Below are 144,179 nucleotides of genomic sequence, written 5' to 3'. Positions count from 1 at the left end.
AACACCAAATCTAATATGGAAACCAATGCAAGAAAGCATCTCAATGTAGTCATCTTGACCACCGGAGAGAAGACTTCATCAAAGTCAATGCCTTGTTCTTGCTTAAAGCCCTTGGCAACAAGCCTTGCTTTGTACTTTGGCTGACTATCATGAGCGGTGATCTTATACCTGTAAACCCATTTACAAGGTAGAGCCTTTTTGCCCCGTGGTAATTTAACTAGCTTCCATGTCTGGTTTTTATGCAGAGCTGTCATCTCTGACTGCATGGCCAATTGCCAATTCCCGGAGTCCTTCATTTGCACTGCTTCCTTGTAACATGAAGGCTCATTGCAATCAGTCAACATGACATAGTTCATAGATGGAACAAACCTATCAGGAGGTCGCGTGACACGTCCAGATCTATGCACAATAGGTGGCTCAGGCTCAGCCACAACCTGTGGTTCCACTCTATCCTGTCCTTGCTCCTCTTGAGCCCTGACATTTTGTCTTGCACGTGCAGGTCCATCTTCTTGGAAGACAACTCTTCTAATGTCCTCAACCCTCTCTGGTTTAGAATGATATTTGGATTCATTAAAGTGAACATCATTGTTGCGGACAACCTTTCTGGATTCGGGATCCCAAAGTCTATACCCCATCTCACCAGAATTACCATAGTCTAGAAAGATGCACTTTCTACTCTTTGGCTCAAGTTTGTTCCTAAATTCCTTTGGAACGTGAGTATATGCCTCACAGCCAAAGACTCTGAGATGCTTGTATGAGGGCATTTTGCCTGACCATACCATCTCTGGCACTGAATCCTTCTGCAAAACCTTGCTAGGAGATCTATTTACAAGATAAACAGCTGTTGATACAGCTTCAGCCCAAAACCCATTTGGCAGCTGTGCATTAGACAACATATTTCTGACCTTCTCTTGTATGGTCCTATTCATCCTCTCAGCAACACCATTTTGAGGAGGATTGTAAGGAGAAGTAAGTTCACGTTTTATACCTTTTGACTCACAAAAGTCCTGAAAGGCCTTTGAAACATACTCTCCACCATTGTCAGTGCGTAAGCATTTAAGCTTCTTGCCACTCTGATTCTCCACAAGTGTCACAAACGTTTTGAAAACACTAAACGCTTCATCCTTGTGCTTGAGAAAGTAAACCCATACTTTCCTCGAGTAATCATCTATAAATGTCATAAAGTAAGAAGCTCCCCCTAGAGATAGGTTAGGCATAGATCCACACAAATCACTATGAACAAGTGCCAACTGTGTATCTCTTATACTGCTTCTATGCTTATGTGGCTGCTGTGTTTGCTTACCATATAGACAATGTTCACAGAATTCAAAATCATTAAATGAAAAGCCAGGCAAATAACCAGAACGAGACAAGATTTCCATTTCCTTCTTGGACATATGTCCTAACCGGCTATGCCACAAAGAAACGTTCGGCTGCTCGGTTACATTGATTACATTTTTAGAGACATTTGATACATAAATCATGTAAAGTCCTCCAGACTTTACTCCATGTGCTACTGTCATAGAACCCTTGGATATCTTCCACATGTTCTGTCCAAAAGTGGTGACGTAGCCAGCATCATCAAGTAAACCTGTGCTGATCAAGCTCTTTGTAATTGCGGGAACATGTCTCACATTCTTCAGCGTGAAAGAAGAGCCATTCTGAAACTTCAATTGAACATCTCCAACACCTAAGATCTCACATGTCTGCCCATTGCCTAGCCGAACATGATCTTTAGTGGTCACATAAGAGGTAAACCACTCCTTGTTTGGAGACACATGAAGTGATGCCCCTGAGTCTATAATCCAGTCACTCAGTGCATTTCCATCAGATGCTGTAAGAAGAGCTGATTCCATTGTATTCTTCAAGAAGTAGATGTCTCCTGACACTAGACTGTCATCCTCTGCAACAGTGTTTGTCACATTTATTTCTTGAATCTTCACTGAGGACTTGTTCTTCTCACCATGGTCTTCAGCTTTCTCTTTGCCTTTTTCTCCTTTCCATTCTCTGCAGTCTCTTTTCATGTGACCCTTCTTGCCACAATGGTAGCATTCTATGTCACTCTTGCCTTTAGCACTGCGGGACTTGCTGCGAGACTGATTCCTCTTTCCACCTTTGTACTTTTCTTTGGTCCTTCCCCTGACAACTAAGGCTGTTCCTTTGCCTTTGTCCATTGTCTTTCTATTGGTTTCTTCGGTAAGCAGACTTCCTTCTACACCTGCTATGTTCAAACCATCTGGAGGTGCAGAATTACTCAAAGCTGTGCGAAAAGTGTCCCAACTTTTCGTCAATGTGATCAACAGGAACATAGCTCTAACAGGCTCATCAAACTTGACACCTTGAGCTGACAATTGACTATAGATTGTGTTGAATTCATTCAGATGATTGGACATAGGTGTCCCTTCTTTCATCTTCAAGTCAACAAGCTTCTTAAGCCAGTATACCTGTGAAGCTGCACTCTGCTTCTCATAAAGATCACTCAGCTTTAACCATGCTTGATAAGCCGACATCTCGTCTGCTACATTGAAGTAAACGCTTTCTGCCAAAGTCAGCATAATGGTAGAAAGTGCCAATTCATCCATTTCGCTCCATTCATCTTCGTCCATATCTTCTGGTTTTATCCCTTTGAGCTTTATAGGTTTTATCTGCTTCTTTTGTACCAACACGTGCCAAATCTGCTTCTTCCACAATGGGAAATTGGTTCCATCCAGCTTCTTGATATTGTAAAGAGCAGTGTCCTGTGATCCAGCCATAGCTACGCTTCACAGTGGTTTACTTTCCTGGGAAAAATTCGACAGAGTTTCCCCTGTAAACTGACCTCTTAACCAATATCAACCTGTCAAATGAACCAAAAAAGCTTCAGATTCTGCATAAATTTCGGCAGAGTCTCCTTTGTAAAATGGCTCTGGTGTACTCAAAAACACTGTCTCTCTGACACTGTAAGCTGCGGGTAAACCTGTCCTGCACCTGTACTGTCTCTGACTGTCCTGTCATTGTCCTGTAAGCATAGATTGCGACAATGCCTCAACGGCAGTAAAGCAAAGATGCAATCCCAACTGTCTAACTCACAGTCAATACATCCTAGCTGCCTATCTAAGGGTGCTCGAGGGATCGCTCCAAGACCTGTATCACCGAAAGGATCTCAACATTCGAGAATCCCCCAGCTCAATAAAACCTCACTCAACCCTCAACAAAGGCTGCAGTAAATCTGACAGTACATAGACTTCCCACAAAGTCATACATCCACAAATTTCCCACTGTATGCTGTAACCGCTGCGGCGGTTGTTTGCTGCGTGACTCACAGCCAGCAAACCCTCAACAGACATACATCATCTTTGACACTACATCCCATGTGGAATTACCTACAATGTCAGGATGAAATCTGGAATATCAAGCAACAAACACAAGCTACCTGATGAACTAGTGGATGTCGCCTACAGACTGTGTAGATGCGCTCGTGTCATATGTGACACGCCTCCAAGAACTGTGAGCCGTCCTTCGATGTGTACACAGCCACAAATCAACACTCTGGGAGTGTGGATATCCTCAGCACCTGCAATCGTAGGCCGAAAACCCCAAATTTGCAGAGTTGGATCTGCACCCGCCGAGACCACGTAGTCGAAAATGGCCTGCGCAGACCTTTGTCGAAGCCGAACGGTGGCCGTGTCTTCGCCTGTCGAATTTCACTCCAATCTGAGCTGGTGACTCTAGCCTCCTGCAGTGCTGCCCCGAGCCTCGATCTGAGCTCTGATACCAGTTGAAGGAGTACGAGCGGAAGTGCAACGTGAGAGAGAGTGCGAGAAAAAGAGCACGACGATATGGTGAACTCGCTCTACTGTAATGTGTAGAGCATAGTGAGTTCTTATTAGGTTTTTACAAAAGAATATGTGTACATATTTGGCCGCCCGCCCACTTACCTAGGCGACCACATTGGGCTTTATATCCCAACAACTTTGATATTTCATCTTAAAGAGCTTCAAGAAATCCGAGCGCTCAACGCTTCTATGCATCACGCAATGGAGAGAGAGAGAGAGAGAGAGAGAGAGGTTTTAATGCCAAAGGAACATTATCAAGAGACCTCAAATCTCTATCTCGCAAGTCTTGAACTTAAGAATTAGTATTTAAGAGAGAATTGTGATAACCAATCTAGCACACTTAAAGATTATTAGAGTTTCCTCTTCTTATTTATTGAGAGAGATTCCAAACATCTAGCCAACAAGTCCACAACTCAAAACTTTGTGTGTATGTATGTGTGTGTGTGTGAACGTGCATGCATGTGTGCATGTATACGCGCATGTGTGTGTTAGAGAGAGAGAGAGAGAGGGAAGGAGGGGAAAAAGGAGAAATTTAATTGTCATAAGAATAATCCAAATAGATATAAAAAATCTACTCAAGGAGTCTTAATCTAAGGTAGAGAGAGAGAGAGAGAGAGAGAGAGAGAGAGAAAGAGAATTTTTCATCTTTGTGGAGAGATTATAGAGACTACAATCCACCCTCCTCACTTGTGCATTTATGCGCACGCGCACACACACGAACACACATGATTGCATCTCTCCCTACGAGCCTACATTTTTCCATAGGGAGATAAAGATTGATAGAGAGAGAGAGAGAGAGAGAGAGATGGAGATGAAAAAAAGAGAGAATTTTAATTGTCATAAGAATAATCCGAATGGATATAAAAGATCTACTCAACAAGTCTTGATCTCAAGGTAGAGAGAGAGAGAGAGAGAGTTTTCATCTTTGTGTAGTGATTATAAGGACTACAATCCACCCTTTTCGCTTGTGCGTTCGTGTACACACACACACACACAATAATTGCATCTCCCTACAAGCCTACATTTGTCCATAGGGAGATAAAGATTCATGGAGGGAGACAGAAAGGGTGATCGATAGCTTGAACACATATGTGTGTGTGTGTGTGTGTGTGTGTGTGAGAGAGAGAGAGAGAGAGAGAGAGAAGAGAATTCCAACCCACCAAAAGAAAGAATTCCAAAAAAATTCAAAGGCCCATTTGGCCAAGACGTGAAGCTAGAGAGAGAGAGAGAGAGAGAGAGAGAGAGAGAGAGAGAAGTTTTAATGTCATAGAAACATATCAAGAGACCTCAAAGCTCTATTTGACAAGTCTTGAACTAAAGACCTGGTATTTAAGAGGGAAATGTGATAACCAATCGCCCACACTCAAAGGTTACTATAGTTTCCTTTTCTTATACATCGAGAGAGATCCAAAGATCTACCGACGAGTATTGAACTCAAAACTTTGTGTGTGTGTGTGTGTGTGTGTGTGTGTGTAAAAAAGAGGGGGAGAGAGAGGGAGGGAGAGAGAAGAAAAGAATTTTTATTGTCATAAGAACAATCCAAACAGAATCAAAAAATTACTCGACGAGTTTTGATCTGAAGGTCTAATAAGAAAGAAAGAGAGAATTGCCATCTTCGTGAAGTGATTACAAAGATTAAAGTACACTCTTCTCGCTTGTGCACACATGCCCCTCCCACAAGAAATACTACCAATGGCCCATAATTGCTCCCAAAATGCAACGCTTTAATAAGGTCTAATGAAGGCCAAAAGATTAAACCATATATTGCTATAAAATGAAAGAACCATGTACAAACTAAAAGGAAGAGTTGTTTGCATAAAAAGGTTGAACCAATCGATGTAAGGGAACAACAACATTACAAATGTCCATGAAAAGATAGATCCAATCAATCTAAGGAAACACTAGTTGCAGAAACTTTCCAATTGTTTGCAGAAAAAGAAAGGTCCAATCAACATAAGGAAATAATAATGGCAGGTTCACAAAAGGCGGTGGAAGAGGAAGCCGTATTTTTCTCTTTTGTCGGTTCATGTTCACAAAGGGCGGCATGTGCAAGAAATGAGCTTTGGGAATGTGGTTAGCTTGAAAAGTTCGGCCTTTGATTGGCTAGACCTGTATTCAATTCTACCTGAATGCAAGGCTAAAGCAAATCTCTTTCGAGGAGGGGGGCTCGTTAGTTCAAGTGTGGGTCCGAAAAATCTTGCAAAAGATCCAAGATCCGTGCCAATTGAGCCACGCCATGTTGGCAAGACACCCCTTTTGAAACTTCGTGTACACACACACACACACACACACACGCACAATAATTGCATCTCCCTACAAGCCTACATTTGTCCATAGGGAGATAAAGATTCATGGAGGGAGACAGAAAGGGTGATCGACGGCTTGAACACATGTGTGTGTGTGTGTGTGTGTGTGTGTGTGTGTGTGTGTGTGTGTGTGTGTGTGTGTGTGTGTGAGAGAGAGAGAGAGAGAGAGAGGACACGATTTCTGGGCGAGCAATTTCTGACGAGCGCTTTTTAAGAATCGGGCGAGCGGATTCCCAAAAGAAGGGACAATCTACCCATGTCTCTCTCTGTCTCTCTCTCTCTCTCTCTCTCTCTCTCTTGTTTCCTCTCTCTCTCTCTCTCTCTCTCTCTCCAACTAAAATTTGATTGTCATTTCACAACCAACTTACATTCAAACAAAAAACACCATGGAATCATTCAATACACTATTAATAAGAGAAAGTTCCTTACACACAATTACGGTCTATTTCAAATAGCAAACCCCAAATCTATGAGTTCCATTGCATCCAAAGTAAAATACATATGGGGGTTGATACATCATGGGTGACGTGGAGGAAAGAAAGGCGGTGGGGGGCCATATCCTCTGGGAGGAAACAAAGGTCGTGCCAACGGAGGCAGTGCACCAAATGGAGGGGGAACTACTCCAAATGGCAAAGGGTGTGAACTATATGTGGGGGGGGGGGTTGCAGGTAGTGAAAGAGGCAATGGATCAACCCCGGGTGGGGCCTCACATGTGGAGGCAATGAATGCAGTGGGAGACGGTCCAGTTGCACGCCATGCCAAAAATGGGGCTGTGAAAGTGGGATATGGTGCTGCTACTGCCCCGCCCTGATTGCTGAGTGGTGTCGGGAACGGTGGGTCAAGCGGATGAAGCTGCTCGGACACCTGCTGCGGTTGCTCAGTTACCTGAGCTCTGACACTCCTATGAAACATCAATGTGGAGCCTAAATCGAAAGGTAGGCGCTGAGCTAGCTCCAAACAAGCATTGAAAACTGCCCAATCCTTCTCACAACTGATGCAATGTCTACGTAGTAGTAAACATTGTGCTGCCAATGTCCCAACTCCTGCAAAACAATCCAACACAGCATCTCCCATGTCTGTGAAGGTACCTAGTAGCCATCTACACAAAAAAAGTTACCTTAATATTTATTATACCTATAATTTTATAGGAACAATAAAAACAGCTAACAAAAAAGTTCTACCACCTGGCAAACGCTGGACTCCTCTCAACACCTCTACGAAAAGGCCGGCCCATACGATCAAGCGTCCACTGTGTGGAATCTGATCCTGGTAGCTTCTCCCACAACATGTCGTCATCTGCAGAGAAGCCAGGTACATTTGCTGCAATCTCTCCATCCGCTCGATCGTACCTCGGAAGCCGACACCCACCAGTTCTAGGGGGTGAAAAAATGGCTAGCAACAAAGTACCAACCTTCGGGGAGCAAGTAAAACATTATTTTTTGACCCACGAACATCGAAGTTACTATTCATTATCAAAATAAAAAAACAACATACCCCCTCTAAATAGTCCTGAACAGTCGTACAACTAGCCTCTGATAGCCGTAAGTACAATATCCTCAACAGCTGGAAACCAGCTCCCTCTGCCTTCGAAGTGACGATGGAAAGATGTTCTGCACGACATGTTGCCACAATCATGCCATCCACCAAAAGAAACTCGGATGCCAGAAGGAATGCAGCATCCACAAGGTCACTATCCCATTGGTTCCACATAGGAACCCCACCCGTGCTAGCTGCATGTGGCCTAGTGTGTAAGGGAAAGGCCATGTACACCAAACGTACGCCACCCAATCTCAAGATGGGGTTCATCTGCCCTGTTCCTGATAGAGAGCCCAAGAATCTACGTAGTGACTGCATAGAACTGCATGCAGTTTTTGTTAGCACTATAAGTGTGCACATAACTATGATTGTAAATAAGTGTGGCTTACCTGTCATTGCACAACACATCTGGAATAGCTTTTGCCAACTCTTTGGCACTAGCATGCACTGCAAGGTGGCGTGGCTCTACACGCATATCTGTATATAGCAACATAAGATCAAATATATCTTTGAAGCAATGCTAAAGAGAACAACACAACATTAAGCATTTTCACGTACCTGGATGGTTATCTCCCACAACTCTGGCCATGTCTGATAAGTCCTCTGCAGCCCTACCATGTGATGGTGAACATGGAGGGGACTCCTGGATGCCCCCCACTGGTCTGGGAGTGAAGGATAGTGTCGGTACATTGTGACTCATAGCACCAAGGCTATGAGCACTATCGCTGACTTCTACAGAATACTCCACAACCACATGCTCGCTCTCACTGTCGCTCGAAACTACAGCCCTCTTCTTTCTCTTCCCACGTTGCTTGTCATCTTGTTGTGCTTGCGAGTCTTTCCTTGAGGTCTGTTTCTTCCTCTCTGGTTTCTTTGATGTGTTTGGAGATAGAGCATCTTCTATCACAACCGCTTTCTTCCGTGACGCACTATGCTCCGCTATTAATTAAAAGAAGAAGAGTTATTGAGCCCATATTCTATTGCTTCATGGCAAAGGTAAAAACTACATAGAGGCATACCTATGTATAGCTCTTCCTCTTCGGGTGGGTACTCCTTGTCCGGGTAGTCCAGCCACCAAGGACACTTGAGCCACGCTCCCTTTGGCCGCAAGTCATCTATCCACTCGTCAGGATATAATCCCGTCTCCTCTCTCTCCGACCTGCACCATGCATCACTGGGGTGCTCGGGAATGGGAAAGACAAGAGCATCTCTCCACCATCTACAAGACAGACCACAAAGTTTTCATTTGCATAGAACAAGATTAGTGTATCCTACTACAGTCTTAATTAGTCAATTAAAGATTTCCAACCTGTACAACAAGCGTCGTGCCGTACAAGCAAAATGGGGTTGCTCTTCGGGTTCATGTGTGGATTTGATCCGAGCACTCCACTTCTTGAAGGCGTTCTGAAAGTGCTTGCGTCTGTATGTCAATAATGTGTGGGCAAGCGTGCAACCATGCCTACCTTCAACCTTCTCATGTTGGATAGCAACATCATGATTCTCAGCCTCCATTTTCTCGGCCATCTCAAGCACTCTCCTGCAGCAGCAAATAATAAATCACAAGTTACATAACAAACTGCTAGCTGGTGCAAATGTTTGAGAAATCTAACCTTTCCAACTGCCACAGTAAACGTGATATCGAAGCCACTGGATCCAGGCCTTCTCCATCAAACCGATGCCCTTCTCCTTCAAGGATGCATCACCGGCTTGGAGTAAATCAAGCAATCGGCACTTCCTATCAAAGGAAACGCGAGACTTATTTTTTATTGTTACATAATAAAAAAAGAAATATATCCAATGATTTAAACGACTATTACTTACTCTGTTGGTCTAATGCGTGCGAGCGCTACCTCTGCCACTCTCGAGGGTGTCATTTTCGTGGTCTTCTCGCCCCAACCAGTAAAGGAAATACATTTTTGGAAGAAATCGCTGTCATTTTCTGGATTTGCAATGGTGGCTATCTCTAGCCCTTTGCGCGTAAAGTATTGCTCCGTTTGAGAAAGCGCTAGATTGATGCTTTCCTCGTAAGCATCAGGTGCCAACTCGTAGTCAAAACTCCCTTTTGATGGTAGCCCTTCCGTTTTACTACTAAACATATGATCGAACTCTTCCTATTATTTTCAAAAGACTCAATCAAAATACAATTAATAAAATTTCGTAATCAAAACATATTCTCATATACAATTGGTTTGAAGTATACCTTCCAAAGTAGTTGCGCAAGGACAGCCATTGGCAATTTTAGCCACTTAGACTTATTTGGACCCCTAAAATTTAAAGCCCTTTCGGCTGCCAAACGCGCTCTTTCGGGGAATTTTTACAGAAGTGATGTAGGGTCCACCAACCCTAGCTTTCTCATCATGAAAATATCATGAGCAGTCGTATGAGGCACTGAAACCCTCGTGGCCCTGTTTAACTATCGATTGTAATTTATATAGTTTACAAGTAAGATGCATTTACATTAGAAAAAAAAAAGGGCTCACCTATTGATCATACCCAAAACCAATAGAAACTCCGCTGCCTCATGTGGCTGAAAGTCGACTAGAACGCACTCCACCTTTGGCGCTTTCTCAATTGGAATGTCGTTCTCGTTTATCCACCGCATCCATGCCTCCAATCGGTGATTACCATCCCAAACCACAAAGTACCTTTCGACCATGTGACTAAGCTCCGGGATTTGGCGAAGCTCTTCATCCAAATCATATAATATTGCAAGATCCCTCGCAGCGTGACCACGGGGAGTAAATTGTTTGTGATCCTCCCCAGGAATTCGTTCACTAACAATAAATCTTGCCATCATTGGTTGGTAGCTTTTGTTTGCAATAGAGATTTGCAAATCGGTCACATGGTCATCATGCGTGAGGATGGCGGGGTTTGAGAGAAGTCGACAAAGAGGCAATCGTGGAAGTTTCCCATCGTATGGTACTCTATGAGAATCCACCCAACCCAAAGAAATGTGTTTGTCGACAACATTTCCAAACACTTCGTCTATGACATTCTCAATAGCGGTACCTATTTCCACAAGATGACTGGGTCCGGCGCTTGATTGTGATGTTCCAGCCACTCCAGTTACAATGGATACAATACGATCCAAAGAACTGATTGCCTGAGATTGTTGGGTATCCTGTGTGCCTAACGGAGGTACTTCTTGTGAGGTAGTAACATCCGCCTCATCAATTGCACCAGTATTTTTTGTTTGGTTTCTTGTTCTCATGGTTGCAAGAAAGAAGAATAATGTATAAGAAATAGATATAGGATGATTTTTGAGAATTTGTAGGTTGGAAGTTTGAGATGTGAACTTGAGAGAGAGAGAGAGACAGAGAGAGATCTGTGTAGCACAAGAGAATAGAGAAGAAGAAAAATGAAGAAGAGAAGGTCACTTTATAAAGCTTTTAATTTATTTATTTTTATTTATTTTTATTTTTATTTTAATGACTGTGTGTGAGAGAAAAGAATGTGTCTCTGTGTGTGTGTTTTGCTATGTCCGCGCGTGTGTGCGTCTGCTTTTGTGTGTACATGCAGCGTGTGTGTGTGTATGTATGTGCAGCGTGTGTGCGTGTGTGTGTGTGCAGCGTGTGCGCGTGCACGTGCACGTGCGTGTGTGTGCAACGTGTGTGTGTGCGTGCGTGCGTGCGTGTGTGCAACGTGCGTGTGTGTGTGTGTGTGCAGCGTGTGTGTGTGTGCAGGCGCACGTGTGTGTGCGACACACACACACACGCTGCACTGAGGCGCGTGTGTGTGGTGTACACACACACGCCAGTGTGTGTGTGGTGCTAATAAGCGCACTTTGGAAAATTTGGCACGTCTATTCTAATTTTTTTTCTTCTCTGGCCAAGTTTCTAAACCCATTAATTTCAACACGAGATTCCCTTGGAATCTAGGATTTGCAAAGGGAAAGTCCCTCGGTGATGTCGCCATCACCTTTTATGCAAAGCCTCATCGCCTCGACTCCTCCCCGGTTTCGATATAGGGGACTCAATTATGCTCATACGAGAAGCTTTCCATTCCTAGGGTCTCAAGGCACGAGAGAGAGAGAGAGAGAGAGAGAGAGAGAGAGAGAGAGAGAGAGAGAGAGAGAGAGGTTGCTTTTCGGGCAGTGCTCTCTGAAGCTCTGTGGCAGAACAATAGAGAGAGAGAGAGAGAGAGCATTCCTGCCATGACGTCTCTGCAGGCTTCTCGACTGCTACCTACTCTGCAAATAGATGCACGCCATGTCTCCTGCTTCCACTCTGATCTACAGCACCAACCAAGTCCTGCTCTTCGTCTCGGTGGTACACTACGCTCAGCCAAGGGAGCCAAGGAACTGAGCCAAGGGAGAGAAGGCACTACCTACCAAGAGGCAGGTGATGCATCTACCCCCATTGCACCATGCAGCTGTCTCCTTTCCCTTTAGCTGTCTCCTTTCCCTTTCACTCTATCATGCACCGCCTGTGAAAGCCCCCATCACCCTCGCAATGCATGATGCTACCCCCTTCGTTAAATGTACCCTTGGTTGTGGAAATCCCCAAAATGCCCTTCAAAATTTTCAAAATTCCTAAAGTACCCTTGGTTGTGAAATTAAATAAAGAAGGCCGATTGTCTATCGATACAAGATGCTAAAAGTAGGATCTGATTTGGTTATGTAGGCTTTGGAGATGAATTGTTTCATTATTTTAGGCATATTTGCCTTCTCTGGGTGGAATTTCTCCTTTGTCCCTTGCCCTCAACTGGCATTTTTGAGATTGAAAATAGCACGATATTAAGCAGACACATTTTTCCCAAACACTGTTGTGGATTCTGTCTCCATTTGAGAGAGAGAGAGAGAGAGAGAGAGAGAGAGAGAGAGAGAGAGAGAGAGAGAGAGAGAGAGGGAGAGAGGGAGAGAGAGAGAGAGAGAGAGGGAGAGAGAGAGAGAGAGAGAGAGAGAGAATCACAGTGTGGATTTGGAGTCTGTGGACCAGTATTCGAGAAACATCATTTTACCAAACATACAAAAGTCCTTCCCTTGAATTTGCCAAGAGGAAATTTTAGAAAAAATAGGTTTGTGTTTTAGGTTTTTACACTATTTTGTCTATTTTGGGGTGGAATTTCTCCTTTGTCCCTTATCCTCAACCAGCATTTTTGAAATTGAAAACGACACTATATTAAGTTGAGACGCATTTTTTCCAAACACTATTGCGGACTCTGCCTGCATTTGTGTATATGAGTGAGAGAGGGAGAGAGAGAATCTTGCCACACTCCATAATTTAACTCTATTTTCTTGAATTTAACTCTATTTTTGGAGAGAGAGAGAGAGAGAGAAAGACAGAGAAAGAGAGCAAAATAACTAGCTCCTTTGTCTGGTGCCTTCAGGCCAGTGCCCTCTGACCAGCGGACAGTGTCACAAAGAGAGAGAGAGAGAGAGGTGTGACATGTCGTTAGTGCCATAATGCTCCCATGCTTTAGAAGAAGCTACTGTAGCCAGCAGCTACCACCCGCAACATGTCAAGTCATCCCCTCCCTTCAGGCTCCTATAGCCTCGACTTTTGATATTCGTCATAGCTACCCAATCCCCACTTTCGCATGATTGGGTGATGCCCTCTTAGTGAGGTGTGGATCTTGGGGTTCTAACAGACTTATAGACCACGAGAGAGAGAGAGAGAGAGATGCAACCACTTGCGATTGTGTGTGTGTGTGTGTGTGTGTGTGTGTGTGTGTGTGTGTGTGTGTGTGTGAGAGAGAGAGAGAGAGAGAGAGACAGAGAGAGAGACAGAGGCTCCCTTTTCGGCACGATTGGAAGTTGCCTTCTTCGTGAGGTGTAGGCCTTGGTCTCTCTCTCTCTCTCTCTCTCTCTCTCTCTCTCTCTCTCTCTCTCTCTCTCTCTCTCTCTCTCTCTCTCTCATTTTCCCTAACCAAAGAAAATAAAGGCAAACTTGAAATTTCCAGTCAAGCTCAGAGAGTCAGATCCCATTGATCACCAATAGTAGGAGGCCGTAGAGAAGCTTTTAGGATAGTTGCCTAGGTTGTCTCTTCAATGTCTCGCAGAAGGCTGCCAACGTATGGTAGCATACGACGCTACGCTCCTACTCTCTTCCGCCTCTCATTACTAATGTGCTTTATTAGGTTACTCTAGCCGATTGCACATGCGGATCTATAACCTCCTCTAAAGTCTGTTGTGATGCCTGCTCATCTGGATGCCACGTATGTAATCTAAAGAAATCAATGATCTCCCTTTGTGAGTGTCTCCAACGGTCTGATCTCCTCGAGAGGCTCTCCCTACGTCTGCACAGCTCCAATAAAGATAGCCCAAGGCATCTCTGATCCTGTTATCTCATAACTTTGGCGAGTGGTCCAAATCCCTCGCTAAATAGGCAGTGGAAGCAAGGGGTTTGAGGGTAAGAGGGGCCATGTCGCCGCCGAAGGAGGCGCCATTTTACTAGTACTCATAATGCTTTTGAGTTGCACTTCAATGGTAGGTGATGGTGCCTAGAACGGGAATACCTTCTCTCTTTCCACCTCAGCAACATCAGAAGCAGATGGTGATGAGGAACCAACTGCAGACAAAAAGCTACATTAATTCAAGTTTCATCGAGAAGTACTTACATCCCAATGCTTGGAAGAGCTCGATATTCTGCATTAAGAGCTGTGTAGCAATGGTGATGTTTCCCTTGAGCTGGGCACATCGGAGCCTAGGCTCTTGCATGGTCTCTGCGTGCTCTTAATGCACACCATCATCACTCATTGGAGCACACAAAATCTCTCTCTCTCTCTCTCTCTCTCTCTCTCTCTCTCTCTCTCTCTCTCTCTCTCTCTCTCTCTCTCTCTCTCACACACACACACACACACACACACACACACACACGACCATGCAAGGACTGGTAGCGTCGGCCCCTCTCTCTCCATGTCCCATCTCCCTGCCCTCCTATCCACCTATGCGCGCATTGGCAGCATTAATGCCCTTTGTCTCTCCGCTTGCCATCTCCCAAACTCTGAAGGCAAATCTCATCATTTTTAATATTCACGCATTGCACGAGACTCCTCATGAAAAGGCGAATAAAATGATACCAAAATCAATATTTTTTAGATTTTGTTTGAATGTTCCATTTGAAAAAATTCAGCTTTTGAGGCTTTTTGAAGCATTAGAGACACTCAAGGCCTAGTAATGGTACACTTTTCAGCAAATCAAAACATGACACATAAGCAAGATTCTAGGAATATTCCAACTTTCTTGCCTCTAAATTGGGGGTGGATATGTGTCTAACCTGGGGTGAAATTTTTTTGTCTCTAAATTGGCTTTCTTGCCCTAATACAACCACTTTTCAAAATTGGAACCGCCTACCCTACTGGCTTTTTTCCTTCTCCTCAAAACTATGCCAAAATGAAGGCGTGCGAAAGGACTGGTTGGTATTTAGGGTGGGTTCACATTGTCGACGAGAAGTTGCATCCTTTCACCTTTCCTGCTCTCATTTAGTTCACAGTGCCCACGAACGAGCTCAAGATTTATAATCGAGACAAAGCTGACATCAAATGTGATTGGGCATGGTGGCTAGCCTTGTTGTCCTCTTTTGGCTTGTTAATCCCTCTCTGCATTTGAAACCGAAAAGGTGATGGGTTGTGGAAGTGTCTAGGGGTATGGTACTACCAAGACTAGAAAAATACATTTTTCCTAACCGTACAAAATAAGGGGAAACTTGAAATTCTCCCGGTTTTCAAGTCAAAATTTGAAGCTTTTGTCGGTAATTACAGTAAAACTTGTGCCAATTTTTCTATTTTCTTAACACTAGTTTGGTACCAAAATAGGACACTTAAATGTCCTTTTTTTGCAAATTTAAATTAAATGCTACTTGCATTAGCCGGTTTATTTAAGAAAACCCTCTTGATATGCTTAAATATGTTAGCTAGAGGGTCTTTTAAAAATATAACCTTGCATTTTAGAATCTACCATGCTCAAGAACTATACTCATCAAGTTTGCCCTCGTAAGACTGCGATTGATGCTTTGAAGAAATCGCATTTATAAGCTCAAGAAAAAATGAAGCAACTTTGTAGAAAATTTTAGGTGACTTTTCCACAATTTTGTTATAGATAATTGAAAGTTTCATGTGCAACAAAATTGACTTTGGAGTTTATAAAATAATGGAAAGTTCTAGGTGTTTGATATGGTCATTTAAAGCATATCATTGTATACAAAGAAAAATATGTTTCTGATGTATTTGTGAGTTTTAGAAAGTGATACATTGCTTGCCATTTCCATTGAGGACCCAAGGTGGCAAGTAGAAGGGCTTTGGTATGCAACAATTATTGGATCATTTTAAATATTCAAAACTGCATAAGGGAAAACTTTGATATTTTCATTCTTGAGACATAAGCATTCAAAACCTCAAACAATACCAAACTTTCCAAGTAGAACAACTAAATGGATCAAAGTATGTAGTACATACACAATTGGGGTGCCTAAAACCTTGGTTTCAATGTTATTATGGAAAACTCAAGATTTTCAAGAGTTTTTGTTTGATAAAAATTCAAGATAGAGTTCAAACAACAAGATTTAATTGAGTTAGGGAGCCCAAAAAATACGTAGTTTCTTGGTTTAAACATATAAAGTCATTTTTAGTTGTCAAATTGCACTAGAATCGTACCAATTTCATGAGGGGACCTTTGGAAGACCAAAATTATGCTCTTATTCAGCACGTGCTCAAGTATGAAATTATGTCTATAACTTGCGTGTGACTTGAAAACTTATCTTTAAAGTGCATTCCAGTGTTTTGTAACACTAAGTGCTAACACTTGACTTTTATAAACATTAAAAGGCCATCTCTACAAAAATATATACGAATTTTATGATTTTTTTGGCAAAACAGCTTGAAATTTTACTAAAATATACGACTTAGAACTTACCAGAATTCTCTCCATACGGATTGTATTTTGATATTGAGAAAAATCCAATCTTTTCTTTCCCTCATAAACAACCTATGGTAGAAGAAAGGTGTAAAAAACTTCTTTTTAGATTGACAAATAAATTGCCAAAACTTGGTAGAAAAATAGGACACTTTAGTGTCCCAGGATTTATAATTTCAACCGGTTAAAAATACACTAGACCCCAATTTTTTACATGGTGAGCTGAAGGTCCCTTTTCACTTCTTTGAGCGCATAAGCAACCACTAGGATGCGCCACACGCTGAAAAGCAAGCTACACATAAAGTAAAAAACAGCTTCAAATAACACCAGCAGATTGCAAGGGATCAGACGATTTGTAGTCAAAAAATAATCAATCAAGAGCTTCGACAAATAGCCAGAAATAGAGGAGCGCACGATCGACAAGAACTGAGGGAAAGGTTGACTTGCTCTTAGAAGCCGATGAGCAGCTTCAATGGAGATTATAGAGCGAGGAGTGATGAGTAGTTCGAAGAGGAGCAGAGCACCACGTTGACTTTTTGGCATACAGTGGCATTGGAGCAATACAAATTTGCAGGAGTTGACGGTGGCATTGCAAGGAGGAAGCATTGGCCAATAGGAGGAGGAGACTAAGGATAATCAGAGTGCTGCGAGAATAAGGAGAGTAGAAAACATGTGTGCCACAAGCAAAGAATTTTGGAGAAGGGGAGAAGGCGATGTGCAGCAACAATGAAGAGGGGACGTTCCGAGCAAAAGGGAGGGCAACTTCTGCAGAGGATAGGCCAAGCACATGAGCTATTGAGGTGCTGGAGGATACTCCCAAGGGTGTGGCTCCAAAGGAATTGAGCTATAGCATTAAAAAATAGTGGGGGGGAGAAGTGTCTAAAGAAGACAATGAGAGTGGTGCCCCGCAATGAGGTTATGCTAGGAAAAAGAAAAAGAACAACGTTGCTTTTTGTTTTGTAGGTCTGCACAACGATGAGGTTGGAAGAAAAACAAGAACTCTGCTTTTCTTGCATCATTCTGAAGGTTTGCACAGAGCCGACCACCGTGATTCATGGAATAGAAGATCATTCTCTGCTCCTGTACACAATGGGCAACTGCCTCATCATCAGTCCTGAGAAAGATCGCTTCACCTTCTTCTCTAAACAAAGAAGAGCTACTTGATGCAACACGTAGATGGAGGAGAGGAGGAGAGCTGACATGTGCTGAATTGTAGCAGCTTTTCTAAAAATGTTAACCCTCACGCACATTCTTATCACCTACGACGGATGTTGTATTATGTATTTGGTAGAGTCAGGTACCGGGTTTGTCGGTCCAATAGGAAAAGGGTAAGAGTGATTGCCGATGAGAGGCACACTCTAACTGGAACATTCAAAGGATTAGTTGGCTAAGCATGGGCGCCCAAGTGTGAATGGGACGAGCTCATATAAAAGTCAACTAAACCTAAAATTCACTCATTCTCTCATTTGTGCAATTGAAGAGTGCTCTTGCTCCATCTCCATCTTCTTCTTCTTCATCTCCTTGTGTGTGTGTGTGTGTGTGTGTGTGTGTGTGTGTGTGTGTGAGAGAGAGAGAGAGAGAGAGAGAGAGAAAGTGTGCGATCGAGCATTGCGGCGGCACGACGGCGGTGAGGCAATTGAGCGCGACGTAGCGGCGTCTCCCTCTTCTTCGCGGCGAGGAATCCTCCACGACAGCAAGCATAGAGCGGTGAGTGACACACCATCGCCATCTTTGAGCTTACTTAGGCTTGTTGTGTGCTTGGAACCATTTGTGGCTCACACATAGTGTATCGGCAAGTTCCTTGCATTGACACGTGCGACATACGCGCACATTTTTGGCGCCATTGCCGGGGAATTCCATACACTAAGCTTGAATGGCACTCTGTGCTTCTTTTGTGGTGCAATCTCAATATCTCAATTGTAGGAAGAGTAAAGAAGGAAGGTGTGTGTGTTGAGAAGAAGGATTTTGTGTTACTACTGTGTATTTTTTTTTGTTAATGAAGTTTTGAAAGGTTACTGTGTTTTCTCTGTGTAAGGTGTTAGTATTAAGGTTGTTAGTTCTGTGTAATGTAATGTACAGTAAGTAGGAAGTAGATCTGTGAGAGCTAATGAAGTGTGTTAGTGTGTAACAGTAGGTGTATTAGTTGTAAGTAGGTAGGTAGAGTGTGTGTGTGCTCGCGCGCAGGCCGCAGCGACCTTATCCAAATATATATATATATATATATAAAAATAGGACCGGGATCGGGAATATCTCCCAGACCCAAGCCCAAGCTCACGCTCAGGCTTAGGCCTCAGTCGCCTTTTAAAATTATGAATTTTAGCTTCACATGTAGCTAAAAATCGATTTTTTGAGGACCAACGGAGCTTCAGGTGACCGAACGTTGTGTTGTAAAGCACACCGTGACCCTCTGAGTGATATGCTCGTTTTGAGCTATCACATACTTTAATCAAAAAACAACCTTAGCATGGATAGACACACCTCGAGTGCCTGCATTGATGCCGGCCCCACCTCTTGAACAAGCAGCACAACACATGGTCCCTAGGGCCCAAAATGTTGTTCAAACAACACCCTTACCACCTTCAGTGCTAGGACCGCAACCACCACATCCGATATAAGAACCTTGTTATAGAAATACCTGTTAACAAGTTGGGACAATACTTTGAGGGTGATGAATCCAATGCGACCATACCAATCACTACTAAGGGATTAACTGTGAAGGGAATCCTTGATGGTGGCGCTGGGGTTAGCATTGTGACTAAAAATTGCTAGGAAACTATGGGAAGACCTCATCTTTCGACCACAACCATAGTAGTGAAGATGGCCAATGGGTCTATTGTTAAACCTATTGGGATGTTAGAAGATCTTAAGATCAAAAGACATAAAATAAGAGTTACCTTCATTGTTATGGATTTCTCCAAGCACACTATGGCATCGGAGATGATCTTAGGACGTCCTTTCATGAGGGAAGCAAAAATGGTGCATGACTGGTCTAAAAACCATGTCTACTTGCGGTTTCAAGATTCTGTCATTTGAGTGGATCTTGTGACTGGTCGAGCACATCCTCTAGGAAACAGATTTATAATTGATCATAGATCTGACACCACAGTTCACTCGGCCCCATTGCAATATTGTTACACGTGTAAAGTGGACATTGATGTTGGAGAAGATTCTCCTTATATTGATGTTCTACCTAGGATGATTGAGTCGAACAATGTGGATTGGGTCCACCTAGCAGCAACCATAGACACTTGGGGAAACAGGGGGACGACCTGGGTAACACCTGAGGGGGATGAAATGCCTGTACCCTAAATATGCTACAAGCAATGCTTATAGCTTCTGACAAGACTCATCCTAATATAACGAAGAAAACATACAAGTGGGTCCCTAAAGCTTCTTTAGCGACCATAGCTAGTGCTAAAAAACAAAAGCCTTGTAAGAAACGTCCCACTCGCTCTAAAAAAATGTAAGGAAATGTGGCGGTGGATTCCTAAGCAACTATTGGAAGCCCAAGGCTACTATCAAGGAAATGATCAAATCTGGGTGCCAAAACATAGATTGTGTTCTTACCTGTCACTTGACCTATGTGCACCCAATCCTGTAGCTCCAAAACAAATTGACGATTGTGGAAAGAAAAAAATCACAGAATGCTACACACCCGCTCTAGAGCTAGTTTGGGTACCGAAGAAAGAACAATTTGTTCCACCTAGCTCAGGAAGGGGGGAGTCCCATGAAGCTTCTAGTTCCTCATGTAATGCATCTATAGAGGTAAAAGCTTCTCCACAGTCTCCATCTACAATAGTGGACCTCCATAAAGCTACAAAGGAATCCACACCTCCCAATGTTCAAGAATCACCTGATGAACCACTTCAAGTTCGATCCTGAGAGAGTACCTTACCACCCTTGCAACTTGACGAGCCACCTAAGGTAATAGAAAACTAATGGCAAAAATCCTCACCTAGTACCAACTGGAACAATTGGTTTCAAAGGGTGACGAGCATATTCCAAAAGGTATGATCTACCCAAGGAAGGGGGGAGTGTTTGCTGACATCCATCATTCACTTACTTCACTCTCAACCTTCTTTCCCTGACATCTCAATCTCCCAATTTTAGGGAATGTATATATAAAGCCTTATACTCACAAAAAAGAAAAAAAGTAAAGAGCAAGAGCAATTAGCAAACGAGTATGCACACACACATTCACATCCGGTACACTGAAATAGAAACCTATGTCATAAAACACCTTTGATCCTCATCACTTGACTGGTGGAGGGTAGGTAGGATTAGTACGATAGGAGTGTTTCTGTTTTAGAGTTTAGTGATTAGCAAAGTTCTTTCTTCCCACTGATGTGCCTCCTAGAGGTATTCTTTGTGTTTCCTCGTGTGTACAGGAACGTGTTGATGTGGTTAGGATTTGGACCTTCATGGAATCTTTCTCTCGTCCACTTTTCAAATCAAGCGCGATCATCAACACAAACAAGTGTTTCTTGTCCATTAGCATTGCCCCTTATCTTTTTGCATCCATGTTTGTCTGCTTTAATTGTGATTGGTAGCAAATATTCATTGCCTTTGCTTAGTATCAAACATTAAATTCAATGTAATTTTTTGTCATAAGCACTCTTCTAGGTTTAAAAATCAAGCAGTCTGACTAAGCTAGTTTGACCAAGCTAGGTGTTACAGATCTTCTCTTAATACCATGGGGAATGCCTTCCTAATAATCAATGGTTACTTAGGTTCTTAATCCGATTTAGGCAGCATTGTGTGAAATGTACTAGGGCTTTCTAGTGAGCTTAGTCCCTATTGACCTTTAGCTTAAGTATTATAAAGGGAGTTTACGAGTGTGATGAGCATGGGGACGTGTAACGCAAGAGAAATCTCAGCTTGATTTTGGTACTTCACTCACATGTATCACCTATGGTACTAGAGCCCTAGAGGTTCCCAGTGTGGGCGCTTTTCCTTGGAAAGCAAAAAACCCAAGGCATACAAAATAAGCACACACATCAAAATTGAATCACTGTGAAAAGACTTTGGGGGGTCAAACAAAAGGAAATAAGTCAAGCGATGATTTCATGAGAAATTCCTTTTATCGTAGCTTAACTACAAGGTCTTCTAGGTATAGCCTCTAGTCAGCCCTCGGACATGAAATACTTGGCTCTTGCGATTAAACAACTTAATTGACCAAAGAAAATTGAGAAGCTTGCTTATGGTATTAATAGTCAATATTTAGTGCCTTTCGACCGTTGAATTAGCGACCCCAAACTTGTTTAGTTTTTTACCTTTCCAAGTGTTTATGCGTTTAATTATATTGCAATTTAATGTTTATTGATGACAAATGGTTTAGAATTATGCTACCAATCAAATTTCCTGCCTACAACTGTATATGCTTTTAATTGTATATGAGAATGCAATTACTGTGCCAATGTTGTTTGATTTTGCAGTTGACTGAAGAAGGCTAAGGACATTCATCTCAAATGCTCTTCCACCTCAAAGAACGAGCTTCAACTCAATAGCTTCCGAGGACAGAATCTACATCAGGAAGGGGGACATGTTAACCCTCACGCATATTCCTATCACCTATGACGAACGCTGTATTATTTATTTGGTAGAGTCAGGTACCGGGCTTGTCGGTCCAATAGGAAAAGGGTAACTGATCGCCGATGAGAGGCCCCGGGGAGGTCACCTAGTAAAAATGTAACCTATCATGTGAGTTCAACATAAGGGTATTTAAAGTTCTTGAAACTTATAGAAACATATATACAGGAGGGCATTATTTTTTCAAATTTGAAAAAAACTTACAGATTTTAAAAGAAAAGGGTACATTATATTCCTAACAAAATTCACAGATAAGGGGTTTTACAAACATGTCTTGAACGCACATGATATGATAGTTTTACACATAGTGAACCCCCCGAGTGAGAGGCACACTCTAAGTGGAACATTCAAAGGATTAGTTGGCTAAGCATGGGTGCCCAAGTGTGAATGGGGCGAGCTCATATAAAAGTCAACTAAACCTAAAATTCACTCATTCTCTCATTTGTGCAATTGAAGAGTGCTCTTTCTCCATCTCCATCTTCTTCTTCTTCATCTTGTGTGTGTGTGTGTGTGTGTATGCGTGAGAGAGAGAGAGCGCGATTGAGCATTGCGGCGGCACGACGACGGTGAGGCGGTTGAGCGCGACGTAGCGGCATCTCCCTCTTCTTCGCGGCAAGGAATCCTCCACGACAACAAGCGTAGAGCGGTGAGTGACACACCATCGCCATCTTTGAGCTTACTAGTTTAGGCTTGTTGTGTGCTTGGAGCCATTTGTGGCTCGCACATAGTGTATCGGCAAGTTCCTTGCATTGACACGTGCGACATACATTCACGAAAAATCAACCGCAACAGAAGCATGTCGAGCATGGACACAACTCTCTCTCTCTCTCTCTCTCTCTCTCTCTCTCTCTCTCTCTCTCTCTCTCTCTCTCTCTCTCTCTCTCTCTCTCTCTCTCTCTCTCTCTCTCTCTCTCTCTCTCTCTCTCTCTCTCTCTCTCTCTCTCTCTCTCGCTCGCTCGCTCTCGTCCCAAATCTCCTTAAAGGGTGCATACTGCGTGGTGACGTTAGCAAGTGCCCTTCTCAATCTAAGCTCCAAAAGGTTGTTAGGTTGAGAATCTTAATAGATGCCATCACGAAGCCTCCACTCCCATCACCAATAGTAGAACAAAAATACACTACGGGCTTGTCTCAAAGCCATCTTGCATGGCCCCCCATCATGTCCCTCTTGTCGTGTCCCTCTTGTCTCGTGCAAGCTCTCCCCCAATCAACAAGGTCAAGTCGTTTCCACCACATGCCCTCCTATGTTGTTGTCCTGCTCGGCCACGAGCCAACACCTTCCCCAAACTGGGGTATCTTTAAAAAAACGTACGCACAGTACTACCTCTATTCATTTTCTTAAGATGGAGAGAAGCCGCCTCGTTTGTGCTCATCCTCAGTAGCAAGCCTCTAATCAAGCGCATTTCTTTAGGGCTTTAAAAATCAAGAAGAGCCGAGGCCATGTCCGCTTGCTCCTTGATGAGAAAGGGATAGCAGTTCATAACCAGGATGAGATGGCTGGTCTGATGCTGAGCTATCTTAGTCAAATCATTGGACGGCCAGAGATCCAGTCCCAAGAAGTGGAAGAAGCCAGAGGGTCCTTACTTCAGAGTGTCAAGAAGAAGATTCCCCACTCAGAATCTAATTTCTTAGAAAGGGCGTTTTCCGAGGACGAATGTTCACAGGATTACAAGCCCTTGGCAAGGAAAAGTCCCCTGGTTGGGATGGGATGATGGTGGAACTCTATAGAGAATTTTGGGACGATCTCAAGGTCCCAATTACAAGGTTGGCCAATAAAGCCATTGTCGAAGGGTCGTTGGAGATAAGTGGAAAGAGAGGGCTTATCAAACCCATCCCCAAACAGATCTGTTGTTCTCAACTGAAACACTTGCGCCCTATAGCGATGACGTCAGTGGCCTACAAAATTATTGCTAAAGCTGTAGCCGTCAGACTAGCCCCCTTACTAACCAAGATCATCTCTCCCCATCAGCATGGGTTCATCAAAGGAAGGTCCATTTACAATAACATCTTGGCAGCATTGGTGGGCATCGAGTACGCAACTGGCACAAAGCAAGAGTGTGTACTGTTACTATTGGACTTGGATAAGTAACAGTTGGACCTGGATAAGGCTTATGACAGAATAACATGGACATATATAGAAGCCGTCATGGAAGCTTTGGGCTTTGGGCCGCGCCTACATCATCTGGTAAGTGTACTAGGTGCTGGAAGCCTGTCAGAGCTCCTATTCAATGATAGAATTGTGGGCTCTTTTGAGGTCAAAAGGTCTATTAAGCAGGGATGCCCTCTAGCCCCCTGCTGTTCGCCATAGGATCACATCCTTAAATCACGAAGCTCGAAGCTAGTGCGGAACGAGGGGAGTTGCACGGCCTGGATTTGCCAGGAAATAACCAACTCCTAGCAAAACTTTTTGCAGACGATTCTCTCCTCTTCTTGAAGGTGTGCCCCTAGGTCATCAGGAAAGCTCTAGAGATTGTACAAATGTTCTCAGTAGCTTCGGGGTCCCAGTGTAATATAGAGAAGTCAAGGCTAATCTCCCTATTGAAAAATGACTCATTTGACCCTTCGGACTGGTCGGGGGAGTTTGTCACAACTGGGAATATCTTTAGACATCTGGGAGCCCCCTTGGGGGTGGACGCAACTCACAAGCAAAGATTTGAGTAAGTGCTTGGAAAAATCAAAACAAAAATGAGTAGGTGGGAGTATGCTCTTCTCCCATTCCCAAGTCAGATAAAAGTGATAAATGCCTTTATGCTTCCTTATATTGCCTTCACTAGCCCGCTTCTCAAGATGGCTAAGTGTCACTGGAAAGAGTCCTTAAAACCAGTGAAAAAGTTTTTATGGAAAAACAACACGAAATCCTCCAGGCCATGGCAATGGGCCCGTTGGGAGTCAGTTGCTCGACCAAGGAATCAAGGAGGCCTTGGAATTCTGAACCTTGTGGCCCATGCAGAAGCTTGCTACACCAAATTTGTTGTTTCCTTGGCTAAACAGGATCAAGTTTGGGCTATCATGATCAAAGATATGATAGAAGCAACTCAACTTGGCTCGAAAGGTGGAAAGTGGAGAGGGGTGGAGGTTCATGACAAGCTATTAGCCCCAACATGGACTACCCTAAGACTGGGGGGCAGCTCAGGTGAATTGGTAAGAAAATGCAACAGAGCAGCGGGAGTCTTAAGGTGGGGGGAAAAACGAGGTACTTCAAGAACTCCATTTTGCATTGGTCCCCCTGGCTTTCCAAAGTTGTAGACCCGCCACAAATTCCCTATTGGATAGAGACAGCCAGGAAGCTGAATAATAAGGGTTTGAATCGATTGGGGCACTTCTGGGATAGTGACAACAAGAGTTGGAAAACCATTGATCTTCTGGTTACCTAGTTCCAACTGAATAGCTTGGAGGTCTTGCTGGTCCACAAAGTGAGGAAAGAGCTTCACAATATAGTGATGCCTATCTGTGATTCGGAGTTTGACTGGAACGCCTGGAAATGGGTCGGAAGCAGTCTCTTAGGGAAACCCCATCCGAAAGACATTTACCATACAATGATGCAAAAGAAGAATTGGTCTAGCCCCCTTAACAAGATATGGAGAAAACAATGGCCGGAGGAAAGGTGGTAGCAAGTAATGGAGAACATCTGGCAGCCAAAGGTTCCGCAGCACGTGAAGGTAGTTTTATGGAAGGTAATTTGGGGTTCTCTATTGACAGGGGTGAAGATTTAGGAAAGAGGATCGTGTCAGATCGATGCTTGGGGTGTAGGTTGACTATTGAAGATCTGGCCCACCTCTTCATGGATTGCCCAACTATCAAAGGCCTCACAGGGAAAATATGCAAGTGGGTCCAAAGAACATGAAAAATTAGTTTTTACAAGACTGATCTATTCCTTGGAGGGAAGAATTCAGATGGTCCTGCCATCCTCATCAGCACTCAAATCGTCAGGTACTTCTTCTTGCATAATGTATGGCAAACAAGGAACCGCCGTGTGTTTGAAGGAGGTCTTGAGGCGGCAAGCTTCACAGAAATTATACAAGAAAGCAAGGTGCTAATTTGGACGCTCGGGCGCAAGCAACACTCGGGCAATTGTTCTAGGACTACTTGTGCCTTGGTGTCAGCAGAGGGTATGCCTAGGATGGGGGGAAATCTTGGCTATCGGTAATTAAAAGATCTTAGAAGATAGTGGATTCTATGTATCAAGGATAAGGGGGCGAGGTGGTTGGGATGGCTACCCTAATAGCCGATATAATTATGGTCCCTGGATGGTGTCATGGCTCAACACGAGCATGACAAGACATTGTAATTTTTTGGGTTGATTAATATAATTCACTCACAATTGTGAGTTTTGCACAAAAAAAAAAAGATGGAGAGAAGCCTACGATTTGAAATTATTTGAGTTTTGGATTGTTCTAAAATTTATTATCACCACAATGCATGCACACAGAGTTGATGCAGAATCAATGTGCAGTGGTGATGCCTATTTTGTTGGGATGCATCATTAGCCTTGGAGATCCGAGTTGGATATTGCAGTCTCTTTAAGTTTAATCTATATACTACATCTTGTCTATTTGTCTTAACGTGTCTTTTGTGTCTGACAGGGAGGACATATATTCACAACAATGGATGTTTCAATTGCACAAGCGCGACTTCAACTTGACAACACTATAAGGTTCGTTATCTGTATCCAACACCCCATGACTATGCGTTTGCTTGGCGCAACACATAAACGCTACGGGACAGGGCACGACTTCCGTTCTTTATAATTTTTGGAGAGACCACAATGCCAGCTCTCCACCATAATTTTGTATGGCACCTCTGCATGATGTGCACCGTATATTTTACAGTTTTAGTATGTCACGTTTCATTGCAAGACGATATGTTTAACTATTCACATTGCTTTTTTGTAGCTTGATTCAAACATTGTCCGTTGGCTTGCACAATTGCATGACATTCGTACACAATTATCAGGTCGGTAGTGTAGTTCATTTTTTATAGTCTGCTAATTGACTATGCTTGATTAAGAATAACATGGGTGTCTCAAAGATGGTTCCACGATTTAGAGACTAAATGGTCGATATTACTCGGTTGAATGGTGCAATCTGCAAATAGATACCAAACTAGGTTATGTTGCAACCCTTTTTCTTGATTTAATTACCCTCTTTGGTAGCTCTTTGTCATATATGGAGAACTCTAGGACACAACTTGCTTCTTCCTAATGCTCATCAAGTCCCAAGCTGAGCTATTATTGGTGCCCATCAATAGGTTCTACTCATTTTCTCGTGTCACCGCAACAAAACCCAAGGCGACAACAATCACAACCAAGTAACCAGCTGCGCTCCAAAATCTGCCAGATTATGTACAGCAAAGGCCCACCAAGCAAGACTGGGTCACCATCACCGTACTACTATAGTGCCGCTTGTCTCGTGGGGCGGGCAAGCCGCACATCGCAAGTGCTGCTGGGTTTAGACGAGCCCAAAGGAAGAAAAGCGCATCGCCTCGACTGAACAACCTTGGAGGAGGCACAACGAAAAAGAGGGGGAGGTTGAGAGAGTCGTGTAGTCTTCCACCCGGGGGGGGGGCACCTGCAGTGAAGGCGATTTGACGACCCACGTCTGAACCTCGAAAACTAGAGGAGGGTCCCAATAATTTGCAATGTTGATTGCAATGAGAAAAGAAGAAAAGAGTATCTTCTTCTTGCTCATGCAAAGGCTACGGTGGCCAAGATCGCAGATCTCTATCTCCCTTGCGTTGATCCCTACTGGCCCTCTCTTTCCTGCTTTTGCTTGGGCCTGTGCAATGATGACAGCAACCTTGCTTTCGCTTTTTCTTACGAGCTACTTATGGCAAGCTGTGCCACTGTTGCTTTGATAGCCTCCCTGCTCGCAGGCTCCACCCAGCAGTGCCCCTTTTATTCATGGCGGGGTCCTTCACTGCGCTTCTATTGCTACTGACGGTGCAAGAGCTTTATCTCTCTTTGCCCAATCTTAGGGTACTTTTGCACGCCAAAGTAAGATCGCATAGACAAACTTCAAAAATCTGACACCATGTTTGTCTTGTGCGCTAGGCAGAGAGCCAAGATCGGCAGAGTTGAGGGAGTTGGACTTAGTTGCTGACGCACACTATGCGGGGTAACACTCCCTCGTCACTAAATGACACCTCCCCAGGGAGGTGGGATCAATGGCCCATAGTAGGCGTCGCGAGGCGGGTGCAATCCGGCCCGTCCAATCGACATTTAAACTAGGTGTGAACTATGCGTGAACTTGGAGATATGTGCACCACACCAAATTTGGTGTGAACTCGACGTGAACACGGTGTGAACTAGGTGTGAACTAGGTGTGAACTGGGGAGGGCCTGCACACCACACCAAATTTGGTGTGAACTCAGTGCGAACTCGGTGTGAACTACGTGTAAACTTGTCCGCGACGCCGTGATCTATAAACTTATCCCACACACACCTTTCAACGAGCGCGCATTAGCCTAGTGGTTAGAGTCAATCCCGTGGGGGAGAGGGTAGTGGGTTCAAGTCCCGGATCCGAGAAAGTGGGAATCTTTTGCATTCCGTAGGCAATCCAACGGTCAGGATGAACCGGTGATCGGGAGCCATTGATCCCACCTCCAAATGGAGGTGTCACTTAGTGACGAGGATAACACTCCCTCATTACTAAATCGACACCTCCTTTTGGGAGGTGGGATCAATGGCTCACGATCACTTGTTGATTGTGATCGTTGGATTGCTTATGGAATGCAAAAGATTCCCACTTTCTCCAATCCGGGACTTGAACCCACTATCCTCTCCCCCACGGAATTGACTCTAACCATTAGGCTAATGCGCGCTCATTGAAAGGTGTGTGTGTGATAAGTTTATAGATCACGACGTTGCGGACAAGTTTGCACCTAGTTCACACCGAGTTCGCATTGAGTTCACACCAAATTTGGTGTGGTGTGCAGACCCTCCCCAGTTCACACCTAGTTCACACCGTGTTCATGTTGAGTTCACACTGAGTTCAAACCAAATTTGGTGTGGTGCACGTACCTCCGAGTTCACTCTTAGTTCACACCTAGTTCAAATGACGATCGGACGGCCCGAATTGCACCCGCCTCGCGACGCCTATTGTGGGCCATTGATCCCACCTCCGTAGGGAGGGGTCATTTAGTGACGAGGGCAACACTCCCATATTGTGCATTGTGGCATTCACATTACTAATATATGGCCCTTAGGTCGGACTTGCCAAATTGGGCATAGCCTCCATTGCTGTCATCATTAGTGGTGCATTGTAGCATCACTTTGGGGACACATAGTGGAGGCTCCCCTTTTGGTTTAGCATGGATAGTGAAGAGCCATTTATGCTGGTTCCTCCATTTATGTTGGTTTCTCTATTATGATACTTATTTCATGTTAATGTCCTTGTTTGCAAGATCTAAATGCAATATTTTTTTAGAGATTCACAACTTTGACTAGAATACATACCATTCCTATTCAAACAACCAAATGTGTGTTTGATCGAGTCCAATTTAAAAATAACAACAGGGACAAAAGCATACAACCAATACTAGCCCTCTAACATACTAGTGTTAGCACTCCGGCTAACTATGACACTAAGGAACGAGAGGGATGAGGCTTGGATCCTCCATGCCCAATTGTAGACGAAATGATGAGAATGCCTCTCATTGCCAACGGACTTATATAGCGGCCTGCCTACTCACACTAGCCCAATTGCTTGCACACTCCATCGCGGGCATTCTTGTCACCAAATTTAATTTTGGTTTACTAAAATGATTTTCTCTCTCTAAAATTGGCCCGTCTAAGGAGAGAATATAAAAAGGGTTGAAGGATCGGGATTATGAAGATTGTTGTAAAGTGTGTCTCAAAGCCTTAGGGTGCCAAAAGGGTGAAGCAACCTTCAAAAGTGCCAATGCACTTAGTCTAAGGTGCATCTCAGGACCTTAGGTGTCAAAAGGATGATGCAACTTTTAGAAGTGCCAATGGAATTTCTTTCCGAACTGAATATGCTTTTATGGAACTAAAATCAATTAAAAAATGGATCCTAAATGCCTCCAAAAGTGTGTAAGAAAAAGAGATGTGGGCTAGAATAAACATGGCTTGAGGACCCCTAATTATTTATGCACGCATGCTTCTTAAGGAGGAGTGGTGGATATCGAGATGTGGGCTAGAATAAACATAGCTTGAGGATCCTTAATTATTTATGCACGCATGCTTCTTAGGGAGGAGTGGTGGATACTCGTCGAGAGGAAAGTAGTGGGTGAAGAATAAAGTGACTAAATTGCCAAAAGGAAACCTAGTGAGACCATTTATGAAATATCTCGCGATAGAGAGCCAATCTTTAAAGACATTCTACAAGTAGACAAAAAACGACAAGATCTACAACTTTTGTGTTGAACGCTTTTTGAGTAGAGGAGCGAAAGAGGGTGAAAAACACAAGAGGCTAATTGCAACCTGTAGAGAAAGGCTTCTCTGTCTCAAAAGACTCACTCTTTCCTCTCTCTCTCTCTCTCTCTCTCTCTCTCACACACACACACACACACACACACACACACACACACACACACACACACACACACTACCCATTGTCTATTCTTAATGGAAAGTCCTTTCGAGGGGGCTCATCCTCATGAAATTTGACTCTTTACACTGTGTTGATGTTAATATTCGTTTGTTTTCAATATCTTTATCATTAATAAAATTGATTAACCAAGCAACAATTATCACATTAATGAATTGCAAGTTTCAATTTATTTACAACCTTCACCCTTGAACCTCAAGCATAGTTGCTACACTCTGGTAGTGGGCTTGATGCCCAATAAGCCTCACATAGGACTATCGGCTATGTAACACTGATGATGAAAAACCCTTTTTCTCCCTTCTTGTAAGAGAAGCATTAAATAAGCCTATGCTGTATGTATAAGTAGGCCACTTAGAGATAGTTGATGTTTGTTTTCCTAATTCTATAAAGAGAGTTAGTGAGTAGTGGTTTACACAAACTCTTTCTGTGATCTCACCTTGGTTTAGAATGCCAACATGGGCCTTCGAGTGGTCTTAGTCGGAGTTGACTATCCATTCAACAAAAACCATGGGGAAAGATGTGTTGATCCTTCTAACCATGGCACTCTTCCACTTTTTGGTCTGAATAATGTCGTAGAGTACTCATACAAGCTTTGAGAGCGACTGTGGACTGTTGGATTAAAGCTCTTTGTTATTGCCTCCACATGGAAAGTTAATGATAACAAAAATAGTTTCTTTTCCATATATCCAATGTAGTGTTTTGAAGAAGGGCATTAACTATGGGGCCACATGCTCTTAGTCATGGTTGTTGATCTGACTTTCACATTGTTTTACATGGTAGTTATTTATGGGAAGTGGCTTTTAGATGTACCAAACGTGTTTTGGTTCTCGATAGATCGCACATAAATCACACATACATGTGCACACTCACAAGTTAGTGCTCAAAGTAGCATTGCCATTTACAATAGTGATACAACCTTCTAATGTCACTTACCAACCTTGAAATCGTCATGGGTTGCATAATACATCTTTTGCTTTTGGTCTACGACACTACAGCACAAGGTTTTTGGAAGTCGGCACGTTTTGCGTGACCTTGGTCAATTGTTGGCGAGGCCGCCATCCCGCCTATTTCTACTCCTTGAGCGCTAGTTGCAGCAAGGAACGAAAACACACACACACACACACACACACACAGCTTGTATGGGTCCTGCCTTTATCAGCAGTGTGGCCTGTTCGCAGGTGAAAACTACGCCGGCATGCAGCGCCTGGTAAGCAGATCTCCTACTCTTGTAGGTTTTTGAAGTTTTTGAATCGTCGAACCAGAAGATGCCTACAATATATCACACCACAAAGTCTCACCGGATCATCATTCATGATTTTTCTTCGTAGCTCATGTTAAATAAATACACAGGATGTGTAGAATCATGTCTTCTTGGGAGCCTGCATTCAATGACCTCGTTCTTGCATTTCAGGAACATAAGGTAAGACTGTAATGCACATGATGGCAGTATCAGATGCCCAATCTTTGGTGTGAGTCATGGCATTGACTTTGCCATGAGACTTTGTATGGCGAGCATTCTAATGACTCAACTCATACCGTGGGGTTCAGTATTTAGGAGGGTCAATGACTGAGCTCTGGACTTAAGAGGGGGCGGGGGCTTCGAGGCCTTGACTGGATAGACATTTAGGACACCATAGCAGAATTAAAAACAAAAAAAGTATATCTTGATTGTTCTAGTTTAGCCTCCAAGAAAGAGAGCAACTATGGTCAATGTGACTGGATTTGGAGGAATTGCTCGAAGAAGTCTGAGTCGATTAATGTTGCATCAGATTCAGATTTGAGTAAGGCAGCTGCTTTCACTCATGCTACAGTATTCACATACGTATTTTATCAACATCCATCTTCATTGGCTACACTGAAGGACTTGCCGAAGGATAGCAGTCTTGTATGATTTCATTATGGGCACCAAGTTCAGGCGGTTGCTCCAACTTTCATGTGAAAGCCTAGAGAACGTCCAGTCTTTGGAGAGCGGTGTAGAAGATGAGACAAAGGTTGTTCATCATTTTGATCCTTGGTCATGGGACACTTCTATGTGGGCTTTTGGCATTGAGAGCTAGTTTATGGAGTAGGTTGGGTCGACTCGTTTGCGCTAGTTCGTGGTATCTCCTTGGGGACGATTTTAGGGAGTGAGGGTTGTTTTGTGGCTGCGCTCAGCCTGTGTGAGGTGGATTCTTTCATGTCTGTTTGTGTGTGCCGTGGATGCCTGTTATGTATATTGTTAAAGTACCTGGTTTGTCTCTTATTGTGACCAGCTTTGGTCCAACTGAGGGTGGGCGCCCAGATTCGTGCATGGTGTCTCACTGTATTTCATTATTCCCCCCTTTATGGGGTTGTGGATGATTTGAGGGGAGTCAGGCAGGCACTGTGCATCCCTATATATAGGGAACAAGGAGCACCATTTGCCTCATACACCAGCTACCAATCGAGGGGGAGCACCCAAATTTGAGTGTGGTTTCTTCATTTATTCTAGTATCCCCCGTTTTATGGAGGGCCTGTCAAGCAGCCACCCTACACCCCTGTCTCTCATTCTCTCTTCCTTCTCCTGCTCATTCCTAGCCTAGTGTTTTACTATTGCCAAACATTTCCCTCTCTCTTTGTGCCTTGGTTGCAACTCACTCTAGCTTCCTTCTCAGCTTGTCCATTATTCACCGCAATCCTCAGAAAACCCCCTTTGCACCTTTGTTGCAAGTCACTCTAGCATATTCAATTGCTGATCTAGAGAGAGATCGCAGTTGATAACAACACTAGAGAGAGGGGTTGCACGTTGCAAAAACGATAGCAGATGAAAACACGAGAGAGAGAGAGAGAGAGAGAGAGAGAGAGAGAGAGAGAGAGAGAGAGAGAGAGAGAGAGAGAGAGAGAGAGAGAGAGAGAGAGAGAGAGAGAGAGAGAGAGAGAGAGAGAGCCCAAACGCTGGAACTCTGCAATGATGACAACAACCAAAGGGGGGCTGCCTATATAGGGCAATTGGGAAATCGCCCTACCTGCTTGGCAAAAATCCCCACGATCCCAAAAACCCTGAAAAATGCTAATAAATATGTTAACTGAGAACTCATTGAAAGTGACCTAGTATACATATTTAGTAGAAGAAGTGTAGAGAGCTAGAGATTGTGACCCCGGGAAACCCTAGGAATGGGGGTCCCGCCTCATGCCAGCCTACTGGGTGGGCAACATCGTGGAGTGCATTAGTCGAGAAAGATATGCCTACCTCAAATACGGCTGGGCATGGCCACAAAACAACCCACACTCCCTAATCTGCTTTTGGGAGATACTGGAGCCACCACCGAACTGGAATCTGAACTCTTAACACCTTTGACCATTAACATGTCCATAGTATTTTATGAGTTCATGATCATTGAAAGTTTCCTCATGCTTAGCGTCTTGCCCTACTACACTCATAGCATTCACTTGAGGGGTAGAGTCGGAAGTTGATGCAATAGCGGGTTCATTTTAAGATCCTTTCTTAGGACAATCCTTTTTCATGTGACCTACTATGTGAGAATGAAAACACCTACGTTCCTTTGCATACAATGTGTGTTCTTCTTTACTTAATTGACCACCAACGATTCCTTGAGCAACTTTATCATCAGTGTGAGTTTAGGTTTATTAAATTTTCCTATACACTTATCCTTATCTTTGTTACTCTTAGATTGAGATGTAGATGGAGAATTAGATTGAGACGAAGAATTTGGAGAGTTCTTTTTATTGTTACCATTTCCATCAGAATTTTTATCCTTGTCTATAGAGGAGCCATGAGAGGAAGAGTCACTATTACCTTAGGGCGTCTTCAACTTACCTTTGTGCTTTATCTCTTGGAGTTGAGCCAATTGTATCGCCTCTTGTAATGTCTTTGGATCATCGGCCTCCACGTCAGACTTGATCGAGTGGTTTAAATCGAAAGAGAAAGGACTCCAACCTTTCCTCATCCAATTTCCTTAATTGTCCACCTAATTGGGACACATGGTTAGCATACGACATCACAGGTTTATCTTGTCAAGACAAATCCCGAAAATCTTCCTTGAATCGCTTCATGTACTATGAAGGCAAGAAGCGAGTCTTTAAATCCTCCTCTAAACTCCTGCCAACCAAGCTTGAGAGGGGGATCGAGGAGAGATTCGGCATGGGCCGCCTTGTGGGCGTCCTTCTTCGTCCACTCATCCTTCCAGGTGATAGCATCACCAGTGAGATGCATGGAAGCCAAGAGAACCTTCTTAGTATCATATTTTTAAATCCTCCTCTAAACTCCTCCCAACCAAGCTCGAGAGGGGAATCGAGGAGAGACTTGGCATGGGCCGCCTTGTGGGCGTCCTCCTCCATCCACTCATCCTTCCAGGTGATAGCATCACCCGTGAAAATAGATGACAATAGCATCCGCCATACCGTCATACTTATTGAACGTAATCTTCTCAGGAATTTGTTTGTTGTTGGTTCGTGCAGCATTGATCGCCTCCGCGATGGTCTTGGCAAGCTTTTCATAATCTGGCTCCGAGAATGGGGAATTGGATTGGATCGTGTCACAAACGGGAGCGCATACGAACTATTAACAAGTTGAAAATAAATAATCTTTCAACTAAAACAGTTGAGGGAGAAGATCGACACAGTATTTGGGACCAGAAGATGCCCCCCCCCCCCTCAAAGAGAATCTTTATTAGGGAGAATCTTTTTTCACAAGCACGAGAACCGAAGTGACCCCTCCGTGCTATTCTGAGACTTGATGGTCATTCCTTCCCGTGAGGGAAATCCGAGAGATGAGCTCTCAATCCTTTTTCCGTTTGTACTCGGAGTCGAGGCTCCGCAAACAATTTTTGAATTCCGTTCTCGGAATCCCCAAGCGTAGGGCGAGGCCTTCCCGCTTCTCCTTCGCGATGAAGTACTTGTGGAAAAAGTTAGAAACACGCACACAAAGCAGCAACTCGTAGAACATGTACTCAAGCTTCACGTGTCGCTCCTTGCACGGGAAAACGACCTCCGTGCTCTGTAGTCTCGCGATCACTCGCGTCTCCTTCCCGACAGAATCTCTTCCAAGCTAGCTTTGGCAATATCTGTGTCCCAGAGAGTGGGCGAGTGTCGCTCTTATAGCATCTGAGGACCGGTAGGAATAGCCGGTCCGAACCTGGCCAAGAATAGCAGAGAGAGTGAGGATTGGCGGCCAACAATTAGAGAGGAGAGAGTGGGGGTTGGGGTTGGCAGCTAGAGAGAGGAGAAATTTTTGTCCTGGCTGTTTTAGTTGAAGTGGGTCACCCACTTATTAAGTGGGTGGCCCGTCACTTCTTATAAAAAAAAGTGAACCCCGACAAAACTCCATAAAACTCAGTGAGCTGAAAATTTATGCTATGCAATCACATTCCAGGCGTCCTCGGATGCAGTTCTCAAGCACAGATGCAATGCAAACACAGATTCCTCGCAAGAGAGCATCTGCTCTTCCCAAAAAACGTTTATAAGCTTTTTAGAAAAAGCTTCTCATAACCCATCTTTATTCTCGTGCTCTCCGTGTATTCCTTCTTACAGTTCGGGTTTCTGTTAGACCAACGAAATATTCCCTTTCCGATGCTCTCGTCACCCATCACGGGACGCATCAAGAATATCCGTTTCCCGGTCTCTCCTATCGAACTAACGGTACAACCCCTTCGTGATGCTTAATGTCACCCATCATATGACACATCAGAGATGTCCGTTCCTGACGGCTTTTAATAATTTTCGTAGATCCCTTACGGTTCAAGTGCACACATTTAAATATCCTAATTTCAAAAAAAAGAAGTTACTTGAGAAAAATAAGAAAATAGTCCATTTAGCAACAGACCGCTAGAGATGTGATGAGAGGACGCATGGTTGCCCTCCCCTGCCTATGAGCCTCGGCATCAGCTGCCAATTGATGTTCCTCTCGCTCCACCGCTTCCACATGCTATTGTCAGCATGCCTCTTCTTGCTGCATCATCATCGCCATCATCATTTGCATCATGGGATGGGTGGCAAGGATGGAGGGGTGGGGGGAGGACTACTTGGAGGATCCAAAGGAGTAACTTGCTGGCCTTCTGAATTGAGGGAGGTCTATATCAATACGAGTCTTGACCATGCAAGGATTTCTGCTCTTGGTTCAAGGAAGGTCGGAGACTTTATCTTCGGGACAACTATCTACCCCCTCGTTGACGCACCCCACATGCAACACGCGGTAGACCATCCGTTGCTATTTTTGGACGTTCAAGGCGCACAGTCTCACGCGCTATGGCAAGCCTGCTGCTCCAAGAGCGGGGCGAGTGTCATCGAAACATTGCAAAACACAACCTTGAACACGAGAGAAATTTTTTTCTTTGGGGATTAGCGGTTTAGAGCAAAATCTTCAAAGCTCTAATACCAATGTTAGGTGTTACGGAATTGAAATGGTGACAAGATCTATACTTTACACTTCCACAAATCTTTACTACTTTCCTTGCTTGAATGTGTTCTACTTAGCACGAATAATGGTTTCTTTTAGAGAGAGAGAGAGAGAGAGAGAGAGAGAGAGAGAGAGAGATTTTTAGAAGCTCACGATTCATGAGTCTTTGGGGCAGCCTTAGTATTATACACATGAGATACTTTTGACTTTTTAATTTAAGTCCCAGTTCACACTGTCGGACATTGGAAATAGGCCAAAGTGCCTTTATTCCCTACAACCTCCCACCTAAAGGCAATGTGCCTCTAAGATAGAAGAAAGAATCGGCTATCTATGTACAAAAGCTGATTCCATACATCTAGTCATCCAATGCCCATCATCTAGCGGCAATATGCAAATCTCTTTGTTGGCAAACTCTTCGTCAAAAGATCTACAAGATTGTTATCCGTATCTACTTTGACCAATGCAATGGCTTTGTCGTCAAGCACATTCCGGATAAAATGATACTTCACTTCTATGTGCTTTGTCTTGGCATGAAAGACCGGATTCCGTGCAAGCATAATAGCACTCTGGCTATCACAATGTAGCACAGGAACCTCTTCAACAATACCAAGTTCTCCCTCCAAGCGTTTCAGCCATAAAGCTTCCTTACATGCTTCTGTGGCAACCACATATTCAGCCTCAGTGGTGGACAAAGCAACACACTTTTGCAGTTTAGAAATCCAAGAAACCGCACCTCCTGTGAAAGTAAACATATATACAGAAGTAGATTTCTTGCAATCTGAATTGCCAGTAAAATCTGCATTTGTAAAACCAACCACAGATGCCATGCGCCCCAAAACATATGCACAAATCCTTTGTGCCCTTCAGGTATCTCAAAATACATTTCACTACTTCCCAATGTTTCTTGCCGGGATTACTCATGTATCTACTTACCACTCCCACCGCAAAAGCAATGTTTGGACGTGTGGCAACCATAGCATACATCAAACTGCGGACGGCTGATGCGTAAGGAATCTTGGCCATTTCAGCCCGCTTATCATCAAATGTAGGGTTGTCATTTGCGCTAAGTTTCACATGTGGAGGCAATGGTGTGCTAATTGCTTTCCCACCCTCCATATTGAAACGTTTCAAGATCTTGGATACATATTTGTGTTGAGATAGATAAACAAGTCCTTTACTTTTATCTCTCATGATACGCATACCAAGAATGTGACTTGCATCACCAAGATCCTTCATTTCAAAGTGGTTATGTAAGCTTTGCTTCAATATATTCAGCTCATTGACGTTTTGGCCAAGAAGAAGCATATCATCGACATATACTGCCAACAATAAAAGACTCCCATCTTTAGCCTTAGTGTATAAGCAGTGATCTGCATGACATCTCTTGAAACCTTGAGACCTCATAAATGCATCAAACTTATGATACCACTCACGTGATGCCTGTTTCAATCCTTACAAGCTTTTGTTAAGCTCACATACCATCTCCTCTTTTTCGGCAACTACAAAACCCTCGGGCTGCTGCATATAAATGCATTCTTACATGCAAATCACCATGAGAGAACGCTGTTTTTACATCCATTACCATGAGTTCCATGTCTTCACAAGCAACCAAAGCAAAGAGGAGTCGCAACGTAGTCACTTTTCCAACCGGGGAGAAGATTTCATCAAAGTCAATTCCTTTCTTCTACTTGTACCCTTTAGCAACCAAACGTGCTTTGTACTTAGGAGAGGCATTAGAAGTGACTTTCATCTTGTATACCCATTTACACCTTTTGCCCGGTTGGCAATGATACCAACTTCCACGTGCAATTTTTGTCGAAGGAATCCATCTCAGGTACCATGGCTCCATGCCATTTCTTGCTATCTTCGCGTTGCATAGCTTCTTTATAGCAAGAAGGCTCACCAGAATCAATCAACATTACATAATCCGCGCCTGGAACAAACTTGTCAGGTGGTCGAGTGACCCGGGTAGACCTTCTCACCCAATGATCAACATCTAGAGGCTGTTCAGCCTGCAAACCATCATGGACAGCTGGCTGTCCAGCCATTCTTTCCACCTGTAAAGGTTGCTCTACTTGCCCATTATGTTCCTCAACATGTGGTGTATCAATGGCAACTTCATTTCCCCCATTTGGGTCATCATTTTCAGCTCTAACAGGCTGCTGTTCAGCGGGCATTCTCGGTTGTCCAATTGGTATATCTTCCCTGAAAACAACCCTTTTTAATTCCTTAACAGGAGTAGGTCGTTTGTGCATGCGATCCTCACGGAAGATTACATCATTGCTGCGAATAACTTGTCTTTTTTCGGGATCCCACAACCTATACCCCATTTCACCATCCTCACCATATCCTAGGAAAATACATTTACATGACTTTGGTTCAAGTTTGTTGCGATCTTCTCGCCGCATGCGCACATAAGCTTCACAACCGAACACTCAAGTGCAAATATGAAGGTGGCTTGTCGGACCACACTTTCTCGAGCACTTTTCCATCCAAAATCGTATATGGTGAGCGATTAATAAGGTGAACAGTTGTTTGCACAACTTTTGCCCAAAAACCATGGGGTAATGCAGCATGTGACATCATACTTCGCACTTTCTCCTGAATAGTGCGATTCAAGCGCTCTGCAACACCGTTTTGGGAAGGATTATGAGGAGCAGTCAACTCTCTCTTAATTCCCTTCGAGTCACAAAATGCATTAAAAGCGTTTGATGTGTACTCGCCACCATTGTCAGAGCGTAAGCATTTAAGTGTCTTGCCAGTCTGATTTTCAACATATGCAAGGAACTTTTTGAACAATGCCAAAACATCACTTTTCAAATGGATTGTATACACCCACACTTTACGTGATGCATAATCAATAAAAGTGACAAAATACTTTCTACCACCTAAAGATAGCTCTGGCATTTCACATACATTAGAATGTACCAAATCTAAACGTGTTGACTTCAAAGACATAGACTTGTTGTGCGGTGTTTGAGCATGTTTTCCATAAACACAATGTTCACAATGAGAAAAATCTGAAAACCTCAAACACAGCACATAACCAAAATGAGACAGAGTTTGCATTCCTTTCATATTCATGTGTCCTAGCCATGCCACAAGGAAACACTTGGCTGCTCGGTTATGGTCACCACATGATTATATGAACTATATACATACAAAGGATATAAGGTGTCAGATTTAGACCCTCTTGCTACAATCCTTGACCCCTTCCATATCTTCCATTTGCGATCACCAAAACTTGTGTGATAGCCCGCTTTATCTAGTTGACGTATGCTAATCAAACTCTTCCTCATTTGCGGTACATGTCGTACATTTTGTAACATTAACATTGAACCATCAGTAAAGGACAATTGCACATTGCCAATTCCATCAATGTTACATGCATAGTTGTCACCAAGGTAGACAGTGCCAAGTTTTCCACCTCTATACTCAAAGAACCACTCTTTGTGAGGTGCTACATGAAATGAAGCACCAGAATCAAGTATCCAAGTATGCATGTCAACATCGGAATCAGCAACCAAGAAGTGCGCATCAAAAGAAGAAGCATATAGAATCTCACTTGTGTCACTGTCATAGCTGACTACATTGAGTTCCTCTATCTTCATGCTACTTTTGCCTTCATCTTTATCCTTGTTGCTGTCATCAATGTTCTTGTTCTTCTCTTTCTTCCATTCATAGCATTCCCGCTTATAGTGTCCCTTCTTGCCACAATGATGGCACTCTACATCCTTTTTAGAACGAGATTTACTGTGTGCCTTTCAAGTTTTTTCCTTTGTTGGGACCTACCTCTTGCATTCAAAGCACTGGAAGAACGATTCGCAACAGTATTCTTCCTGCTCATCTCTTCCGTAAGAAGGGAACTTTCCACATCGGCATATGCAAGTGTGGCATTCGAGTTCCTTAAAAGCTGTCCTAAAAGTGTCCCAACTTTCAGGCAATGTGCATAGCAAAAACGTAGCTTTGAATTCATCATCGATGTTGAAATTCAAATTGAACTCATTCAAATGCACCGACATTAAAGTGCCTTCCTTCATACGAAGGTCCATGAGCCTTTTCAACCAATATACTTTGCTAGCAACACTTTGTTGAGCATACAACTCATCGAGCCTCTTCCACATAATCCATGCATTCTCTTCTTTCTCGATATTGAACAAAAGAGAATCCGACACAGAAAGCATAATTGTGGAGCGGGCAAGCTTATCCATCTCTTCCCATTCTTCGTCATCAATGACTGCTGGTTTAACTCCCTTTTCCTTAATCGGTCTTGCCTGCCTCTTCTGTAAGAGAACATTGTAACACTGCTTCTTCCATATAGCAAAGTTATGGGTGCCTTCCAACTTTTTGATGTGCAATAGATTGCTACTATCACTGCTGGAGGCCATGTGTTACCACGAGAGACCAATAAAGCACAAAATTAAAAAATAAATCATTTGAAATGTTTTATTAATAAATTTGTCCAGGTAAAGTTTCTGGGTGAACCGTTGCACATCTACCCACCCGGGATTCCGATTGACGCGGGGAATGGCTTGTTGAACTTGTACATTCTCTCAGGTCTCATGTGTTGAATGCTGCATACTCTGCTGCCAGGCTTTTCTGGAAGTTGCTGTAAACGATAACCCAACTACACATATGAGGATGCTATATTCAATCTGTACCACTCACAGTGCTGAGGATGTGTGGAAATCTCGACCTTTATCTTGGGATGACAGATAGGAATTCAGCTCTCTACCAGAACACCTCCAATTCATTTGTTAGGACTCAGTAGAGTTTGCTGGCGAAAATGGACACGTGCTAACACAGGGAGTTGGGTGGCTATGTATAGCCAAAAATGTGGCTGGTTGGGCAGACCAGAAAATAGCTGTGGCACTTGCCCACAGTGGAGTAAAAATGGAAATGAGATATGGGGCATAGATGCAGGACGAGCCCATAGGAAGCGGATGCCCGGCGTGGGTGTGATGGGAGAGGGCCTTACACATAAGAGTGAGCAAAACTTTGAATCAGGTTGGAAGGCATTCGGAAAGTGAACCTGTGGCAGATGTCAAGTCCATACCAATGGAAAGGGGGCTTTTTTGCCATCCCATCAGCTACAACATCAATAGTGTACTTGCAGTAGCTGTCTCTGTGTAGTGTAATTTGCTCCCACCCGTCATGAATGCCTGTTAGAGAAGGCGATGAGTCTCCAACTTATTTCAGCATAGTGACACTCAATTATCTTTGGTATTGTATTGCATTTCAAATTTTGGGTCGCAAAGAATGTGTCAATCCTGTCTATGCAGATGTGTCTGTAACTTCCTTGTTGCTTTATATGTGAAACTGGCCTTTTCTGGATTCTTCTAGGTATGTGAATCCTGTCTAAGATTGGACACTGGCTATCTACTCGATGCATAAACTTGCCCATTGAGATACCCTGCTTTCTGGTCTATTCCAACCAAGTGAATGCCATTTTCAAGAATCTTTGAAAGTCTGCCAGCCTCTGGAACATTCTTGAATCTGCACACATCTATGGCTATGTTAACCTGATGCTGAAGTCGACAATCAGTGCCGCAGTTGAACATATAACATGAGCAGAAATTGTGCGAATTGTTTTAATGTACTTGAATTGAATTAATTGATGAGTGTGACAGAGAGTTATGAAGCAAGAAAAAGATTAGCCCAAACCAGCTAATATGTAAACCACTCCAAGGATTAGAGAAGGTGATTGGATGCTCTTTTGGGTATCCGTCCAAGCATGACGGTTGTACACAAAGGTGCACACCTTGCATGAGTGGCTCATTGGCCAGGCATGTGTGTTATAATCGTTCTAGACCTTAGGATCATTGTTTTTCTCTCTTTATAAACTACCCGAAGTTTGTTGATTTTTCGCCCATTGCTTGGTTTTGGTTGTTTTTTATTTTTGATGTATTTTGACTAATGACGGTTCAATTTACTGCAGGGTAAGCAATGCTAATATCTTGAGTTTGAAGGAGTGTTGGAGTTCTAGTTGTCAAGGAAAATTTCACACGTCTATGGTGGCCACAAGGAGAAGCATTGCTCTTATCTGCAATGCTCACAAAGCAAGTGACAATCACAAGTTTAGTCGGCCAAGAAGTTTTGCAGCTGCGGTAAGCATCACCGAACCAGCTGAAAGGGCTTGGATGGAAAATGTAATTAACGAGACAGTTGAGCCGTTTCCAAAAGAATTTTATAGAGATCCAGACTGCCCCACTGAAGGTTTTATGTCGATCCCTGAAGCAGTCAAAGCAATTCAAGAAGGCAAGGCAAGGATCTTTTCTGAACATTTACCAAATGAAGCAGTTGAAATTTTTGATTTAGCATGATGCAAATGCTAAGATCTGTTTTGCAAATGTTGCAGTTCGTAATTGTTGTAGATGATGAAGATAGAGAAAACGAGGGCGATTTAATCATGGCTGCTTCTAAGGTGACACCAAGTGATATGTCGTTTCTTGTCAGACACAGCACAGGGATTGTGTGTGTGGCAATGAAAGGTGAAGATTTGGACAGGCTGAAGCTTCCTCTTATGGTAAATGACAAGGAAAATGAAGAGGCCCTTCGCACTGCCTTCACTGTTTCTGTGGTAAGTGCAGTTTGAATTCTTTAAATAGATCAGCACTAGTTTTCTGCTTAACTTCATCACCATTTGTGTTTCTACCTGAAGGATGCCAAAGAGGGCGTTACAACTGGAGTGTCTGCTAGTGATAGAGCTACCACAATTCTTGCTCTTGCCTCCAGGGAGTCCCGGCCAGAAGACTTAAGAAGACCAGGTCACATTTTCCCTCTGCGATACAGAGAAGGAGGAGTTTTGAAGAGAGCTGGGCATACAGAAGCCTCTGTAGATCTTGCAATTATGGCAGGCCTACCTCCGGTCGGAGTTTTATGTGAGATTGTTGATGAGCGTGATGGGTCAATGGCAAGGCTGCCTCAGTTGCAAGAGTTTGCTGCAAAATATGACCTCCCTGTTATATCTATAGTTGATATAGTCAGGTGTGTTCTTGCTTTCATTGTTTTTCTTTACTGCTGGTTAATGTTTGGCTTGGGATCAATGGTTATCTGCGCTGGAATAGGTACAAAAGGAGACGTGAAACATTGGTTGAGCGAACAGCTGTTGCACGGTTGCCAACAAAATGGGGAAATTTTGACGCTTTTAGCTACAGGTCAAAACTGGATGGCATTGAACACATTGCATTGGTGAAGGTATTTTGCTGAAGATCCATGCTTTTTGCTTAGCTTTGTAGCTTCTGTCATGGTGAGGGGGGGGGGGGGGGGGGGGGGGGGGGGGGGGGGGGGGGGGGGGGGGGGGGGGCAGTCAGTTGTTTTATGATTTTTGACAGGTATTTAAATATTCAGGGTCCTTGTCCTTTATTATTGTTTCCTTTGAGACTTACTTATGTATCTGGATATTCGGTACTTGGACAGTAGTTTATTACTCAAGACATTTGTTTCGTGTGTGTGATGCCTATTGCGTGAATGGGCTCTGTGAGCATGTGTTTTCAGTTGCAAACCCATGCATTGAACTGTCCATGTATGCAGGGGTCTATAGGAGATGGACACGAAGTTCTCGTGCGGGTTCATTCAGAATGTCTTACTGGAGACATATTTGGTTCTGCTAGGTGTGATTGTGGACCCCAACTTTCAGAGGCGCTGCAAAAGATAGAGAAAGCTGGAAGAGGAGTGGTGGTTTATTTGCGTGGCCATGAAGGCCGAGGAATTGGTTTAGGTCATAAGCTGCGGGCCTACAATCTACAAGACAAAGGCAGAGATACAGTTGAGGCCAATGTGGAACTCGGTTTGCCGGTGGACTCAAGGGAGTACGGTATCGGTGCTCAGGTGAGTTACTTTTAATGCATTCACTCTGTAGACGCGATAGCAATTTATGGAACTTACTGGCTTTTTTAATAGATTCTGAGAGATCTTGGTGTGAAGACCATAAAGCTCATGACGAATAATCCAGCCAAGTACCGTGGTTTGAAGGGCTATGGTCTAGCGGTTTCAGAGCGCATTCCATTAATCACCCCAATCACAAAAGAAAATCAGAGATATATAGAGACCAAAAGGGTAAAATTGGGTCATATATATGGATCAGAGCTAAGTGAAAAGTCGAGTTGAATCAGGGTGTTGTAGATACAGGGCCTTAAATTATGGCCCAAGTTGGCTCAATGTGCCCTTTGTTCCTGTGTGGCATTGGCAATTTTTGGATTCTTTTATGCAGGTTATTGGTTTATATGACCAGCTCATGGCTGGAGATGTTTTTAGTCCCATGCCACATACAAATACTGTACAGCCCCAATTCTAACTCCATTATGGGATGACTGAAATAAGCCGCAAATTTGTTGGACTTGGTGGTGCTTTACCCTGCAACTGGGCCACTTTAAAAAGAATAGGGGCATCACCCAACCGTCTTTAGGTGAAAATTTTCCTTTTCCCCTTCTGACAATGACTGTATTTATTCCATTTCCATTCGTTGAAATGTAACATTGAGCTCCTACAATTGGAGAGCAATTGCTCGCTTGTATTTTCAGAAAAGGTTCAAGAAATGCAGGATTCCCAAGATTCTATGTTTGGCATTGCGATGATTGCATTAGAAGTGGTAAATTTAGTGTTTGCTATAGGCATTCACTCTATGTAGAATAAGTAGTCATGACAATCGTCTCTTAGCAATCAATATTCTTTGTACATGTTATCACAGCTGACCAGCATGTGCTTAAGAAAGGTTTGTGCATTTAGTTTCAATCTTAGGGGCATCTCCTAGTGATCAGATATAAAATCCAGCAGAAAAGAAATGAAATTTCAGTTCAAGGGACGAGAGAGATTGGTATGGCTCACAGAGCTCCCTCATGTTCCCTTGCTTTGGAACGAGGTAGGCACACCAAATACAAAATGGAGTGATGTCAAATAGACAGGTAGAATCCTTGCAAGCTGTCCATAACAAAAGTCGTCTTGCAGTTTTGGAAGAAGTCTCCTGACCCCTTACTTTGGCTAGTCTCCTTGCCCAATATGGATTGCTCATTCCCAAGTCTTTGTACATGTATGCCATTGATGACCAATGGGCATTTCGTCTGATTACCTGAATACACTACATTTAACACAGAACCCTCATTTTATAATGAATACTCTTGGGGCTTGAACTTTGGTCTTTACGCACAGTTGCAAACATTCACTCACTAATAGAAACGTTGGAGTGTAACAAAAAATAGAGGTCTTCAGACTTTAGGTTTTGCCTCTCTCAAGCTACCTGGTTTGGATAAGCAGAAATTGAAATGGTAGATAGTGTTCTTACAAAAAAAAAAAAAATTTCCTCGTCTATGTTTTGTGGTTCAATTGTTTCACAAAAAATATCACCCTGCAAAAGAAAAGGATGAATGAATAGCAAGTAGGCAAGAGTGGATGTGGTGTAGCCCGGTACAACATGACAAGATGCAATTATTTTAAAAATTATTTTTTCTTCCCTTTGAAGAAGTCTAAAAGTGTGGCCCAGTTGCATCCTTTCAAAACCAAAATATTTTTTAAAAATTCGAGAGAATTACACCTGTCTTTTTGGCATAATGTGAACTCATCTTGCTTGTTTTACATTGCCAATGGCTCAATTCCAAGCTGGAATTGCTTCTTTCTTGCACATGATAGTCGATTCAGCAAGTTAGTATATGCCATGATCATTGGCGACAAAGCTCTGTGCACACATACATATTAGCACTTGAAAACATGAAATTTGTTATGATTTGAGCTTGGATGATGGTTTAATTGAGTGATTAAATTGCCCCAACATGGTGCACACAAAGTTCAAAAAGTAAGTATCATATGCCAAATGGATGCACATACAGTAGATATTTGACAAATTTACCTAATCCAATTTTGGGAAAAATTAGGAAAAGTGGTGTACATAAGAGTGAATTACAGTAAATATTGTGCTCATGCACCATTCAAATCAATGCAAGTTACCAATTTCAAAGAAACTAAGATCCAAATTCTGAGTACAGATTGCTGCGTTTGCACAATGAGTAAACAAATCTATGCACATTTTTGGGCTCGCTCGTATTTGATATGTTGATTCAGCGGCTGCATGGGTGTGACAAGCCAACACATGCTATAGATATTTAGTCAAATTAGAATACAAACACACAAAAATTATAGCACATAATGACAAATCAACATCAATTTATTTGGTTATTGATACACTCAAACCCATGATAACCATACAATCAAAATTTGCAAAGTATTTTTATGCAATTTAAACATTGTGAGAATTTTCAATGCAAACACCTACCGAATGTGCACAAATTCTTTGAGGATGATTCGAGTGCATTTTCAACATGAAAATGGCCAACCTACTTAAAAAATGGATTCGTATCAATACCTCAAGCAGCTAGCATTGAGACTAAAGTCTTGCTCGACCATGTATGAGGGTAGCAAGCACATACTCAGCCATTGTAACATTTGTAGGACCACTCGGAGAGCCAACATACAAAGGTAACAACCTTGTACAACACACTTTGATGTGATCCTAATTGACATAGCCCCAAATCCATAAACAAGATCACTTCTGTGTGGCATTGAATGCCCACGAGACCCAAAATGGAAAGAATGCATGCATTGGTGTGTGCACATGTGTATGTGCGCATATGTGTTTAAGAACCTACACTCGGAACTAACCACCACTAGGATCTAAATGTAGGCACACAATGCCCAATGATGCTTTTGATTATGCAAATAAGACATTCAAAATACGCAAATGCCAGTACAAATAGTAAAATATTGAAGTGAAAAGCCAAATTAGTGAGCTACACATATAGAATTGTCATTTGATTAGTACATAATTAAATGACAATTCTATATGTAACATGGCTAATATTTGGAAGGGATAAGTACCCCCCCCTGTGGGCCTTGTGGTGTGTTGGAAAAAAAGCAAGAAGTCATTTAATTAGTATATAATTAGTGTGTGAGTGAGGAAATTAGAGCTATTTACTCCGAAATTGATGAAAAAATTTGAGCCATGCTCAATCGCAATGGAAAAAATATCATTCAATTTCCAATTTAAAAATGAATCCACACTAACAAACTATACATAGCTAAAAGTTAGAAAGACGAAGCGGTTGATTCTTTCCAAATCTAAGCTGAGCTCCTCTAGCTTAGCTGATTTCTCCTTGGCAATGGTACCAAAAGGGATTGTGCGGTCGTTGTAACTGTGTATTATCAAGGATATCTTGAGAAATATTGTTCGAAACGAAATAGAATCCATAAAGATACTTTCCCTTGTCCATGAGAGATCCCATGTGGATATAAGAGCCTATTGTCTTTGAGGTTTTCCATCTTAGCAAAAATTAAGGCCTCACATCCTAAGCAATTCCTTTCTGCCGAGAACTGTTTCACTTTTGGTAACATCTCGGCTTCGATTGAAGCTTGAATCGAGGGCTTGTGGCTTTGCGCAGGGAACATGCAATGTCTATAGAGTTTGGGGGCTACCGCATTTAGACTATGCTTTCCTTGCTTATGTCGTTGGTGAAACAAGAGTTGTGAAGGTGACAATTATCCCATGCCTTCCAATTCCTCCATCTTCATTTCTAGGTAGAAACTCCTTTAGGATAGCCTTAAAATTTGTATCAATCATTGGCTTTTGATGTGGCTTGACCGACATCCAACAATAGTTATTGACCGGAAATCATAAAAACGGAACTGGAAGCTTTGAGCACACTCTATCACCCTATCAAAAACCACCACCATACCTTGTATAGTATGGTTCAGTTGTAGAAAAAACTCCGAGAAACCTACAAAGTTTGTAGGAGGCAATGGCAATAGACTGTGCAATAGTTTGTAGGAGGCAATGACAATAAACTAAATAGACAACTAATAACAATGGACCATCCACAATCAACGACGAGCTGGGACTTTTGGTCCCCATTCTGTTGTCAAGACTAGGTATAGAAAGGCTCTAATAGCCAACTAGCTATTAGCTCTAAGGGGACTCTACTTGTCTCAAGTCACATAGTGACATTCAAACACCCCTCCAACCAACTCCTTATACAGGTTAGCCTTGCCCTATACCCAAAATTAGCCAAGATTATGGTCCCCTTTCTCTTGTGAAGATCATGTAAAAGGAAGGCTCTAATAGCCCACTAGCAAGACCCTTACTCATCTCAACTCTCCAAAGAAGCTCCCCCCAACCAAGTATTTATATAAGCTAACCTTGCCCTTGTATATAGGATCCCTTTTGGACTTCCAAGATACATCCACAATTAGTCAAGCTACAATGCATGATGCCACACCCGCTTTTACATCTATGCCGTCAATGTTAATGCTTAATAAGTTGGAGCAACCAATGTATTTTATTGGTTTTCTTTGAATAAAAAAACCAAGTTTTCTCCGATAATGTACCTCTTTGCCTATGTGTGTGTGTGTGTGTGTGTGTGTGTGTGTGTGTGTGTGTGTGTGTGTGTGTGTGTGTGTGTGTGTGTGTGTGTGTGTGTGTGTGTGTGTGTGTGTGTGTGTGTGTGTGTGTGTGTGTGTGTGTGTAACTTAAGATATGATGCCTAGTACAAAAACAGTGTGCTACATTAAGCAAGACAACGGTAAGACCATAGCATTGAAAGATGGAGAATCCTTCTTATTAAATCACCAACAACAAAAAATCAATTTACAGTGGGTAGGGAAAGTGTTCTTTTAAGCTTGCTCCTATTACCTTCAACCATCACAAAGCACAAAACCTAAGTTTAGTACAATTGTGGAATGCAGGTGTCAAAGGAGTATATCACTTGTTATGATGTCAAACAAAGCCTAAAACCTGCCATTTGATTGTTCATTCTTTTCCCTTGATCTTGGTTGATGAAGATGAAAGATTCAAGTAGATCCTCTCCTACCATTGTTGGATCCTCTTGTAGGCTAACCATTTTCAAATAGTAGACGGTGTATGGTTCCATGGTGGCCCACCATACAATGCAAGTAGTGCATGGATGATTATGGAATAGTGGTGAGACAACTACCAACTTCCTGAATATATGTCGGGCAAAGTGGTGAAGCATAGTGAGGGAGGTGACATGGGGCCATAGTCCACATGCAAAAGATGTCATAGCTTCAATACATTGTATGCCATGCAATAATATGAATACCCACATCAAATCTTTGCAGGGGTTATCCCATAAAATATCATTATGCATAGCCAAAAGTTGTGGTTTACACCATGCCCTTACTATACTCAATTTTACAAGTTGGTTCCCACAGGTGAAAATGTGTCCCTCTAGGCTTCTCACAACTAGCCCACCATTCAAGAGTTTTTTTATCTCAAGAGGGTCATAAAAAGCTGGAATACGTTGAGACGTGTCAAGATGGTTGTTAATGGTTCTCCAAAGTCAATCTATCAAAACCATTGTAACAAAACTTGTCCACTAGTAGTCTTATATCCTTGGCTGCTAGGAGGGGATTAGAGTTACAAAAGAGTATGGGTTTTAGTTGTGACAAGATTACTTTATGAGACCATACAGAGGGCGTGTTACGTGTGGATGTATTGGATTACATTGGTGGGAAGAGTATGGGTTTTAGTTGTGACAAGATTACTTTATGAGACCATACAGAGGGCGTGTTACGTGTGGATGTATTGGATTACATTGGTGGGAAGAAGCTTCTCCTTTTGATAAAGAATCCTCTCAAGTGTGCCTTGATTGGTAAGTAAATCCATATTGAGGAACGTGTGTAGACGAGAGTCATGATGTGGAGTTGTCCCACTGTCATCTATGGTGAGGCTTGGGATCCTCCACCTCCCCTAACAGACTTTCTCTTTATATATACTCTACAGATAGAAACAAATGTTAAGAAAATATTCCCCATGAAGGGGACTATGGGCTTACAAACCTTGCAAACAATCTCATATCATATGCCTCCACTCAATCCAAGGAACCTTTCAGTTCATTCAAATCCATACCCACGACATGTAATATTGGTGCATGGTCTATGGAACCATACAAGGATGGACTATCCTTTGATAAAGTTAGAGCAACAAAATTTAACTCATGGCTCATCTCCCACATGTACATTCAGCTACAAGATAAGTTCTATAAACAAGTTAATGGTATATCTATGGTTTTGTTATGTTCACCCACATGGTGCAACTTGTATGTGCATGCTTTAGAGTACATGTCTAAACCCAATCTAAGGCCATGGCTTAAGGACTTCAAGCATTCAAATGGATATTTTCATGACATCTTATGGTTTGATATTTTCATGACATCTTATGGTTTGATATTCTACCCGAGACGTCTCATTAAGCACAATCATATTTACCCAACCTCATAAACAAAGTCTACCACCCACCATGATTGGAGTTTCAAGCAATGGCATAACCGGGCTTTTTGGTTCAGTATATGAGCTCTTTTTCTCAGCAAAGATATGCATGTCTTTCAGAGTACATGCCATGATAAGTTATGCTTGAGAAAAGCAACAGTTTTGAGCCCTAAGTACTCCATCTGCCAAGGATTTTTTAATGAGCTTTGTATGTAGCCATGAGATACGGTAGAGATAGACTATTGCTATAACCAAATTTTGCTAGAACTAAGCCTAGAGTACCTCTCATGTGAGGGTTGAAAGTGAATTGGAATTCATTTGCATCAACCCTTTTAGGTGCTTCTTGTAGGACTAAGGCCTTACAAATGAAGACAAGATTATTGGTTGTTTTGTCATGTCCTTGAGAGCTTGTAGGTCCCTTTCTAATTGTGGTATAGCCTTTTATGTGTTTCTTTAGTGTTTGATAGTGTCTAGAGACAGTCCTTTTAGCAAGGAGACAAGTTTATCAGACAACAATACTTGTACCGCCTACCACAGTTCTGCTGTGGCACTATGTGGGCAAAAAGGTTGAGGCATGATGTGATAATGGTAAAAAAAGAGCTCATGCTTATTTTCCACATTAAAACCATAGGACATAATGCATTTAGACCAAAAACAGGAACTGTGCATCCCAAAGCCAAAAAATACTAGAACCACATCCCATGATGTGGTTCTAGTACTTTATAGGATAAAAGAGGGTCCCATATTGGTGGGACTTGGGCTTTAGCACATATCAACCAACGTCATCCTTCAGAAAGCTTCCTACACATTCAATTATACATGATGTTTTTAGCAATGCTTTGACAAGTGGGGCTAAACATAGACCTAGCACATGGACGAGGGGGGTAGTTAGCCATAGATGGAGGGGTTCTAGTCATATGAGAGGCCCCATGGGACTTGCTGACATGAGTAGCTAGGTAATGATTTTGCTTGAGAATCCATTGGGGTCTATGATTGTTTGGGGGATGAGGAAGGTTGGGTGAGGAATCTAGGGTTGGAAGATCTTTGCTTCCCTCTCCCTTTGTTAGGTTCTCCCCTTGCCATTTTCCCAACTGTATTGTCTTCAAGATCCCCTGAAGGGAATACTCCCTTGTGGAGGAAGAGCTCCAAGTAATTGTTAGGGCAGTTATAGAGTATTTGTTGGTAGAGAGCTGCATGCTTGAAATATGCTTTAAGTCTCTCTTTGTGAATCAACAGTGCCCTAATAGCTTCACGGACTTCAGTGGCTACCCATTTGAAGAACTCGAGAGTAGATAGCCTTAGGGATCATACAAGGAAGAAACCAAATATTTTGGGCAACATGAGCCCCAAGGCACGGTCAAATTAGAAGACATTGCCATCCTTATAGGGTCACCCTCTCCAATGAAGTCATAGCCACACTATGAAAGGTCACCTTCCAAATCTGAATCATATATGATGAGTCCCTCCTAGTTTACGAGATTACCTCTTTCCCTGCTAGCATAGAACCATAGTTAGTGGAGCACCTTTGAGTTTCAAAATTACTCGTAATGAAGAGTTAGGCCATTAAGTAAGACTCCAAGAATTTTGATGCATTGGTGCTTAGGATATGCATTAGGCCAAGTTTAGCTGTTGCTACCTTGTCTTGATCATAGTAGGGTGAGTAGCAAGCAGGCATAGTTTCCAAAGGCCCAAGTCTTTTGGTTGGCATCTAGAAGATGTAGCTCCAACAATCTTTCAAGGATGAAAGGATCAGTGTAGAGCTCATGAGGCTTTGCCTCCTTTTGCTTCATGGGGACAGGTGAGATAAAGTCTTGGTCGACCATTGTTGCCTCCTCATCAAGCGCCATAGGAATGAACCCGCTGCTATTATTGTGTGAGGGGCTAAGAGATATGGATGATGGCCCTTGAAGCATTTGTCTTTGTCACACCATAAGGTCATTAAGCAGCTTTTCACCATGCATGTCCATAAACTTACGCATGATGGAGTAAGAGTTTTCAATCCACTCCTGTTGATCCTTCTCATCATCGGCCAATCTCTTGCAGTCTGTTGATAGCCAGAGATGCATTCTCCCTAGCCAAGGCATAAATCCTCAGCTAAGCAGGGACATCCAAACGAGAGAGCAAAAGAAGCCATGTGTCAATATTAGCATCCAATTTAGTAGCATCATGCACTATGATAGCCTTCTGGAGTACAATATCTTTGATGCACAGAAGTAAACCCTGCACAAATTCAAGGACAACAGTTAGTTAGCTTGTCATGATAACCCAATCTTTGCAACTCTGCATGCCAAAGGGATTAAATTTCTTGCTAAGCAATAGGTTGATTAGCATTAAAGCAATCGAATAAAAGAAATTGGACAAAAGCTGTGCTTAATACAAAAAACAGTGTGCTACATTAAGCACGACAACAATAAGGCCATAGCATTGAAACATGGAGAATTCTTCTTATCAAACCACCAACAAAAAACGATGTACAATGAAGGGTAGGGAAAGTGGTTCTGTAAGCTAGCTCTTATTACCTACAACCATCACAAAGCACAAAACCTAACTCGACTACAATTGTGGAATGCAAGTGCCAACAAAGCACAGCACTTGTTATTGATAACAAAAGCCCAAAACCTACCACTTCGTTGTCCACAAGAGACAACGTCCTCAAGAGAGGGATGGCCTTGTAGAGAGAGTGAGAGCTGGAGAGAAGCTTCTTCAAACTAGAGAAGAACCTGGCAAAACATGTCTTCTGCTTGTAATGAGCAGAGTAAGACTCATGGCATCAACTTCAAAATATGCTATTTCATGCACACACTACTTTCATTTCAGCCCTCAGCAGAAAACAACTAACCTCTTTAATTAACAACAAAAATTTGCTCCAGGCATTAGAATGAGACATGGCCGATGTCACTTCAGGGTGCATTAGTAATAGTAGAGAAATACAGAACACACATTTAAATAGTTTTGAAAGAGCTTGCTTTTCCTTAGAAAATTGCAACTTCTTTTCTCTTCCCACAACTTGCAAAAGCCATTACAAAAAGCCTCTTACTGCAATGCTTCCGAGCACTAACTTCATTTCAGCAACGACCAAGCTATAGGTAGCAAATTCCCATGCAAGTTCTTGATGCACCTTGTCATCATTCACTCTCCATACCTCTCTGAAAGATAGTAGGAGGGAATGGCAGGATTATGTGCTTCAAGGTATCAAATGCCAGAGTACATAAAGAGTACAACATTGTACAGAAAAAAATACATGTACACGACGACCTCCGCTAGCCAAAACAACTCAATGTCAATTGAACAAATTGCATTGGTTTGGCTCTCCCTGTTAGTATTTAGAATCCCACTTTAACCTCAATTCAAGTTTCCATCACCATTAGCATGTTCTGAGTTGATGCTTCAGGGTGACTTGATGTTCTCAGTTAATCTCCGACATCGAAAGCCACAACTAGTCATTATCTCTAGGGGAATCATCAGCTTTTCTGATGAAAGAACCAAAAGCACCATGTTCTATGCTCCTTTTCTGTCTGTTTAAAACATCAACCACTTCCTTTTCCGAACGACCTGCGGACACGATGGTTTCTCGAAGACTTGCCTCAGCAACAGTTAGGGCTGCAGAGATCAACAATACAAACAATTCTCTCTCTCTCTCTCTCTCTCTCTCTCTCTCTCTCTCTCTCTCACTCTCTCATCCTCACATCAGCTAGAGATGGAGACAGGCAGATTTAGAGTACCCACTGAATCCAGGATTTGTCAGGTGTGCCAAATAGAGCCAGAGACAGAGCTACATTACCTATGTCACTGCCCAGTATACTATGAGATACGAGGCCGATTTCACTGTCTGTTCAGAGAGGGTTTTGGGCCACTTTCTAGAGTCATGAGATACCAGGATCAGAGATGCCTTGGATTATACTTACTGGAGATTCGCAAACACAGAGAGAGGACCTCTTGAAGAGGGGCACAATGAGAGAGATCCAGAGACAACGAAAGAGTACAGATTTCTTTTAGTCATAGACATAGGAGTTCGAGCAGCCCCACAGCATAACAACATCAGAGGCACCAGAGGCATACTGCTTGATCGGGCAATAGAGTTGGGGCGGTCCCGTCGCCCATGGATGAGGGGGCCCTCTCGACATCAACGCAGATTGCGACAGAGGATCCATACCATACTGGCACGACATAGGAGCTCTCTCTCTCTCTCTCTCTCTCTCTCTCTCTCTCTCTCTCTCTCTCTCTCTCTTCTCAAGTGCAGTTTCAAGAACCACGAACAAAACTTTGGCTCTTTGATATTGTGGTGGCTTCGGCTATGCTTTATGGGGTCCAGATTTGGGGACCATCTGTGGATCAGGATAATTGGAAGTCAATGGAGAGACCTTTGGTATCTACGATTTCCCGAATGATTAGAGCCAAGGCCTCCGTACCACACACGATTACCCAAGCAGAACTAGCTGCCCCTCCGATAGAAATTGAAGCTCTTACCAGATCAGTGTCCTTTATACATGGTTTGTGGGATACAAATAATTGCCGATATACTAGATTGGCCCTCGAATCCTCTCGACAATTAGCAATGAAAGGAGATACATCATGCTGGAATGCGCAACTGTCCTCGTGGTTTCAGAGACACGGGTTCAGTATGGAAAGATTACCCCCCTTCCAATACTCTCTTGAGGCTCCATCACTGGCAATCACACGAATGGAGATTAATAGAATCATCCGCCAGGATCTTATACAGTTGGACACTAAGAGGACATGGGTAGACCCTACACAAGAATTGGGCACGAAGATGGCCGACTACAAAGAAAACTTCCTACAACTATCTGAAGATGGTTTTGTGATTCGCCTGAGCTACATGGATACCCACCTGTCTCATGGTTTGAGATGTGCTATTGGTCTGATTCATACATCCTCACACCAGCTGGAAATTGAATTTGGCAGATTTAGGGGAATCCCACTTGAGAGCAGAATTTGCAAGTTATGCGGAATGGAGCCGGAGACAGAATTACACTACATATGCCATTGCACCGTATACTATGAGATACATGGGCGTTTCCATTGCCTATTTAAAGAAGGCTTTGGACCTCTAGATAGAGTCATGCAATACCAGGATCAAAGATGCTTAGGCCTGTACCTACTGGAACTACATCGGCACAGGGATAATCTAATGAGAAGACAAAGAGCGACAAAGAGCACTACAGCCTCAGAGGCAGATCACAGATTTCTTCGGATCAAAAGAAGCGGGAATGGAAGGAGAAGCAAGAGGCCAGCAGCGAGCACAAAGGAGTACCCACATTCATACCAAAGGCACCCTCATTGACAAGGCGATTGAGCTTAGGAAATCGAGACGACCACGACCGAGATGCAGAAGCACACTTCACCGGAGAAGACTACAACAAAGGATTAGAAGCATTCTAGCCAGACACCCAGAATGCTCCTAAGAAGTTTATCTAATACTTTGTATTTAGTTTTATCGCATTTATTTTCACACTCACACACTTTTCACACTTAGTACTTTAGTACTAAGGCACCCAGACATTGTAACAGATTCACCACTTTTGTATCAGTTTGGTCTCATAGGTCACTCTGGCCTTTTGAAGACGTTAATATAACATTTCATTTCTCTCTCTCTCTCTCTCTCTCTCTCTCTCTCTCTCTCTCTCTCTCTCTCTCTCTCATTGAGAGATATAGAGCCACTCCTACGAGGTTCTTCACAGAGCAGGAGATTGATATCATGCTACAGAGACCCATGAGAGAGTTCATGGGATGACACAGGACAAAACCAGGCCCAAGAGGACACCCCTACACCAGCTGCTTGGAGCTCAGTAGGCTGCTCCTATGCCAGCCACTCACCCCCCCCTCCTTTTCAGATGTTCAGCCTTTACTTTAGTACTTTATTTTTGTATTAGACACTTGGACACACTTGATGAGGATTTGATGTATTGGTCTCATAGGTCTTTTAGGCCTTTTGTAGACGTTAATAAACATTTCATCTCTCTCTCTCTCTCTCTCTCTCTCTCTCTCTCTCTCTCTCTCTCTCTCTCTCTCTCTCTCTCTCTCTCTCTCTCTCTCTCTCTCTCTCTCTCTCTCTCTAAGAAAAGAATGACAAAAAAGCAAAGTAGCAATCAACCCATCCATCTAAAATTTAGGAAAAATTGCTCATGAGCCACCTAGTTATCATAAGATTTCACAAAATCTTCAGCAAACACCAAAAGGCAAAAATAAATTCACAATCTCAACAAAACCAAAGGGAAATGATGACCATAGTATATGAATAATGAAGTAGTTCCAAATAAACAAATAGTATCATCTCTTAGAATTACAATTTTAAGAAAGAATTTCAATGTGTACCATACAATGTGCGTGTGATAAAGCATACCATCACTGGTCCCGGAAACATACCTTAGGGTAAAGGTATGTACAAATACTATACATAAACAGAACAGATCAAGGACTCTTCAGCAGGCTAATAATCATTTCCCGCCAAGTAGAAGCCAGATCTAGAACCCTCATCCTAACCCACACCAGCCCCAAGAGGGATCTCTACGGAGAAGTGTCTTGGATAGGAAGAGATGTGAGAATGGGGAAGAGGGGGCGATCAGCCCCCCATTGACTACCAAAGCATGAGAACCTCAATACAACAGATGTGACTGTGGGTACCCCCTTGGCCCCATATATAGGTGCCCAAGGGGGAGGTAGGGCAATGCCTGAGAAAACCCCACGACCCACCATAAAATGGTATATAGGAAATATATGTGGGCGGCCGGCATGGAGTGGACGGCTGGATAGTGTAGTGGGTGGCCAGCCCGGAGACATACTAGCATAGTTACAAGGGACGGAGAGGACGGGGCTTAGGGGCGGGGGACGGTGTTGAACAACTGGGACGGTGCTGAACGGCTGGGAACGGGCGGCTGAGCACTTGCCAGGCCGGAACGCACGCTACCGTACTGGGGATGGACAGGGACAGACCGGGGACGAACGGGATGACAAGGGAAAACGACTGCAAGGGAAAGGACAGTTTTTAAAATTTAAATTTTTGGCCGTTTGAAACGGTCTCAGCAGAGCAGCCCAACGTCTGTTTTTGGGGGGAGGATATAAAAGCACCTTTGGGTCTAGAGATATAAGATGCAGAAATGAATGTTGAACTTTGCTCAAGATGAGTGCTCCAAACTGTGCTCAAGGGTTCCTTTTACTTACGGAAGGGAGAGCCTTCCGTTCCTTTAGTGAGAGAGTGCAGTGAACAAACACAAAGTGGTGAACACTGTGAATGAAGGTGCTGAGACACACACACAGAGAGAGAGAGAGAGAGAGAGAAGAATACGACACCAGAATGTTGTCAAAACCCTCCTCCGAAGGCCCCACTCTCTATGGCGAGAGCGGTCTACTTATGATTGCACAAATCTCTACAATGCTTGGACGTGCCGACGATGAGGACGACGACGAGACGGGCTGAAATCTGAGAATGCTAAGGGCTGAAATCTACAAATCTTTATCTGCTGAATTCTGACTCTGTGTCGATGACGATGACGATGTCGATGGCGACGATGCCGCGCTGAAAACGCAGATGCTGAAATCTGCGTTTTCCGGGCTGAATCTGCAAACTTCGCGGGATCTGACCGTGCAGCGAGGATCTGTTGCGGGAAGGTGAGATTTGTGAGGTTCGGGGGTTCTATTGCGGTTAATGAATGCTGAAAACTGAAAACGCTGATGTTCTTGATGTCCTTGTCACAAAGGTCTGCAAAAACGCGGCGGTGGATCTGCAAACCAAAAACGCTAGGGGCTGAAATCTGTCCTTGCTGATGGAACTGCTAACGCTGGGGCTGATCTGCTATTTCGGGGAAATTTGCTAACGCTAGGGCTGATCTGCTATCTACTGTCGCTGGGAATTTGCAAGTGCAAAAACGCTGGCTGATCTGGTGCAAAAACGGTAGGTCTTCTGGTGAGAGGAAACGCCAAAGTTGTCGCGGAGGTTGGTCTTGCTGAGAAGTTGTCTATTGAGCAAGGTGCTCCTGTTGCCTCTTCTACCAGAAAGTGCTAGCACTAGGTTTTCTTTTATACTTCCTTGCAAAATTGCCCTACCTAGTTCCCAACAAAAGTCACTTCAAAATAATAAGAGAAAAGTGTCAAAAATAGGGGAAATAGGTTTAATGCACTGGAGAATTCCCCCAATGGATTTTGATGGATTCCGATGGTAATGCTGATGATCATGCTATGTGCAACCGGAGGATATGCATCTACTCTACGTGTCTGGTCATGCACGGTTTGCGAACAGACTCACAAAAGTGCCAGAACACTTCCTATTCTAGACTGACTTGACTGAACTGAACCCTGGTCATGTTGTAGCTTGTCCACGGACGCCTGGATTGAATGTGTCACGTGACATCCTCCTTTTCAAAGTGAGGTACTGGTACCGGACTATATGGCGTCGAGGGAGATCGCCAACAGGATCTGGTATCCTGGGAAGGACTCTTCACCGGCCCACTCTGATGAGTGGGTCGTGCAATACTTGAACTTCATAAAGGTCTGCAATGCTTGCTTCTTTGGGCCGCGCCGAAAGCGACACAAAGGCTTCTGTAGCTCCTTCAATGCTTCAACTTTGTCTATGGACGTAGGTCCACCTTCTTCAAGAATCTCCCAAGCTGAAAATGCCTGAAACCACTTCCAACACAAAAACATGAACATACCTATTCCATGTAAAGTGACTAGAAAAAATCTCGTCTTCCGCAAGGACTGTGCATGCAATGTAGATGAACAAATAGACGGAGTAACAAACCGTTCACCACACACGCAAACAATGAGATCGAATCTTGTCTTGCTGATCTAAATAAATAAACTGTACTAATTCACAACGGAAATGCCCATGCTTGGTGCTTCAACTACGACTGTGTCATGCCAAGGAAGAGACATGGAATGTGACTTCCTTGAATGCATACTTTTCAGCTTTTCATGAATAATCCGCATACATCCGTCCTTATTGACGAGTGAAACGTGCTCAACGTACAATATGTCATGCGTAGGAAAAGGGATCACATAAAGACGCTGACTAAAATACAGGAAACGATCACGAATGAAACACTCGTACAATGCGTGCTGACGCATCATTCGAACACATAGTACTTCCTGTGAGGGTTCTTTGGACCTATGCTCAAAAGCCAAGATCGGTTCTTCATGTTTGATCGAATTTGCCTGTGGGGGGGTTGCTGTGGACCTCGACTCGAAAGCCAAGATCGATTCTTCGTGATTGATCGAATCTACAACAAGGTTAGCTTCGCTAGAAACAGCATCAATTAAACCATCATCCTTGTGAACAATCACGTCTTGATTATACAAATCATCATGCTTGTGAGAAATCACATCTTGATCATGCAAATCATCGTGCTTGTCATTGTCATCCAAATCATCATGCTCATCATTATCATTCAAATCATCATGCTTATCATCATGCAAATCTTGTGTGTCATGCTTTGGAGAAGAAGAGACCGAGAGAGTCTCCTCCTGAATCCGTTCAATCTTCGCCTGCACATTAGAAATGAGAGATGGAAAATGAACAACTTGCTCTCCACGAATGACAATGGGAGAGTCACTTTTGACATTGAAAGTGAACGTATTTTCCGCCCAATCAAGGAAAGGGTTATGCTCACAAAACCATTGAATACCCAAAATCATATCAGATCCTGAGAGAGGAGAGAAAAAAATTTATACAGAAAGGGGCTTGTTGAACTGTAAACAACACATCAAGGCACTCCTTCGTGATGAGAGAGTCCATACCGGGAGCGAAGCCAGAGACCTCAAGAGGAGGTTTTTGACTAACCTCTAGGCGGGCTCTCTCAATAAGAGAGGGACTAATCACATCATGCATACTGCCTGGGTCAAACAATATGACTAAACGTTGCCCCGTCCTATGACCATAACATTTAATGAGAGACTCATCAATGGGAAGGTCATGAGAAACTTAGGGCACACTCGTGTTGTCATTTATTGCATTGACAAAGGAAGTGGGTTCTGTGGATTCTTTAGATTCATTAGAGTCAAGCTTAGGACATGTTCTTTTTATGTGACCCTTAATGTGACAATGAAAACAACGACCTTCCTTAGAATAAGTGCTTTGCTCTTCCCACGTGATGTATCCTCCTAAAATTCCTTGTGCTACCTTTTCATCCAAAGTAAGCTTAGGTTTAGCAATTGTGTTAGCTTTACCCTTAGGTTTATTTTGAGAGTTCTTTTCTGAGAGACTATTGGAAGATTGGTTAGAAGAGTTACCGTTCTTACCATTCTTACCGCTCTTACCATTCTGAGGGTTCTGAGAGGTCTGAGAGATACTTGTGGAAGTCTTGTGTTCCTTAGGCTTTCCCTTGTTGTGCTTCATCTCCTGTGCGAGAGCAATCGCTACCGCCTTGTTGAGATCGATTCGATCGAGTACCTCGACATCATACTTAATATACTCGTCCAATCCATAAAGAAATGCCTCCTTGCGCTCCACATCCAATTTGTGTAATTAAGTGCCGAGCTGCAAAACACGATTAGAGAAGACATAACTGACATACCATTTTGCTTGAGACCACGCCAATCGTCCTTCAATCATGCGAGATACTAGGTGGCATAAACCGCGCCTTGAGCTTATCTTGGAAATCGGCCAAATTGAAGGAAAGGGGTGTGAATTCGTCGGCTTCCTCTAGGTGCACGGCCAACTGTGCCTCTTGCCATGCGTGGTATCAATTTATGGCATCACCGGCAAGGTACATGGCTACCATCAAAACCTAGCTATTTCCAATCTTCTTAGTTGTCGCAAAATAAGCATTAAATTGATACAACCAAGAATGAATAACCGTGGCATCCACCTTACCATCATACTTACTAAACTGGATCTTCTCTGCGACTGGGTTGTTGGAGTCCGAATCTCGACTTGCGCCACTTGATGAACTACCAACATCTTTGACTAGCTCGGACTTCGAGGTGAGAGCCTCTCAGACCAACTCTTTCATGCGGAGGTCCCTTTGCACTTCGCATCTGTCTTTGGCTTCCAAGCACACTTGCTCAATAGCCGCCTTTCTTTCTGCTTTTCTCTCTTTTCGTTCATCGCGCTCGCGTTCCAAGGCAACACGAGTCACTTCTTGTCGTGCCATCATATCCATCATTGATTTCACCAAAGCCTCCATAGGATTTGGTGCAATCCCTGGCGTAGATGGCGAAGGGGGAGGGTCAGGAAAACCTCCATGGTGAGGAAATTCTTCTTCACTACTTTCATGCCCATCACCTCCATGCAAAGTATCTATTCCGCTTCGGGTAATGACCATACACTGTGATCTTTGGTTCTTAAGTTCACGAGGAACTTAGGTTCTTGTGGGTCTTGGGTTCTTGGGGGTCTTGAGTTCTTGAGGTTCTTGAGGGTCTTGAGGTTCTTTCGCTTGCAATCTGTGTTAGAGAAGGATCTTCTCTTTACCTGAGTTATGCTCTTTTCCGCGGGCGCACCCCTTGGCAGCCTTGCGCTCCTACCAAGGTTGCTTTTTCCCACCTCACGTCGATTGGCCGGCCGCTAAGTGCACGGTCTGCTCTCAATGAGTGAAAAGAGGCACAAGGGGAGACTGGACAAGCCCTTCTTTCTTGGGTTTCTTGTCACTCTTCAAAAACATGATTAGGAATCGACACGCCCAAGAGGACTTGGGTTACGTGCAACCGCAACAAGCAAAAAAAAAATCTTGTGATTCTTGTGGTTCTTTCCTTGAGTGATATAGAACACTGCCAAAGCTCTGATACCAATGTAAGGGTCAGCGGAATGAATGTTGAACTTTGCTCGAGATGAGTGCTCCAAACTATGCTCGGGTTCCTTTTACTTACCGAAGGGAGAGCCTTCCGTTCCTTTAGTGAAAGAGTGCAATGAACAAACACAAAGTGGTGAACACTGTGAATGGAGGTGCTGAGACTGAGAGATAGAAGGAGAAGAATACGACACCAGAATGTTGTCAAAACCCTCCTCCGAAGGCCCCACTCTCTATGGCTACTTATGATTGCACAAATCTCTACAATGCTTGGACTCGCCGACGATGTCGACGACGATGAGATGGGCTGAAAACTAAGAATGCTAAGGGCTGAAATCTGCAAATCTTTATCTGCTGAATTCTGACTCCGTGTCGATGGCGACAATGCGACGACGACGCGCTGAAAACGCAGATGCTGAAATCTATGTTTTCCGGGCTGAATCTGCAAACTTCGCGGGATCTGACCATGCGATGAGGTTTTGCTGCGGGAAGGTGAGATCTACGCGGTTCAGAGGTTCTATTGCGGTTACTGAATGCTGAAAACTGAAAACGCTGATGTTCTTGATGTCCTTGTCGCGAAGGTCTGCAAAAACGCGGCGGTGGATCTGCAAACCGAAAACGCTAGGGGATGAAATCTGTCCTTGTTGATAAAACTACTAACGATGGGGCTGATCTGTTGTTTCGGGGAAATCTGCTAACGCTAGGGCTGATCTACTGTCTACTGTCGCCGGGAATCTGCAAGTGCAAAAACGCTAGCCGATCTGATGCAAAAACGCTAGGCCTTCTGGTGAGAGAAAGCGCCAAAGTTGTTGCGGGGGTTGGTCTTGCTGAGAAGTTGCCTGTTGAGCAAGGTGCTCCTGCTGCCTCTTCTGCTAGAAAGTGCTAGCGCTAGGTTTTCTTTTATACTTCCTTGCAAAATTGCCCTACCTAGTTCCCAACAAAAGTCACTTAAAAATAATAAGAGAAAAGTGTCAAAAATAGGGGAAATAGGTTTAATGCACTGGAAAATTCCCCTGATGGATTTTGATTGTAATGTTGATGATCATGCTGTGTACAACCGGAGGATATGCATCTACTCTACATGTCTGGTCATGCACGGTCTGCGAACAGACTCACAAAAGTGCCAGAACACTTCCTATTCTAGATTGACTTGACTGAACTGAACCATGGTCATGATATAGCTTGTCCATGGACACATAGGGTTGGATGTGTCACGTGACAAGAGAGGCTCAAGCTCTCATTGGCAATTGCTCAAGGCTCAAGCCTCTCCTCTCTATGGTCTACCTTCGGCAAGCTCTACCCTTGAGTCTCTCTACCCACTCTCTCCCTCTTCTACACTCTCAACTTTGAAGCATGCACCTTTCATTTTGTATCCATTGATGTTTTATCAACACATTTGTGCCTATATGACTTATGCTCTTTGGTCTATTTAGTGTAAATTTGTGGTCAAAGTGATGCTTTATGTGTGTGGCATGTGTGTAGGTTAAAAAATGCCAAAAAAACTCTTTTTTTTTTGCCGTTCCGACCTCCCTCCCCGTTTCCTGACTTTTGCCGTTCCGTTCCCGTTCCCCACCCTGACCCGCCGTACATGTATGCCCTAGACCTAAGTGAAGCAGCAGAATGGTGTAAGACTAGCACTCTCTCTCAACACCGGATGCTGAACAAACCGCATGAAGCCAAAGATGAAGATGTTTGCAACAGTCTGGGGTGTCCCAACCGTCGAGAGATCTCCATAGTAAAGTGCCGTCACGAGCAGTGTAGCATACTGTTGTACTTCGTCGATACAAGGTGAAGATACTGCGTGAAGGTCCCGAACTGAGTGTGAAAACAACTCCTTGTCGTGAAAGAAGTGCCAATAGACCTACAAGTGTCTTGTCCAATAGGATCTATGGTGTCTATAGTCAAACCTGTTTGGAGAAAATGGGGAAGCCCAATAACCGTCATGAGAATGATCGGAAGCCTGTCAATGCATGAACCTGCAACCCAAGGTGGCCAGGTGGCTAAGCTGTGCAAAACTCCAAGAAGGCCAGATGCAGCAATCTACGTCATAAACGTCCTCCGAAACAAGGAAAGCTAGACTAAGCAATATGTACTGTAGAAGCTACATTAAGCTGCAGCAGTCACCGATAAACGGCATCGACCACCACTGAATGGTGTCCCGTCAGTAGGTAGGGTAATCCAGGATGAGGGGAAAGCCAAACTCAACAGTTTGCGCTATGAAGGGCCTCTGAGAGGAGATGTGGTTAGACCAAGCTGTTTGCACCGTAATCATCCTGTATGAAGAAGGGAAGCCAGACTGAGCAATCTGCGCTGTGAAGAATCCTCTGAGAAGAGGAAAGGCCAAACCAACCTGTCTGCGCCGTCTTGCCTGTATCTCCCGCCTCCAATCCTCCGGAGTCAACCAAAACAAAAACGTCACCAAACCGCATCTCGGTGTGGCTCTCAATGTAAATGGGTTGGGAGTGGTCTACTGCCCAGGTCGAGGGAGTAGACTAGGTCGAGGGATAAGTCTACTGTAAGGTTATCAAGGGTGAGTGTAAGCAACTTTGGAGGTAGCAATCCAAATGATAAGGAGTATAGAAGAGCAATTGCACTACCATCCAAGCCAAGCTCCACGTGACTCCGGATGTAGTCACGGGATGCCTGATCTCCCGCATAGTGCGGGCAAACTCTCCAAGAGAGTCCAAAGCACTGAAGTCCCACTCCAATCTGTAGATCCAAGCAATGAACCTGTCCAAGAAGAGATCCAAGATCCTCTCCCTAAGTCCATGTAGATGCTCCTATGTAAGCAAGTGATCTGATGTTCGAGGTCAAGTGGTAAGTGTCTGTCCACCAAAGATGGTGGTGTCTTCTCTAGGAATGTCAAAATCCCATATGCCATGAGCATGGCCATATCCTCGTGTGAACTCCTTTGATGAGTGCATAGGTGTGTCCATAGCAAAACCACAAGTCACCACCCCTCTGGAGTGCACAACCGCCGAATGATGGCTGGAATGAATGGACCTCCCAAGGATCGTACGCCCGTGTACGATCAAGCCGATGTAATAACAAGTTGCAAGCCTCCTCTGGAGATAGCAACCGCTACAAGAAGCTGGAAAGATCGGTAGTCCGAAGATAAATGCTGGAGATCTAAAGTTGTAGAAGAGGATGCCGGTGTAGAGACAAAACACACAAGTGATAGGTGGCTGTCCGTCAAGAAAACGCAGATGCAAAGGGCTGAAAATCGCTGCAAAACACAAAATTCAGCGTGCTCGTAGTTGCCGGATCGGTACCGGCACTTGCAAAAAGAGTCCTTTCAAGGTTCTCCCGTTGTTAAGCCTCGCAATGGGCTGAAAACAGAGAAAAAAACAGCACCAAAATAGTGTCCGAAATGCCAATATCCTGTAGTTACCACGGCTCCGACGCAAAAGATGTGACCAAGCAATGTATGCCCACGCCAAAACAGTGCCCAAAACATAAAAACGCAGCAAGCAACACTTCTGCTCCAGATGAGGTAAATGCCCGCCGGATGGGAGGCAAGGAGGGAATGTGGGATGAAGAGGGAACTCTCCTGACGAGACGGTGATCCTCTCCACTCTGTAGCAGTAACACAAGCATTGATTGCGATGAGGCAAAGGTAAAAACGCTGGTTGTTGAACCCTTGTGTGTTTAATGGCTGAAAATGCTAGAGTTATGCATCCAAAAAACGCTAGCATGAGAAAAAGCGCTAGAGGTATTGATGCAAAATCTTCGCGATAGAAACTTGCGAAATACTCTACGCTTGTATGTTGTGCCTCAAAAGCTGATAGATAGTGCTCCCAGCAATTATGATAGCACAAAATGGGGGAGGGCGGGCTGAGAGCTGGCAGCCTCAAGCAAAAACGCTGGCTGATCCAGCCCTTGGGAGGAGAAGAACCTGATGCTGATGTAGCGCCTTGGATCATGGAGAGCCTGAAGCTGCTGATACCATGTGTACTGGCAACTGATACCATGTGAGAGTGCGTGTGTGCGGAAGAGAGAGAGAGAGAGAGAGAGAGAGAGAGAGAGAGAGAGAGAGAGAGAAACATAAACACTAGAGTGGGGAAGAGGGGCGATCAGCCCCCCATTGACTACCAGACCATGAGAATCTCAATACAACAGATGTGACTGTGGGTACCCCCTAGCCCCATATATAGGTGCCCAAGGGGGAGGTAGGGCAATGCTTGAGAAAACCCCACGACCCAACATAAAATGGTATATAGGAGTTGGAGGACCATCAACGACCTGAGTGCTCGCTACTGCTGCTCGCCCCCCCCTTGCTGCGCCATCGCTACCCTCTCCCCCCCCCCCCCCCCCCACACGCTAACCTCCCCCCCCCCCCCCCCCCCCCCCCCCCCCACCCGCTGCCCCCCCCTGCTTTCGCGCTGCCCCAAAGGCTGCCCGCTGCCCTCCTCTCGCGTTGCCATCCCCACCCCATCCCCCCGCTCGCTGCCGCTTGTGCACCCGCACATTACCTGGCTGCCCACTTCGCCCTCGCCGTCCCCCCATCCCCCCCCCCCCCCCCCCCCCCCCCCCCCCGTCCTCTTTGCTCCCGAAGGTCTTCTGCACCTGGCTCGGCAACGCTTTCTCTTCGGACAAGTGCTTGGCATACTCGTTCGCAGATTTTCTTCACCGCCCGCTTCTTCGACTCAGCAGTAGACACAGATGGAGGCTCCAGCTCTACCTCAGAGGGACTCGCCTGAAGCCCCCTCGCCCGACCCCGCTGAGCCCACCATTCGACTTGCTCTTACGCAGGCAGAGCAAGCGAGCCTTGCCACAGAGGTAGAACGCTTGCAGGCGACTTCTGTCATCTGCAAGGTTCTCGGCACTCGTCCCAGCAGAGGAGAGCTGCGAGACCTTCTCCAGGCCCGCCTCCTCGCAGAGGTGGGCAAGATCTTGGATGTCCATATTCTCGGACGGGGGTACTACCAGATTGAGTTCGAGACTTCCGAGATGGCCTCCAAGGTCATAGCTATGAGTCCATTGGCCATCCGAGCAGCACGCGCCCACTTTCGACAGTGGCGACATGGTTTTGACCCGTCTTCGGATGTGCTAGTAGAGGAGGCGGACATCCCCATCTCAGTCTGCTTTCCGGGTTTACAGAGGGAGTACCTTCCACTTCTCTCCAGGATTGGCTCCGCCATCGGAATTGTCCTGGAGACACCTCGTACGGCAGCATCAGTAACTGCCAAGGCGGCTGGCATCCCTTCAGTTCGAGTTTTGGTCAGAGATACCCACACGCTCCCGAAGGTCATCCTTCTGCCTCGGGTGAGTGGGGGTTGGTTTAGACAGAGTGTGGAGTACTTGGGTCTCCCGAACCAGTGTTTCATTTGCAGACAGATGGGCCACCTAGCGAAGGCCTGTCCACGGAGGAGACCACGACCCGCACCCCAGCCTGCCAAGGCTAGGCCGCAGCCACAACCAGCGACAGAGCACAGATTCAGCGCCACCCTCCGAGCTTGGGGCTCCAGCGGAGGAGGGGTGGCAGTAGGCCCGTGGCCGTCGACGCCATGGGCCACAGCGACAGCCTGGCACTCAGAGTGGCCCCCAGGTGCCTACTCAGCAGCAGTGGGTTCCCACGGGGAACCGCTTTGGTCCTCTTGAGCAGGAGGAGCCCCCTACGCCAGCCTCCACCTCCGCTTCACCCTCGCTAGCCGCTCCGCCTTCCGATCTCCCCTCCTCCTCCTCATGCCCTCCCCCGCCCTCTGCTACCGCTCACTCCCCACCTCGCCCCCCCCATGTCTCTACCGCCCCACCCTGCTTCTCCTCTCCCCCGCCCCCCCCAGCCCCTTCTCCCCCTCCTCCTGCTTCAGTACCACAGTCGGCTCAGGAGACTGGACCCTTGCCGGTGGCCAGGAGATCTCTTGGCAGCGCCTTCGCCACGAGTCGCCTAGCGAGAGAGGGTCAGCCCTTCATGCGGCCCCCATTGCAGATTCAGACATCTCCTCTTGCAGCTATCCCTCGTCGTTTGACGAGCTTTGACCTTCGACGCCGCTGGGATTTCTTCGATTACGGGTTTACTCGTTTTCTTGGCGATTCCGCAGCAGACCACGAGGCAGCCTGCTTCAGAGTCCACGCTTTGTTCCTCGCCGCTAGGGGGACAGAGGCCTTGGACTCAGCAGTTGGTTTCTCCTTCCCCCTCTGTGGCAGGACTGAGACAGAGTGGTCCCTCGACTCAGTGGTGGGATGGTTGCATACACAGGTTCTCGAGTTCTCTCACCACATGGGAGAACTTGGCGTTACAGATTTGCTGCAGACTTTGTGGCCACTGGCCAAGTTTGCGGTGACACCCCCAGATTCAGCAAGATGTAGACACATTGTGGTGTACTTTTTTGCTGATACGCAGTGTTTGCCTTGCTATGTATTCATTCATGAGGACTCCTGGACAGAGGAGGTTGCTTTACGCACGGCTCGCTCTACTTGGGCTTGGACCAGGCACTCACTGCAGTCTCGCCTATCTAGAGGACGCTCGGATGCGGATTACTCCCCATCCAAGCCTGCTTCGAAGATAGCTCGTCTTGCTGCTGCGGCAGCATCTGTTCTCTCTCGCTCCCCATGAGGATCGTCTCGTGGAACGTGCAGGGACTCGATGGGCCCCAGTTTCAACGACAACGGGGCCGATTGCGCCAGGAGCTTCAGCGATGCCTTGTGGGAGGAGAGATTGATCTCCTTATGCTTCAGGAGCACCATTTGTCTGAGAGCCGCATTCGGCGATGTGGTCAGATTTTGCGTGGACGCTATGATACCTTTTGGTCAACTGCTTTTGGACTTGGAGGCATCCAGGCTGGGGTATGTATGACTATTGCGAACTCATTACAGCAGGCCATTGTGGGCAGAGGGATTATTGTACCAGGCAGGGCTCAGTGGATTACTATGCAGGTTCAGGGTAGCCTTGTGGGTTTCCTGAACATCTATGCGTCCAATGTGGCGAGTGCTCGTGCAGAGTTTTGGTCACAGATTGTTGAGTCTTTGCCACAGGTTGACCAGTGGTGTGTAGGAGGGGACTTCAACATGTTGGAGGACCCTTCTGACAGAATCGGAGGCAGCCATGCTACTTTGCATGGAGTCGAGTTAGCAGCTTGGGAGAGGTTTTGTACGACGTTGAGGGTCTCGGATACATGGCAGCATTCTGGCTTTGTGAGGCCTCCAGAGAGTCTTGCCTTCTCTAGATCGGACCGCAGAGTGGGAGGAGTGAATCTATCGCGCATAGATCGCTTCTACACTAGTGACCACTTCAGTGACTTGGGGGGATCAGTGGGCATCCTGGCAGGGACATCCTTCTCGGACCATGCACCAGTGATCCTCACAGTGGCAGACAGGCAGAGGAGTGGGAGCACGATGCTTCGCATCCCAGAGCGGGTCTTGTTGGACTCAGCACTCAGAGAGAGGATCGAGGCTCTATGGACAGAGGGCATGGACAGCCAGGCTCCACCTGCAGATAGAGTGGCCTCAGGCCTAGCTCAGCTCAGCCACTTCTTTCTCCAGGAGTCTTTGGCTCGACGGGCTACAGCGAGAGAGGAGGAGCAACGTCTCAGACGAGGCATTGCTTCACTACAGAGGATGCAGGAGCAGCATCCAGACAGTCCATGGTTGGAGGAGCAGCTACAGCAGGCTCGACAGGAGCTTGCTTGCACAGAGGAGAGGCGCCATGAGTTTGCCTTCCACCGACAGGCATCTCAGTGGACTCAGGTGGGTGACAGAGTGACAGGTGTTTTTTTTGAGACAGTGGGACCTCGGCACTCGCATGCCAAGGTCAATCAGTTGAGGAGACCCGATGGGTCAGCTATTTGCGAGCCAGAGGATATGCGTGCAATTGCTACTGACTTTTACCGTGAGCTACTGTCGGCTGAGCCCGAGTCAGAGAGACAGGATGCATGCAGGGAGCAGGTTTGGGCACAGATGCCTTGTCTTGTGACTGAGGAGATGCAGCAGAGGCTTGAGTTACCTCTTCAGCTTGAGGAGCTGCACACGGCTCTTAGGGCCCTCCCTCGTGGTAGCTGTCCAGGTGAGGATGGGCTGACTTTCAGCTTCTTCTTGGAGTACTGGGACCTGCTTGGCCCAGATCTTTGTAGTGCCTTTCAGTACCTTCTGCACACAGGAGTGATGCCAGATAGCATGAGTGAGGGCCTGATTTACCTCATTCCAAAGGAGGGTGGCTCCTTGGATGAGATTCGACAGTGGCGTCCCATCACCATTCTCAACTCAGCCTACAAAATTCTTGCCAAGGCTCTGAGTTTGAGGATTCAACCACTTTTGGAGAGCCTTATACATGGGACTCAGACAGGTTTTGTCAAGGAACGCAGTATCCTTGACAACATCTTCACTTTTTGGGAGGCTTCTGCCCTTGCACGGCTCCGTGGGGAGGACCTTGTGATTCTTCTTCTCGATTTTGAGAAGGCATACGACAGAGTTGACTGGGACTTTCTAGAGGGCACGCTACGCAGGATGGGCTTCTCAGAGGCTTGGATCAGAGGGGTGTCAGCTTTGTACATACAGGCCCACAGTCAGGTGCTTTTGGCAGGAGGTAGAGGTGAGCGCTTCATGCTCACACGATCGGTCAGACAGGGTTGTCCTCTTGCCCCCTTTCTCTTTCTGTTCTATGCGGAGGCGATGAGCAGATTTTTGGTGTCACAGCAGGTTGGTTTGAGGGGCTTAGCACTCCCTATACGGGGAGATGAGCTTCTGGACGTTGAGTTTGCCGACGACTTAGCCTTGTACTTAGAGGGCCAGGAGGCCAATTTACACAGATGTGGGCAGGCTTTGGAGACCTTCTGCTGTGCATCGAGCACTGATCAACTGGAGAAAGACAGTGGCTTTCTCAGTTGGTAGTGCTCCTGTGCCAGATTGGATGCCAGGAGAGGGTTTCAGGTGGATTCCTCCAGGGACTGCAGTTCGGTACTTGGGTTGTCAGGTTGGTTTGGATTTGTCCCCCGAGCAGCAGATTGCTCCTCTTCTCCTATCCATCAGGAGAAAGCTGTTACATTGGAGCTCAGCACGACTTTCGCTGGCTGGTAGAGTAGTAGTTGCCAACCAGGTGTTGTTGGCGACTATGTGGTACATCACTTCTTGCTGGATCTTCTCGAGTTCTTGCATCAGCCAGGTAGAGAGGCTGATCAGGAACTTCCTTTGGTCTGGTCGCGACACTCAGATTGCCCGAGCCAAGGTGGCTTGGTCGGTCATCACACTTCCTTGTTCTCAGGGAGGGCTTGGGATCATTGATCCAGCACAGCAGAGCAGAGCCCTTCTTGGGAAGTTCGTCGTCAGAGGACTTCTTCCAGGCGAGGAGCCCTCGAAGGAGTTCTTGTTGCAGAGGCTTCGTGCCAGGGTGCCTCAGGCAGGAGGCCCTTGGCAACCTTCGACCAGATGGATCTTTACAGAGTTGCGCCGAGTTGGTTTGAGCAGGAGACTGGAGGACCGATTCGCTGTGAGTTTGCTTTGGTCTTGGGAGCTATTGCGGCGTGGCCTAGAGCAGCGGCAACCGACGTGCACGGAGGAGCGCCTACGGCAGCCCCTCGTCTGGAACCCCATGGTTAGCACTCAGAGAGGCCACTTGGTTGGAAGTAGGCCTCATGTGTCTTGGGGTCCCATGGCAGCAGGTCCAGCGCGCTCTCTAGGTGACTGGCTAGAGTTCACAGGTTTGTCAGAGGAGGTGCAGGTTGTCCAACTACAGGGCATGAGAGGGGTTCAGAGCATGTGTCAGGACATCTCAGAGTCAGTTCCAGCTGATTGGCTCACGCCTCTCGAGCCAGTAGCACCCCGGTGGATGGGAGCCTTCACACGACTGGAGGTTCTCATTTCAGTCAGGGCTTGCTCAGAGACTGTCCCAGCCCTGTTCTTCGAGCTTCAGGGTGGGGGACGATTACAGAGAGTTGCAGTAGAGGCCCCGCAGGTAGCAGAGTGTTGTTTCCAGAGGATCCGAGTTGTGGGCATCTGTGGGAGGACTTGCGTCATAGACCCTGACCCAGCAGCTCTTGAGACAGGACACTGGAGGCTATGGGCTTGGGAGTGTTGTCCACTGGCACGAGTACAGTGGGATCCTGGTGAGTGGCTATGGAGGGACCCATTCTCTTCTGCAGACCGCCCAGGAGTCCCTTTCTTTCAATACACTGTTCGGCTTGGACGTCATATACTTGCAGCACAGAGAGAGGCCCGCCCCGTTGCAGCACGTCATTGGCAGGAGGAGGGTCTCACAGTTGAGTTCTTGGCAGCTTTTTGGCAGAGGCTGTGGGACTCCAAACAGCCGAGGCGCGTCACCTTGTTCCAGTGGTTGGTTGCACACAGAGCCACAGCAGTAGGGAGCTGGCTTGTACATAGTGGTCTCTCGGCCGCATGCACAGCCTGTGACCAGTTGGTGGAGAGTCAGCGACACTGTCTTTGGGACTGTCTCTCGGCCCAGCAGGTGTGGCTACGAGTTCTTCGGCTGATGCCTGCCCTCTCCACGGCTCGACAGTACACTTGGGGGGCGGTGGCTTGGTCCACCCTCACGGGCCCGGCACTTCAGTTTGAGCTATCTTCCACCAGCAGGATGATAGTGATACAGGGGGGTCGACCTACACTCCAGCCTGCTGCAAACCTTACTCCACAGGAGTGGAGCAGTGAGAGAGCGGAGTGTTGGGAGCTCATCGGCGGCCTAGCTCTCTGGTTCATCTGGCGGGCCCGTTGTTTCCGCATCTTTGAGGCTTGCCTTGTAATACCAGCAGAGACTGTTCGTGACTTTTGGCTAGAGCTGATCCATACTCTCAGAGGACAGCTTGAGGGACTACAGGGCAGCTCCGACCGCATGCGAGAGCGCCGCGAGGCTTTCCTTCGTCTCTGGCGCCCTGGGCCGTTTTACTCCATGGTCCAGGGGATGCTCAGATGGCACTACTGTCCACCTGTGTGGCTTTTCCCTCCTCCCATCTCTTGATTTAGCCCCATTGTATATATGCTGTTTTTTCATTGGGAGAGTCTCCCCATCATGTTTGTTGTAGCCCTCTCTTGCTGAGGTGGATGTAGCCCTATGGGCAGCTTTCATTAACTAATAGAAGGATCTTTTTCTCGGAAAAAAAAAAATGGTATAAAGGAAATATATGTGGGCACCCGGACAGTGCAATGGGTGGCCAGCCCGGAGACATACTAGTCATGCATGTATGTCCTAGACCTAAGAGAAGCAGCAGAGTGGTGTAAGTCTAGCAAGAGATTCGTGCATTCATTTCGAGAATTGCATGAGAAGCAAGTCCAAAGCCTGCAAAAAAGCAAAATACTGAGTTTGGAATGGATGCAAGACGTCAAAAAGTGGTTTGGAAGATGGGTTGCATTACACTTGCTTCATGATGCCTAAATAGACTTCAAAGTGAGGGAGGCTTTTTACAACGCCAATGTATCACAACCTGGGAGAAATCTATAGGTTCACGCTTCATACATTACACCACATATGTTGCCTCCAACTACAAAACCACCTTCTTCTCCGAACGAGGGAATTCTCCGAACGAGGGAATCGCACCCACCCGTATATGCCCCAACCCATCTCCTAGAGTGCGAGACAAGGCATTGGGGCACCAGCAAGGAGTCTCATTGACTATGTCCCCAAAATGTTCGCGAGTCTGAGTATTACACCCTACTTAGGTGCTCAGATTTTGATCACATTAGAGAGTTTGCTTACCCCACATTTTCAACCATGAGCTCTCTCTACACACATTCCTCTCCCAACCACGATGTGGACTCTCAATTGCACGCTCATTTCCACAATCATTCGGCATCAAGATTCACTTATCAGCTCCACACCCCACATGATATGTGTCTTTGGCATAGTTACATGGGACGGCGGGTCGGGGTCGGGAACGGGGTCGGGGACGAGATGGCAAAAGTCAAGAAACGGGGACGGGGGTCGGAACGGCAAAAAAAAACAAAGTTTTTTTGCCATTTTTTGACCTACACACATAGAGCATCACTTTGACCACAAATTTACACTAAATAGACTAAAGAACATGAGTCATATAGACGCAAATGTGCTCATAAAACATCGAGAAATGAGGACCCAAAGGGTGGCTTTTATAACCATTGGGGTGCTTCAAAGTTCAAACATATGGCTGTTGGAGAGAAACTAGCCACTAGAATCGATCAAATTTTCAAATTAAAAAAAAAGTTGACTATCGTCCCCTCCCGTCCCTTGCCGTCCCCGGGACGTTTTGACTGCGTTCCCACTTGGCAGGCCATTTGCTGTCCGTCCCCACCCGTCCCCGACCCGGAACCGGGCGTCCCCCGTCTCTAGGCTCCGTCCCCTCCGTCCCCTGTAGCTACGGTCTTTGGTTCCATAGGTCATAATTTGACCTTCAAGGATCTCTCTCTCTCTCTCTCTCTCTCTCTCTCTCTCTCTCTCTCTCGTACCCCCCCCCCCTCCCCCATGTATAGCAGATCTCAGCTACCAGCCCTCACGTTTGCACCCCACCCCCCTGCTTGCAAATTATAGATTTGGGAAATTTAGAATTACAAGAAGGATTACTGTGAGTGTGTTTTAGATTTTTTTTTTGAGGGAAATTCAGAATTGCACGAGGGACTACAGTGGAAAATCTGTGGAAAATCCAGAAAAGCAAGAACATTTAGAGTGCAGAAGCATTTCAGAATTGCGGGAAGCGTTTCAAAAACACTAAAAATTGCAAGGACTCTGTCTAGGTGTGGAATAGACATGTATGCTTGATGTGGGAACACCTATGAGCAAGAAACATGTATGGAAACACCCATACCCATATCCATAGTGTTCTCTCTCTCTCAAGAACTTTCTTCCTCTCCCTCTCCTTTTGTGGTTCTCCAACATGAAGAAGCAAAATGGCAAGGACAGATACTTTGGAGAATGCCATTCCAAAATGCAAAGAAGAAATGTGTGAGACCATTAACAAGATCAACTGCAACCTCTTGGGCAATAAAGATACTCGAAGAACACAAGTCGGCCCACGAAAGCAAGATAAACACACTTGAGGATCGTGTGACGGCCCAAGATGAGGAGAATGTATTACTCAAGGAGCTTGCAGAGTTGCAATCACGTAACACACTCGAAGAGGGAGAGCTTCAACCCTCAATAGTTGAAGAACTCAACACGATTAAAGAACAAATGCGGGCCATCAAAGAAGGCGAGGAGCAACACAAAGAAATGACGATTTCATGGGTGGATGTTATTACAAAGACCCAACAAAAAGCGGAGAAATGGATCGAGATCGCTAAGAAAGGAAAAGGCAAGGAACAACCCACACCCACCAACATTAACCTGACACCAGAAGAGGAGCAAAGGAGGCGTGTGCGTGCCTTACATGTGAGGATTTGTGGCCTCAAAGACCAAGATAATGTTGAAGAAGAGGTAAAAGAACTCGTGACTATGATGGGGGTAAATGAGCCGATGCATACGAGGGCTTGGAGAGTGGGCTATAAGCAAAGTGGAAGTGAAACCGGCCTGTTCAATCCAAAAAGGCGGTAGACCTTTGACTTAAACCTTATTTGCTTTCACCCATTTAATTTGTCGCCCACTTTACCTGTACTTTCAAGACACAACAAAGGGGAAAGAGATACAAGTTGCTACACTGCACCTGTATGAGAAGACCGACACCAGATTGGCCCCTAACTAGGCGCCCCTTTCGGTATTTCTTTATTCTTTAAAAGAGGGAATAAAAGCTGTGGTTCCCTACAAGCTGCCCCGCACAATATTGGCTAAATTTCAACTATTCTGGCCTGATTTCGGCAACATGACTGTACTAGGACCCTTCACAGTCAGTCTCCCCACACATTGGATGACTTTCCCGACGCATACGGACACTTTGAAAAACCTGGCGAGAATCTGCAGCACGCTGAATTCTCTGTTTTCTGCCCCTAAAATACGCCAGATCACCTGTACAGCAGTCCCCTTGCGTCCCCGAACCTCTTGGGGGTATTAGGGTCCGTTTAGGACCAAAACCCTAAACCTGCAAAAACACACAGCAGGTTGTAATTCACTGTTTTGGGCTCCATTTCGCGTGTCGGTTGCATCCGTAGCAAGTCCTCGAGCTCCCGCACTTGTAGGGCTAGCCGCTACTTGCCCTTTGAATCGGACGAGATTTCGCACGTGAAACCTCTCCGAATCACCTGTACCTGCAGGGGATTAGCCGCTAGATAATCCAGTACCTGTACAAGAGGCTCTTGCCTCGACAATCGCGCATGAACCCACACAATTGTACATTGGTCAATTGAAAAGCCCACTAGAGGGGCATAACATACTACCATAGGGGAGAGAGAGGGCAGTGCGTAGCGTGCAGGGCATCACTCCTGGCACCGCACTGTACATAAGAGGGAAAGGAAGCACTCCATAGCTCTCAACCTGTGACCGGTTCTCAATGAAGCATCCCCCAGCATAAATCGAGTGTCTCCTCTTCTGTGCTTGACCTGTAATGCATCTGTGAACAAATAGATGCAAAAAGGGAAAGTTTTTCATGGCTGCCAGAACCTGCGTATTGCTGAAAACGCAGTAAAACAGCCCTGTAAACACGCATCTGACGCCTTCCAATGCTGAAAATGAGCTCCTCGGTGACTGGTCCTAGATAAAGTCATGGGAAGCTAAAAAATGGAGAGAAATGACTGAAAATCATAGTTAACAGCCTCCAAAACTGCTCCACAAAGTCAGTTGCGAGTTCTCTTCTCCCAGACTTAGTAAATTGGCCAAAAAGTGCCACTTGGCACTCATACATGCAATTTTCCCGCATTGGGCTTCCCGCTTAAAAATCTCTCAACTGGTGCATCAGTTGACTTCACGGTAGAGTAATAAAATGTTCCCCTTGTCATTCCGGAGGTAATGACGTGAATACATTTTCATGTCCCAAAATAGCAGTTCCCTAAATTTTAGGAGATGCTGCCATTGTATCTTTCTAGGTCATCTGACCCTCTTTGTACACTGCAGCCACACCAAGAACTGAAATGTAGCCTCTGTAGCAAAGGATTCCACTTTGGCTAGTCAATGACCCCACTTTGGCTAACCATAGTCCTTGTCCAACCTTAGTGCTCTCTTGCCCTCACGCCTGGACTCCCTCTGAACAGTTCCACACTAGCTATGCAATGCAAGGCAATTAGATTTCCCGAGGAGTGTTTCCAAAAAGTGAAAATGAATAAATAATAAGAAACAAATCAACAAAAAGGATAGATAGTAGTCACACGCTGGTGATAGGAAGCATGGGGAAACCCCAAAGGAAAGGACATTTATCCTTCGTTTCCCCTCCATGGAAGCGAAGAAAGGCTTTTTGAAGAAGAGACCAACTCTTAGAAAGATGGGCATCTTTCTTGGAGATGACCTCATGCTCTCGCAGATTGCTCATATGCAAGAGGTAATGCCGGATATTAAAACAGCAAGGGAAAAAGGTAAGATTGCTTTTACCGAGATGGAAGGGTGGTAATATTGGAGCTCCGCATGACGGTGCAAGACCTATGGGACCACACTAAAGATGGTAGCATGGAATTGTATAGTGGCATTTGTGGACAGCTTTATGGGGAGAGACAGTCTTTTACTCAGAGACACACCAGGTTCCAAGACAGCCTATGCGACATGTAACTGGATATAGGTGGGAGACAGCTCGTCAAGCAAAGACGAGATCGGAGCACAGGGACAGTAGGAGTCCTATTCAAAGAGGAGCTACAACCACTTGTGCACATTGTTCGGAGAGATGATCAGCCCAAATACATGTGGGTGAGACTAAGGGTTGAGACAAGCAGATTCTTGTACATTGCTATATATTACTTTGCCCCTAGCACATCAGTGTATGCCGCACCTAGAGGACAACACCTAGAGGACAGTCTGGGGTCCCCTTTCTCGGTATTAGACGAGGATATATGGGAGTTCTCCAAAGATGGTGACATCATTCTCTTGGGGGACGTTAATGCTCGCACAAGAAATCATCAAACAGCTTTTTATGATACCTTAGATGAGATACTGACGATATGGGGCTTGACAGACGCTCAAAGGAAAAAGAGCACACCAAGTATGCGAGATATCTGATGGAAATGGGGACCTCACATGGTTTGGCCATACTCAATGGCCTACAACAATTTCCCGTTGTAGCTGGGTTTACTTGTTTCCCACACAGGCATGGGGCCAGCACCTACGTCATGGCACAGTCGAGCTTCATTTTTTGCATTCAGGATTTCACAGTAGGACCCAAACCATTGAGTGTAGCAGTGGACCATGCTCTCTTGACACTTTCAGTATCCTTCCAGTACAGTGTGTCAAGAGGGAGGACACTTACCCGCTATACATTTACACCAAAGACTGTCTCTGTTTAGAGGAGATCTATGGTCGCCTACGTGTAGCAGCCAAGCCAGGACTCTCAATAGAGGAGATCACCATTTTACTGACTAAGACGTCGCATGATGCAACAACAGAGGCATACCCACACACAACCTGATCAGAGACGTCGTCCTGGAAGCATACCTCAGAATAGTTGGTATAGCGAGGAATACAAAGAGACGAGACCACAACTTCAAAGTGTCACAAGACGGGCACCACGTGCCAAAAGAACAGACTGAACAAACTTTTAGCACTTCAATAACAATTGAAGTGAAATAGAGAGACGACACGCGACAGAGAGTGGGTGAATTCCACCCCAAAGAGTATTGGCCCCAAACCTTGGCGCCCCTTTCGGTATTTCTTTATATTGCATCAACACAATACAAGCCGATACTCCAGACTCTCACCTTCTCTAGGAAGCATGCCAGAGAATAAGCCCTAACCTCATATTTAAAGGCCCTTGGCCTAAAAAGCAGTTACAGTGAAAAGCCTTCAAAACTCAAAAGCTTCTGGTCCCAAAAATGCCAAAAGCTGCCAGCGTAATTTACAGAAATCCGTATAGCTTGCCACGTCATCAGCCAACGCAAAAGGCGGAAATCCGTACAACCTCCCACGTCATCATCCATCGTAATTTCCGGAACTTCCATACAACTACCACGTCATCAGCTTTGTGTGAGTGTGTGTGTGTGAGTCCTGCTTTATTTTAATCCCTTTATGTCACTGGGGCCCCATCGAACGGGGTCCCCATAAGTTGGTAGAACTTCTTGTCTTTTGCTACTTGTTCTTCTTAGGGTTTAGGCCCCTCGGCCGGCATCTGTAAGTTGTCTCCATTCTTTAGGCTTTGACACGTCAGCAATTTGTGACACAAAGGGATTTTCTTCTAGGGGTCGTCAAACACAAACAATCTTGGATAGCCTTCAAGCACCTGGTGCGACGTAAGAAGCGAGCATTCCTAGCTCAAATGGAGCGAGACTTATACCAATTGTTCTTGAGTAGAGACTCAAGAGAGGCATGGCGTCTCTTTTATGAGCACTCTCCTCCCCCAATGATTACTTCCCTTGATGTGTGGCGTCAGTATGCAACTTCCTTATATACGGTCCCTCGACAGACACCCCTTCCAGATCCTCCTGAGCCATGCCCATGTACTAGTACCTTCTTTACCACTGAGATGGTAAAGACGGCCATTGACAAGATGAGGACCAAGAGGGCATGATCACGTGGACTTGTAGCAGAGCACTTTACACATACTAGAGATATGTTGGCAGAGGTTCTTGTAGTTCTATTCAATCGTGTCATGTATAAGGGTCTACCTGAGACTTAGAGACTGTCTACTATTGTGCCTATCTTCAAGGCAGGTGATCCTACGGAGCCTGGAAACTACCGTACTATTATGATTGGACACACACTAGCACGATTGTATGCATCAGTCCTTGAGCAGCAGTTGAGCGGATGGGCAAAGAATGAGGGCAGGCTGGTTTTAGGGGAGGCTCTCCACTCGACCATATTTTGACACTCAAAGCCATCATTGAGGAGGGTAGAGCACATGGGAGACAAATTTACTGTAACTTTGTGGATCTCCGCAAAGCATTTGACATGGTGCCTAGAGCCATATTGATGCGCACACTATAGGAGATGGGAGTGTCCGAGGAGTTGATTTGGGGGATCATGGCTCTCTACAAATCAATGATGGGACATGTACGCACTCCAAAGGGGATATCTAATTTAGTTCACTCCACTATTAGAGTGAAACAAGGTTGTACATTGTCCGCTACACTATTTGGTATGTATATAGATGAGGTTTTTTATTACATTGACAAAGAGGGTGACACATGTGCCCAGCTAGTAGAGACATGGATTCCATCTAACTCACCAAAGGGTATGCAGTGACCTTGGATGCATTACATAGCTTTGGGGAGGATAGTTGGTAAACTAAGGCTATGGTGTTTAACACCACACCGCAGTGGGTCGCACTACATTCACTTATGGTCAGGAGGCTGTGGAGTACACAGATGCACACACTTATCTTGGGGTGGTCTTTACTGGGCCAAGGTTTTCTTTCACGAAAGCAGCAAAGACTAGACTAACCAAAGCATATGTGGCCTTGGGAGGATTGGAGAGGGTGTGTTCGCAAGTTCAGTTCCAAGAACCCCAAACAAAGCTCTGGCTCTTTGATACATTGGTAGCTTCAGCTATTCTATGGGGTTCAGGTTTGGGAACCCTCTCTAGGTCAGGATGGGTGGAGAGGGATGGAGAGGCCCTTTGGTATCTATGATCTCTCAGTTGATTAGAGCCAAGGCCTCCGTGCCACACGAGATCATTAGAGCAGAGTTGGCAATCCCCCCTACGGAGATAGAGGCGCTTACCAGATCAGTCTCCTTTATGCACAGCTTATGGGATACTACTAGAGACAGATATGCCACATTGGCCCTTGAGTCCTCCAAACAGTTAGCTATACAAGGGGACACATCATGCTGGTATGCACAAATGTCATCATGGTTCCAGATACATGGCTTCAGCATGGACAAATTACAACCCTTCCAGTACTCCCTTCATGCACCATCACTGTCTCTTACATGGGTGGAGATTACTAGACTCATTCGCCAAGACCTGACCAAGTTGGACACCAAGAGGACATGGATAGAGCCGATGAGGAGTTGGCCACAAAGCTGGCTTTCTATAGAGAGCATCTTCTCCAACTCACACAGAATGGGTTTGTGATTCGACCCAGCTATATGGATACACATCTCTCTCATAGGTTACGGTGTGCCATTGGTCAAATACCGACATCCTCACCAACTTGATATTGAGATTGGTAGGTTCAAAGGGATACCAGCACCCAACAGGATATGCCGCCTATGCCACACAGAGCCAGAAACGAAGATGCATTATATACGCCAGTGCATAGTGTATCACGAGATAGGGGTCGCTTCCACTGTCTATTCAGAGAAGGATTCGGACATTTCTCCAGCGTCACAAGCTATCAGGACCAGAGATGTCTTGGACTATATCTACTTGAGTTACACAGACATAGATACAATTTACTGAGGAGACCTGAAGAGAGAATCCCAGAGACAGATTACCGATTTCTTCACACCAGACACCGGACACACAAAGGAGGAGCAACCACTGCAAAGCTCAGCTCATACTCACACATGTGGTACTCTCATTGACCGAGCACTGGAGCTAGGGAGATCGAGACACCAACAACTGAGGAGAGGAGCTTCATAGCATCGACGGAGACTACAGCAGAGGATTCGAGCCACACTGGCTCGACATTCAGAGTGCAGATGAGGATGGATTCACCACCCATTATATCATCCTCTTATTTGGGGCACCCACATATACCCACACAATTCAGCTAGCACTTTGAGATTCATCTTAGTATCACTTTTATGTACCTCTTTTTTGTACCCAGACATGGTATCAGACTCACCAATTTGTAACGGATTGGTCTCCTAGGTCATTGTGGCGTCCTGAAGACGTTAAGATATCATTTCATTTAATTTCATTAAATCTCTCTCTCTCTCTCTCTCTCTCTCTCTCTCTCTCTCTCTCTCTCTCTCTCTCTCTCTCTCTCTCTCTCTCTCTCTCTCTCTCTCTCTCTCTCTCGATCCATGCCCACACACATGTGCTTTTTTCACCGCAAAGATGGTGAGGAAGGCCATTGACAGGATGAGGACTGGGAGAGCTTATGATCATGATGGTTTAGTGGCTGAGCATTTCACACATGCCAGAGATCTACTAGCAGAGCTTCTAGCAATGATGTTTAACCGTGCCATGTGTGAGGGCTTGCCTGATACTTGGAGCCTATCTACTATTGTACCTATCTTCAAGTCGGGAGACCCTATGGAGCCTGGGAATTATCGCACTATCATGATTGGATACACATTGGCACGGTTGTACGCATCTATTCTTGAGCAGCAGCTGAGTAGATGGGCAGAGAGGGAGGGGATACGCGCAACCGGGCAAGCAGGGTTCAGGAGGGGTTTTTCTACTCTTGACCATATCTTGACACTCAAAGCCATCATTGAGGAGGGTAGATCACATGGGAGACGGATCTATTGTAGCTTTGTGAATTTCCGCAAAGCATTTGACACAGTGCCTAGAGCTAGATTGATGCGCAGATTACAGCAGATGGGAGTACCCACAGAGCTCATTTGGGGGTCATGGCATTATACAGGTCAGTAGTGGGGCAAGTACGCACCTCAGAGGGTCTATCCACACCGATTCACTCCACTATTGGGGTGAAGCAGGGCTACCCGCTCTCTCCTACTCTATTTGGTATGTATGTGGATGAGGTTTCTGACTACATTGAGAGAGATGGTGATAGAGGTGCACAGCTGGCAGGGACATGGATTCCATTATTGTTATATGCTGATGATATTGTGTTGATCTCCGACTCTCTGGAGGGGATGCAACGATGCTTTGAATAGGTTTGCTCAGGAAAGTGGTTTGTCCGTCAACCTTGGTAAAACCAAGGTCATGGTATTTAATACCACCCCACAGTGGATCAGGAGGTCAGCACCAGCATTCACATACGGCCAGGAGACTGTGGAGTATACAGATGCGTACACTTACCTCGGAGTGGTCTTCAGTAGGCCAGCATTTTCATTGAGGAGGGCAGCAGAGACTAGACTGACCAGAACCCATGCAGCATTGGGTAGATTGGAAAGGATGTGTTCACGGATCAGTTTCAGGAGCCTAGGACGAAGCTCTCGCTCTTTGACACTCTGGTGGCTTCTGCATTACTTTATGGAGCTGAGATCTGGGGACCTTCATTAGATCATCACGGGAGGACATGCCGCAGTGATGGATGGGGGGACATGGAGAAGCCTCTGGTCTCTATGATCTCGCGGCTCATTAGAGCCAAGGCCTCAGTACCACGTGCTATTGTTCGAGCAGAGCTAGCTGCCCCCCCACTAGTGGTTGAGGCGCTCACCAGATCGGTCTCCTTCATACACCGCATGTGGGAACTTCCCAAAGACAGATATGCCCGCCTTGCACTTGAGTCCTCTCGACAGTTAGCCATGCAGGGAGATACAGCATGCTGGTATGGGGAGATGACATCATGGTTCCAGGCGCATGGGTTCAACATAGACAGATTGCCTCCCTTACAGTACTCACTGGATGCACCCTCTCTGACTCTTACACAGTCCGAGATCACCAGGCTCATCCGCCAGGACTTGACTCAACTAGACACCAGGAGGACATGGATACAACCAGCACAGGAGCTGGGCACGAAGATGGCTTTCTACAGAGAGCATCTCCTCCAGCTTACGGTTGATGGCTTTGTGACGAGGCCGAGATACATGGACACCCACTTGTCTCATGGGATACGATGTGCTATCGGCTGCGGATCGAGACTTGGAGATACAGCGGAGTACCAGCAGAGGCCAAGACATGCCCCTGTGTGACATCGAGCCTGAGACAGAGTTGCACTACACATGCCACTGCCCCGTCTACTACGAGATATGAGGCCGCTTCCATTGCTTGTTCAAAGAGGACTTTGGACCATTCTCCAGAGTCATGCAGTATGAGGATCAGAGATGCTTGGGTTTGTTTTTGCTCGAGCTACGCAGACACAGAGAGAGCCTGATGAGAGGAGAGGCTAGCCAGTCCCAGAGACAAATCACAGATTTCTTTAGAGCTACCACTGGACACCCGGAGGAGTTACTACCACAGCAGAGCTCGTCGTCTCACACCAGAGGCACACTGATCGACCTAGCGACTGAGCTTGGAAGATCCAGACGCCCACGACTACGGAGGACTACACAGCATCGGCGGAGGCTGCATCAGAGGATTCAGATCACTTTGGCTCGACATGCACGACGCCCGGTCAAACTACTGACCATGGAGGAGATTGATGAGATCCGCCAGCGACCGATGCTGGATCTCTTGTGATCTAGCTATCCCAGCTAGCTGCTGTTCACACCTAGTAGTTTAGGATTCCATAGTATTTTATTGTGACATTTGTCATTTGATTTTTGTCATTGTTGTCATCTTGTTACTCTGACTCTGACTTTGTATCAGATCCACCACATTGTAACTTTCTGGTCTCATAGGTCACTTTGGCCTTTTGAAGACGTTAATATAACATTTCATTTCATATCTCTCTCTCTCTCTCTCTCTCTCTCTCTCTCTCTCTCTCTCTCTCTCTCTCTCTCTCTCTCTCTCTCTCTCTCTCTCTCTCTCTCTCTCTCTCTCACACACACACACACACACACACACACACACACACACACACAAAATATTCATAGGCAACCAAAAAACCCTACAACTGGAGTTTTCTTTCAACTTACCACTGCCACCAGTGGGTTGGAGAATAAAGTGGACACCATTCTTGTCGTTGAATCCAGAAAAGGCTCCGTCGCTGTTGGGTGAAGGGAACGCACTGCTCAAACAATTGTCAGGCTCTTCTCCATCACTATCTTCAAATTTCCGTGTGTTAAGCTTGAGCATACCAAACTTCTTGTCACAGATTTTGTTGCCACGCCTGCTGATGCAAACTTCCTTGAGGGGTGCTTGAACGGTCTGCTGACCCATCGAGGCCAAATGGGAAATCTCTGTTTCATCACTACTATCATGAGATCTAGTATCTTCTTTGTTCAAACAAAAAAGCAGCTCCCCTCCCTGTTCTTGAATGAACTGTGATGCAGAGGAAGTTCTCATCAACGGTCCACCTGCTCGAGTCCAAGAATAATGACTAGGATCCATATTCTCACTCTCACTATCACTTCCATCATAATAAGTTCGCGAAGACTTTAGTGTTCCTATCGAAGGACCACCCCATGGTCCTCCAGATGCATGTACCGACTCTACCATGGCTTCTTCATCCAACGAGCCCCATGAACTCTCCCGTGCAATGCAATTCCATGAAGGGATTCTTTTAGCTCCAGAGGACCTTGTTGTTGACCCAGACATTTGCAAAGAGTTCCTCTCCAAAGTCCTCTTCATTCTGCGCCTTCTATTAAGCTCTGACACACACTCATCCAGCATTAACTCAATCCCACAATTAGCATTAATTGCTGAGAGTTTCTCCCACGTGCAACGACGACCTTGATTTACTGCCTTCTGTAGCTCCAGTGGCGTAGGATTTTGTATAATCTTTGCAAACTGGAAAGCATATCACCAATACTTAATCATAGGTGCAGGATAAACTACAACTATGTAAAAAATTATTCAAACTTTTAGAATCTACTGGTAGAGACCTGTGCCAGAGTGGCAGGCATGACAATAGTCACATCCCCTTCCCAATCTTGAGCAAACAGCTTAGCGATCCCGCCCATAAGAAACCCCAACTCCCACACCTGACTGCATCTATGTTTCACTTCCATTTCTGTCAGATGAGCCAGCTGAAATACCATCAAAGAAAAGATTTTCAGAACAAATAAGAGTTTCAGATACCATGAACAGAGGTTCTCAAAAAATTTATTTATTTATTAATCACATTTAAAAGCAAAGCTAAGCATGTTTCAGAAAGAGTTAAAACAAGATGAAAATTTAAGGTGAAGCAACCACAGTAGCTGCTTCACGTACATTTCTGTCAGATGAGCCAGCTGTTAATACCACTGAAAGAAAGGATTCCGATACCATCGAAAGAGGTTCTGAAAATGGTAGAAAGGTAATCGCTCTAAAAGAAAGCTAACCTCTTTGGAAGAACCTTACACAGATCATATGACTCATTTTACATTCAGGTTCTTGGCAGCCTGTAATAGCTTAAATTCCAACATTTGATGAGTACATTTGTGAATAAACTACCATTCACAAACTCAAAACCTAAGAGTACGTCTACATCCTCAAGAATAAAGAGAGCCTACAATTTGATTCTCCAATCTAAGAAGCATAAGATCAATCTCCCACCCACCCCCTTCCTTTTTAAAATCAACAGCTACGATTGGCATCTCAAGTGAATAGCCCATGTGATCCCATTATTCATTTTGCCTTTAAGTATTTATTTTACTTATTTGTCAAAGTCTGGGTAGGGCAATTTATTGAGGTGGCTATATAAGCACACTTAGCCCCCATTGTATTATCATCAATTCATTGCCAAGGTTGGTTGGTTCAATAGTCTCTCTTTCTCTCTCTCGTGTATTCTCTCCTTGGTCTCTACGCTTCCGCATCGTCGACTTTGACATGCTATCGAAGCCTTGGTGGAGCAAGGCAACTCGCTAAGAAGAACCGTGGAGATCCCTCACTTAACCGGCGGCGCTATCCTCTTCTCTCTCTGCAGCCAGCGTTTTGCAACACTACATCTCGGAGCCTCTGCCCGCGGCCCCAAGGTTTTTGAAACGCTACAGGACTCGTTGGCGCTTAACTTGCCTTGTCGTGGGCAGTACACCCTGCTGATGACAGCGTTTTAAAACGCTTGAGCATCCTACGGCAACCAAGGGCAGCAGTGCCAACGTTTCGAAACACCCCCGACATTGCTACTTGGCGCGACGGCGACGACTCCCCTTGCAATAATGTATTGGAACGCTGCCTGCTGCTTGGGCGACGTCCCCTTCCCCGCCAATGCTCCGAAACGCATCCGACAACGTCCAACCCTTTTCTTCCTTGACGGCAACACCGTGGCCCTCCTGCTGATGACCCAAAGGCTCCTACCATAGCGTTTTAAAACGCTACATGCCAAAGGCTTTTGAGTCCCCTCCTAGGGCATTGGAGGTGACACCCTTTGCGGATTGTCTTGGAGTTTGTTTTTGGAGTGAATTTGCAGAGCAGAGCTCCTTTCCCCCTTGCAAAGTTTTCTGAAGCGGCTTAAACTTTGCGGCCACTGTTTGGAGTGCGAGAAGGTATCATTTCCAAATCTTGCAACTTCAACATGGCCCCTCCTTGCTTGCGAGCACGCGACAGATTGAGCAGCGATAACTACGCCCATTGGAACTTGATCATGCAACTCTGGTTCAGACAAAAAGGCTTATGGGACATAGTCGATGGCTTAGAGCCCCATCCTACGAGGCATCCCAATAACACCTACAACCGCCTTTAAGATGACGAGTATCAAATATCGTGTGTCGATTGGGATGCGAGTAATGTGAAGGCTATGTTGGCCATTGCGGAATCTCTTACAAAGGAAATTTCTCCAACCATACAGACTTTAAAAACTGCCACCAATATGTGGTTCAAGCTCGTTTGAAAGCTTGATCGGGATTCTACGATGCGAGCAATCACCCTTCTTGGATAGTTCAAGTTTCCACCCGGAAACTCCATGCAATCATTTCTTATGAAGTTTAAGGTTATTCGTGATCAACTGTTAGCTATGAAAAGCTCATTGACCATTACTCAATTAGTTGTTTTGGTACTAACGAAATTGCTTGAGGCATCCGAAACAGTATCTAGGACACTTCGGCTACAAATCACAAAGGAAAAGCTGGAATTTGATGAGCTCGACTCTTTCCTCATTGAGGAGGAAGCCGTGTAAATTACCCGAGGCAAAATTCAAATTTTTGACAAAGGTGTGGAAGCACGTGCTGCTTCGGATTCCATAAAGAAGACCAAATAGCCATTATTGCAACTGTGGGAAGCACGATCATTTGTCTAGAGATTGCACATCCAAAGGCAAAGACAGAGGCTCTACAAAGGCAAAGGCAAAGGCAAGCATAATGAGGAAAGCAATGATAATGACTCAGGGAAGGACAACAAGGAATTTGCTGGTATGGTGGAGACTACGCTGACAAGGGCTCCCCGCAGTGCTCCCTAAAAATAATTTGGACCCTTGTGTCGGAGTTCAAGTTATTGGTGTTTGAACCCGTGGGTTGGAGTTCAAGGCACATACATCTGGCAAGGAACCAATCAGATGTATCTTAAACACTATGGATGAGTGCGCCAATCCATTGTTGTTGGCCGGATTATGGACAGGATGTGTTTCAAAGTTTGTTATCTTGGAGTATCTGGACATGATGTGTTCACGGTGCACGAATGGAAATTCCTGGACGTAGTGTGGTCTACAATTCAACTTTCTAAAAGGCAACTCATGTTTAAAATGGCATAATTCTTAGGTGACACTTTGATACTAGCAAATCCAAGTGTATCCAACATGACAGCGGTGTCCATGGTAGCTTCTTCATCGACTTGGTCTCACCATTTATGTCCACTATGAGCTGCAGAGAGGGTGCTAAAGTTTGGAGCATCTCAAGTGAATAGCCCAATGTGATTCCATTATTTATTTTGGCTTTAGGTATTTATTTTACTTACTTGTCAAAGTCTGGGTAGGGCAATTTACTGAGGTGACTATATCAGCACACCTAGTCCCCATTGTATTACCATCAATTCATTGCCAAGGTTCGTTGGTTCCATAGTCCATAGTCTCTCTCTCTCTCTCTCTCTCTCTCTCTCTCTCTCTCTCTCTCTCTCTCTCTCTCTCTCTCTCTCTCTCTCCAGCATTCTCTCCTTGGTCTCTACGCTACCGCATCGTCGACTTTGATTACACTTTCAGCCCCTTCATCTGCATAAGAATTTTCTCATTCCTCTTTTGAATATCAAAAGTTGCTACGGGTGACACTTTCATCCGTTTCATGTTAGCAAAGACTTTTCGTGCACCATTTGAGCCCACGTTATGTTTGCAAGACTTTTCTCACTTCTCTATGTCCCATGCACTCACTATTTCAATACCGATACATTGCAATTATCTCCTTGACATAATTGCCAGTTTTCCTCAAACTCAGCAGTGCATCTTTGATTGTATGGATCCAGTACCCCTCTACTTCCAGCACCAACCCATATAGTTTGGCCAACTGGCCAACCATAATTGTTCAGAAGTTTCCCCAGTTCATAAGATCCCCTAAGTTGTGAATCAGAATTACATGTTCATGGTACACAGAAACCAAGGAGCAAGTATTCTATTTAGTTCTTCCTTAACCAAAGTGTTGAGAGCAACTTTGCTCCTTGCTCTTTGTGGGGCAGAGATTCAGCAGAAACCTGGAAGAAATTCCATGAGAAAAGCACCCCAACTCACATAGCAAATCCGAATACGCGGAACGTAAAGCCGATATCTCGTATCACATTCCAGATTAATCTCCCTTGCTACACCCATTGGATCCATATCCCTTTGCAGTATTCTTTTACGCCTAGCCACCACATAAACTTGCCTGTTTCCTTGTTCAATTATTCAACTAGACACTTATGGAGGGGTTTCCATTCCTATGTGCCAAGGTCAGAAAACAATGTACTCAAGCATAAACAATGCATGTCCATACAGCAAATTAGTCGCTACCTTTACCATCTTAGTTGAAGTTGATATTACCCTATATAGCAGTTCCTTAAAATTACCAACACACCAGTTCCTTACTAAATCTTATTCGTGATATTCCCACAGGACTTATGATCTTCCACTGCAGCTAATTGTACACAAAACTTCATAAATGATGTAGCCTGAACAATTAAATACAAAAAGGGAGAGAGCTTGGGCTACCTTTGAAGGTTTAAATGTGGCACACAAAGGATTTTAAGTTACCCACAAACTCTTGCATTGTTTAATATTGCGGAGTAATTGTCTAGTGTGAAGCATGCAGTTCTTGCAAGAGTTTGTTTAATATTGCAGAGTAATTGTCTAGTGTGAAGCATGCAGTTCTTGTCAACCATACTTAGGCATGCTTTATTTGGTCTCTATCAGCACCAACCATTGCATGATAGCCATTCATTCCTCCCATTGACCATCATCAGGACACTCTGCCCTTCCACTGCTCTTCAAATTTGGAAACTCCTAGCTATACAAACAGAGGTATAGCTATTGACATTAGGATTGTTGTCGTGTATGCAGAAAATTTTTATGGAACAAACAGATCTGCACCTATCTGTGCATCCACATGCAGCAAACAAAATCTACACACACACATATTAAGCACACAAATTAACTCATTATTTCAAGTATTTGAACCTAAGTGCGATTTCCATATTTGTATAAAGCATTAGCCACACACATGCACACAAAAAACAGAAAGAAGAGAGATTGTTGGTGTACCTTTGCAGCAAAATCCCCTCCATAGGCTCGGATAATATCTTTCATCCGAAGCAAAGGAGCAATGTGAGGATTGGCTTGACTAACAATGAAATGATTGACATTGAAAAGCTCTTTGAGTTGAACCATGGGCAAGTCGCTTTCCAAGCTTCCATCTCTCCAATGTCGCGTTCCCAGACTTTGTTCCTTTCGACTGACCTGTACTGGTGTATGATATGGAATCAATTGGCCGTGCCTATCCTTGGCCATTAATTCTTGAGCTTCAAAAAGCCCAGGGAAAGCGCAAGAGGCTGTCACAGCACTCCATATGACGACATGAGGTGATGTGAGATAATTTAAACACCTCGGAGGCTCATGCTTCCTTGGAGAACACACTGAAATACCAAGCACCCTGCCTGTTGTATCATATGCTTCTTGAAAAGTCATGTTTTGAGTCAACTCCCTTAGCATATGCTGCAAACGTCGGATCTCATGGACTGCACCTCTAGTAAACAATCGACTGACAATGGTGAATATTCCACCTAACTGATCAAAAAACTGTAGGGTGGGCATGTTATCTCCAAAAAAACTCTGCAACTCTGTCCATGTCCTTGTGGCAATTACCGAACACATGATTGAACCAACACTTGCCCCTGCTACCACTCGTGGAAGAAGACGATGCTCAATAAGAGTTCTCACCACACCCACATGAAATGCTCCCAAAGACGCTCCACCGCTCAAAAGAAGAGCTGTTCTACCAAAAGCATGCCTTGTTTCCCGTATAAAAGCAAGCTTCTCATCCAGCGGCAGATCCTCATAATCTGAATCACATACTGCTTTGAGATGATATCGGACTTCATCTATGTAATCTTGGATGAGTTCAGGCACATGGAGTCTTCCCATGTGGAGCTCCGGATTGCACATATTTCCAAGATTTCGGACGAGGTCCGTCCTAAGGCAAAACAAGATGTCCTGAACAATGGCTTCTTTACTACGCATCTTGAGCTCATGGAGCTTAGTCCTGACAAGGTCTTCATCATAAAGATCAGAATCCTTGCGTCGTCCACACTCTTTATCGAGCATTTTGGCTGCATGAGCCCACTCTTCATACGTGAAGGCACACTTCATTACATTCTTCCAAAAGTTCCTTCGGTAGGCCAACTCTGCCTTGACCCGCACCATGCGTGAGCGCCGCAGGAGGAGAGCAGATCCAACCACCAACGTCAAGAGGATGTGCGGGTTACGAGGGTTGAGAGGCAGAAAGAGAATGTTGAAAAGGCGCAAGCCATAAACTTTATAGGCAGACCACAAAGCTCTTCCAACCCGACGACAGCGAGCAAGGAGGGCCAAGCGGATGTCCTTGAAAGATTCGCACATGAGCAAGCGGAGGGCGATGGCACGCCCCAATACTGTAGAAGGTCCGATTGCAAAGAGACCAACAGCAGCATCATCACTGGACTCCATAGGCGCTCGTTGCCCGCGAAGAGCTTCAATAAGCAGAGACGAAAATGGGCGGGCTTTTCTTGACCAGCAGATGAGCTCTCCGTACGTCTAGGAGCTTGTTACTTAAATTTGAAGACTTCCTTGGGCCCAGGCCCCACAGAGGTTGCTGATGAGGGATGCTAGCGTTTAAAAAACGCCGCTAGGCAGTAGGCATTGCGTTAGCTATTTCAATTGGGCATTAGTGTCATTTGCCCATTTGCACTTACAACCCTACCAACAATAGAGCCCTTCCAATAAGATAAAGACAAACGGCAAAGTTTCGATCTCCTTAGTGGTGTTCGTAGATCGTCTATAAGTACTAGTCTAGTATTCCTTCAGTCTGAGAAGTCTATGGTTGTAAGGGTTGTTGGCTCCTTGTAGGTTGTAAATACAGAATCATTGTAACTCTTACATAACCATGGCAAGGCAACTTTGCGTGTTGTATTTTTTTGTTTTTTTAATACAAATATCCCGCATAATGTAGGAATTGCTATAGAAACAGGGTGAAATTCATTATGGCTTACATAAAGCTATTGAGAAGAGTTTCATAATAAAGGCTTCTTTATGATATGAAAGAATAGAAAGCGACACTAGTATTTGAAAACATGTAGTATCACAATAAAAGATTACTTTTTTGGAAAAGAATCGTGTGACAACAATCAATTATTTAGTTTACAATATATTACAAAAGCATAGAAAATAATGTTTGACACGATACACAATGCCCCTCTTTAAAGATAGATACACAACTGTCAACACCCTCTCACAAGTGCTTAAAAGATATAAAATAAAGTTTATTATCATTAACTTGCCATGTGGCATTGATCAATAAGCGCTTTCCAATGGTCCATATTTGCACCCATAAATCCACCCTTTAGTAAGGACTACTAATGTAGTTCAAAAAAGCTAAACACAAAAGAGATCACTACAAATTGAGATAATGAGGAAGAAGATTTCTATAAATTTCATTCTATCAACATCCTAGAGTACATTGTTATAATCAAGTCTTTGGCAAGACATGGCAGATTAGATATTCCTAGCATCTTTGGCAATTGCCCTTTTCCCTCCCATGTTAGGTTTACATTGTGACCCATACATGGTTGCTTTTTGACAAGAACAAATATCTATAGGTGCCTAATAGTAATGGACTACATTTGAATTTGGATTCAAGAGGCAATTCTACAATATGGAGGGTACTTTGGACCACCTTCCGCTTTGTACTTGTTACCTTCTCCGTCACAGTCATTGGTCGGCTGCTTCTGCAACTAGTGAGATTGGCTACAACAGGGAGACACCGACGGAATCTGAGCCTTACAATTCTGTCGGCTGACATGTAAGCAACGCACAACATTCCGTATTTTGCCTGCTAACTTGGCACCCTCCAAGCGACCGTGAGCCCGAGAATGGGCATTGGTCAACCCATTCTGCACCAGCAAGCCGCCGGTTGCCTGACTTGCAGAATGCGCCTCCCAATGTCCATTCCCTACACCTTATTTTTCTCGAAGGCGATCTCAATCACCCATCGACTATCACTTTGCCATTATGTGGCCCTTCAAAATTATTGTCATTGGGCCTATGAGGAAGCACTTTTAGTCATCTAAATGAACTACATTATTGGTGCTCTCTCATGAATTAATTTTTGGTGTATGTGCCATGTTTACTTCGACTATCCGGCATAGTTATTCTCCAAATAAGGCTAGGCTCAAATGGCGGCAGAGACAAAGCACGAAACTTTAGCTTCCTCTGCCTCCTCACGTTCAAATGAGGCGACCTATTCAACCAATCAGGAATGGTTAGTTTGGGTCTTTTTTTTCCTTTTTGAAAAGAAAGGGGGAAGGGGGGGTCTTTGAGGTGGGTTTAGATCTCTCTGGTTGGTTTATCCTCCAAAAGGATGCTGTCATGCAAACATGTACACTATTCTCATGTCCTACCTCCCCACCCATGTGAACCAAGCCTAAGTAATTTATTAAGATTTAAGAGATGCATGCAAGCAAGGATTTCCTGATGTGATTTTGTTTCATATTGAAATGTGTACATCTATGTCTTTTTAAAAAGAAATCTTGCAATTGGATGAAAGATTCCGAGGATTGAGTTAAAACAATAATTTTTTAATGGAATGGTTGTTGCAATGCAGATGCAATTGGTTGGTTTGAGCTTTGATATATTCTTATTTCCAAGGAATGAGACAAAACAAACATATCAAAAGGGAATTGTTGTCCAAAGTCTAATACTATATGTGGAAAAACTCTATAGAGTTCAGTTACATGTTACAATGAAGCAAACACGTTGAGTGAACGTTTCCGATTGTCTCCATGACAAGTGCTTGAGAATTCTTAAGGGAGAAAAATGTGGTCCCTCTTTTTCTCTCCCATTGAATGAGGTCGAAGTGCACTCTCGAAGCATAAGCCTATTGCACTGCAGACAAAGGAGAGATTCCAACCTGCGACCTCATTCAGTGGGAGAGAAAAAGAGAGAGAACCAATAAATTAAATTGGAAACATAATGCATGAACTCCACCTAGCTTCTTATTCTTAGCCCTTCCACTAACCTCTTCCCTTTTCTTCGAAAACTAATTAGCCTATTTTTCGATTTAAGATCAACTAGTACCTCCCACTACCTTCTTTGCAAACTATTATACCCTCATTGCAAACTACTATGCCTCCCCCCCCCCCCCCCCCCCCCCCCCCAACCCAAAAAAAAAAAAAAAAAACACACACACACACATACACAAAAGGGGAAAAAAAAAGGTGAACGGTCATGATCACTTGCTAGAAAAATGTTGTTATGTCACTTAGAAGAAGTTATGGATAATGGGTTAGATTTTATAATATTGAAGCTTGGTTTGAATGCAAGAGAGGTAGGTGCGCTCACAGGTTATAAGCAAACTCCAAAATAAGAAGATACTCTTCCGAATGGGATTGCTTCTTGCTAACGTATGCTTATAGCATATCCTTTAGAACTTGATTAGCACATTTAGTTTGCCCATTTGTCTCTTATGATCTGCATATTGATATTGAGTTGTGCTGCTAACCGTTTAAACACAACCCTCCAGAAGTGGCTATTAAACTTGGGATGGCTAACTCTTGATTTTTAATAGTTGACTTGGTTGGAATAAACTTACAAAGCTTAGTCAACCTATTTACAATCACCTATATAGAGTCATGACCCCGTATGGTGGTTGGTAGACCCACAATGAAATCTATAGAGATACTCTCCCATTTACCATTGAGAATCTCCAAAGGATGCAAGAGTCTTCTTACCTTCAGGTGCTCTGCTTTATTAACTTGGCATTTTTTGCAAGAAGTATAGTCTTGAGCAAACCCATGTAAACCTGGCCAATAAAATTGTCATCATACAAGTACATAAGTCTTATTTATGCATTGGTACCTGCACTAGGACTATCACGACATTCATAAGAATTTGGCATCGAACATTTGCGTCCATTGATACACAAACTCTACCCTTATGGAGTAGGTACCCATTATCAATGGAAAAATTCTTCCATCTGTTCAGCTTAGCACTCAAAAGAAGAGAACCAACTAGTGGAGAAAATAGACACATGACCAGCATTGGAGTGAGAAGGATCCTTCTTTCTGACATGGCTCCACACCTTAAAGTATGCATCATCATACTCACATATACCCTTCAAAGATTCAAAAAACTCACTTCTAAGTTTTAAAAAAAGAAGAGAGGTGATCTCAGGCATTCTACTAAGAGCATCAACTAGCACATTGTATTGTTACCAAAGCTTTACATCATACTCCTAAATAATCTCAGTCCATTGAGCCTTTCCACCCTTCAAGTCAGATTGTTATGTAAACCACTTTATACTTTCACAGTCAAAGACTATTTCAAATCGAGCACCATACAAACAATTTTGCCACGTTTTCATAGAAGGCACTATTTTATAGAGCTCTCTTTCATAATTAGAATAATTCTATTGTGTAGAATCGAGTTTCTTGCTTGTAAACGCAATTGAACTTTCTTTTTGCAAAAAAAACTGCTCCAATTGCTCGACTACTAGCATATGTTTTGAACACAAAGGGTTTCATTTGGAGCTAAGATGGGTGCAATAGCTAGAGCTACCTTAAGCTTTGCTATTGAGATTCCTCCCCAATGAAATGCTTTTCCCTTTGCTTTCACTTAGTCCATCATAAAAACAACAATTTGAGCATAGTTTTTAACAAGCTTATGATAAAAAAATCGCAAATCTCGAGAAAATTTGGAGCTCTTCCAAATTCTTTAAGAAGGCTAGTTACAAATGGCATCCACTTTGGATTGGTCCATGTTAGGCCAAGGGCTAGGACGGACATGCGGTCAACGGGGCGCTATATTTAGAGACTAGGAGTCTATATATGGCACGGTTGGGTGGAGAGTTGCATGGTCCAGTCTCCCCTGGTCTAACATTGGTATCAGAGTAAGGTGGAGAGGATGAAGAAGAGTGGAGCCATGGAGGAGGAGATGCATGTCAATATCTCTCTCTCTCTCTCTCTCTCTCTCTCTCTCTCTCTCTCTCTCTCTCTCTCTCTCTCGGAATCTCCCTCTCTCGTATGTTTTTCCATGGCGAAGTAGCAAGGCGGGCTGCAAAAAGGTTGTGGGGAAGGCTTTGGTTGCGAGGAGGGAAAGGCCCGACAAGCAAGCAGTGGACCCAGCACAAGGTGCTTTTGTGGTTAGCATAAGCATAACAAGCACGACTGTTCTCCATCATCAGTACGATCAAGCATGCACGGCGTGTCTTGGAAGTTTATCATCCTCGAATGTTAGACCACGGGAGACTGGACCATGCAACTCTCCACCCAACCATGCCATATATAGACTCCTAGTCTCTAAATATAGCAGCCCTTGACCGCATGTCCATCCTAGCCCTTGGCCTGACAATCCATATGTAGGCCGATAACAAAAATTACATGCCCCAAATAGTGAGTTTTTGCTTTCAAAAACTCAAACTTGGCTTCCTTATCGTATAATTTGTGTTTTCGAAGCAGATCAAACACTTGCTTCAAATCTAAGTGCTCTACCTCAAATGCAATGTACACTAAAATGTAATTAAGAAAAATAATGATAAACTTATCCATATATGGTTTCAAAAGACTATCAATGAGCGTCATGAAAGTAACTAGTGCATTGGTTAAGCCAAAAGGCTGACCAAGGACTCATAATGTTCAAACCTTGTTCAAAAAGCGATTTTAGGTATATCAGCAAGCCAAATTTTCATTTTGATGATACCCTGACTGCAAGTCTATTGTCATAGAAATATTGGCATGGGTGAGTTTATCAAACATCTAATCCACTCGTGGAAACAAATACTTATTCTCAATAGTAACCATATTCAAATCATGATAATATATGCACATGCATATACTACCAAACACACATAAACACTATACTTGGCTATATTTATGCGGATCATTCCATTTTGATCACCTTTTTTGTCTGAAAACACGTAAAAGAGTGAAATTTGCAAAATTTTGGCTTTTTTTGCTGATATTTACACTATTTAAAAATACTCAGGGATTATCATATGACATTATCCCCATTCTCTTTACTTATAAGGGCATTTCTCATAAATTTTTTAGAAAACTTTGTACGTTAACATATAAACACTTCAAACACTGGCCTTTTTCTAGCATATTTCATCTCTTTGGGTCCATATTTAGAAAGCCTTCCCCCCTCCTAATCGGAGTCCTCAAAGACAACAGTGTGTAGCTCGGGTAGTGTAGTGCATGGGTTAATAAGTTATATCGATGCATAGCCCTGATTGGCTCTACCATGCTTGTATGGTCACTGCATTCCAAAACACTATGCTCTGCAAGAGGAGACTAGATTGCTCAAGGGTTTTCGATGTCGAGGATTCTTGCTAATTAACTCTCTTGAAGAGTCGATCTTGGAGAAATTGTGCTAGTTTTTTTATAATCCTTGGCGAATCACCATCTATTTTTGTTGTATCATTTTGTCGAGAGATTGCCTTTGACTTTGGTGGATATTGAAGCTTTGAAACCCGTTTGTAAACCACTTTTCTCGATTTCTTTGACTCTAGCTTGGTTTTTGGTATCCACTTGTATACCAATTTGGTTGGTTGCTTTGCTTCATGCCTCTTCTTTGTCACCCACACCCATTTAGTCTTTGGTGGTGGCACTTTCTTTCCTTTTTTGGGTTGTGGAGCTGGTTGTGATGATCTGCAGGTACTTTGCTTGTCATTGTGTTCCTTGGGCACCCAAATCTATTTAGGATTTCCTTGTGGTTGATCTTTTGGTGCTCAATATTTCTTGGTTCCTTGCATGCATGAGTTATGAGGATAGATCTTCTGTTGGGTAGCTGACATACATGTGGTGCTAGGCCTTCTTGTAAGTTTAATGTAATGGAAATGGCCTATGAACATCGAGAATAGTGGAATTAAGAGAACTATAGTGAGAATTTTTAAGAGACTACTTTGAGAACATAGAAGGTGAACTTAATTAGCAGTAGCAACATAGCCATTATACTTAATTAACTTGGCATGAACAATACTTTTTGCAAGAGAGAAAATTAGAGAACTTGACAACATTCGAGGATCGAATTTATGTGGAGCTGGTCCCCCCTCCAAAAGGCTTTTGTATTATAGTTTCTTTCATAAAGAGAGACTTGATACAATACAACCTTTGTGTTCCTTGAGACCTTGATGGTGCGATGAAGATAGAGAGATTCATGCACCAAATTATGCCCGTAACTTAGCTAGATGAAAGCATTAACTTATCCCCGGCCTTAGTCCCAAGACCTCAAACATCTTTGAAGGTGGGGAGAGCTAGCAGGGAATGAGGGTAGGGAAGAGGAAGAAGAAATAATCAAATGAGAAAGAAATATCTCCTCACTCATCATCACTCTTCTTGCTTAGCATAGCATAATAGCATAGTGATGAAGATGGAGGAGATGTCAAGCTTAAGCATTGAAGCATGGCTCTTGGTTGGATTTGAATTCCATAGCCAAGAATGTTGGTGTAGGCTCTCAAATTCTCAACAAGCTTGGAGAAGGAGATGGAGTTATTACACTTTCACCAAGTGAGAATGAGCATGTGAGTGTGTGCATGAGAGAGAGGATACCCCCAAAGCACACCCCCAGCTTGCTTTGGTCAACCCCTCCTTGTCGCTCATGCTTGCATTTGATTGGACCCCTGCAATCCTAGTCAATCACAGGTATAATGCATATCAAGCAACCATGGTAGCATTTGTAAAAGTGTCCTCCTTTCCCCTTTGAGAGAGAGGCCTTAAAAAATGCTGTAAAAAAATAATTAAATAACTAAATTCTCATTGGACGACCCCTTAAGAGGTCGATCGATAGGCTTTAGTCACCTTATGATGGCAACATGGGGAGGAACTTGACATGTGTCCTTGTTGCCTCCTTAGACTTGGCTTGCATGGAGTGGGTGTGTGTGTGTTCTCTCTCCCCCCCCCCCCCCCCCCCCCCCCCCCCCCCCCCCCCCCCCCCCCCCCCTTGTGTAGGGATGTGTTTGAATTTTTGGAACACCTCAAGCCCCTCAAGCACCTTAGTCATGAAGCACCTTAAGCACCTTAGTCATTAAGCACCTCAAGCACCTTAGTCATAGCAAGCACGATAAGCACCTCAAGCTTGGGCAAGGCTCCCACCTCAAGCACAACCCTAGCTTGCCTAAGGTCCTAGATCTAAGGACTTATAACACTAACCTTTGGAGGTCTTTAATAAGGCTAACCCTAAGGGTATTTCAAGATTCATTAGCTAGCATTTCTCTTTGACAAACCATCTCTCATTTGGACCCATTGACTTTGGCCGTGTCGAGATAGATCCATAAGCACATGTCTATATTCTAACTCTTGTTCCCATTTATTCTCCCACATTAAATGATCAATTTAATATGAGAAAATCATTTGGGCTAGTTAGATATTATATTTTATGACATTTAATCACTTACTGTGTTTATCCTGGTACCTGTATCTACCAATGCCTTGACTTTGAGTCCATCTTTCAAGGTTACTGTTCTCCTCATGTCAAGTCCATCCACTACCATTCATCATCCATCTCTACTTCATATTCTACTAAGGCTTGAGAGAAATATAGAGTTTGAACTCGAAGCATATTGATTGGCATGACTTTAAGGAATGGTTGCATTTTGCTGTCCTCTTCAAAACTTGAATATAAGCCTCCTCTTGAGCTTCTTTGATGACCTATTGTCGCTTGATCTTGCGTTGTTTTGCTGCATGCATTCTCTCTAAGAGATCACTGGTTACTAGCATATTTTACTTTCACAAAAGACATCCACTAATCAACATTTCCATTATTTCTCCATCTAAGGTGGCCAATTTAACCGCTTCGCTTTGTGAATCACTCTCAATTACAAAAGGACATGTCCCTTTTTCTTGAACTTAGGAATATTGTACTGCTTCAAGGAACAAACCAACACAAGACCCCCTTTCTTGAAGACTTTTGTCAATAAATGTGAGTCGAAGTACCGTTTTTGTTTCATTTTATAAGCATAGATGTGTGCAATAGCTTCTAGTCTTTGCTCATCTAATTGCTCAATATTCTCTCATCGTTTTGATAGTTCATGACCCATCCACTATAGCTCAATTGCAACTGTAAGTGTTGGCAATTGAAAACTCCATTGAATGGATTTGCATTCAAGGCTATTTTGTATGAAACCCTATAAACCCACAGAGTTGAATGGAGATTCATCTCTTAGTTTGTTCATTCAAAACTTACAATCTTTGTAAACACAAAGCTAAGGATTTTGTTTGTATGCTCAACTTGGCCATTTTCTTGAGGATGATAGGGCATGGATTTGTTATGGATAACCATAAACTCATTTAGCAAGTTCTCTATCACCTCGTTAATGTTGGAATTAGGGTTGAAGGGAAATGCACACAGCTTGGAGAAGACAAAGGAAGCTCAAGGCACACAATAGAGAGTGTGTTACTTAGTGTGCAATGGAAAGGTAGATAGCCCTAGAGTGATGGGCGTATATACAATGCACGGGGGGAAAAACCTCCTAAAGAGGGGAAAAAATTCCCTGGTGGTACTAGTGTGTTCACACACATCACTACCACATGTATATGGTGGAACAAATCTCCCCTGGAGTGATGCGGTGAACGAGAGCTGGCACATGAGTAAAGGGAAGTGCCATGCCCTGAGGACATGATCAGTCCACAAAGGGGAGTAAGCCCAAAGCTTTGTGGAAAGCTTTGAGCTTCTCATGAGACAGTGCCTTTGTGAAAAGATCTGCAAGGTTGTCCTGTGTTGGCACATAAGCCAAGCTGATCTCTCCTGCTAAGAGCCTCTCCTGACATAGTGGTAATGCACCTCGATGTGCTTTGTGCGAGCATGAAAAACCGGGTTCCTCGCAACTGCCAATGCGCTTTGACTATCAGTGTAGATAGTGTTGGCAGTGTCCTGTCCAACACCCAAATCAACCATAAGGCGTCTGAGCCATACACACTCAACCATAGCTGTGAAGACTGCCCTATACTCAGCCTCACAACTTGAAGTGGCCACAGTAGGTTGCTTCTTGCTCAACCATGATATACATGAATTGCCAAGCATGAAACAAAAACCACTTGTGGACACTAGCATGTCAAAACAACCAGCCCAATCAGAGTCCGAAAAAGCATGCAAGTCTGGCGGCAATGATACCCCCTTGGGATAAAACAAGCCAAGATGTAAAGTGCCACTAATTAAGGTAGCGAAAAATCCTTTTGATAGCCGCCAATGCTTAGACCCTGGGCTATGCATAAATTTGTTGACTTGTGAGACTGCAAACTGAATATCCGGCCTCGTGTTACATACATAAATGAGGCACCCAACATCAGTTTGGTAAAGAGTGACATCAGCAGGATCACCAGCGTCATAAAAACTCAATTTCAAACTTGTTTCCATGGGAGTGGCAATAGTTTTGCAATCCTCAAGTCCAAACTTACATAGCAATGTCTCTATGTAACTTTTTTGACACAAGGCAATACCACCATCACACTGCTTAAACTGTATACCCAAGTAATGATGCAACAACCCCAAATCTTTCATCTTGAAAGTAGCATTCAAATCAGCCTTAAATTCAGCAATATGTCTCTCATTTGGTCCAATGATCAACAAATCATCTGTATAAAGAACCACGATGAGAAGTACATCACCCTCACGCTTTACATACAATGTGCTTTCAGTTGGACTGTTACAAAAGCCTTGTTTGACTAAATGAGTGTCAACTTTCTTATACCAAGCATAAGGAGATTGCTTCAACCCATACAAAGCCTTGTTACATTTGCACACTTTGTCCTCTTGTCCTTTCTGGACAAAACCGCGAGGCTGCGTTACATAAACTTCCTCAAATATGTCACCATTCAAGAAAGCAGTAACAATGTCTGATTGATGTACATCCCAACCAAAATGAGCTTCCAATGCACATAGAAAACGTATAGTAGTCATACGACAAGTGGGAGCAAAAGTCTCTTCATAATCTATGCCTTTTTGTTGTGCATAACCCTTTGCAACAAGTCGAGCCTTATGGCAATCGATCTCACCATCCGGCTTGCGTTTCAACTTGTAAACCCACTTTGTACCAATGGCCTTTTTGCCAAGAGGCAAATCACATAAAGTCCATGTGTCATTTTCTATGACTGCATCATATTCTGATTGCATGGCAGCCATCCAATTTTCTGAATTTTGTGCTTCATCAAAAGACAGAGTTTCCTCAACATCATGTAGTAAGCTAGACACAGCCAAAGCATAACAATCTGATGCATAAGATGCACGGTGAGAGCCTGAACGAGTATGACTAGACAAAGGTGCATCCAATTTACTATCACGCAATGTATGCATCAGCCATTTTGGCATACCTCTAGCCTGCTCATTTCCTCCCTTTCCTCATCAAGTACATCATGTACATCTGCATAAGTAATAGGCTGTTCTGTAACATTTTCAAAAACCCCCATAGGTTGTACATTTGCCTCATTGGAATTTACATTCGTATTTCCACCACTAAAAAGAGGCAACAAAGTGTCATAAATGTCCTGTGAGCTTACATTACTATCTCTAGTACATGACAGCAAGGGTTGAAGAGAATCTTCCACAAAGACTACATCTCGTGAAACCAGAATACGCTTTGTTTTTCGGATGATACAACCTGTAACCTTTGCTTTCAGCACTATAACCAGCAAAAATACATTTGACAACCTTATCTCCAATTTCTTGCGTTGTGTTCACAGTCGACAACTTACTCTACATGACAGCTAACTCTACTCTACAGCTTTTGCTTCAACGATGGTTAACCTTGCCACCCACCGCAATACTTTGTACTCTCCATGCAATAACCCTAAGGTCTTTAACCTAGAAAATCAACAACCTCGCAGGCGCAGACTAGTCGCTCAATATTTACAAAACTCAAAAGTCTTCAACAAGCTATGGCGCTACCTCTCAGTCGAAGCTCTCAACCGTGCTACACACAACACTCTTAGTTCCAAGGAGTCGCCTGAGAACTACGGCCAGGGACGGCCAACTCAACCCCGACACCTGTACTCTGCCATCTAGTCTTAGTCAACACTTTAGCTCAATAGCGCCAGCCATCAGCATTTTCTCTCAGAGGATTGAACCACCAACCTTAACCTTCTTAACCGAATTCTACTCATAGCGAACATGGCAGGTTCGACCACCTAGGAATAGCGGCTCCGTAATCGACTTGGCACACCTCTCAAACCTCCTACAAAAAAGTTATCACCCTCAACATCCAACATGGCGCGTCCGGTTTCTTGGTCTACAAGCTCAACCAACTAAAGACGGACACTAGCCCCACTTCTCAACATCTTCTCACCTCTACCTCATCAACGACTTCCCTCTACCGGTTTTTTAGCACACGGTCAACTTCCCCTCTACACTCGACATCGAAAACCCCTTCTCACCGACTACTTCCCCCCTTACCTTATTAAGGAAGCACTCCAAAGGCACACCGTGGACGATACGACCCGGGTCATCACGACTTTAGCAACACTCGACACCCCCAAACCAAGCAATTTGGATTCTCCCCCAACCAATATCCCACTAAACTTCGAAAAACCTTCTACCTCGGTCCTAGGCCATCCGGTCTTTAGCCCACCACCCAACAACAATAAGCCTAGCATGGATAATACCCTTTCTCTACACCACCTTACCCTTGACACCTTCAAGGATATCAACGACGACCTCGAACACCTTTCTGATGAATCCTTTGACTTCTCCCCCAACCCGACCTAAGGGTTGAAGACTCACCCCTTTGCTTAGACCCAAACCCTAACATGGAATCCTCCCCCCCAATCTCTAATCTCAAAGGAAAACTCAATCCAACCTTCGCATCTCCTTCTCCACCATAAAAAATGCATCCTCGACTACTTCAAACCCCCCCCCCCCCCCCCCCCCTCTACCATCCACCATCACCAAATATACTTCACACCCCCTTCGGGCCTAAACCCTTCCCTCTCGCCCTTAAGAAACCCAAGGAGTTCGAGGACATCATTCATCTTTCCCTCCTTGAATTCACCAAGTTGCACAAGAAGCTATCCAAGGCCACCTCCTTCACCTCTCACCTAGTGGAGCTCCACAATAATAATGCCAACCCCAATAGCCTCAACATGAAACCTCCTCGTTTACAACTAGAGGACACCTAAGCTCAAACCCTTCTTAATGCTAAGTTCGCCGGCCTCACCATTCAATATCAACTAGATTGCACTCTAGCCCTCATCCAAGCCCAAAAACTCCTTGTCCAAAACCTCCAAACCAAAGTGGACAAGTACCACCTTGAGGTAGAGAGCCACCTCACCGACCTCGTCAATAAGCTTGCTTCTATTACCTTACCCCTTATAGGCCCTTGTGATTGGCTCCAACACATAACGGAATGGGAAAATGTCTCTCTCCAACTTTTCCTCTCCCAAATGCAATCCCTTATTGTAAGCTCCCATTTAGCCTCCACCAAAGAAGAAGAAGCCCTCAAAACTAGAAAGCCCACCCTCTCTACCATGAAGGAAACAGTCTCCCACCTCCCTAAAGAACAAACCATCAAGGAGCTCATAGAGCTAGAAGCCTATAAGCATTTAAAAACTCTCCCTCTTCCTAAAAACCCTATCTCCACACCCTACGTCTCCACCGCCCACCCATCAAATCTCATTAACACCTTCCACTCACCAAAGCCCCCTTTTACCCCCCTAGAGCCTCTTCCCTCACATCCTCCCAGCCACTGCGCCCTCTCTCTTCCCCCAACAAAACCATCAATAGATCACCTACAACCCTCTATTAATTGCACGATCAACCTCCTTCCCCCCCAAAATCCCCTCCCTCTAAAAAAACCCTTTTTATCCTCCTCGCCTAAGAAACCTACTTTAAACCCACAATACCCCCTCAATCGCATTCACAACCTTTTTACACCCTAGCAACCATTCTTCCCCCGCTTCTAAACCATTCCCCTACAACAAACTATTTAAACCTCCCCAACACAACAACCGCAATCACCACAACACGACACCAACCACCTTTGCAACGTCAATCGTGACAACACCAAGAGCCATCGAAACTTCAATCGCAACAACGACAACAACAATGACGATGACGGAGACAACAACAACAATAATCACATCCACAAATGGGAAGGCAATAATTTGGGAAACAGGGAAGGGAGGAGGGACTAGGGCCTTCATATCCAAACTCTTGGATACACTTGCTTTTTAGCAAGCTCCCCCTCCTCCCATACCTTTGGATGAGCCCTCCCCTCTCTACCCCTCCTTCCATCTCACCCTCTTTCGGCGAGGATTCCCCCCTCTTCTCCCCACCATCCAACTCACCCCCGTTTGGTGAGGATTCCCCCCTCTTCTCCCCACCATCCAACTCACCCCCGTTTGGCGAAAGAAAAAGACACAAGTTTTGGCTACCACTCACTAACCCTCATACCTATGAACTCCTGGTTTTTTGGTAAGCTTCCCTCATACACCCTTGTCTTTAACCATTGTAATAATTTTTTCCATAACTTCACCACCCGTCCTCTCTCTATAAATGAAAAGAAATGTTTGGATCTTGGGTTTAAATATACCCCCCCTCCCTCAAACCCCCCTCCCGAACTCATCTTAAAAGCACACGACTCCTTAGCTAGGAGCCTACAACTCAAAACGTTCTTCCAAACTTCTTCGTCTAGCACACACTCCCCTTTTAAAAGCCCTAACCCCTCATGGATACCTCCCACTATGGATCCTACTCTAGAGAGCATCACTTCCCTTAACCGACTCAACGTTGGGAATACTTTTTCACACTACAATCCCTCCCGCTCCAAATTCCCTAACTTTGTCAAAATTGCCCTTAAAACACTTTCAATGGACCACTCCATTATCATTAAACCTGCTGACAAAAACTTAGGCCTTACCATCCTACCAAGGGAATGGTTTGAACAAGAGGCTCTTAGGCAACTCAGTGACCCCTCCACATACCAACCCATCACTCCACCGACACACAATTTCCTCACCTCTTTACTCCAATCCATCACCGTTAAACATACTCTCCTCTCCCATGAGGAAACCACCTTTATCCTCACACCTCTCTCTAAGCCCTTCAAACCTTGCCCTATCCAATTCTTGCCTAAGATACACAAACCTCTGCTTGTAGCCCGCCCTATTTGCTCCTACCGAGAGTACTTGTTTGAAAATGCCTCCAAGTGGCTACACTACCAACTTTATCCCATCCTTCTTACACAAAAACAACACCGTAAAGACTCTTTATCCCTCATCATCGATCTCCAATCTAAAACCTTCTCTCCACACAATCTCCTTTTCACCTTTGATGTGACCTCCTTATACCCTAGCATCCCCATGTCGGAGGGACTCTTGGCCCTCAGAAACACCATCACCAACTCCTTTGATACCCTTAAAACAGAATTTATCCTTTCTTGCCACTCTTATCTTATCACACCATTATATTTGCTTCAAAGATAAAGTGTGGAAACAAATCAAAGGAACCGCAATGGTATCAAACTTCGCAGTGGTTTACACCTTCCTTTTTTTAAGCCATCTAGAAAACCACTCCCCCCTTATCCATAACCCAAACTTATCATATTACAAAAGATACATAGACGATGCCTTTGAAGTTTGGACAAGCACTCTCAAATCCCTCACCGTTGCACTTGCCTCTTATGCCTTCCCTCTTCAAAATCATATTATAATCACAAACGGCATATCCTCTTTTGAAGCCATTATTCTTGATATCCATTTTTTCAAGGGTCAATCATTCAACCTTTGTGGCATCCTCGACTCCAACTGTTATCAAAATCCTCTTAACTCGTACAATGTATACCTTGGATCTCTTGGCACCCTCTCCACCAAAAAATAGCCTTCATTAAAACCGAATTAAAACGTTATATTATTAGAGAATGCACTCCCAAAGGATTTTCTCTCTTAAGAAACCTCTTCTTCCAAAGGCTCCTCTACAGAGGATATCCTAATAATCTCCTCCTTAAGGTGTTCTGTTCAATCTTATACAAGGAACGACCTACCCTTTTAACAAAAACCCCCACTTCCAAAAATCCTCTCCCTAACATCCTGAAACTACCTTTCTCACCAGAAACACGGAGATTAAAACCTACACTAACCATTACCAAACCACTCCATCTCCCCTGCAACATCTCCCCTAACCTTTCACATCTTGATAAACCCGTCCTATGTTGGACTAATGGACCAAACTTAGCCACTTTTCTAAACCAAACAAAGGATGCTAAATTTGTATAAAGTTGTATATCTTTTTTGGATTAACTACCTCACCCTAGCTACTATCTCTTCTTGTGCAGGTTGATCCTCCTCCTCCTCCCTTTCAGTACTCTCGGATGGTACTCCCTCCTAGCCTAAAACCCCACTTCCTAAAGATTGTACTCCCTTTTTTTTCCATGAAAAGCCTCAAATTTTGTTCCTCATAACCTCAAATTTTGTTGTTCCTCAAGATGTACAACTTGACCCAAATTTTAGTTGTTCCTCAAGATATACAACTTGACCTCTATTTGTTTTGCTATAACACCCTCTTTCTCAAAGAAAAAGCCTCATACTTTGTTGTTCCTCTAGTTGTACAACTTGATCACTGAATTTTTCTAGAACACCTCCTCCCCCCCTTCGTTTTCGCGTCTACGAGTCCTCTACCACTATTCATTCCTTACCCAATTTTTTATTTTGAGAGACACCATTTGAAATCACACCACCAATTATTAGACATACCTTTCATTCTCGATTGCCTCCATTTGAGTCCAACACTCCACTATACCAATCAGTCTAGACCCCCACCCTTCTCTTAAAAATTGTTTTAGCCAAACTAGGCCCCCACCATACTTTCTCTTTCCCCTCCCGAGCAATCTAACACCATCACCCCTTTCTAGCCAAACTGGGCCACCTTACCCCCACTTTCCCCTCCCAAGCAACATAACACCATCTCCTCGTTTTTTTTCCTCCATGTATACCCCCTGAAATTCCCTCAGGAGGGTAGTCTCCTCCTTCGTCCCCCTTTTTTTTCTCTCTAAATACCCTTTGGTAAATTATACTTCCCCCACTTTACCTCAATACTACACCCTTCAATCTTGTTTCCTTTAAGATTATAGGGAAACTTCCCAACCAATCCCTTTCTAGTACTCTCCTTTTTAGAGTACACTTTCTTTCATGAAAGATCCCCCACTCCCTCTTTTCCCTATATAAACACCCCTCTCCTCCCCTCTTTCAAGTTCTTAACCCTCTACTCTTATAAATTTCCACTGATGAGCTCCACAAGGAGCGAAACGCGTTTGGTACACCCCACCCAAGCCCAGTCTCTCTTATCCTAGTGCTTTGCATGCTTGAAATACTACTTTTAGACAAAAAAGAAGACGAAGGAAGCTCAAGGCACACAATAGAGAGTGTGTTACTTAGTGTGCAATGGAAAGATAGATAGTCCTAGAGTGATGGGCGTATATACATGCATGGGGGAAAAAACCTCCTAAAGAGGGAAAAAAAATGCCCCGACGGTCCTAGTGTGTTCACACACATCACTACCACATGTATATGGTAACAATTAAGAAAGTGTGTCCCCCTATCACACACGAGCTCAGTAGGAACTCCATATCGTATACATTCATACATGAATGCAACATTAGTTCTTGCATTGTTCTTTCTATAGTGGCTCTAGTTTCTGTTCACTTGGTTAGATAATCAATGTTCACTTGGTTAGATAATCAATGGCTACAATAATGTATTGTGCATGAGTCTTGTAAGCAGGTGGTTGTTTAGGACTAACAAAGTCTATACCCCATTTAGGTCACAATGGCATGCTATCCATTCTAATTGGCATTTTAGCTCTTTGATAAGAGTCACATCTTTTGACAAATTCTTTCACATTTGCAAATAGAGTTGGCCACCATATACCCACCATTAGTATTGCTCTAGCCATAGTTTCATCAGAGAAGTGCCCCCTGCTAGACTCGCATGTGCTTGTTCCAAGATAGGAATGTACTCTTCTTCATTAACACAGAGTCTAAGCTATCAATCCTTTCTTTTTCTATATAGATGTTGGCCAATCATGGTGTTATTTTCAGCCTCTGTATTGATTAATGTTTGTCTTCATTTACTCATGTCTTCAAATAATTTTCGATTGATAAACACTACAACAAAAAAAGCTGTCATCGACGCATATGTCGACGCACCGCGTCGATATCTGCGTCGATATAGACGTCCCTGTGAACCTGTCGTTATTTGCATAGATATCTGCGTGGAAAGGCTTTATTTGCGACGCCGATATCGATGTAAATAGCGACGCAGATATCGACGACCATAACAAAATTTTTTTTCTTGGGCAGAGGGCAGGTAGCCTGGCCTGTGCCCAGTGAAAAGATGGACACAATCACCACAGCCAGACTTCTTGCCCTCTGCCCAAGAAAGCGAGCAGCACCAAAATCAACCGTGCTCCCGCAGAAATTTCGGCAGAGTTCCCTTCGTTTTTACATAAACTTTTCAAAAAAAAAAAAACATGTATACGCCTCCTACATGCTATCCATGTAGGATCTCACATGAGATTTAAGGCCAATGACCATAACGAACCATAACCATAACTTAAAAGCATAACCATAACGAACCATAACCATAACTTAAAACCATAACCGACCAATATAACCACTTTGATCATAACCACAAACAAAATTAACAATAACCATAAGCATAACCAGAAAGTTAAACATAACCATAAACAAAACCTGAACCATAACTATATATGTCTATACAAGAATAAGAGAAATAACCATGTCTACACAATGACAATGACAATAACAATAACCATGAGGGCCAGGAAAACAATAACTGTCTGAACAATAATCATAACCATATATATATGTCTATACAAAAGGAGACACAGAAGCATGTCTGTGTCTCACAAAGCATATATATGAAATCCGGTCCACTGATGACTAGGCGTCATAACCTGCACATAGAACAACTCACAAAATTAGTATTGATATTACTTCACATATACTTACTTAATTAAATCAACTCACACATATTAACGTCTCACCTCAAGCGATCAACGAGACTGTAAGGCCGCCCAGTCTACGGGCTCTCCTGAAGCATCAAGATCATTCAATACTTCATAGATACCTCTGCGATATCCATCTGACTCCTCCTAACGTGTCGGGGCTCGATACATCGCAAGATTCTACGTTTATACAAAAATCATAGTAATAAGAATACATGATTCATCGCGTTTTAAGAAACGCCATAGTTAAGATTGGATTAGAAACTCACAAACTCATAGCGAAAGGTGTCGAAGCCTCCGCTGCCAAGATGAGATGTCTCCCTGGTCATCTGTCGTATCTGTGCGGCCTCACGTTGCTGTCTGAACCGCGTGGCCGCTGTCCGCTCATCCTCCCTGATCTGCAGCCACGTCTTGTGTTGGATGCCCGAAGGCTTCGACGAGCCGGTCCTGAAAGCCTTTCGAGCTGCATCTCGTCGATGTTTCACGGTGTCCCGTGCAACACCCTTGATCCACCTCCTAGGAACAACGTCAGAACCCGGAGCAGGCTGGTACTCTCTCAGGATGGTCTCCACTATGTAAGTGACTTTGTCCTTTTTCTACTGATCCTAAGACGTCAGAATGCTGGTCGAAAACTGTAGCTCCGCGAGGTGGCGAATCCGTTGTCTCATCTTAGTCCCGACTTTATCCATGTCAACAGAACCATCTGGCCATACAGTATAGAGCTTGGAGGCACTAGGATCGTGTGCCCCCCAAGGTGTCCGAGGTGTGCCAAGAGGTGTGTCGAGAGGTGTACCTGGGTAGGACGGGGATTGTGAGCGAGGAGGGATCGAAGCATCTGTGGATCCTCCTCCACAGCAACCACCACCTCCACCTGACGATCGCCGAGATCGGCGAGTGCGCCTGTGCTGCGGAGATGAGGACGTACTCGCCTCTGCCTCACCTCTAGGTGTCGAAGCGGCCGTGATGGGAGAAGCAGGCGTCGTACCCATAGGCGTCCCCCCCCCCCATAGGTGTCCCCCCCCCCTAGGCGTCGGACCCTCGGGTGTGAAGCCCGGAGGCGTAGTACCCGTGCCTCTGGCTACCCAGTACTGAGAAGCCTCTGCCATCTGAGCAAGCGTCATCCGTGTAACGAAGCCCATGAATGCATCTGCACTCATAGAAGCGGGATCTGGAAACTGGTTTGCCATACTAAAGTCCTACACAAAGAAAGTAAAATAAAGCGTCAGAACACAGTTGTTTAAATTAACTTTAAGCTTAATTTTAAATCAACGTCTTCACACAAACACTTACAGGCCTAGGCCTCGACGAGTGAGGCATCATCGATAAGATCTTGCACCATTTCATCGTCTATTTCTAATTGCAAATATAACTCTGCCCCAACTCGTTCTGGCAGATTGTCTTCATCCATTGCATCTTCATCTGCAAGTGTCAATTCTGGCTCGTCTGCGTCATCCCTCGTATATCTGTCAGCTTCCTCTGCCATACCTTCGTCCATCTCATCTAATGTCACAGTAGTATGGACGTCGTTTGATTGACTTTCCTCCAGGAGATCTTGCCCTTCAAATACTTGTTTATTTCTTGGAGCAACCTGAACCACAAACCACCACTGTCGCTCTCGAGGGTCCGGTACAAAGACCACTTGTTTGCAATGTTCGGGGGAATTTTGTAAATCAAGAACCATTACCAGAAGCTTCTCCGTATCCTCGCCAATCATGCATAGTCCACATAAGAAGTCCATGGATCCTTGCATGTTGTTGTCCTACTAGTTCAACCGTATCTGCTATGTCGATCGCATGCCATAACTCCTGGAGCTCGTCAACTAGTGGAGCTAAATAAACATCCATGTTTTTTGCCTTGAACTTACCAGGTACAATCAAGCTTAATATCAAATGACCCTTCTTGATGGCAAGCCACGGCGGGAGGTTGTAATTGATGAGGCACACAGGCCAAGTGCTCCATGACGAGCTTCTCAAGACAAATGGATTGACTCTATCCATTGCCATGCCCAAACGCAAATTGCGTGGTTCACTCTTAAAATGTGGCCAGGTATCTTCAATGTGCCTCCAAGCCTTTGAATCAGCAGGCACCCTAAATGTTGCGTCAGTGGATCTATTCGTAGAATGCCACCGCATCAACTTTGCAATGGAACCACAACGAAACATGCTTTTTATCCTAGGAATAATAGGGAAATGCCGCAACACTTTAGCTGGCACTGTCTCGCCAACTGCATCTTGTTTGTAGTGCATTGCTCCGCACTTAGGACACGATAGACAATCTGTGAATTCATTAAGAAAAAGAATGCAATCATTTAGACATGCATGAATCTTGTTGTAGTCCAAGCCAACTGAGGTCAATAGTTGCTTTGCATCTGGCCTGGAGGGGGGCATTTCATTGCCAGCCGGGAGAAGTTGCTCCCGCAACAACCTATTTAAGCCACATTAAATTAAAAAGCTCTCCAAGCACATCACCATTGCAATCGAAAAATCTCTTTTGTAAATTACGTACATAAACAAAGCAGTGGCTCTTGCATCTGACCACCCGTACACTGACTGAAGATTCAAAAACGCCAGACAAGTACGAAGCGTCGATATTTTGGCACTTTCATAAATTGGTTGACGTGCCAACTTCCTCAACATGTCTTCAGGAGATAGGCGCACGGCTTCCGGTGCTGCTTCGTTAGCGTTCTCCTCGCTTATCTGGAAGAAGGCATCCAGCATCTCCTCCATGTCGTCGTCTTCTATCTGTAAGTCCTTTTCTGCTTCCATCCTTGGCTCTATATTGGTCAGACCTTCACGCATAATCCTTGTTTTTCTCTCTCTCTCTCTCTCTCTCTCTCTCTCTCTCTCTCTCTCTCTCTCAGATGTAGGTGCTATGTCGTGAAAATCAATGCCCGTTCTGTAGGAGTCGTATCGTAGATTCTGAACGGTTTCTTTAGCAAACTCTCCGTACTTGTGCACATGCTCATTACATGTCCTACGCTTGCGCATGATTTGATACTTGCAGATCATGCACGAGCATGCAATCTTTTCCTTCATGTTAGTTGATGACGTTGCCATCTACAATGATTATGAATGTTCAAAACCCCTTTGCCTCTTTTAGTTCCATAGTTTCTTCAACATCCAACGGCTATCCGTTTTTTCTATCCGTTTGACCTACGGCTTGCCATATGCGCTCTTGACATTGCTTTAAGACTACCTAATGGACTACGGATGGTTTCGGTAGGCGTAGAATCAGTTTTCGAAATCCGTCTACGTTTTTCCGTAGAAAAATGCATCCGGATTTGATCTACGGCTTGTGTATTTGGCGTTTTTTCTATTTGTTTGACCTACGGCTTGCCATACGCACTCTTGACATTGCCTAAAGACTACCTAATCGTCTACGGATGGTTTCACTAGGCATAGAATCCATTTCCAAAGTCTGTTTGCGTTGTTTCGTAGAAAAACGCAACCGGATTTGACCTACGGCTTGTGTATTTGGCGTTTCTTCTATCCGTTTGACCTACGGCTTGCCATACACGCTCTTGGCATTGCTTTAAGACTACCTAATGGACTACGGATGGTTTCGATAGGCGTAGAATCAGTTTCCGAAGTCTGTCTACGTTTTTCCGTAGAAAAACGCAATCGGATTTGACCTACGGCTTGTGTATATGGCATTTCTTCTATCCGTTTGACCTAAGGCTTGCCATACGCGCTCTTGACATTGCTTTGAGACTACCTAATGGACTACGGATGGTTTCAGTAGGCATAGAAGCCATTTCCGAAATCCCTTTGCGTTTTTCCGTAGAAAAACGCATCCGGATTTGACCTACGACTTATGTATTTGAAGTTAATTCAAACCCATTGACCTACGGCTTGCCATACACGCTATTGACATTGCTTTAAGACTACTAAATGAACTACGGATGGTTTCGGTAGGCATAGAAGCCATTTTCGAAGTCTCTTTGCGTTTTTCCGTAGAAAAATTCAACCGGATTTGACCTACTGCTTGTGCATTTGGCGTTTCTTCTATCCGTTTGACCTACGGCTTGCCATACGCGCTCTTGACATTGCCTAAAGACTACATAATCGTCTACGGATGGTTTCAGTAGGCATAGAAGCCATTTCCGAAGTCCGTTTGCGTTTTTTCGTAGAAAAACGCAACCGGATTTGACCTACGCCTTGTGTATTTGACGTTTCTTCTGTCCGTTTAACCTACGGCTTGCCATACACGGTCTTGACATTGCCTTAAGACTACTTAATGGACTACGGATGGTTTCGATAGGCGTAGAATCAGTTTCCAAAGTCCGTCCGCGTTTTTCCGTAGAAAAACGCAATCGAATTTGACTTACGGCTTGTGTATTTGGCGTTTCTTCTATCCGTTTGACCTACGGCTTGCCATACGCGCTCTTGACATTGCCTAAAGACTACCTTATGGACTGCAAATGGTTTTGGTAGGCATAGAATCAGTTTCCGAAGACCGTTTGCGTTTTTCCGTAGAAAAATGCAACTGGATTTGACCTACGGCTTGTGTATTTGACGTTTCTTCTGTCCGTTTGACCTACGGCTTGCCATACACGCTCTTGACATTGCCTTAAGATTACCTAATGGACTATGGATGGTTTCAGTAGGCATAGAAGCCATTTCCGAAGTCCGTTTGCGTTTTTCCATAGAAAAACGCAACCAGATTTGACCTACGACGTAGAAGCCGTTTATGAAGTCCGTTTGCGTTTTTTTGTAGAAAAACCCAACCGGACTTTAGAAACGGCTTTTATTTTGGGCGTTTCTTCTATCCGTTTGACCTACGGCTTGTTATATGCCCCCGCCCAACCTTTTTTTTTAAAAAGAGCAACGACGGCGCTGTTGTTGCTCCCTAGAGGACTTTCATGTGTAAAGGTGAGAGTTGAGCTTCAAATGTATTTTGAGTTGGTCAAATGAAGTCATAGGCTGCATCAGACGATCCACGTCACTTTGCCTCGACATGCACAACGCCCGGTCAGACTATTGACCATGGAGAAGATTGATGAGATCCGCCAACGACAGCTGGATCTCCTATGATCTACCTATCCTAGCTAGCTGTTTTAGCTGTTTAGTCCACACCTAGCAGTTTAGGATTCCATATTATTTTATTTTGTCATTTTGTCATCTTTTTACTCTGACTTTGTATCAGATCCACCACATTGTAACTTTCTTGTCTCATAGGTCACTTTGGCCTTTCGAAGACGTTAATATAACATTTTATTTCATTTCTCTCTTTAATTTTTCTTTCTTTAATTTTAATTTCCTACGCGCATACATTAATTCTCTCTCTCTCTCTCTCTCTCTCTCTCTCTCTCTCTCTCTCTTTCCTACACACACACACACACACTTCTCTCTCTCTCTCTCTCTCTCTCTCTCTCTCTCTTTCTTTCCTACACACACACACACACCGCTCTCTCTCTCTCTCTCTCTCTCTCTCTCTCTCTCTCTCTTTCCTACACACACACACACACACACCGCTCTCTCTCTTTCCTACACAGACACACCGCTCTCTCTCTCTCTCTCTCTCTCTCTTTCCTACACACACACACACCGCTCTCTCTCTTTCCTACACAGACACACCGCTCTCTCTCTCTCTCTCTCTCTCTCTCTCTCTCTCTCTCTCTCTCTCTCCTACACACACACGCGATGTAGAGAGAGAGAGAGAGAGAGAGAGAGAGAGAGAGAGAGAGGGGTTGGGAGGGGGAGAGTGACATAATACCTGCGTAGCAGGTTTCGGCCACGATTTGAGCAGGTGAAAATGGCCTCTGCGCGCGCGGGTTTTCCTTTTTCTCCCCAAATTTTTTAGCGTCGCAATGAGCGTCGATATAACCGTGGGTGGCTGCGTCGATATAAGCGTGGCAAATAAAGCCTTTCCACGCGTAGAGCGACGCTCATTGCAATGCATATATCGATGCCTATATCGACGTGCTCTAATTCCGTCGATATATGCGTGGAAAGGCATGGCCGTCGATATATGATGCGTCGATATCTTCATGTTATGTTGCAGTGAAAGTATTCCACCAAATATTTGCTCCACTTAGGTGTCATAGATATCTGGAACAAAGTTGCATGTGGTATTGCTGCTCTCTTTTTGCATTGGGAGCAATTGGTAACATAGACATGAACATCTCTTTTCATGTTATTGTGGTAGAATTCTTTTCAATTGTGTTCAACTGCGTGCTAACATATGAGATAAGAAAATCCATGGTTCCCTCTCCTAGTTGTACCAATATGCTACAAATAGCAAAATTCAAAGCATCAAGATAAACTAGAAAAATTTTATTCCAGTATAGAGTCTTCAAAATAGGTGCTGAACACAAAGCTTGTTTGAAATTTTGGAACGACTCTTCACACTCATCAATCCATACAAACTGAGTGATAAGGCCATAAATGGGCTTAGCAATGATAGCATACATGTAGATAAATCTTTGATAGTATCCACAATGTCCCATGAATGCTTGAACTTCCGTGACATTCATTGGTTTAGGCATTCAATAATCACTATCGCTGTTTTCATATCCGTTTCAATGTCATTTTTAGAGACAACATGTCTAAGCATTTTGCCTTGTCTAACCATGAATACACATTTCTCAAGATTTAAACAAATCTTGCATAGACGACATTTCTCAAAGAGACACTTGAGGTGCTCAAAATGGTCTTCTCTTTTGATAGAATGTACACGTACAAAGATCATCCATGTAATCTTTTAAGAAGTTTCTCAGATATTCTTTGAATGCATGGCTCAGTAGCCTTTGGAATTTTGTTAGAGCATTTGTCAGCTCAAAATGCATGACTCTATAAAAAAATATTTCCCATTTTATGGAAAATTGTTTTGTGTTGCTCTTTAGGATCAATGGTTGGTTGATTTGTAACTAGAGAATCCATCCATGAAGCTGTAACCTCCTTTTCGAGCCGCTTTCTCTGAAACATGATCGGCAATAAGTTATCTTGTATAGTCACAATATTCACCTTTTTGAGGTTCACACACACTCTCAATTTTTCATTTTTCTTTGATGCCACCACAATTGGTGACACCAAGCTGGTCATGTGTTCAATTTCACAGATGAATTCCACCTCCTTGAGTTTTTCTATATCCACTTGGAAATGTCTTGTCATATGTATAGGGTCTCTGCTTGGGGACGCAGTCACTTATCAAAAGACCCCTATATCACATGCGTTCAAGTGGTAATTAATAATACCCCAATATACATACTATACTTACACTGTGAGCCTATTTAAAAAATTCCTACCTCCCTCCGTATGTATACATTTTTATACATTTTGGTCTTTTAATAATCCTCTCCGGTTAACTCACGTGATATCATACACATTCTAAAAAGTGACCGCCTCGGGGGTCTCTGTCTACGTGGTTTTGCATGATCTTGCATAAGAATAGTGTGTCGACAAATTTTAGGCTCTACTCCTTTGAGATCTTTATAAGACCATGAAAGAACATCCTTATATTTTTAAAAATTTTTGGTGAGAAATTTCTCCTCTTTTTGAGACAAATCCGTCGCTATGTAAGCTGGTTTTGAATTTTTCCCAGGACCCACTAGATCAAATTTTTTGGCATTTTTTGAGCCTTCACAAGATATCCCTAGTTCCCTAGGTTTTCTAATGGGTTGCTCTATAATGATCCTTCAGTTTTGTAGAGGATAACTTTTTGTAGTGCGATGGAACACTTATAGCCCCTTGTTTTTCACTGTCAGACTCCATTTTCAGTGGTCCATACCTCTTTCAAGGTTCTTTCATAATCTCATAAACATGAAAGAGCTTGCAGTAGACATGAGATTTAAATACGAGCTTAGGAGTGTGTGATGGAGGCTTGTCTCATCACCGCAATAGCTCCTTACATGGAACGGGTGTACTATTGAACAAGGCAAAAGGGTCTTCTCTTGATTAACATAGCTTTTTTATAGAACCCCACTTTCCTTCTTTTGCCTGTCCACTTGGTTATGCTTGGGTGGACATTAAAATAAAATAAAAGTTGGAGCAAATATGTAAAATGGGCATAGTTTTCTACAACCCCATTACAAGCTAGAACCTTGAGGCCTTACTCGACTTCCACACCCTTTAATCCTTGGCTTCTATGATCAAGACTCTAGCAAATAATTGATGGAATTGAATAAATGTACTATATAGCACACTAGAAATCATATTTGGGTGCACGATGCAGCTCTATGCAGATGCATACACGACTCTGAAAGGCTTTGTAATTCTAGAGGGACGTCTTTGCAGAGTAGAACTCAGTTGCAATATGGGGGGACTCTTAGCTCCATTGAAATTTTGTGTGGGAATAGACAGCTTCTCGATCAATGATCGGATTGATATTTGAATCGTGATGGATTACGGCTATTGAGCTCTCCTAATTGCTTGGGGTTTATGTTTTTTATGAGAACATTAGTGCATGTGGAGTTCTTGTGCTTGGGGTGTGTGGGTGGTGGATTTGGTGGATGCTAATTTGTAGGTTGGAGTTGGGTTGGTGTTGTGGTGTGTGGAGCCAACGGATGGGTTCTCTTTAGTCCCGCCTACTTCCTCGTCTTTACCTTGATGTGTCTCCCTCTTTTAGGTTTTGTGCCTACGTATGTTATATGTGAGGAGTTTTTTCGCTACCAATTGATCGTTCGTGATGCTTGTGAGCTTTTGTAATGCCTCAAGGTTTCTTGTAATCTTTTCAAGTAATACAAAGGTTCAAGCCCCACTTGAGAGAGAGAGAGAGAGAGAGAGAGAGAGTGTGTTCCATTATCGTCCTCTAAGGTCAAATAACTCAAGCACAGCGTGACTCTTAGGATTTGTGAATTGGTTGAGGACATAAAAGTGCATAAGTTGATGAGACATGCCGTGGCAAAAGCCCTGTTCGGCATCGTAACGGGCTGAGTCGATGACAATCTTTTTAGTTTTTCTTATTCAAAATGCAGAATAAGCACGTTTATTGATGTAAACAAATTGAAAAACTGGCTAGTGGTATGTGTTTCAAATTCATTTTTTGGGAGACATAAGTTTTTTAAAAAGCACAAAAACATTAAAAAAATATTGAGCACGTTTTTAAAATACGGTATAATTTGATTAAAACCCGGTATTTTATAAGCATCCATACAAAGGATCAGATCAATTCACAATAACAAAAGGCATTGCAGCCTTGCTGCCCCTCTACGTCGACGTACATCTGGATTCTGCCCTTTTCCCTTTCTCTTATATATGATCGTGCTATCACGAATTAAGATCAGCGCCTGCAACCAATTCGAGAACCGCCTCCTTGCTCGGTAGGGCCGGGATGGCGCCTCTCTCTGTGGTGGTTAAAGCCCCACATGCGTTCGCAAAGAGAAGAGCAGACCTTAATCTACCCTCATTTTGCAGAATTAGAGACAAACCCTCTTTGGCAACTTGCCAGATGAGGCCGCCCACAAATGCATCGCCGGCACCTGTCGTATCCACGCTTGTTACCTTCAGACCCTTCACTCTTCCTTTGAAGCTCTGTGTGTAGTATCGACAGCCGTCTTTCCCTTCTGTTACCAACAGAAGCTTAAGGTTTGCATGCATCAGCTTGAGAACACGCTGATCAACATGATGATTGCTATTCGAGCCCAGCTCCGTGGAAGAGTTGTCTCGTCCATTTGTGAGAAATTCCACCTCCTCCTCACTCACCTTTATTATGTCTGCCTCCTTCCAAATGCTCAGGATGCCATTCCGTGCCGCCTCTGCCGATTCCCACAGAGGTAGCCGCAGATTAGGGTCATATGACAGTAGCACACCTGCCTCTTTGGCAACCCTCATCGCTGCCAAGTGGGCGCTTTTGCATGGCTCTCCAATTAGACTAATCGATCCATAGTGCAAAACGGATGCCCTTCTGATCAAACCCATGTCAAGCTCGCTCTCCCGCAGCATCATGTCGGCACTTGGGTTGCGAAAGAACATGAACTCGCGCTCACCATCGGCTCGAAGTGTAACAAAGGAGAGACCTGTGCGTGCGCCTGAGGGTGCATCGAACACGACACCACTGTTATCAACACCGTTTTCATGGAGAAGATCCACAAGCATGTGACCAAATTCATCATCCCCAACCTTGCCCACAAAGGCAGAGTGTCCGCCGAGGCGAGCGATGCAAACAGCGACATTAGCAGGGGCACCGCCAGCGGCTTTCTTGAAGGAAGGGGCATTGGCGAGGGAGACGTCACAGATAGTGGGGACGAAATCTATCAACATCTCGCCGAAGCAGACGACAGGATCTGCAGGAGCGGCACGTCTGCGAGGTCCATATTTGCAAGAAGTGGAATGGTGATCTGCAGGAAGAAGATGACTGAGGGCGCCATATTCCAGAGGTGGAACTTGACATCGATCTTTCGTACAAGAAGCAGAAGTGATAACATGAGGCCGGAGTGTTGTGATGAGGGTGGGAGCTGCTTCCTGGGCCATTTTTTGCATGCGTTGAGTAGAGCAAAATCCTTATGCGTTCCAAACAAAGACATTGTGGCTTTTATATTGACACTGCTGAACGCTGCTTTTCGCTTTTTGTCAGACGCGCATTCCTGACCGCGTTTTGCTTTTCCGGTTTAATTTCAAACGCGAGAGACCAAAAATCTAGAATGGAAATCGCTACATTCCCGGCGACGGTAAAAATTGGAGGGGCAACAATAACTTGAACAATAAAATGCTACGAATAAAAAATGATATAAGGCCAGGTTCAGACGCGATGGAGGAAAATAGGCTCCGAAATTCTGTCGACAGCTTGTGAGGTTCACACAGAAGATGCAAAAGCTCTGACGCGCTCAAATGGTTACACAGACTATGCATTGTAGCTATAATTGGACGTGGGAGCACATGAATCTTTGTTGGCAAGTTGCTCTCAGCTTTTTGAGTGACACCCTCGCATTTTCAAGGGGGGGTGGTGTGGAAGAAGTTGGGGCAGGGTGGAAGATTTTGTCTCCAGTCATGACAAGCCATGTGGCTCCTTGTTAAAATTTTCTTCCTTCCACGGCTCCGTGAACCCACCCTAACTTGAACAATAAAACCTCTCGAGTCAAGGCCCCATTGCAAGTGATCTTGAATAAAACAAGTGATAAAATCACGAGGCCTTCCCATGAAAATATTTAAATTTGATTGAATGTTATGAATACTAGTAAAACGGCGCCGCCTCCGAAGGCGGCATGGCCCCTTTTACACTTAAACCCCTTGCTCTTACTTAGCATCTCTCTCTCTCTCTCTCTCTCTCTCTCTCTCTCTCTCTTCATTGTTCCTCAATCAGCCCTTCAATTGCATGAAGCCTCCGGCTTTGCAATTGAAGGGCTACTGGCCAAAGGCTACTCACCAGTACTCGGGAAAACCCTGCTTTACAATTGCGTCGCTTTAAAATTTGAAAATCCTTTCTGAGAGGAAGAAAAAAAGGAAAAAAAAACTGTGATCACTCCATTTTCCCATCTAGGCATGTTGTAACCATCTGTTGAACCCTTGTCACTGTTCCCAAACTTACCCCCATCTCCTCTACGATCACAACCTTGATCCCTACCACCATGAGCCTGTGACTTTCTCAGAGTTTGAGCGGGAGGAGACGGCTTGGTGGGATGCTTGCAAGGGCGGCAACAAGTTGCCGCCCTTGCTGTGAGGAAGGAGGTTTCTTAACCTCTTCTGAGCAAAAGCAGCTCCAACACGCGCGATGAGGATGGCAAGCTCATCATTCTCAACCTACTGATGCAAATGGGTTTTGGGTCGCGATCGCCTCGGTTATGGAAAGAGGCACACACCCACACAAATACGCAACGCTCACCAAGAGCAAAGGCTCAAAGAGTCTCTCTCTCTCTCTCTCTCTCTCTCTCTCTCTCTCTCTCTCTCTCTCTCTCTCTCTCTCTCTCTCTCTCTGCCCACGTCTGTGCAGGAGCCACTCATCGGATGGTCAAAATGAGGATACGTGTCCGAGGAAGGGGGCGAGAATCCCTCCCAGTTGTATAGACAATACAGATTCTTCATACTTTTTTTTGGTACTCAAACATTTTATTGAATTCATTAGACTTTTTATTGGTACCCGGAGATTTTATCGAATTCATCACTTTGTAACTTGTTTGGTCTCATAGGTCACTTCGGCCTTTTTGAAGATAATAATGTGCACTGTGAAAACGATGTTCGTGAATATGAGGGTTCAAAGTAGTGCCCACTGCCACTGTCCACGCCTCTCAACGGCCCAATCGCGCCCTTTCACACTCACGATCCCACAGTGGACCACACAAACACACTCACAACACATGCGTGACCACTTACCATCTCACACAATCCAGACCAATCGTCTTTTCAAGCATATAAAATTCTTTTCCTTGAATTTTTCAAAGAGAAAATTTTATAAAATTATATTATTTTTTCACATTTTTGCGTTATTTTTTTCCATTTCGGGGCAAACTTTCTCATTTTCCCCTTGCTCTGAATTGGCAAAAACAACATAATTTTTTGGATTTTTGCGTTATTTTACTCTATTTCGGGATGAAATTCCTCCTTTTCCCCTTTCTCTGAAACCGTGAAAACGGCACAATATTAAGAGAGAGACTCATTTTTTCCTAACATTGGGACTCCATACTACAAAGCTATGGGGGCTATGAGCCTCTCTCTCTCTCTCTCTCTCTCTCTCTCTCTCTCTCTCTCTCTCTTCATGCAATGTCGGTATTTTTTAAATTGAAAACGACACAATATTAAGCTGAGACGCATTTTTCACGAGCACTACTCTCGAGTCCTCTCTCTCTCTCTCTCTCTCTCTCTCTCTCTCTCTCTCTCCTACTGCACATGCGCACTCTCATGCTTGCTACCGACAGCTCCGAACTGTCCGTCTGTGTCGCTAGGCTCCAAGGGACATGACTGGCCGAATCAATCTCCTGTTGACACGCGGTCGAGGGAGAGGGCCGTAATCCCTTCCCCTATTATTATTAGGGGAAATTACCAAAACACCCCTCTAATTTGTGGAAATTTCCGAAATACCCCTCAAAATTTTCAAAAATTCCCAAAATACCCTTGTACCTATTTTGGTTGAATTGTTCAAGATTTCCTAATCTTTTTCCCCTTTTGACAGTCTAGATCGGTTTTTGAGTGCTTAGCATGTAATTTGGAGATGAAGTAATTCATCTCCAAAGTCTACATAACTAACTCAAATTTTAGTTCTAGCATCTTGTATTGATAAACAATCAGTCTCCCTATGAAAAGCTATATATTTTTTTAGTTTTTGGAGGTATTAAATCTCGCAATTGACAATCGAGACCGGTTTTTGAGTGCTTAGCATGTAATTTGTCACAAATGACCTCGCAAAAAAGGACAATTATGTCTTAAAAGAAAATAATGAAGTAATTCATCTCCGAGGCCTACACAACCAACTCAAATTTTAGTTCTAGCATCTTGTATTGATAACTAGTCTTGCTTGGTGGGCCTTTGTCGTACATAATTTGATAGATTCTGGAGCGCAACTAGTTACTTGGTTAGTTGGTTGTGATTGTTGTCGACCTCAGATTTGTTGTGATGACACGAGAAAATGAGTAGAACCAATTAATAGGCGCCAATAATAGCTCAGCTTTGAGACTTAATGAGCATTGGGAAGAAGAAGTTATGTCCCATAGTGCTCCATATGCGACAAAGGGCTCCTAAAGAGGGTAATTGAATCAAGCAAAAGGGTTGCAACTTAACCTACTTTGGTAGTTGTTTGCAGATTGCACCATTCAACCTAGTAATATAGACCATTTAGTCTCTAAAAATATAGACCATTTAGTCTCTAAATTGTGGAACTATCTTTGAGACACCCATCTTATTCTCAATCAAATTGTAGTCAATTTTTCTTTATTTTGATATATAGGTTGAATTGCCAAACTTTGGGAAAAAAATGCATGTCTATTTGATATATAGATACGATGATCGAAAATGAGCATGCATTGGTGAGAAAAACATATGGCTAAACTAAACTTAGGGAAGCTTTGACAAACTCAAAAATACAAAAAAGCATAAACAGACTATAAAAATTGAACTACACTACTGACCTGATAATCGTATATGAATGTCATCCATTTGTGCAAGCCGAAGGACAATGTTTGAGTCAAGCTACAAAAAAATAGTGTGAATAGTTAAACATATCGTCTTGCAATGAAACGTCAGAAACTGAAACTGCAAAGTATACAGTGCATGGCATGCAGAGGTGCCATACAAAAGTATGGTGGAGAGTTGGCACTGTGGTACGGTCTCTCCAAAAATTATAAGAAACGGAAGCCGTGCCCTGCCCTGCCCTGCCCTGTAGCGTTTATGTGTTGCGCCAAGCAAACACATAGTCATGGGGTGCTGGATACAAATAACGAACCTTGTAGTGTAGTCGAGCTGTAGTCGCGCTTGTGTAATTGAAACATCGAGTGTTGTGAATATATCTCCTCCCTGCCGGACACAAGATACGCATTGAGACAAATAGAAGAGATGTGGCATATTGATTAAGCTTAATAAAGAGAAGCATATCTAGTTTTATATATAATGTCGAAGATTCTCTACATGAAGAGTTATGGGTGCTTTTTGATAGATTTTTCCTTGTTTAAATTGCACTATCTCTCTCTTCTCGGTCGTCAAATTTCTCTTGCCTTATGCTATAACGAGTTTCCTATTTGCAGTGTGCCCTCTCCTTGTAGACCAAGCAGGGATTCTCCTGAATTAAATGCAACTCCCAGCCATGCAGTAGCATGCTATCATACATAGGGTATGTCCTCAAGAACTCTAGGTACGTTCAAGAAACAAGAAAACCTCCTGTGGCTCACCAAGTAACCATTCAAATAAATACCTAGGGGTTCCCATCCATTGCAACATACAAACTTGCATGTTGCTCAGAGCATTGTCCGTTTAATAGCGTAGTTTAAATGGGCTTCGTGAGAGCGATGTCCTCGAGGAGACCTTTTTCTTACATTGCGATGTCGAAGAGATCCACTGCTAAAAGCCCAATCCACGAAAACAGTCTATTTTAGAAGCTTTTCCCCACTCATTTGATTGATTACACCTTGTGCTAGCTGCTACTTCTCATACTCTATCAAGGCATAACCCTTCACATATCCTCTTCGACGATCTAAATTAAGATGCAAGTTCTTTATCTCCCCAAATTCACTAAAAACTTCATGCAAATCATCCTCCCGGTCCTCCTCATGTAAACCCATGATTAAAATTATCCAGCCCTCAATAGATTTCTGACGCTTAGGGCCACCATCGAAATAAAGAGATTCAAACTCCTTGCCAAAGAACCCGTTGGAGCGTTCTGCACCGGATTTGTCACCAAAGCCTCGACCCTTGATCTTCTTGAAGGTGTCGAAGACAGCCTGCAAAGTACCAATAGGGCCAGAGGTGATCCTGGACTTGAGTTTTGGGGCCACCGGGGGCGGCACTACGTCTCCTTCCTCCATCGTTGTGTCCTCATCCAAGAGATCGTATTCCACATTTGGCACAAAATTCATAGCATTTATATCATACGCTCCCATTCCACTGTCAAGTCTCTCTCTCTCTCTCTCTCTCTCTCTCTCTGTGGCCATTCTTTGTGTGTGTGTGTGTGTGTGTGTGTGTGTGTGTGTGTGTGTGTGTGAGAGAGAGAGAGAGAGAGAGAGAGAGAGAGAGAGAGAGAGAGAGAGAGAGAGAGAGAGAGAGAGAGGCGAACCTGCTTTTGTTTGCTTGTCAACTAGCGTCGCTTTTTACAACCTTTTTTTTATTAAATTTAATTTATATTTGAAGCTCTGAAGCTCTACCATGTGGTGGCTTCTGCGACCAGATAGAGGAGAACTGGGATGTGGTGGTAGCCTATGAAGTGTTGAGGCTTTGAGACCCTTCAATGGCTGTTGGCATTGCAAATGACTATTGACCCACTTTGTTCCTTCAACAACTGCTTACAACTACCTTCTCATGTTGGAATATTGAACTCACCCAAATGATGGTTCTATGCTCTTTCCAATGAGGCACACTGGATTTTTTGTTCTTGTAGGACACCAAATTATAATGCATAGTAAGATGCACCTCCTCCAGCTACCTCTTTGTTCACTTTTGTGAGATTTTCTTTTCTTGCTGACATAAGTCACAGAGTTGAAGTAGCCATCATTACTCACATTCTTAGCATAATCAATGTGATCATCGTCATAATCATTGTTAGCCAAAAGTTGGTAAAGCTAATCATCATGGCTCTTGCCATTATAAATATCCGGTGTAGGCACACTGTCATGAAAAGCAGGGCAATTGGAGACGTGTGTATCCATATGGTACTAGACATCGTGGTTCTTGCATTGAAATTTAGGCATCTAATCCTTGTCGTCATACCCGTTCTTGTACATAGCAGCAATATCATCATTGAATTGGTCGTCATCATAATCATCAGTATCATCATGAGTAACGTTGGGAGATTTCCATCGTTACAAAGTGGTGTTGTATATAATTTGACTGAGATAAAAGCTATGGGGTGTATTGATTGTCTTCATGATATTACATGAAAGTGTTGCGCAAGTCCAAGCCGAGGATTTTGGAGAGAATGCTAACTGTTGGCATCAAAGAGGATCAGTAAGGTCTCCATAGTTGACTTTTAGAGGTATGTAGTGAAGAGTGTAGGGCTCCACTTCACTACTCAGCGCGACTGAGAATCTTACACATGACTCATGAAGCTCATCACCTTTGAAGCCCCCGATGGCACTATTAATCGAGGGGGAGACTTCTCTGGTGTTGTGCGTACCTTCTTTGTCTCTGTATGCTTGCTTTATGAACTCATGCTGCCTTTCATCTTCATCAGCATCATTATGATCAATGCTTGGATCTTTTCATCGTAACGTGTCTCAATGTGCTTGCTTTTCGATAGCACTGTTTCTACTTGGTAAGCTTCGAACACTAGATTAAGCTCCCCGCGACAAGAAGATTTTCAAAATTAAAAGTAGAGTGGGTATCCCTTCGGGATCTCTGCAATGAAATGAAGCACCGCATCAGGTAACCTTCTGTCGATTGTCTCCTAAGCTCAGCTTACACCCACTCTTCATCATGATTGTCTCCTAAGCTCAGCTTACACCCACTCTTCATCATGCACACGCTATCTTCATTGTTTCCTCCCAAGATCTTACAACGGCTTCTTGGCTTTGGTCATTGCTACTTCCTTGCCCATCAACAACACAAAATCAACACTTGAACTTGTTTTTCAACTCCATCCAACCCATGCATTTGCCACAACGAATCTGATCCAGACTCGATGGCTATGGTATCTTCAATCTTGATGCTTCTGCTTCAGATGAGGAAAATGATTGAATATAGTGTTGAATATGGTACTGTGGTCTATAGTCCAAATCTTCCTGGTTTTTAGCTTGTTAAGCGTCACTTTCTCTCATGCAACATCCCCAACAAAGGTTCCCTGCACTTTGCACATGATGGCTATGGTGCTAGCGTGATGTTGCATAGAAATCGAGCAATCAGTTAGCTGAAAGCAGGGCGAGCCACAACGTGGCTTGGCACCAAATGGGTATGGTAAAGGCGATAAGCTAGAGCAATTTTCTAGGCAAATTCTGGATCCAGCGATCGACATCCTCGTCACCATCAAGCCCAGAGTCAAGTACACCGCGTCCTTACTACGTCAGAAGCGTAGGCCCAAATCCAAATCACAGCAATACACAAGCAGAGTCCATCCCTAACGTTCAAAACGACGCAAGAAAAGCGGCGTTCTTGTTTTTTTTTTCCCAAACTCGGCGCTGTGCAGACCTTCAGAATGAAAAGCAGCGATGATCTTTTTCTTTTCGTTTTAGGGCTATTGGCCGTGCGATTCGAGCCATGGTTAATGGCTCAGATCGTGCCAAGTCGCAGGTTCTACGTTCAAGAAACTAGAAAACCTCCTTTGGCTCACCAAATAAACACTCAGTCTGCTACAACCTTTGGAGGTATTCAATCTCACAACCAGGGGTATTTTGGGAAAATTTGAAGGGCAACAGCTCACGTATGAGAGAGAGAGAGGATCGCCTTCTCTGTGCAATTCTTGCTGCAAACACCCCGCATCAGCTGAAGTGAGTATGAGAGAGAGAGAGAGAGAGAGAGAGAGAGAGAGAGAGAGAGAGGATCGACCACCTGTTCCGCTACTCGTTCCTAGCCTTCTCTCGCAGGCTCCGAAATTCTTGCGTAGGGCATGTGTCATGGAGGTGCGGTGCGGTCAGAGGGCGTGCCAAGGCCGCAACCGACAATCTTCCTTGCACCAACATTGGATGCTTCAGATCCACCTGCACGAGAGCTATCTCATTACTGAGAGACCGATGAGCGATGACGATGATTATGTCAAGGCATGGCTAAATGGAGTGGAGTGGCTCTAACCAGTAGCAACAAGCAGCAACCTGTGGCTCTTCAGCTGTTGCGCACTAAAATCCATGCAGGCGGTGGCCTGCCTCGCAGCCTCTCACTCTGCGCCTCGACCATGGCGTCCATGCAGCTCCTTGGCGTTGTCGCAGCTTGCTACTATAATTAGCATGCAAGCTGCAGCGCTTAGCAGCATCCGACGCAATGCACTTGGGCTAAATGGAATCGAGTGGCTCTGACCAGCAGCAGGAAGCAGCGCCAACATGAGCCACCTGTGGTTGGCTGAACTCTTCAGCTATTGCGTGCCGAAATCCATGCAAGCGGTGGTCTGCCTCGCAACCTCTCACTCTGCGCCTCCACCGTGGAGTCCATGCAGCTCCATCAGGCTACTGCAGGTGCACGAAACGCAAGCGAAGTGGAGAGAGAGAGAGAGAGAGAGAGAGAGAGAGAGAGTGAATGCAGTTATCAAGGAACTGCCGCTCCGTAGTCTAGCACCACCGCTCCTCTGTATTTAAAACAAGGGAAAATTACCAAAATACTCTTCTAATTTGTGGAAATTCCCAAAATACCCCTCAAATTTCAAAAATTCCCAAAATACGCTTGTATCCTTTTTGGTTGAATTATTCAAGCTTATCATTCTTTTATTCTTTTCTGACAATCAAGATCCGTTTTTGAGTGCTTAGCATGTAATTTTTCACAAATTACCTCGCAACAAAGGGCAATTATATCTAAAAATAAAGAAGCAATTCATTTTTAAAGCCTACATAACCTACTCAAATTCTAGTTTTAGTATCTTATATTGATAGACAATTAGTCTTCTTATGAAAGGTACACATTTATTAATCTTTGGAAAAATTTAATCTCACAACCAGGGGTATTTTAGGAATTTTGGAAAATTTGAGGGGTATTTTGAGAATTTCCACAAATTAGAGGGATATTTTGGTAATTTTCCCTTAAAACAATTAATCCCCTTGGCACACCATTCAAATAAAGAACTGGCCGGCAACAAAGGCCGCCCCTCTCTCTCTCTCTCTCTCTCTCTCTCTCTCTCTCTCTCTTGCCTACGCCAATGTCTGCAGACCACACCCGCCGGATGAAGGAATTCTTGTCATGTGGCAAGGGGGGGGGGGGGGGGGACCGGAATCCCTCCCCCTTTTATACTAGTATAGATAGATATAGATAAATTTAGTACACGTTGAATCCTTCTCTCTCTCTCTCACATACACACACATGTATGCATGTGTGTGTACTTGCACATAAAATTTGATACAAAGGTAGTAGGCATTCTCGCAGTGATTGACTTGATAGTGAAGTTCCAACCTCCATGTTTGGAAAAAAAACCCCACGGATGGGTGATTGAGGACTTTGAGCTGGGAAGCCCAAGAGGAAAAGAAAGAACGATCGTTGACACGATGGAGTAACTCCTCATTGAACTTTGGGGACTCTCCATATGTGAAGTCGGGATAAGTAATCCATAGGAAAGGATGCGTGGACAAATCCAGGCCATCTACGATCTCCTAATTTGTTAGGAGGAGACCAAGGCAAGGCTAGACATAGAGGACTGACTGCGGTTCAAACTTGTTGAGCCAACTCGATGTAGAGGGTGGAGGCATAATCAATATGGGTATGTTCGCTTACAAAAAGAGGGCGGGGAGATTGGAGGCATGCAATCCTCGAGCTCGTCGAAAGTGTTGATAAGCATTTAGCAAGAAAACAAATGACATTCAAAAGAGTGAGGGTGCACAAATAACACCAAATCTCTTCCACAAGCACACATTCATCTCTATATCTCTTCCATCTCTAGCTTCTCCGCTGTTCTATTGTTCACACAAGCGGTAGGCGCAAGGGGTTCACATGCTTGCATGGCATTGCTCCATCGGCTGGAGAAGGAAGGCATCAAGGTGGAAGTGCTCACGAGCGCGGGGGGTTTTGTTCACATGCTTGCATGTCATTGCTCCATTGGTTGGAGAAGGAAGGCATAAAGGTGGAAGTGCTCACGCAGGGGGGGGGGGGGGGGGGGGGGAGGGGGGGTATTGAAAGAAAAACAAGGCAAGATGGAAGAGAAAAAGAAAATCCTTTCCTTGACGTGGCTGCCCGATCAACAATTTTCACCGCCTTATGTGAACAGGGTTGCGAGAGAGAGACGTTTTGATTGGCTCGCACGAAAAAGTGGCCTCTTTCGCCACGCGATGTGAACCCAACCTTAGAGAGAGAGAGAGAGAGAGAGAGAGAGAGAGAGAGAGAGAGAGAGAGAGAGAGAGAGAGAGAGAGAGAGAGAGAGAGTACTGAAGGTGGGGGTGTGTGTCTCTTGCGGCCAACGGGGAAAGGAATCCCAAATGCAGAGGTGAGGGGTGTAATAAAAATTGCATGCATATTGTGTGCTGTGCATACAAAGCATAGCCTAAGATGTGCACACTCCACCTTGTGAGCCTTGCCAACTTCCTCGTTGCCGATGACGAAGCAGAACATGCAGTCGGACTGGTCATACCAGGGAGCAACACCTGCTCATGTCAGCCTCGAAGAAGAAGGCGCACCGGGGATGAGGGGCTCTAGTGACAGAGGAGGAAAACTTTACAGTGAAGTTCAGTTTTGGCACTCGGTACTAGAAAACACACACACACACACACACACACACACACACACACACACACACACAGAGAGAGAGAGAGAGAGAGAGAGAGAGAGAGAGAGAGAGAGAGAGAGAGAGAGAGAGAGAGAGAGAGAGAAGCTCCTTCGAGTCCTTCGAAAGGCGAACATGAGCCATTAGCCCCCCTCAAAACTAATTAGATGAGAAACACGTTGAATCCAATCCAAAATGACTTGAGGTTGGCAACTTCGGGCATCTTGCAATAAGATGGCTGCGTCCTTCTGAAAGGGCAATGTATTTGCAAGTTTTAGAGTCAAGTCACGGTGAGAGTGATGATAAACCTTAAGTGCCCGTTGTACAAGCCTTGACCTCTGCAACTTGCTTAGCAGAACTATCCTTTTGTCATTACCCCAAATATAATTAGCATCTTTCTCCCTGGTGTATGCCAAGCTTTTGAGTACGTTGGAGAGGGGGAATGGGGAACACACCCGACACACAAACAATTGCCTCTATATAGCTCAGGCTATTCACAACACCCTGTCCTCTCGAAAACACCTTCAAAACAAGTGATTCAAACTAGCAGGACCTCGCCTGCACTTCTCCCAACGCACACACGACCTACACAATTGCTAGATAGCGATCACACCGATCTTGCTCGCTTCCAGCCCTTCCACAACTCAACACCTCTCTCTCTTTCTCTCTCGCACACACAGGGGGTCCAGGGGGGCGCACATGCTAACACACACCGGCACCACACACCTTGGAGACGAGCAAAGAAGAAAGGGGGGGAAAGACGACACCAAAATCGACAATGATAGCTTCTCCTTCAAACAAAAAACACATGTACAAGACCCATATGGTTTACTCTTGGCTGCACCATGACCCTCACCATTTCATACAAAGGGGCTCACACATCCCTCAACACTCGAATCCGTCGGCATACCCTTCCACAAAAATTCCATCATTGGCTTCACTTTGGCATGAGCTTCTACTCATGACAACCCTCGTTGGCACCTTCTTCTGCAAGGCGTTTGCCCTTCCTAACTCCTTCACGGTGATTTGCTCTTCCAACCGGCTTCGATCCCCGATTGCTTGAAGCTCTCCCTCTTTCTTCCCCAAGTTCAAAGCAAAAAAAAAAAAGAACGGTCGAAAACGCTGCACTCCTTTTTCTTCTTCTCCCTTTTTCCTCTTTTTTCCCCCAATTGCTAAAAAAAGCCTTCTTGAGCAATAGCGGCGGGCTCTATTGCCTTCTCAAAATTGTAAGCTTATTCTATTTTTCTTCTTCCAAGTCTAGCCTTCCCTTTTCTTTGTCTAAACTCCAGCCACCGTTTTCTTTTTGACTTTACAACCAAGGAAACATTTGGCACATGTTCCCCCACATTGTTGTCTTGTCATTTGAATTTTTCGATTACGTTGCATGGGAGCTCCATTTGCCGGCCCCAAAATCCTCGTGCTTCTACGCAAATCTTCACCATGGCCTTGGACAACCCATTCACAAAATGGAAAAAAACATCCGATCCCTTCTCATCGTAACCACTTGCCAACTTGAACTGGGCCCATCTCGATGCCCATGACTCCGATCAGCGAGCCACAAATTTTGGCTGACTCCCCACATTGCATGCAATTTTCCAGAATCTTGACGAGCTGAAAAAAATTCTCGTCAACATGCCTACCAACATGGCGCGGTGAGCACATACCCGACCCTCGGTAAATATTTCACAGGCCATAACTTGCTCGTTCGAGACCCGATTGACAATCCGAAAAGACCGGCATGCTCCACAGCTCAAACACTTCACGTGTATCTACTGATCCCAGTTCTGGCTGCATGTCTGTATCTTCCTTGTCTGCTGGGATCTGCAAAGCCTTCTAACTTCAGACTGGCATATCTTTCAAACGGTGGCCCTGTTTGATGAGCCATCTGTGCGGGCTCCTAGTGCATCTCGAATACCACATTTTGGGACACAATTCCCGCATCTTGGACACCTTGACCTACCGTCCTAATTAGCCCACTTCAAAGGCCCCTCTTGGTCTAAAAACCCGTCTTAAGCGTATTATTTCCGTTATCATTGGCTTGCCCAAAGCTCTCATACCTACTTTAGCCCTTTGCCATGCGCCTGCTACTAGCACCCTTTGCATTGCATAGCACGCTTCCCAGAGCGGACCAACTTTGGATGCCGCATCATTGCCCACCCCCTCGTTGAACATTTATGTTCAACCACAAACAGGCTTATTGCACTAAAAAAACCGCCGCACCAAAACAAACTCTCTGCACATCACAAAACCACCTAACATATGTACAAAACCTGGCATCTACTACCCTCTGCCTTTGTTCAGGTGGGTCAACCCCGTGCTTTACAACATGGACATCACCAGGGTTAAACACTTGACTCTGATCACTTCCATCCATCTGCCGCATCTTACCATAGTGCCATTCCCATGCATCTAGACAACTATCCACAGAAGCTTCCCTCGACATGCTTCCATCGCTCCCAACATCCATAGGCAAACTGTCCATTTCAAGCAAAGCATCACCAAGCACATCAACACTCCAATCAGACGTATCATCACTGGCAGGGAACATACCATGCCCTCCCTCCCAACCATGTAGAGTGAGATCCTCCTCAAGAAAATCATGTACCTGCTCGACAACCCACTTCACAGCTGCACTTATGAGCATACCTTTCAACCACCACACACAAACCCCTTTAGAAAGCTCGGACACAACTTGGGAATCTGCACCCTCTTCTAGAGAGCTCACTTACAACATTGGAAGCACTTCTATCTTTGGCTCCATGCTTGCCTTCTTACTTGCATTGCACTCAATCCCAACATCATCAAGATCTCCCTCATAAATCGGCCCTTCAAGGTCGATAAGCGCCACTTTCTTGTCGGCTTCCATCACCTGCTCTTCAAGAACTTGCTCTTCTACTGCATCAAGCTCCATCACCATAGGCAAGACTGCCCTACCCCTCCTAGCAAAACTCTGCACCTATTGCACCATCATGGCATATTCTACCGCTACCTTCATCATCATGGCCATCAACATGGCAACACACATCAGTTTTACCTGCTCATCATCGTATGTAGGCCTGGACTGCTTCACTTGGTCTCCATCATGCACTTCGGCTTGCACTCTATGCTGCTCCTCGCATACATTCACTGCTTCTTCACTTACATGCAAGAGGTCAAACTAATCATACCTGGATTGAAACGACTCTGTCTCCCAATTCGTGTCTGCATCCATAGAGCTGCATCCATCCACCTGTTGCACGTTACCATAGTGCCATTCTCGTGCATCTAGACAACCATCCACATAAGTTGCCCTCGGCATGCTTCCATCGCTCCCAACATCTATAGGGATACTGTCCATTTCAAACAAAGCATCACCAAGCACATCACCACTCCAATCAGAGGTATCATCACTGGCAGGGAACATACCATGCCCTCCCTCCCAACCATGTAGAGTGAGATCCTCCTCAAGAAAATCATGTACCTGCTCGACAACCCACTTCACAATTGCACTTATGAGCATACCTTTCAACCACCACACACAAACGCCTTTAGAAAGCTCGGACACAACTTGGGAATCTGCACCCTCTTCTAGAGAGCTCACTTACAACATTGGAAGCACTTCTATCTTTGGCTCCATGCTTGCCTTCTTACTTGCATTGCACTCAATCCCAACATCATCAAGATCTCCCTCATAAATCGGCCCTTCAAGGTCGATAAGCGCCACTTTCTTGTCGGCTTCCATCACCTGCTCTTCAAGAACTTGCTCTTCTACTGCATCAAGCTCCATCACCATAGGCAAGACTGCCCTACCCCTCCTAGCAAAACTCTGCACCTATTGCACCATCATGGCATATTCTACCGCTACCTTCATCATCATGGCCATCAACATGGCAACACACATCAGTTTTACCTGCTCATCATCGTATGTAGGCCTGGACTGCTTCACTTGGTCTCCATCATGCACTTCGGCTTGCACTCTATGCTGCTCCTCGCATACATTCACTGCTTCTTCACTTACATGCAAGAGGTCAAACTAATCATACCTGGATTGAAACGACTCTGTCTCCCAATTCGTGTCTGCATCCATAGAGCTGCATCCATCCACCTGTTGCACCTTACCATAGTGCCATTCTCGTGCATCTAGACAACCATCCACTTAAGTTGCCCTCGGCATGCTTCCATCGCTCCCAACATCTATAGGGATACTGTCCATTTCAAACAAAGCATCACCAAGCACATCACCACTCCAATCAGACGTATCATCACTGGCAGGGAACATACCATGCCCTCCCTCCCAACCATGTAGAGTGAGATCCTCCTCAAGAAAATCATGTACCTGCTCGACAACCCACTTCACAACTGCACTTATGAGCATACCTTTCAACCACCACACACAAACGCCTTTAGAAAGCTCGGACACAACTTGGGAATCTGCACCCTCTTCTAGAGAGCTCACTTACAACATTGGAAGCACTTCTATCTTTGGCTCCATGCTTGCCTTCTTACTTGCATTGCACTCAATCCCAACATCATCAAGATCTCCCTCATAAATCGGCCCTTCAAGGTCGATAAGCGCCACTTTCTTGTCGGCTTCCATCACCTGCTCTTCAAGAACTTGCTCTTCTACTGCATCAAGCTCCATCACCATAGGCAAGACTGCCCTACCCCTCCTAGCAAAACTCTGCACCTATTGCACCATCATGGCATATTCTACTGCTATTCTACCGCTACCTTCATCAACATGGCAACACACATCAGTTTTACCTGCTCATCATTATATGTAGGCCTGGACTGCTTTACTTGGTCTCCATCATGCACTTCGGCTTGCACTCTATGCTGCTCCTCGCATACATTCACTGCTTCTTCACTTACATGCAAGAGGTCAAATTCATCATACCTCGATTGAAACGACTCGGTCTCCCAATTCGTGTCTGCATCCATAGAGCTACCGTCACTCGACTCAGTCTCTTCCTCTGTCTGGAGATTAAGAATCTCCTCTAGCTTCACCGCTTCAACCTCGTCTGCAAACCGCACTCTTTGGCCCTTACCACACTTCAATGGAGCTTTTACAGTCGCACCTTGACTTGGCAGCACCTCCTTTGTCCATTTTGGAAGCACTTGCACATCCTCCACAATTGGAGCCACTCTACCCGGCATCCTTGGCATTGGAACCACCCTGTCTCTCTGTAGCCAAATAACCCTTGCTTCTTCTCACACTTGCACTTCCCTTTGCACCAATATTGACTCGACGACCACCGCATCAACCTGCTTTGGCATCACAACACGTGTAAAACCCTGCCTAGCTTCGTGCTTCTTCAATATCTTCTTGGTCCACCCTTTTGCTAGAGCCACCGCTTCCTCGTATGACGCCGGACCATCTATCTCCACTTTGTCTCGCACTTCTTTCAAGCAGGCAATCCATGAATTTGTTAGGAAATAAGACGTAGCTAAATAGATAATTGAGTAGATTAATTAATGGAGAGAGACAGATTTACATACACGAGATTATAGAGTAGAGAGAGAGAGAGAGAGAGAGAGAGAGAGAGAGAGAGAGAGTACACACGATATACGTGGTTCACCCGATGTGGGATACGTCCACGGGAAAACAGCCACTCAATGGCTTTAGTACTTCAAAACAAGAAGTAGTTTACAAAGGGATTATACCCTTTTAGAGCTCTCGCCTTGCTTCACTATCACCACCTCACACCCACCTTGTTGCATCAACTTCAAACTGTGAAATGTGTGTAGAAATGGCCTTCTTTTATAGGCCAAAAGGGTTGTCCTCTCTTATGAGAGGCAGCCATGTGTAGCCGCCCTTGTGTGAATAAGTTCAAATCAGACCCTCGAATCCGCCCATGTGTGGCCGCCCTTGTGTAGTCGAATCCGCTTTTGAATTCGGCCACCGGCCATTGACTACCGGCCATAATATTCCGGCGAACCAAAAAAAAGTCTCGGGGACTCCCGCCCCTGAGGCCCCTAAAGTTGCCCATGATTTTTGGTCGTGAAAATTTTATTTCTGGTGAGTGATTTTCCTTCATGCACGATGGCTTCTCCTCATAATGGGGGCCTTACAAATGTGAGCTTTTACCACAAAAAATTACAAGGGGTAAATGAGGCTCCATACTTAACAAAATTTACTCAATTTAAAAAACACAGCATTTTCTGTAGCAGTTATCTTATCAGCTTTCCCCAAAGGCCTTCGAACTCCCATAGGAACGCTTGAAAATCATGTTCAAGTCTTTGCTTCAAATCGTCCAGCTTTCGCTTTACTTCGTTCAGCAGTGCATCCCCTACATATTTGCTTCGAAAAGCCGCCTCTAGGGCTTCACAATCTGCCTTTTCTTCAATGCGTAGGTCATCAAACCATAAACTAGCTTTACCATGAACCAGGAGCGGGAACACCTGTACCGCATTGTCTTCTCTCGACAAACCGCTTTCCAACACGAACAACCCATAGTCTTGGAGCCAGGTTTCCGCATCTTTGACCCGAGTGAAAATGGGAAATCCCACCCAAGCAATCACTAACAGCAGTTGCTCTTCAAAGGTCGCACCTTTGGCATCACCAAAATCACCGCTTCAACAACAACTAGGAGCATCATACAGCTCCTCCATGGGGGCACCAGAAGATGGAGAGGGAGAATGGAGAACACACTCGACACACAAACAACTGCCTCTATATAGCTCATGGCATTCACAGCACCCCTGTCCTCTCGAAAACACCTTCAAAACAAGTGATTCACACTAGCAGGACCTCGCATGCACTTCTCCCAACGTACACACGACCTGGACAGTTGCTAGATAGCGATCACACCGATCTTGCTCGCTTCTAGCCCTTCCACAACTCAACACCTCTCTTTCTTTCTCTCTCACACACACATGGGGCCCGGGGGGACGCACATGCTCACACACACCGGCACCACACACGTTGGAGACGAGCAAGAAAGAAAGGGGGGAAAGACGACGCCAAAATCGACAATGACAACTTCTCCTTCAAACAAAAAACACATGTACAAGACCCATATGGTTTACTCTTGGCTGCACCATGACCATCACCATTTCATACAAAGGGGCACATACATCCCTCATCACTCGAATCCGTCGGCACACCCTTCCACAGAAAATCCATCGTTGGCTTCACTTCGGCGTGAGCTTCCCCTCGTGGCAGCCCTCGCTGGCACCTTGTTCTGCAATGCATTTGCCCTTCCTAACTGCTTCACAATGATTCGCCCTTCCAACCAACTTCGATCCCCGATTGCGTGAAGCTCTCCCTCTTTCTTCCCCAAGGTCAAAGCAAAAAAAAAAACTGGTCGAAAACGCTGGCCTCCTTTTTCTTCTCCCTTTTTCCTCTTTTTCTCCCAATTGCTAAAAAAAGCCTTCTTGAGCAATAGTGCCGGCTCTATTGCCTTCTCAAAATTGAACCTTATTCTCTTTTTTGGCCTGCCCAAAGGGCTAAGGCCATAGTGATGTGTTACCTTTTTTCTTAGGGAAAAATCTCATGTAATTTAAAACTTAAAATAAAGGATGAAAATGTTTGATTGGTGAGTGCACTCCAACATTCAAAAAAAGTAATGAGTGAATTGTATGCTAGTGGTGGGTTGTTGAAAAATGTGAAGGATCCAAGTACCATATGAATGGACACTGCATTGCTAGTGGGATCCGAATTCCAACGTGTATGAATGGACACTGGACTGCTAGTGGCCATTTATTGGGCTGCCCTAAGGACTAAGGCCGTAGGGTGCGACGTGGAGCGCTCTCTCTCTCTCTCTCTCTCTCTCTCTCTCTCTCTCTCTCTCTCTCTCTTGCCGATGCATGAAGGCGATGGGCGGTTTTTTCCACTGTTCTGCTTGCAAGGAAGCCTATCTCCTCGTCTCTCTCTGTCTGGCATGGCGAGCAGCCCATGCCAAGCTTCTCTCTCTCTCTCTCTCTCTCTCTCTCTCTCTCCTTCTGTGTGTGTGTGTGTGTGTGTGTGTGTGTGTGTGTGTGTGTGTGTGTGTTGCATGACCCGCTGTACAATGCAAGCGAGCTTGGGTGTGGGGCGGCTGTCTCCGCAGGGGAGCGAAGGGGGCTAGGAGCCTAGGAGGGAGATCGGTAGAGAGAGGGTGAAAGAGAGAAAAGGGGATGGGGGGATACCTCAAAGAAATCTCTGAGCTTTCTCTCTCTCGGGCAATTTGCAGGAGCAAGGAAGCAGGCAGAGCTCGCAGCATAGCTCTCTCTCTCTCTCTCTCTCTCTATCTCCCCCCCCCCCCCCCCTTATCAGCTCCGCTTCAGCCTCCGAGAGCTCCCCCTACTTCTCCCTCTCCCACACGTGCTTGCGGCCTCCTCCCATCTCCAACCCTGCCTCTTATGCAAGCAACATCGCACCTCAACATGCAGCCTTAAGGAAGTGTGTGCATACCCATAGCGAGGAACTTCACCAGATTTTCATATGAGAGGTACTTTGCCATGTCTAAATTCGTGGTGTAAGATAACCATCAGTCAAAAAAATTGGCTCGAAAAGGAGCTGGGAAACCAGGGTCTGGCAAAGTTCAAGACTCGTCATGTAGATTTTGAAGGAATCTCAAAATTATTTGTTCGAACTTTAAAATTCTTTTTTTCTTTAGCATACTAAGATACAACTACTTCCATGTTTGTGCCTATCATTTCATGCCTTTGCTAGCATACTCCTCCCTGCAGGTCCTCCCAGAACATGGACTTCGCCTCTCACTCGTATGATGACATCATGAGATTGGCCAATAACCTTGGCCAGAGATATGTCATTGGCTTTGGAGCATTGAGCACAGTTTACAAGTCTGTCTTGATAAGCGAATAGTCTGTCGCCGTCAAGAAACTTTACAACCGTTACCATCAAAATACCCGCGAATTTGAGGTTGAGCTTGATACTGTGGGAAGTGATGCATGGTTTTTAGGACCCCTTCTGAAGATGCAATAAAAGCACAGTCAGTTGTTGGGGAGATGAGGATACTCTAGTCCAAGGGATCTCGAAAGAGAAGAAAAATCTACTTCACAAGCACCAAAGAGTAAAAAGTGCCATGGACAGAAGATACGTGGGAACGAGCTCTTATGCATGCCTACAACCTATATCTTACAGAATAGCCCATTCTAGGTGTAAATTTCTAGTGAAATTTACACGAGGATGTTCGTGTGGACTCACAGCACAGCATACTCCGTTTTCACTTTTTTACCGACAATAAATATTTTTTACCATAGTAAATATAGTAAATATTTTTCACCTACATGGTAAATACAAATCACTTTTTACCTATAGTAACTTTTTTTACCCATGGTAAATATTTTTTACTGCACCATAAGTATTTGGTAGGTAACAGTTCACTGTTACTAAAAGCAATGATTGGGCATCAACAATGCAGTTACAGGAGGAGAAAAAGGGAAAATCTTATGGTAAAGGTGAGTCAACAGGGATAAAGACTTTTGAGTTGAAAAGAGACATGCTGATTTTTTCAAAGAACACATGTCAAAAGAAGCCATGGTTGAGGATTTTTTGAGAATTTGATATTCAGGAGGACCCCCGCAGGTCCCCCCCTGACATGTGCAGAACCTCCAGTTTCAACAGCCACCTACCTGCTCTTAAATGCTGGTCAAGGCCTTATCCCCATGTGTCACAATCAGAAAAATCAGCATTTACCCTCCCCTCTCACATCACTCTAGAGAATATCTTGATGGTGACATATCAGGTGACCTCAATCTGTTGACCACCCTAAGCAAAAAGTAACCCCAATCAGCGGATTTAAGCATGTTTATCCCTAATCCTAAACCCTCTCAGAAACCTATATAAGGAGGCCTTCTCTCACTCAAGAACAACACTTCACCCACTTCACCAAGCAACGAAGCTATGACGACATTGCTCACAACGAGGAGCTATGGATGGAGCTCTACTCTCTCTCCCTCTCTCTCTCTCCCTCTAGTATGCTACATTACTAGCCCTAAAACCTAAATAAGGAGTCTTCTCTCATGCTCCATGGCCACCATCCTCGCCATCATTCTCTAAGGTATTGATGTGTTGCTAGTAGGATCATACCTACTTGCTGGGTTGATCGTTTTTGACAAGGGATTATGCCATCCTTGGCTTACTTCTCTATATTCTTGTTATGTATGATCAGATGCCGTTGTATTGTTAAGCTGATGTCTTGTGTATATATATGCTACATAAGGTCCCTAAGCTTCGTTTCTATGTGTTTTGCCATATGTTTTGATGCCATCATAATGCCAGAAGTCTCACTTGCCTATGTGCACTATGTGTGAGGTCCCTAAACCTCTTAATTTAGGGTGGTGCCCCCTTTGTTTTGTTCTTTGCTTGTTTGCATGAGGCGTGGTTTGTGGAGTGTGCACGAGTACAGAGGCCACCCGATTGCACTGCTCTTTTTCCCGCTATCAGGAAGGATAAAACACAAAAATCTTGTCAACTTGCATTGCTACTCGCTTTCTTCTCGTGGAAATTTATTGTTTTACTAGTACATGGAGATGGGAGCCTTTGGGATGCATTACATGGTTTGTATGGTGTGAATGCCCCACTATAATTATAAGAGCAGAGTTCTCTGTTGTTTTTCTTTTCTATAAACTCTGTGCTCATGCCTTTCTTTGTTGCATACATGAATAGCATACATAGAATGAACTCACGAGGGCATGAATATCATTGCTTGACATTTCTGTGTGAAGGATCTCGATTGGGACCTTAGGCTTAGCATAGCTCTTGGTTCTGCTAAGGGCCTTTCTTATTTGCATCACGATTGTGAACCCCGAATAGTGCATAGAGATGTAAAGACATCAAATGTATTAGTAGATGAGAGCTTGAAGCACATCTTATAGATTTTGGAATTGCAAAGAGCATTTTGCTAGCAAAGTTTCACACATCTACGTTGGTCATGGGTACAGCTGGCTACATGATCCAGATTATGCAAGGACCTCAAGGCTTAATGAGAAATCCCATGTGTAGAGCTTTGGAATAGTTTTATTAGAGCTCTTGAAAGGAAGAAAGGCAATGGATGATGAAACCAATCTACATCAGTGGGTGTGTACCAAAACTCTATTCATCTCATGCTGCAAATTGCTATTTTGCTTTGATTTCATCATGAAACTGCATTACTAGAAAGATTTGGGAGTGCCAATGCGGATTGCACCTCAACATCGCACTGATTGCGGAGCCCTGAAAACAGCAGGTCTTTGTGACCTCGTCCGCTCTCTCGCCCTTGCATGGTTGCACGTTGGGGCTTGCAATTGCCTTCTCGATAGAAATATCATATTTAATTACCATGCAAGACGAGGGGAATGAGATGTGCTGTCTGTGAGAGCCCATGGTGATGAGAGAGAGATCAAGGCATGATCGCTTCAGGTGGCGATGGCCAGTAGGGTGAGCGCTCCTCAAAAAATCCACCATTAGCCAACCATCTTTGTACCTCCTTGTTACCTTCTTGAAGAAGGTGCTCCGTAGGGCAAGTAGTCGAAGGCAAATATGGGGTGGAAGGCCTTACATTGATGACTTGATGCGCATGCAGATGAAGATCCATGAGCGTTGCCGATTGACTTGCCCGACCATTCAGATCGGGTTAGCTGCCTTAGGACCAGAGAGCTTGGCTACGCAACACTTTCCAGCTTGGCTAGTTATTCCATTGGCTTGATTGAGTAATGTAGAGCGAGATTTCAGTTCAGGTCCCATTGGGCATGCCCAAAATGAGAGCATTTGTAAGAGGAAAACTATGCATGCACAGGCGAGCCCTTTGCCATGTATGGCAAAATCTCAAAGGTTGCTGCCACAGTCACCCCCTCCTTGACCAACACACGAGGTAGGGATGAGAGATTCAAAGTCTGTCCATTCCTCTCTTTTCAAACTCGAGGGAAAGGGTTCGGCATCTCACCCCCCTCCTTCGGCAGGTACAATTGACACACCAGGTTCCTGGTAACAGCTTAGATTCCCTCTATGATTGGTGAGAAGAAAAGCAAAAGCATGCAGCTTTGTCTTGGGGCTTGTCCTATGAAGAAGCGGGGCCCGACTCTGTAGAAGACTTTGAGGGCAACCTTGCACACAATGATTGGAATAAAAAATTCATGTGCTGGCCTTGTGCTCAATTTTGAGTTGGAGTACATGAGGGTTT

At 44.5% G+C, this 144,179-nt stretch overlaps 3 protein-coding genes and 1 pseudogene across 4 annotated transcripts; 1 reads left to right on the top strand and 3 right to left on the bottom strand.

Annotated features, from left to right (window-relative positions):
- Positions 1-31,632: 31,632 nt before the first annotated feature.
- On the top strand, positions 31,633-45,590 carry LOC147444590 (putative bifunctional riboflavin biosynthesis protein RIBA 1, chloroplastic). The gene is made up of 7 exons (XM_086527136.1): positions 31,633-31,868; positions 42,973-43,297; positions 43,393-43,614; positions 43,696-44,021; positions 44,102-44,231; positions 44,568-44,864; positions 44,937-45,590. Exons 1-7 carry the CDS (start codon positions 31,801-31,803, stop codon positions 45,141-45,143), a joined length of 1,575 nt encoding a protein of 524 aa, XP_086383262.1. The 5' UTR covers positions 31,633-31,800; the 3' UTR covers positions 45,144-45,590.
- Positions 45,591-51,925: 6,335 nt separating this feature from the next.
- LOC147444589 (triacylglycerol lipase SDP1-like) lies at positions 51,926-92,847 on the bottom strand. 2 transcript variants are annotated; one of them, XR_015190048.1, is made up of 5 exons: positions 91,267-92,847; positions 86,519-86,662; positions 85,610-86,423; positions 52,939-53,522; positions 51,926-52,793 (listed from the first exon to the last, which is right to left on the bottom strand). XR_015190048.1 is itself a non-coding variant. In XM_086527135.1 (4 exons), the coding sequence occupies exons 1-4, from the start codon at positions 92,704-92,706 to the stop codon at positions 54,739-54,741; spliced, it is 2,562 nt and encodes an 853-aa protein (XP_086383261.1). In that variant the 5' UTR covers positions 92,707-92,841; the 3' UTR covers positions 54,250-54,738. The 2 variants fall into 2 exon arrangements, 1 of the variants encoding a protein (XP_086383261.1); XM_086527135.1 differs by lacking the exons at positions 51,926-52,793; positions 52,939-53,522 and adding an exon at positions 54,250-54,902 and having other exon boundaries at positions 91,267-92,841.
- Positions 92,848-120,215: 27,368 nt separating this feature from the next.
- Positions 120,216-121,647, bottom strand: LOC147444588 (fructokinase-1 pseudogene; annotated as a pseudogene).
- A 4,382-nt stretch (positions 121,648-126,029) lies between these two features.
- On the bottom strand, positions 126,030-126,655 carry LOC147444587 (RNA-binding protein Y14-like). The gene is made up of 3 exons (XM_086527896.1): positions 126,508-126,655; positions 126,233-126,435; positions 126,030-126,113 (listed from the first exon to the last, which is right to left on the bottom strand). The coding sequence occupies exons 1-3, from the start codon at positions 126,653-126,655 to the stop codon at positions 126,030-126,032; spliced, it is 435 nt and encodes a 144-aa protein (XP_086384022.1).
- Positions 126,656-144,179: the final 17,524 nt, after the last annotated feature.

This window comes from Adiantum capillus-veneris, chromosome 13 (genome assembly GCF_014529385.1).
Source record: "Adiantum capillus-veneris isolate H3 chromosome 13, ASM1452938v2, whole genome shotgun sequence".
Lineage (NCBI taxonomy): Eukaryota > Viridiplantae > Streptophyta > Polypodiopsida > Polypodiales > Pteridaceae > Adiantum > Adiantum capillus-veneris.
This window is presented reverse-complemented; position numbering and strand designations above follow the sequence as displayed.

What these genes read in the sequence shown, in the direction of transcription:
- LOC147444590 (XM_086527136.1), top strand. Translation starts at nt 31,801, where the DNA reads ATGGGTCCTGCCTTTATCAGCAGTGTGGCCTGTTCGCAGGTGAAAACT. An exon ending in CTGCCTTCACTGTTTCTGTG is followed by an intron (nt 43,615 to 43,695) that starts GTAAGTGCAGTT and finishes TTCTACCTGAAG; the next exon opens with GATGCCAAAGAGGGCGTTAC. An exon ending in AGTACGGTATCGGTGCTCAG is followed by an intron (nt 44,865 to 44,936) that starts GTGAGTTACTTT and finishes CTTTTTTAATAG; the next exon opens with ATTCTGAGAGATCTTGGTGT.
- LOC147444589 (XM_086527135.1), bottom strand. Translation starts at nt 92,706, where the DNA reads ATGGAGTCCAGTGATGATGCTGCTGTTGGTCTCTTTGCAATCGGACCT. An exon ending in TGCCTGCCACTCTGGCACAG is followed by an intron (nt 86,424 to 86,518) that starts GTCTCTACCAGT and finishes TATGCTTTCCAG; the next exon opens with TTTGCAAAGATTATACAAAA. An exon ending in CCAACCCACTGGTGGCAGTG is followed by an intron (nt 54,903 to 85,609) that starts GTAAGTTGAAAG and finishes TGATCTCTGCAG; the next exon opens with CCCTAACTGTTGCTGAGGCA.
- LOC147444587 (XM_086527896.1), bottom strand. Translation starts at nt 126,655, where the DNA reads ATGGGAGCGTATGATATAAATGCTATGAATTTTGTGCCAAATGTGGAA. An exon ending in GATCACCTCTGGCCCTATTG is followed by an intron (nt 126,436 to 126,507) that starts GTACTTTGCAGG and finishes AATCCGGTGCAG; the next exon opens with AACGCTCCAACGGGTTCTTT. An exon ending in TAGATCGTCGAAGAGGATAT is followed by an intron (nt 126,114 to 126,232) that starts GTGAAGGGTTAT and finishes GGCTTTTAGCAG; the next exon opens with TGGATCTCTTCGACATCGCA.